General features: G+C 36.2%; 3 protein-coding genes across 8 annotated transcripts in view; 2 read left to right on the top strand and 1 right to left on the bottom strand.

The window, feature by feature from the left end:
* The window catches only part of LOC139971755 (E3 ubiquitin-protein ligase TRIM9-like), an 86,919-nt gene extending 10,951 nt beyond the window's left edge, over positions 1 to 75,968 (bottom strand). The window contains exons 1-7 of one of the 2 annotated variants that reach the window (XM_071978481.1): positions 75,000 to 75,968; positions 37,710 to 37,805; positions 35,086 to 35,178; positions 28,094 to 28,234; positions 20,780 to 20,936; positions 2,358 to 2,402; positions 535 to 674 (exon numbers count right to left, since the gene is read on the bottom strand). In XM_071978481.1, coding sequence (XP_071834582.1) covers positions 535 to 674; positions 2,358 to 2,402; positions 20,780 to 20,936; positions 28,094 to 28,234; positions 35,086 to 35,178; positions 37,710 to 37,805; positions 75,000 to 75,872 — 1,545 coding nt within the window. In that variant the 5' untranslated portion in view covers positions 75,873 to 75,968. The remainder of the gene's footprint in view (positions 1 to 534; positions 675 to 2,357; positions 2,403 to 20,779; positions 20,937 to 28,093; positions 28,235 to 35,085; positions 35,179 to 37,709; positions 37,806 to 74,999) is intronic. The other variant, XM_071978483.1, reaches the window with a different exon arrangement.
* Positions 75,969 to 81,555: 5,587 nt separating this feature from the next.
* Positions 81,556 to 98,421, top strand: LOC139971754 (L-2-hydroxyglutarate dehydrogenase, mitochondrial-like). The gene is made up of 10 exons (XM_071978480.1): positions 81,556 to 82,032; positions 83,840 to 83,964; positions 84,726 to 84,877; positions 85,809 to 85,940; positions 89,754 to 89,916; positions 90,595 to 90,632; positions 91,892 to 92,056; positions 92,950 to 93,107; positions 94,304 to 94,435; positions 95,407 to 98,421. The coding sequence occupies exons 1-10, from the start codon at positions 81,902 to 81,904 to the stop codon at positions 95,609 to 95,611; spliced, it is 1,401 nt and encodes a 466-aa protein (XP_071834581.1). The 5' UTR covers positions 81,556 to 81,901; the 3' UTR covers positions 95,612 to 98,421.
* Positions 98,422 to 99,944: 1,523 nt separating this feature from the next.
* Positions 99,945 to 138,241, top strand: LOC139971752 (cilia- and flagella-associated protein 70-like). Of its 5 annotated transcripts, none has more exons than XM_071978476.1 (27): positions 99,945 to 100,074; positions 101,285 to 101,365; positions 101,538 to 101,724; positions 103,123 to 103,304; positions 104,874 to 105,050; positions 105,723 to 105,850; positions 106,028 to 106,082; positions 106,892 to 106,986; positions 108,376 to 108,463; positions 108,998 to 109,067; positions 110,012 to 110,073; positions 110,740 to 110,883; positions 112,044 to 112,070; positions 116,582 to 116,763; positions 117,893 to 118,015; positions 118,703 to 118,835; positions 120,031 to 120,288; positions 121,932 to 122,012; positions 123,116 to 123,284; positions 124,952 to 125,170; positions 127,894 to 128,037; positions 130,139 to 130,168; positions 131,329 to 131,489; positions 132,398 to 132,550; positions 134,146 to 134,307; positions 135,321 to 135,410; positions 137,479 to 138,241. In XM_071978476.1, exons 2-27 carry the CDS (start codon positions 101,285 to 101,287, stop codon positions 137,707 to 137,709), a joined length of 3,432 nt encoding a protein of 1,143 aa, XP_071834577.1. In that variant the 5' UTR covers positions 99,945 to 100,074; the 3' UTR covers positions 137,710 to 138,241. The 5 variants fall into 5 exon arrangements, with proteins under 5 accessions (XP_071834577.1, XP_071834576.1, XP_071834578.1 ...); XM_071978475.1 differs by lacking the exon at positions 130,139 to 130,168 and adding an exon at positions 129,451 to 129,486; XM_071978477.1 differs by lacking the exons at positions 112,044 to 112,070; positions 130,139 to 130,168 and adding an exon at positions 129,451 to 129,486.
* The last annotated feature ends 5,938 nt before the right edge of the window (positions 138,242 to 144,179 follow it).

Here is a 144,179-nt window from a genome sequence, read left to right as displayed (position 1 = left end):
TGCACCATACTGCACCTTGCTAAATCTTAGTCCTGTGAAAGGTTATCGATGGCCTTACATTGCTCCAATCAATGATTCTCTCTGACCCTTGTAGTATATTAATTAATTAATTAATTTAGATGGTAAGAACTCATACATGGGACTACTCATTGTATCACTATTAATTAATTAATTCAACTTACAGGCAATTACAAGTGAATTAGCAATCTTATCAGGTATTGATTGCCTATGTTCCTCTGGGCTGAACTTTGTGGTATTAAACTCATCTTTATTTAGTTATCCATGTTTTATCACATTTGTTTTGAGTTTTTTTTTCTAAAGTGTTTCTCGTGAGGTTTAATATGCCCTATTCTGTTGCTATATTTCCCTCTCCCCCCCCCCCCTCACCCACCTCCAAACATCTATTAGAATATCCTGTGGTCTGGTCAACTGGCAAGGGAACATCATAGTCCCTGATGATAATAATACCCTAACACATTTAACTGTTTCATACAGTCATTTCAATATATTCCCTTAAATCCCTATAAAGCTTACTCTGAATGCTCCATTGTTCCCGTCATCTAATTCCAGGACGTAGCCCTCTACCCAGCTGGATGGATGCGCCTGCCATGCGATTGTGACGCTGTTATTCTCAGCGCTACATTCCGAGGGAATGATGATTGGGGGATCGGGAGCTGTGGTCAGGAGAAAACAGAAAAGGTATTTAGTTATTATATAACAATTAGAGAATGCAATTTTCACTCTAAGTACACAAACACATCACAAACACATCACAAATACATCAAAAATACATCACAAGTACATCACATGTACATCACATGTAGATCAAATACATCACAAGTACATCACATGTACATCACATGTAGATCAAATACATCACATGTACATCACATGTAGATCAAATACATCACAAGTACATCACATGTACATCACATATACATCACATGTAGATCAAATACATCACAAGTACATCACATGTACATCACATGTAGATCAAATACATCACATGTACATCACATGTAGATCAAATACATCACAAGTACATCACATGTACATCACATGTAGATCAAATACATCACATGTACTGTACATCACATGTACATCACATGTAGATCAAATACATCACATGTAGATGTATCTGAGTGTGATGAGGATGATAACCCTTGATCCACCAATCACCAAATCAAATCATATAAAATACATAAATGGAGGATTTCTTCTCTTGCATGGGACAAGAATGCAGAATTACCTCATATTTTAATGAAATAATTGAAAATGGTACAGAAACGAACAGGAGATTTGGGAGAAGGGGATGGGAGAGGGGGGGGGGGGGAGAGGGCGGAGGTGTGAAAGCAATATAAGGGAAAGTCATAGAATTTATATGGTATGAGTAGAATTCAGTGAATCCATTTTCTCCCAATCATCACTGCCAATCTGGTAGAAGTTTTTTCGAAAGTTAAGCGAAGATTGCAGAACTTCGATTGGATTGTGAAGCAATTGTTTCCGACAAAGATGTAGAAAGAAAAAAAGGAATCATTTCCATTTAAAACCAGGCATGAAGAATTATTCACATGTTACAAGATTCTCAGCTGGAAGAATGTAGGTAAGACAGAAATATACAGAATTGACATATCATGGAGTTATTGGTATGCTTCACATGCAACACAGCAACAGAAGTACATCTACAACATCATCATTTCATTTGTACTTCCATAATTCACCAGTGACAAGATAAAACACATCAAAGCAGGATACATAGGGACAAATTAAGTTATCCCAGCAACACAAAACAGGCTCATTTGCTATCATATAAGACAATGTTTGAACGATGGCATTTGCAACCGAGGGTTCACTTATAACGAAACAGAACAAAAAAAGTATCAGGCATAAATAAAACAATATGACTCGGAAACAGAATGGAAATTATAACAAATATATGGGTTCATACACATTCAAATAATTCATAGTTAGTCCTATTTGTAACAGTGTAGCTGAGTACTGCGTGATATACTCATCTTTCAAATCGTTTTGAAGAAGACAAAAAATTAAAAGCAATTCAGTTGAAATTATTTCTATTAAAATATGCATCCATATCTCGAAGAACCTGCAAACAAGAAAAAGGTAATAAAACACACACACAGACACAGACAAACATTTTGATATACAGTACTCACAGAAGTTTGAACAGAACAAAGAAAAAACACATAATAAAAGCAGACCAGATGTAGTAAACAATAATAAAAACCTAGCACCATTCATCCACTCAGGGAAATCAATTCTGCAAATAGCAAGCCAGACATTCCACGATCAAAATTTATTCATGACAACTCACATATTTCAACAAAGATTTAATTTACCTTGAAATTCACATGAGGATTCTACAAGATGAACTTGCAGAAATTCTATCCGCAAAGAGTAGCAGAAAAATGGTGCAAAAGAAGAGATAATGTTAAACCAGAAAGCCAGCAGGCTTAGTGATTCCTTGCCTTATAAGTTTCTACTGTAAATGGAATCACCTGATTGATAGCACAAACGTGAGGAAAATGTGTCCTGAAGTCAAGTACCAGAACATCATACAAGAGTTCCAGATAACTTGATCATTACAAAGGTACTACCCTTCTGAAAGTTGATGACAGATAACAGTCATTAGTGGAAGTGGAAAACCCTCTCAGCCACCTAAAAGAGGAAGGTCAAATCCTGACGCAGTAAAGCCATATATCTAACATATTGTTGAGGTAACCAAAATAAAATAAAACTGTTAGCAAACTGCTTATCCACTAGAGAGCCTGTGTAATAGAATGTGTAAAAGTAAGTTGGCCTGACGTTTCGATCCTAGCAGGATCTTCTTCAGAGGCTATTGTTGAGGTAACACGGTTTCCAGACCTTGACCTCTGATGACTTCAAATGACCTTCCACCATCATCATCATATTTGGGTACACTATTTGGACAATAACTGTCGCTCAATGTACTGTACTTGTTGAAATAACAAGCACTAATAAGGGCAACTATAATGGGATAAGGTCCAGTGTTCTGTGTCAAAATAAATCCCTGAAGTCTTCAATATTGAGAATTCAGAGCAGTTTCAAGATGTTGTGAAGTAATTTCTGACTAAACTTAGATAGCAATGATATCTTAAACAGCATCTTAAACCTGTACCAATTAAGTATGGAATTAACACATGGATATATACCAAGATAGTGAGAGCAATGAAATATTACCCTGAAATGGTGTAAACTTTCAGGAAATATTAATTAGGTTCTTAAAAATACAAAAACCATTCTCAATTTCATAACAACAATATATCAATTAGGTTTTGACCAATTATGTGCTTTTCTGTACACCATGTCCTTGCACCAAATATGATGCTGAAACTAAAAGGTTACTACTGACCAGTGACCACCTCCCTAAATTAGAAGAAAGGTTTGAAGGGATTGAATTCTGTGAGCCTTAAACAACCATTGACTTGAAGCAAATTAGAAGTCTCAACTTGAAAACAAAACTATCCAGCTACAGTACTTTTCAGGTTTTTACACTTCCCCCTTGCTGACCTCAAATGACCTTTGACATTCACAACAAATTACTGGGCTCTTGTACTCATTATAGGAAAGTCATATGCCAATCTTATGCCATGCTTAAAATTTCCAGGGTGTAACCTCTACCGAACCCAAATGACCTGTACCCTCCACCAAAAACAATAGGGTTCTTGTACTCATTATAGAGAAGCCATAGCCATACATACCAGCTACTGCAGTTTTATATCTGGAAATATTGTATTTACATTGTGTTCAAGTTTTTGACGCCTAATGACCTAAATGAACTCTGACCTACATCAAATTGTGCATAAACAGACAATATACAAGGCTATCGTACCATGCATATATGAGCTCATGTTCTGGTTCTGGAGATATAGCACTTTTGATATATTCACAGTTGCCCATTGTGGACCCAAATGACCTTTGACCTCCACCACAATCAATAGGGTTCACTGAACTAATTGCAGGAAATCCACATGCCATATAGGCAATTTTCCTTGAGATATCATGTTTACAAGATTTTCACACTTCTTTCCCGTTGACCTCAAGTGACCTTTGACATTTGCACTCTACATTATGGGAGGGGGTGGGGTGTTCTCTTGTTATATTCAAAAACTCCTACATCATAATCAATTTCATATTTTCTCTTTAATATTACATATCCGATAAGGATTTGAGAAAACATTTCTATTCAATTAAGTTGGAGCCTCTGACAATGAAAGTTTCATGTTACAGTATTTCATAGACATGAAAAATGCTTTTCTCGAATGTCAATCAAATTTTGAGCCTCTGGTTCAAATTTGATTAAATCTCATTCACTTCTTAAAGAAATTTCAGACAAAAGGAATGTCAAGGAGTGCTGGAGATTGAATCATATTGAATGACCGGAACAATAAAAAACATTAATAATAATAAGCTGTATCGATTTCCAATAAAACTAAATCTAAACAAATAGTCATGTTGGCATGTAATACAATATAAGATACCACCGAGGCATATCGCGTATAAGGATTTTTATTTGATGGAGAATCAAACAGTCGCAAGAATCAGTGGCTGAGATATCTAAACAAATGTGATAGCAGGACAGAATCCAATTGGAGACATTCTTTGAGCTTCGTCTTGTGTTGAATTCAAGGCTATGAACTGATGGTGGTTTACCGGACCCTTTAAGCTTTGTTTAAAGCTGTTACTTAAATTTCATCAGAGAATGGTGAAATTTGGGAAAATGTTTTACACAAGCAAAACATTCAGATTTGCGGTGACACAAAACTTTCTGTATTTAGCAGGATGAAACGGTTCAATATTAGACCGATCACTAAACTGTGTATAATTTCACCGACTTTAATAACATAGATCTTCTTAGTTGGAATGAAGATTAGATTACTATGTGTTAATGCCAGACTAGAGGTACCAGTACTGTACACCAGCATGAGTACATGTAGAATTCCCCTTTGCATGAGTACCAGTACGAGTACAACAGCATGAGTACCAATCACAGTAGAATTCCCATCAGCATGAATAAGAGTACAAGAAGCTATAACCATGACTACGAGTACTAAATTTTGCAGTAGCCGTCAGGCTATAATAGATTTCCGAATGACATGAGTACCAGTACGAGTACAACAGCATGAGCTCCAATCACAGTAGAATTCCCATCGGCATGAATAAGAGTACAAGAAGCTATAACTGTGACTTTTTGCACTAGGCATTAGGTTATAATAGATTTCCGAATGACATGAGTACCAGTATGACTATAACAGCATGAGTACCAATCACAGTAGATTCCCCTAGCCATGAGAACCAGTGCCAGCACTGGACAATTCTAAGTGGTCGAATCTGTACTAACTGGTCAAAAGCAGATAGATAATTTCAAAGACTGAAAACTTGCATGTAGAATGCAAAAGAATCTTTACTACATGTACAGTATATACATGACTGTATCTAGAGGGCTGGCCAGATGTATATACACCCACCCCCCTTTAAAGTGCTGTATAAATTTACACACAAGTGATTTGTCCAATGCTGTAAAAACATCTTGCCTTTCATCATACATTCTCTTCTGTTTCAGTCATCTCATCAAACTTCTGCCTCACTTTTGACTTATGCTTGTGTTTCAACACCATCTCTTAAGTTAATTACCGCCACGGGGGCTGATTCTGCTAAATTGCAAAGAGGGATTTAAGGCTCTGTTGAAAAGGCGCCACGCGACGGAAGATCTCAATTCAAAGGAGGAGATGGTCGGCAAAAAGTTTGTTCCTTAATCAAAATTTCATCACTGTGAGTTAGCAGAGAAGATTGCCGGGAATTTTTTTATATTTTTTTTTTATAACAAAATTGTTTCGGGTCGGTAATCGCCAAATTCCGTGCGGTCTCACGTAAACTGAGAAGGACGGTAATACAATTCGTGAGCATTTGCAAGAGACGGTCTCTTATAGAGGGAATGGAGATCAATAGATATCATATGCGGCTACAGTGATGTACGAGATTGAACACACTGGCAAATGATAAAGAATTGGGGGATTAGGCATAATTTGGCAAGGAAACTATCATCCATGAAAAGACCCTTCAAACTGCAGTCTCGGGTTTCCCTTAATTTATTTACAAGCTAGGCGATACGCGATCTGCATTGCCGCAACAGATATGCTAAAAGAGATCTGAGCGTCAGATTATAGTAGATTAAGTAGTTACAAGATATTATTTGCGACTCGGGCACTTAATTTGATTGATTGCAATTAACTCTCTCTGACAACAGAAGCTGGATCAAAACTATACAATGTTTCCACACATGCAATCATGTTTTGTCAGGGATTTGTGTATATATACATGCCTTTCTTAATTATTAGATGACAGCAAACGAGCATAAATAATTGGTATTAGTGTATGTGTGTGTGTGTCAATGAAACATTGCACTAATGACTTCTGTGAATCTGATTAGAAGTGGCATGAGGCTATAAAATGTTAGTTGGGTGATAGACATTGACGAACAACTGATTTTAATTCAGAAAAGACAGTCATGATTAAGTCTCGGAGAGGGGTATGATAATAGATAAAGAGGAGTCACAGGAGAACTAAGGGAAGGTTTGACAAAGAGTAATTCGACCAAGGAGTTTAATGTAAGATGGATTAATTGTTGGATGTATTAAACTTAATCCACTTCTTGTTTCAAAATAGTTTGGACACAAATTTAAAATATGTGCTTGTCTCGGCTGAACCCAAGAACACGATGACAGTTTCACTATAATATTATTCATATCACAGCTTATTCTCTTTAATGTAGAGACAAATGTACCAAGCTTTGAATAGTCACAAAGATCATGTAACTGCAATGCTAGTAATAGCAGAACTGATGCATATAGTCTTCAATTCACCAAAGTAATACTTTATTTACAGTTCTCCACAAATCTCTGTACCCTGCTTCCCCCCCCCCCCCCAAGTCCTTCCACAACAAAGGTAAATTTGATTAACTCTTTCTTGTGTTACAAAGACTCAGATGAATGAAAGATTGCATAGCTACTGAACATTTACATACAAATATGTTTTTCAGGATAATTTGCCTCCAACCATTATTTCACTTTGTGGCAATCTAGTACCAGTTTCTAGCAACAGCTGTCAGCTTAGGGGAACAAGAAAATACATAAATATAATTAAAAAAAGAAGAAAACAACAAACAAAAAAACAAATGACATTCTTAATCTACCTCAGATCCCCTGTATTATACCTTCCTTGAGATACCTTGTCACACTGGAGGAACTCATGTCAGTCTAAATTCATTCTGAAAGTGTGTTAAAGTTGGTTTTTCATCATCTCTCTCTCTCTGCTGAGAGCACACGCACACATACATGTAGGTCAGGTGAATGAACATACCAGTAGGCTTACAGTCACATATTATATATAGATATATAGATATATATAGTTGGTTGGTTGGCGTCTACCTTGGCGCAGAGTGCTCTATGTCTGGTGGACAGAGCGAAATATATGTTTGTCTGATGATCGCTCAACGCGTGAAACTCTGAGTTACAACTACTAGTGTTCCACTAGTCTCAACTAGTCTCAACATATCTATATATATATATATATATATATATGCCGTACAAAACGAAGCGGCCCTAACTAGCTGACGTTTATAATTACTAGATCGCGATTGAATAATTTGTTTTCTTATTCAGTACTTGGTTGTCAATAAGCTTTAAACCAGAAGTCCTTTATTATTGGTATGATGTGCTATGATGTTAAATTGTAAATATAGGCCTACTGTGGCAACGAATAGGCAGTTGAGTAGGCGGGAAAAAAATAGAACTAGGGTGAAGCAAAGCTGGGTTCACATGGTAACATAGTACTAGCTGTTTTATTCACACTGATCGTGCGCTATGTTTTAGAGCAAGCAAGCTGGCAAAACAATCATAATCTTGAGATATTCTGGATAAAGTCATCGGCAGATTGTCGTTCAAAGAGAGAGATGAAGGAATTTCTCCTGCAGCGGTGTAAGACAGGGATAGATGGTAGGTCTGATATACCCGCAAATGTACCCATTTTATGGAATTGTCAGTGCAACCAGTTCATGTCACTCTCCCTACAGCAGCTTCCTGGCAAGTAATATCAAAATTGTTGGATAACACCTGTTTCCATGGCAACTAGTTGCAACGTCATTACAACTGCAAAATTGTCTTTCATCCAAAAGAAGGACTGAATTTGAGTCTTTGCAAATTACTGACATCCAATGAAAATGAGTAACTTGAGCTTGCACAAACAATATCCCTCTTACAATATCATTTGTAAATTTTTACATCAATATTTCGTTACCGTCAAATTGCCTTCTGGACGGAAAAGGGGCCTAACTTTTTGTACCTAGTTGACAGTAATTTGATAAGAGATGGACAAACTAATCAATCTTCAGCAACTCATCCATGTCCAGACTAAACATCTCAACAAAAAAAAAAAGGTCTCACTTGTTTTTCTCCAACTTTTTGTTTCTCCAGGGGGAAACAAAAGGCAAATTTTAGAAGATGACAAAAAAATAATGGAAAAACCCTTACTGTACGGCTCCAGAAAGTGCTTCAGTATTTTTCATTGATACAATCTCACAGATAGATTAAAGAGCCAAACTTCAAGATGAAACAGGAAACTGAAATTCCAAGTTGTGTCGCAAGTTTATTATCCATGTTATGTGCATCAGTGTCTGTGTGTTGGTTGGTTGGTTGTTCGTGCGTATGTATAAGGATGTATTGTCATATTTAATGAAAAGCGGATATAAAGTGCAATAACCAGAAACAGGTCTGCCTGTCTCTGAGAGTGTCATTGACTCAAGTCAATGACTTGATTGGACTCGAGTCAGACTGGAGTCAGACTGGAGTCAGACTGGAGTCACAATTGTTTTTATTTTTTTTAATTTGCCTCTTCACTTGATAAACACTGACTTGGCGACTAAACTATTCTTTGGTACATGTGGATCAAAATGTCAACAATTAAAGTAAGAAGAAAATAAGAAATTGTTAATATCTGAGTAGACTGTTTTACTTTACGGAGATGAAAGGAATGGTTATAACCTCCATGCGGAGAAAATATCTACAGTAGGGGTTGGTGGATGGTATATTAGTGTCATTAATGACAATCTTCTTCTGAGGAAATACCAAAAACCAAAACCAAAGATACGGACGGCACCTACTGTACCTTTGGTTCAAATTACAAACATAAAAGTTTCCATTAATATAATGTCAACATTGCAGGACAAAATGATTTTTCATGAGCTCGATGACTTGGAAATGTGAAGCCATTCATGTCAAAGGAATTAAGCTTGGTGAAAAATGGACCATGCAGAACATCGATTGGCTAGAAAATGGCCAATTGAGATTAAAGCAACACTCAGCCTGTTGCAAGATGATAATTTCTATATTAATATTACCTTAGACTAAACCATCTTTGAAGGGGTCTTGATGATCGTCCAGTGACCATGTTCCAATTACTTCTTCTTTTGACGGTTGTTTCCAAGTTTCATATAATTTTATTCAATATAATTTAAATCCCAAGAATGATTGATTACTCATAGATTTCAGCGTATAAATGAGCTTTCAACGCTGTGGTAGAAATTTCTGATTTAAACCTAATAGTCTTGCGAGGGCTAAAATATACATACCATATTCATATTCAATATTAGTTTATAATGGAGAGAGTGCAAACTATTACTTTTAATGCACCTGTGAAATATTCCCCATTATCCCCATTATCGGTCACATCTTTGAAAGAAATTTATATAACAATAATAGATTATTTCTGACAATCTCCAAAATGTACAATTTTTGCAAGGACATCCTTCTCCTATAAATGTTTTCATTCTCTTCTTCTCGGATAAGGCTCCATAAATTTAGCCCCAAATGAATGACATTTTGTCAATTTTCGGCTACCGCGATGCCTCAAGGTCCGTTTCTCGGGGTCTGAGGATGTCATAATTAAAAACGCCGAGATTTCCTGAGAGGCGCCGATCGTATGGATCGAGTCTTCCATAAAGAGAAGTGATAACTGCCTCGGACATAATGGATTAACTAACGGAAGAAATTCTTTCCTTTTATTACTGTATCCGAGTAATTTTTTGCCCCGTGCTTTCTCTAAAAAACAAAATAAAATCAGATGGCGACGACGAGAAACCTTCAGACATGGGAGGACGTTCTAAGGACTTTGCTTTCAAAGCGTGAAGAAGGCTGTGGTTTGAAATGTTAATACAACATACACGCATGCTTAATTACACTGTATGTCACAGAAAGGGTTTATGAATCTGAACACCAGTCACCTCCAGACCGGCCAGCCGGTGAAGTTCTGGTGGTCTAGGTCGAGTCTTAATTTGTTTGTCAACGATGATTAAAATGCTTTCCTTCTTTTTATCTTTGGCATGATTTATTGAAAAAAGTTGGTGAAAAGTGTCTGGTACAGAATAATGTGACAGTGATGTCACAGAGTGTTTCGGGCATTTTGAATGTCATTTGAGGTCGTTAAAGAAATTGAGGCTCAAATGATGTCCTCTCTCATGCAAAATTGTGTTAATCAATACACTATCATACATGTTGTAGTTGTTGTGATAAATCCAATTATGTAAAGGTAGCTCATGCTAATTCTTTTGGAAAGGGTTGTTTTTGGACAGTTTGATAATAATAATTAAAACAAAACACAAAACAGTGTGGATATCACCTTTAACCTTACCAGACTCTGATCATGACAACTATCTTGAAGCTACATCGTGCATCCTGTTTATAAACATGCATTTAAACTGATGCATAGCTTGACGCGACCTAATTCATGTCTTTCCTGTTTAAAAGTTTACTTTAATCAATGATGTGGTATAACTTACCAAAGGAATTAGCCCTTTTGCAAAGAATGAGCTTATTCAAGTGTCCATTAACATGAACATTATATCTAGGCTTCTTTATCAACACGACTGGCTGGTCTGAACTATTGAAGATCTTGAGTTTACAACAGATGAGCAAAACAAAAGCTAAAACTTTCAAATGGGTGGTCATTAAAAAAAAAGAAAACTGAGGTATAAAAATATATTCAATGTTAATTTAATAACACTAGTAACAATTACCACAACTTAGTACTACAGTATCATTCATTTATCGACAATTCGTCTATATTTTATTATTATTCTTATTGTCTCATTTGTTTACAGCTAGTATCAGTATTCAGTTAACATACAAATATGCAAAAGGCAGGTTAAATAGTACTGTGCAAAGCAAGTTCATGAAGTTTTGGAAAATTTATAGCATAACATTTTCTAGCAAATTCATCCCAGTTCAGAACAGTCAGCTAAGTTGTCATGACATCATATTCTACTTGAAGAGATATCTGAATATATATGTCAAAGTTTTTGCATCTCACACAAACAATCTTCAGAAAGACAAGAGCATTACCACATCATGTCAGCAATGTCAAGTCAAATCCTTGGGATTACGGTATGGGTGGTTTTGTTATTTGCATGGATAACGCCATGACCCATGACTTGTTTATATCTTTATCCTACTGTTCAGCATGCTGGCGGGAGTTGCCGAGGTGATGTAAATACCGGCTTGTTGGAATTAGTTAAGATTTAGTTCAAACATGCATGTTGCTCTAGCTACCTTCCTTGTGGCCTCGGGTTAGCCTCTTTGAGATGATGCAGTGATGAGTGTTACTCACTAACTAAAAAGCATACTGCAGCTAGCTACTCTAGACGATTTCATCATACGATCAATAAAGAACGACCCTGTCGCAGAGTGGAAAGTTGTGGGACAGTGCCGCCATGGTGATTATAAGAAATATGCAAATATCACTGACTGATGCATCGAGGGCATCCTTGGTTGCGCACCCTCAAGACGGCAAACTGTGCTGAAAGAAACGACGCGGAAAGTAAAAAATTGGCTCAACGGTATAAAAGTAGGCAAATTAATTACCGAGATGCACGATGGAGAAGGGTACAGTTTGGCTCGACGATGCCTTGGACTTAATAGTCAGAATCCTACCTCGGCCAAAGCCGTTCATTATTCAGATAACATCAAAGTAGGTCAGCATGATACAGCGGATTGGTCTAGCTAGAGCCACCCGTCTGGGAACGTATCCTTTGCTGGTAAATGGAAATATCATGTTCATCTCCAGCCACAAGTGCAACCTCTCAAATTGGCAGCTTGATGAGATTGAGGGCCTCTCAATAGCCACCGGCAGTCCATTTAGGTGAGGCCCCGGTTTCCAATGACCATGTAAAGTGAGTTACCCCTTAGTTATCAAGTGGGCAACCCTATACAACATCTCTGCGCAGTAGTCATTAGCGTTGTTGGCAAACAATTAGGTGCACGTCAACGTGCCAAGAGAGAAAAGATCAGAGGACGCAGGTCTTCTAGTGCTGTCAAACTCTACGGTGGAGAGATGCGCACTTATGCACTGTTGTCATTAGGGGAAAGGTTGGTCATCTCCTCCTTCAGTTTGATGGTATATAAATGTTCTTAACACTGAGCTAAATGAAAATGATGATTCACAGCTAGGAGACTCCCACAAGCTGTTTCTGGGCAACTGTATGCAGAGCTGGGAACCTCAAAACTGATCAAAACATACTGTTTTGGGTATTTACGATTTATTATACGGTGTTAGTTTATGTCCCCTATAAACATCTGAGTGATAGATTCAGAAAGAAGAGGGCAATGAACCCACGAAGGGTCATGGGAAGAGGGGGGGGGGGGAGAGAGGGTATTGCAAGAATGTTACCAGTTTTTGGGCAGGGTACATGGGAGTGCGTATGTGTAGGAGACTGGTAAGAGAGGCGTGAAGTCAATTACTAAATTGTTTATAAAGTCTGTGCCTCCTATTTCTTCACTTGGATGTTCTTGTCTCGTCAAAAGACAGTGGAATCTACGTTGATCATTACTCTTTGGACATTTGATATCATTTACAAATCTAACTTCAGACTGATAATTAAATGCAAATAAGGCTAGGTCTAGTTTCACATGCAATCAGCTGTTCAAATGCATACACTTCTGTAAGTGTTGCTACTGAGACATGACTATTAAAGATCTAACAAACTAACATTATTGCTTAAAGTTTATTTACATGGAGAAAGATGGCATAAGAAAGCATGACACATCCAGTTTCCCTCCCTTCAAACTATTTGGAACGTTGGTGAAAATGTTAAGCTCAAAAATATGGTGCAATATAACTACAAATAGTCAGGCAAGACTTCTGGGGCCTATATAAACCTCTGTATGCATGATTTCACTGAACATTTGATTCGAATCAATATCACATAAAGTGAATTTGAAAGAAAGAGATTGGTCTCAGATCTCTGAAAACTATTTATGGCCTTCGGTTTTGCACCCATGTGATACCATACCCACACCATCGACTGTGTGTACATGTTGAGTTAATTCACACATGTATGAGTCATGAGAACATTTGACAATTCTTCAGCTCTTAAAGGATTTGAATCTAAAATCTCTCTTTTTTGTGTGCATTTATTTGCATTAATTGTACAACAAACCTTGTTACAGTACTACACAACATTAATCCCAGACACATGCTTGAGGGATTAAAATCTGGTCACACATACAGTTAAATTTTTAGCCCTATTTTGCATTCTTCTACAAGGCTAGGTAGTGGATCAGGCAATCTTTCCTGTTATTTTGTATTTTTCGTTTTATGATAATTATGAAAGTGTACTAAAGAATATTCCTTCATATAAAAGATGTGTAAACAAGATCTTCAATCAACTACACAGCACCACTTACAATTTGACATGAAACTATACAAGTAATTAATTGTTACAAAATTTCGAGCCACACCTGCTGTGTGAAAGCATTCTAGCTATATTGAAACATTCTACTGTGATGCTGCATTTTCATGAGCTAATTATAAACTCATCATGTTTGCTTAAAAGTAAAATTCCAAAATGCTGACAATTAACCCTTTCATGATATTTTGTTATTTCCCACAATTTTGAAACACTAAGTTGAACAATCTGGTCACATGGTAGAATGATGAGACACCAGTGTGGGAGGGAAAGAGGAGGGAAGGGTGAGGGAAATGACAACTATTTAGTTTAGTCCTCAATAATATGTCATATCCACCTCCAACCCTCCCACCATGTTGTAAGGTTGGTTTGTTCACAAGGACAATTTAGTTCTGACATAAACTGGCATTCTCAAGGGGTTAATAAAGGGCCCAGCTTAATTGGCCCCTCAAGCAACTAGTTCTAGGCTTTGTCACTTTTATACCGATACAGCTGTATGTTGAGAAAAAAGTAACTGTGTGCATACATGTCTGTATTATGCACCAAAAAAATACTGTATTTTGTAACTTCCGATCCTTACGGGTAAAACACACAACTGGTTAACATGTACAGTATGGATATGCCACTCTCCAAACTAAATGAATAAAGCAACGAAATACCTCACGGCTAGAGATGAAATGTACTGTTATCTTTGAACAAGCTGAGCCAAGTTTAACACTCTATCGCAATTGTGTCCCTAAGTAACTTCATTAACAATCAGTAATTATTCAACCATGACTTTAGCCTAATATGACCATGTTATTCCTTAAGTATGTTACCAGGATTGGTCACCTACCCTCTGTCTTCTCAATGTCCTTAAGATTATTTCTACTCTTGACCTTATTGCTCTTACATTCTACATTGTTGATGACAACTTCCTTAAAGCCACTGACAAAAAAAAAAGTTGATTTGCAAAGAAGAGAGGATTTTATCTCTCTTTTTGCAAAGATTAAATTCTACACAAATGGAACAGCTCTATAAGGAGGTCAAACAGTCATGTCCTTGTTGACATGCTTAACTTCTCTTTCCTTACAAGAAGATATAAGATTTCTCTCTCTCTCTTTTATATTGTATCAATTGATAACAACCTCAGAATTTTCTGTTCTACCCCAAATTACTTAAATTGCAGTATTGTGAAGTTCACCTTCATCGTTTGTGGTGAGGATTTGAAGTCCTGTACAATGTATGGTTTTAGGCATAAGTACAGTTTCCAAGTAGCAATGATGATTGCTACAACCGATCACATTAAACTAATTCATTAATTAAATGGACAGTCAGTGGAAAAAGCTGACAACCAGCAGTCAATTCCATTACTGCAGGCATCTTCAAAAAGAGGAAAAAAGATATCTTTAATGGTTTATTTCTAAAATATGACATCAAACCTTCATGCGACTTGTAGATGATCTATAGAGTAAATAATATGTATTATATAAGCCCCTTAAGGGATAAAACAGCAACCAAACCATTACTGAAGAAGGAAACACTCTAAATAAATAACTAACTTAATACATAACTAAACAAACAAAATAAAATAAATAAATAAACATGTGAAAGGTTGTACGCAGTCTGTGAAATTTGAGAATTTTGAGTATAAAGCATCTACAGCAGTTAGACATTATTATTGTGTTGAGGAAATGATAACTATTAACTAACATGTATTTAAGCAAACTCCCTCCAGAGAAAGGGTAATGGACTCACCTACTTTATCACTACTAATCTTAGATAGAAATAATTTACCCTTTTGAAAGGCGCCCAGGTTTTCAGGCGCCTCTAATTTTAACCTTTGTTCCTAAACACAGGTCCATAGGGACCATGAAATGTTCACAGGGCCCCCTATACAAAGAGATTATCACCAATGACCGAACCATTGTGGAGAAGAAGGGAAATTGGTCAGGAAAGTGAATATTCTTTGATACCCTACATACATAGCACTTCCAGATTTATGACAGTGTATATTTTAGTCAGTCAAATATTAAAGAGCTTTCTCAACTTTTACAGGACCCCCATTAGAATGAATTTGATCAAATCGTTTCTTTTGATTGGATAAAACACCTCAATTTATATCATTGGAACCTTACTGTACGTAATGAGTTGAGGTACTCGGTTTATAGTATTGGACTCTTACTGTACCTAAACAGTTGAGGTACTCAATTTATATCACTGGAATCTTACTGTACCTATAATGAGTTAAGGTACTCAATTTATATCATTAGAATCTTACTGAGTTGAGGTACTCAATTTATATCATTGGAATCTTACTGTACCTAATGAGTTGAGGTACTCAAATTATATCATTGGAATCTTACAATACCTAACAAGTTGAAGTACTCAATTTACATCATTGGAATCTTACTATACCTAATGAGTTGAGGTACTCAATTTACATCATTGGAATCTTACTATACCTAACAAGTTGAGGTATTCAATTTATATCATTGGAATCTTACTGTACCTAATGAGTTGAGGTACTCAACTTGGCAACATAAAATTTGCCAGGATCTCATCACTGATTTGTATTCTTCAAGTGCACAAGTACATCCAGTATGTAATTTTCAAAGTTAAGTATGAAACGAGCATTGCAGTTCACTAATTTGACAATATGTATGGTATACTCTCACTAACTTTGCCTAGATTAACAGTATGACTGGATATGATAGTTAGAATGACCTACTTTCTCTAATTTTCTTCAGCTATACATACAAAAGGAGAAGTTTCCAATTCCCTTGCAGACTAAACTGTCCATGTGAAAACCAAATTGGAGTCATACAAAGAATGTATCCTACATGTGTACGCATAAACCATACATGTATATGAATCTGCGGGGACCCACCCCGATCAATTCCTCTGTCACTTTCGTTGACATCCCTGGTCGCCTTTAGTCTTAAATCCCTAGCCAAACCACTTAACATGTCAAAATTTGCATCTGGAATGTGAACGGCAATTTTTTTAACTTATGCAAAATTTATAAATGGAAAGTATAGCGATGCCCTGGTCCCCCAAAATGAGCCTCTCTGAGACATTCTCATCCTCACAACCTCTACATTTATCTACAGATATATGCTCTAAGGGGTTTATTCCTTTGTTGATTTAAAAAAAAAAAAACAGCTTGGAGGCAAATTTTACTTTTAAAGGCAGTAACAAAGTACAGTACACACCTCAAGACCACATCCAACCAGACCCTACATATTTATATACTGTACATACATGTATGTTAATTTTATTTTACATGATGGTACCATTCTTAAGATCATTAGTTAATTATAAAAGAACAATTGTTAAAAAAAAAAATTAGGGGGAGGGGGGAGGGTTGGGGTGGAGTTGATTGTGGGCAAGATCATGTTTCTATACCTGGCTCTTTCCACTATGCAACCTTCTTACAAAAATTCTCATTATATATTTGGTAAATTCACTTGAATACATATAGTGCACACATAACATAAAAGCTAGCTTATATACAGTTATGTAAAACTGAACTCTACCCTAGATATAATATATCCATATATAATCATAGATTCTAAGTGTTCTGTCTTTGCGACTTCCTTGCTATTTTGCTGGAGGTACATACAGTATATATACTCGCTCCGAGCGTTCGTTTTATGGAATTCGATTGAGTCTGATATACAGTTATTCAGGTCATGCTATGAACCTAATCCCTCGCACGGGAGTGTTAACCCGAGGAGTTCATTCGTAAAAAAAAATAAAATAAAATAAAAAGAATAATTTATCCTTCAAAGGGAAGAAATCTGTTTCGAATTAACCATGCCCAGTTCACACCTGACTAGACTATTTGAAATGCGATGGAAAAAAATAGGAAAATGTATGAAAAAGTGTCAAATTTTACTTAAAACCTGTAAATTTTAGGGTAAACTAAAGAAAGATGAGCACACACCATGTATAATTTAAAAGAGAAATTGACTTTGTAATACTGGTAAATATCTGCTTTAAAATGAAGGCATGCATCATGGACAAACGATGCGGTAGAACTTTCTTGCAAGTATACAGGACAGAGTGGGTATTATGCAAAAAAAATTTGTTGCATGCCGGCAAGATGAAGGAAAGAGTGAACTAGATTCAAAGAATGGATTCTATGCAACACCTGTGAGAATATGTCATCTTAAAGGGAGTGAAGACTCATGCACAAAGAAACGTCTGATGCCGTTAATCTGACCTAGGTTCGAATGAGGTGTAACAGAAGTGTCAGACACCACCATTGATCCCAGAAAATACACACACAGCTTGCTACTGTCGGTAATTAGACACTAGTGAGCAGTCAATACATGCAGCTACAGTCAATATCCACAACACAGTGGACATAGCAGCAATGGACATCTCAGGTCTAGATAAGAGATAACAAGGTATCACGTTTCATTACTGTCTGCATTTTGTAGCGACAAGAACAAAACTCCACTTACAAGCAACGGAAAGTTAACTTTTTTAGAGGGCGGCACACGGTTTGGGGCAAGTCTTCAATGCCTTTAAGTTTCTGTTATGTAGTAAAGTATGTCAAATCTCTTCCCTTTCTTTGCTAAGATTGCAAAATTTGTTTCCATATTTTACCTCAGTCTTTTTGTGGATCGTACTACCAAGTAAACAAACTATAGCCATGGGGAGGGGGTAGAAGGGCAGAGTGGGGATACAAATAGGGGTCCAGTATTGTGACAATATATTGGTGTTGGTGTTACACATAGAACTAACTGCCGTGAGCTCTCAGATATTTGGCACATGTATGAGTTTAGTTACTTCAGGTAAGTATCAATTGCACTGGTAAGATACTATTTGAAGAGCCAGCTTAGTTACTTTAAGAAATTGTCACAATGGCTTTTATAAGTTGGCTTTGATCATTTCATGTTGCTACTTCTTCGATTCTGAAATTTCCCCTCATAAAAATTGGTACGTCATTGACACGACTAGCAAAGGTTCAAATTATCAAATAATGAACCCAAAGAAAGTTGTGCTAATAAAAGTTTCCTGTTTCATCAAACATCCAATTAATCCATACTAATGGGTCAAATTGTCCAGGTGACAACACATTGAGGATCAGTTTCTTAACGAGCGAAATCAATGGAATTACTTTACATCTCTTTGTGGATATGTCTACGAGCGGATCAAAGTTTTGACCAATTTGAAATCTTATTTTGAGTGATACAAGATAAATCAGAGAGAGTACTTAACCCACATGTTAGCTAACTGCAGTTGAAAATATAACTTTTTATCTGACCAAATAGATTTACACAATCTTCATGAGTCCATCATTCTACATGTCAGTCTGTAGGGCTATTAAAACTCATGAACAAAACTAATGTGATATAAGTGGACAACTAGAGGACAGTGCTAAAAAGGTCACCAGGTCACTCAAGACACAATAGAGTGAGAGTGGTTAAGTTGTGTGGAGATAGGTAAGTGAGGCAACCAAGTAAATTTGTCATTCTTGAGGTGAGACATCTCATGTCATCGAATGAACTGTAAGATGATATACAAGCGGGGGCTGCTGGATGTCAAATTATATTTCATGTATTCCGCAACGGCTGAAATTTTAAATTTTGCACAGTATCATATTTGTTACAGCGAATTCCAAGATGTGATCAAGGCATGAGAAACATATTAAATTTCAAATACTGAAACAAACCACATCATTTTTTAAAATTATTATTGAGTATATTGAAATGTATATATATAAAATCCAAGATGTATTACATTTCAAAGTGAAATGAAAGAAAAAGAACTACTTTGAACATCACTCGCTGAACACATTAAGATTCAAACATATGCCGTAGATCTAAAGCTTTTACACTATAGTGCTTCTTATCTATTTATTAATGACACATATCGGCGGAAATTCGGCGCATAAAAATTTACCACGCAACAGAAAATTTTCACCTTCTAGTGGACCTCAAAATAATCACCATATCATGTGTAACCACTGCATTTCTGCAACTGTTTAGTCATAAAGGCAGATGTATAGTTTCAAACCAGTTGCAGAGTCAAGGGGATTGATACCCACTTATCAATTTGGTAGAAAGGGGCCTAGTCAGACCATTTTTTTCCTTCGACAGCTAATGGAAGCTTTTTTTTGGACATAATTGATTGGTCGGTGTAAAGTATACATTGATTGTCAGTTGGTCTTTAAGGCAACGATAGTAATTGCCAAACTTCACTGCAGAAGATACATTCCTGATGATTGGCTTCTCCTCTGGGTGGAAGGGGAGAAGGGGGGGTGGAGTTCACAGATTTCAAAATAAGCAACAAATATAGACAGTGTACTACAAACTAGGACGCTCTTGTGGGCCAATACTAGTGTACGAATCTGTTCAAATCTTGTCTACTCCAACACATGGTGGGCCACTTAAAGGTGAGTCAAGGAGGGGAAGGTTGTAGGGCGATATTAGTGTACAAATGTGTTCAAATCTTGTCTGCCTCCAACACATGGTCGGCTACTTAGCTCTAGGTGAGTGAAGGAGGAGAAGGTACCGTTGTAGGGCAATACTAGTGTAGGAATCTATTCAAGTCTTGTCTGCTCTAACACATGGTGGGCCACTTCATGGAAGGTTGTAGGGGATACTAGTGAATGAATCTGTTCAAATCTTGTCTGCTCCAACACATGGTTGGCCACTTAATGCTGATGGAGGGGAGGGTTGTTTTTAATCTTGGAGAGGGGGGGGGACATCACTATAATGACTTGCCAAATAATGTAAATTATAGGGTGGATGCTTCCCCATTTGAAACAGGTCTCGGTCTGAAATCCGATCGTAAATCATGGACACTGAAGAAAAATCAAACAAACCACCACTTGCTTTTGATCTGCAGGTTATGGAAGGTTCCAACAGAGCAGTTTGCAGATTCCTTGCTCCAAATTGGGATCAACCATAAGGAAGAAAAGTAACCCATTTTCATGTTAGCAACAATCCAATTTACAAGGTCCCTTCGACTTGAGAACCACCATCTTACCAGAAAACAGAAAATACCAACCTTTCATCTCCTTGAAGTTAAGCCTCTCTATTGCCTTCACTGCCGGTCCACTCTCTAGCGTCAGATCAAACTCGTGGTCGACCCTCGGAGCCAGGATCATCTCCTTCTCCCAAGAGCTCTCGGTGTGGCGGGCTCGGTCGATAAGCGAGTTGGAGACCTGTGAATGATGTACATTATCGTTTAGTATTGGGTGTTTATTACTATCTGTTTCAGCTTTAAGAATAATTGTCTTACTGTACTATAGTTTCTCATACTTATTTATATTTAAACATTGACTACGATTTAATCTATTTTGCTATTTACTTCTGAATTTGTTTTGGACTATTGCGTTTTGGGTTTTTTTAATTTTAACTTTTAATTTTTTTTAAGTATCGTTTAGTACGGGTGTTTTTTATATTGTTGCTTTTAAATTTTTTGCCTTATTGGTTCTATATATTTAACATTTTGGTTTTTGTTACTATTTGTTTTTAGGTTTTACATTTGTAAAGCGCTTTGAGCAGCATTACTTACTATTATTATTTGTTATTTAGGACGAGCTTCAACATTGACAACAGTCGACTAACTTATGGGACTGCCAAACTCACGATCTGCGTAAGTTTTCGCAAATGGTATATATATTGACTTCTACTCCACCTAATAGAGTGCACTGTAAAAATAAGCTGATTAACCAACCTCAACAGAACTACTTTGAAATTTTTCTGAAAACAAAATAAGTTGTAGACTTTTGATGGTCAAAGGAGGAATGCTAAATGTCCACACTATACCTGACATTGTAAGAAGGAGGTCAGTGCTAATGGTTTGATGCCAGATCTACAGGTCGAAAAAAACGACTGAACGTACATAAGTTGTAAGGAGACAGGTAAGAGAGGTAACTCAGTACCATGACAGTTAAATAACAGATGAAGACTTCACCACCCATCCCACACATAAACAGCATCAAGAGCTTTTAACGGGAGCATATCACCTCTCTCCATGGTCAATAAGAACAACCACTGCGTGCAAGTAACACCTTTCACCCACTCTATAATATAACCCTGATCGTGTGTTATGGACTGTTTCCATGACAACACATCTAAGTTATGTTTTATTGAGTTTGTTTGACAATCAATGACCTAAATCACAACATTTCTCCATAGTTATACAAAACCCCATCGATCTGTTTGTCATATCTGACATATTTTTCAAGTCTGTTATATACATACAGTGAAATTATTTAAACCCAACTGTTTTTGCTGCTAGCGATGTTTTGGATGCAAACTCCTGCCCAATCAGAATACAAGACGTCAACACATCAGATGACAGACTAGTATTAAAAAAAAATCAAAAAATCAAAAAAAAAAATAAACTAATCACATTTGCAAGTTAGCAACAGGTCAAAACTTCTTTCTTGAGATCTTTAACAAGTCACTGATTAGAATTGGCCAAAGCCAGAATTGTCACTTAATTTTGCCCCATCACGCCTATGGTCATTCCAATCGTCATTCCTATCGAGACCAGATCAAGAGGCTGAAGAATAGGGGCGCAGACTTTGTGACGTCAGCCTAACCTTGGCCTATTCCCACAGGGCAGGCTCCAATGAAATTCATTTGGGATTGATTTTGCAACAGTTAACGTTTTAACAGGAGCCAGCGGATCACAAAATGTGCAAAACATCAATAAATTGTGGTCACAGCCGACAATATCTGGAGGAAATCCCCAGCTTGTTTGTTCCAAGATGCTCGATATCTCTGGTCTACGAATTATCCACATACTGTACTTGTGAGATTTCAGAGTAATAAGAGAGGAGAAAAAGGGATCTAGACAAGAATTTGAAAGGGTGAAAATGTCATCTAGCTGTTTTTCTTCCGGCAGAGACTGTTTGCGCCTGACTGGAGTTTTGCTTCCAAACAACTGCTTGTGTTTTATGATGTAGTCTCGCCTGCTCCCTCCCTCCCTCCTGCCCCCCCCCCCACAACATAGGTATAAACTAAATATATCTTATTACTTATTGTATTAATGTCAAAACTACGGAAGCTTAAAAGTGCCATCAACATAAGAAAACTTTGCAGCAATAAGTCAACATTTTTAATTAAATTGTTTAGATAATAAGATATCTTACCAAAAATCAGAAAAATGTTGGATTGCTCACTTGCTTTAATTGAGCAATTGAACAATTTTCTGCAAAGATATTATCTTGTTTTCTAAACAATTTACTGAAAAATGTCAACTTATGGGGCAAAGTTTTCCTTATATGTTGATGGCACTTTAAGCTTCCATACACAACTAATGTAATTTCACTTTGATAAAATCTCTCTTTTTTTTTATTTAGGTCTTAGTTTTTGAAGACCCAATTCTAACACTTTTATAACAGATGTAACTTTTAATAGCTATAGACATAACATCGATATAAACTGAACCAGAGGAAATTACATTCTTTGGTTTAAGATTTAGGAAAGTCTTCACGGCAGTCATCAAGATCAACTAAAACACTTGATGATGGACTAAGGCTCAAAGTGGAAATTAGAGCAATGTTCAGTAAGTGATTTCAGTGATGAGAATTACATCCAGTTGATGTAATAAATGGAAAGAAGTGTCATCAATTACTGTATCTGTTGCGCATTTTCCTAACATTGATAAAAAAAAAAATTCTATGTTTACACTAAAGACTGGGGTTAGAAAGGACGTAGGTTATGTAAACAAGAAAGAAAGAAGAAAATGATTGGAGTTTCAAATGTTTAGAACTTTATTAGTTTTTCTAGGGTGTGTAATATGATCAGCAAGAAAGTTCCTCTGTATCATTATGTAGATAAACATATTACAAAGTTGGTAAATTCACCAACAAAGTTTTGTCACCAATCACTTCCAAGAGCTCTCCATTTTGCATTGACTTGCATTGCAATGAGGTAAGTGTGTCAGAGGGGCACAGACCCAACATGTAACCAATTGTTTGTTAGCTAGGCAGATCAGAGTGCATAGTAGACAGGTAAGAGAGAATAAAGTAAAAATATGATACAGATGGATGCCTTAAACAGACAGACAATGTTACAGTGTATAAAACCATTTATAGTCTGTTATTTTAATCCATAAATGTCACACATACCAGTTGCAGTGAAACTATAAAAGTAGAAAATTTAACGAATTGCATAATAAGGAACGATATATGTCCACATAACATTCAACTTTATGTATTGGATTAAGATGGTAATAGTTTGGTTAGTTAACAGGAGCTCAGCTGAATGCCAGGAATCAGAAATTGCTAACAGCATATAACAATTAGCCATTCAAACAAATTAATGACCATTTTGGGAAAACTGACTTTTAACTGACTGAAATTATTAACAAACTGGAAAATGAGCAAATTAGAAAACACTTTGTTTATGCTTTGTCCAATATATCATTCAATTAAAATCATGAAATATAATACAACATAATACAATCATGTGCAAAGGTTTTGCCCATTGAGAAGAAATTTGACACAATCATTAATTTCCATTTTTTATTTTTTTTAAATCTCCTATTCTGTTTTCTTCTTCTTTTTTTTTCAATCTCAAATCCAAGCCAATTTCACCACTTAAAACAGATGCCATTCTGATTTAATCCTCGAGCCGATGTTTCAATATTGAATTTTACAGCCCCAACTGCAGCCATAATCACTGGGCACCACATTCATTTGGAAGAATCAATAACTCGACTACAATCGTTTGCCCCGATCATCGTAACCCAGGAAAAAAATACTTCCCAGCTAATCTTCCATCTTGCAAACAGAAATCCCTCTCTATTCAAAAGCATCGTAATTTGACAGTTGTCAGGATTCCAATAATCTCCCTCGAGTCGGATTTAGCAAACTTTCAACTGGCATAAATTTGACATTTTATCTTCCAAGGCCGTACAAGAAGACCTGTACAGAATTATTATACCGACTGTGCATTACGAAAATATAGTATTTCTGCTCTTAAAGCTTCGCGTTTTCTTTTCAAGAGTAAATAATATGAAACTGTATGAGATTCATATGCGTACATACAGTATACACATAATAAAACACAATATCTGAGAGCGTAACCGTGGTGAAGTGAGTGCTGTATTGAACACATCAATTGTAACTGAAGAAGTGTTTGAATATAATCATGTGGCTAATTTTGACTCGTATCACAGAATGTAGAAGAAAGAAATTGAGATGGATTTAATGAGTGGGAAATCAGAGGATATTGAATGGAAATTTGCCTTATAAAAACAGTTGCTCAGCATTTAGTTCAAAAAACATAGTTTCACCAATTTCTGGATTTTTTTTACCAAATCCACTGAGCATTATGGAAAATAAGCTGCTCTAGACCATCATAATTAGTTGTGAAAATTAGAAGAGCATTTTTTTTAAACAATTCCAGTTTGCCAATTTTTTTGACATTTTCTTTGTTATGTGAACTTAATGTTTAAGCACTTAAGTTGTTATGGACATTTTTGCATTGTGTGCAATCAAAAAAAATTGAACAAGGCCACCCATTGCCTCCCCTTAATCTCTCCCTCCCTGCCCCCCCCCCCAAAAAAAATCATCAGTATTGCCTCAATATAGCAGAGTGGTAGTTATTACTAGAACTTTTCAAACTATATATCCAGGAGGTTCTTACTGAAATATGAAGATATGTTAAATTATGCAATAACCAGCTATACCCCAGTGAGCGTAATATTTTGTAGTGAGGGTAAAATGTTGTTGTTCATTCATATCTATAGATCTATATCTATAATACTCTGAAGACTGATGCCGGCCTTTAATGCAATAAGAGATACCTATCATAATTCCTCTATAGACTTTTATCTTTAATCCATACTCTCCACCCACACGTACAGTAAGTCTTCAATTCAACAAACTGATGTTGTAATGTCTCTGGTCTTTTATCTTTAATTCCACCCCAATCCATTTTTTTTGCATAGTCTTACATAAGATTACACAGCTGATCAGCATACACTACGTTCTCCAATCACACAGCAGACAGACATAATTATTTCAGAGGACTCTAAGAATACATTCAGCATCCCATAGGTCCATAAATGCAATACGTGAAGACTGAATTTCATTGATGAACTAAAGGTCAGTAATACTGTTGTTGCCATGCATGAGGAATATGTATACAAATATCACTGGCATGGTGTGTTGTTGCAGCGAATTCCTATGAGGTTCGAAGGTCATTGGCCTTTGATTTTCAGTACTCTAGAAATTGCTAGTTTTGCAACATTGCAATTCATGTAGGTTCTCTGATTCTTCTGCATTATCGAAAACATTCATGACTGTTAAAATAGACAATTGAATGTCTTGGTGTGGATAAGGCCTACAATGTTCATAATGTATAGTAGCAGCAAAATGCTTTTTGAAATTTGATCTTGGATGACCAGTATCTGAATTTCTAGCATATTTAGGGGTCAATACTGATGACCTTTATAGTAAAGACACCTGAGAAACTCTCTGATTGATCAGTTTTTACAATGTTGTTGTTTTAGATTCCTCAGTATCACCAGATTGACTTCCTTTGACCTTTGGCCTGATCAAGTTAACCGACGTTGATACCTTCACTTACATTGGACGCTTTTCATTGTTATAAATTACAGGCTCTATAAATGGTACAATAGACAGCTACTGTATAGCAGCTAATTAGCCAAGGCATGATTACTGACCTATAGAATAAAGCACACTTTCAATAATCATCATAATGTATACAAAATTCCTTGCTATCATCTCTGATCGGACAACAAGTCATAAGAACAAGAAACTTGTAAATCTACATAAATAATGTACAGTATGCACTGAGAGCTTGCCGAAACTACATGATCAGTTTTACATGCCGCCACATCACATGTGAGCAGTGTAACCAATACACACGTACGCAAATTGATAGAAGCATATATGCTTGACAATTTTCTATCACGTCAAAGCAAGCTGGCACCAATAACCTGAGAATTAACAGTCATTCAAAGAACTAGCAGAGAGATGACTAGTCACATATACTGTATGTAGAAGATGATGGGAATAATAGGCTGGATAAGTTCTGAAATTTAAAAATACAAGCAACTCTCTGCACTGAAGGTGACTGACATTGTCAAACAAGAGGTAACCTTAGAGGAGAATGGCCATCCTATCAACCTGATAAATATAATCTAGAGAATTTGCAGTTATATCACTTCAAGAAAGCTAGCAAAAAGTACCAAAGATGTTGGCAAGTGCTTGTATTAATGACAAACAAAATACCACATGTGTTTTGGTAACAACAAGCAGTATTCACAGATCATCATATTCCTCGATGCAGTAGTAATACAACAATGTATACATACAGTATATATTTCTTTCTTTCTTTCTTACTTACTTACTTCAATGTACTGTACAAGTATGGACATCCTTGATCACTGCCATTTGCAATGTTATTTCATCTGTATATATTCTGACATTGATATGTGCATTTAAACATCATATGGTAGATTCATGTATTATGGATGAGTCAACATTTTCCAAAGGGAGTAAAAGGAAAAACTTTCTCTTGCTCTTCATGAAGACTAGTAAATATTTATCCATAAACTGACCTCCTTGGTGACTACAGCATTAGCAATTATTAACCCTAAAGTACCCAAGAGGCAATATGTGCAAGGTACAGTAATAAAAAATACCACTTGATTTAGTTAGGTAACAATTAACATGCATTATCCACAAATCAACATTTTCCGAAGGGAGTAAAAAGGGGAAGAAAATTGGAAATCTTCGATGAATTATCCATAAGCTTCCCATCTTTTGTGACTAGCTACGTGCAATTTCTCACTTCTACAAAGAGGACATGTAGTACCAGCTAACACAAAGCACAGCAGGGGTGCCAGCCACTGGGGCAAAAATTGCTACCGGCTCGGTGAGCCACACAGCAACCAGGGCTCTGAAACAACCAGAGCATTTGACGCCTTTAATGAAACTAGCATCTCTCACAACCGAGAGGAAATAGGTGCCATCGACACCTAGACCTGGCGGTGCGGTTTGCACCTCGCCGTACAAAAGTTCCCAGTCAGTAAAATGGCTAATCCACCACTGAGTAAGATTACAAGTAGAATTTCTAAAGGTACTTAATCTTGCACTAGCATTTGTAAATTGTAATAGATATGTGCAGTCCACAGAGTACAAAATGTACAAGTTTGAGTTCAAATCTACATAGGGTGAGTACAAGTTACAGCCAACTATGCTATATGAGTACAGGTGCACCTCTGACTCATTGGAAGAGTGCTATGAAGAACATCAAAGAACAAGAATTGATATTTTATCGCTCAGAATAATTGTTGTTTAATTGCTAATTAATTAATGAATATACTCACTAAGAGGAAAGACGCTGGGTCCGACTCCTTCATAATCTCGATACTGAACTCCAGCAGGGTGCTCGTCTGCTTCAGTTTACCGCTACACTGGTTGATGTGGTTCCGGACCATCTTGGTCTTGAAATCTTTCTCTCTTTGTACCTGGAAATAGAATATCAGCGATGATGTTGACAGATGTATAAACAATTTGATTTCTTGGATCCGTCAAGGAATAGTAGGTTTTAACACTTTTTACACATTCAACATCAAAACACTATTAAGCAAACTGGTAAATAAGACTTCAATTTAGGATCTTTATTGGGGGGGAGTGGGGGGGATTAAATCATTTCCCCTCTTTTTTCCTGTCGAACAGTTTATCCTCAGGTTTAGCTTCAAGTGTCCTCCTTTCATCTCTTGGCTTTAGATGTTTCTTCTCACTCTAAGAGATTACTTTAGGCAGCAGTTATAGTAGTTTTGATATGCAAAAAGAAGAAATTTTTAGTGTTATAGTTTTGTTTACTACAACTTTTCTCATTTTCAAGATATTTACATTTACAAATTTGCTAAATCTCTGGAATGCTCCACTCATATGTTCCTCAATGCAGGTCAAAATGTTAATGCATTGTTTTATCAATTCTAATTAGCTCTGCCAAAACATGTTTGTTCACCTTCATATAAACAATAGAGCACCCTTGGGTAACATGCAACACAATCTGTCTTTGACAAATGTGTATTGCATTGTTAACATGTTATTTGAGTTTGTCAAAATATTACATGTTCCCCCATCTCTCCCAACCCACCCTCCCTCTTACCCACTCCAATTGAGTATTGTGCTGTATCTGATGAACTGAAGTTAAATACATTTTTGTGCTAGACTTAGGTAATTCGGTCATTTTAATTGATGACCCACAGCTACTGTACCCTTAAGGGTCATTTCTCAAAAATTAAACACAAAGTATATAGAAACTCAACCTGGACTGACAGCAGTGCTTCTCAAATGATCTCCAACACATCAAAAGAATTTTTGTGCCGATAAAAGTCATCCATTCATACTGGTTCATTCTATTCAAACGTTCCATTTTTCGATAAACAAGTCGGTTCCATCTGTCTCAGTATTTAGGTTGTTTGCTCTGTTTTCATTTTCAGTAGATCCATCTAACATTAGTTCCTTAACACTTTTAAACATTTATCTTCCCAGGCATAGCGGTTTCTTTCTTCTAACTCTCTTAATTATACTATTGTAACAATATTCAGTAAAACTGCAAAAAATGTGGTTCCTTATTCCAAAGACCCTGCAAGGTAGTAGGGGTGTAACAATGTCTCTTCCTGAGCCAGTAAACACTTTGTGAGGGGGGGGGGGACTTCCCAAATGGGGGACTATCCCGAATGGGGGACCAAGATCCTTTCCCCTCCTCCCCCATTCACCTCCCCCCCCCCTTATTCCCTCCCTAAATCTACCATGGTAGCAAAGGCAGATGAGAATGCTATTGTAGAAGACCTGGACATGTGAATGTCAATTCAATCCAACATAACCATTTTTTTCCTAAATATGACAATTTCTTTTTGATCCTTTAACCACTGATGATAATTGAAATTATACAAGTTTCAATTATGCTACCTGTCCCTCACTTGCAAACTTCTAGCTCAAAGTTACCACCCTTGAAAATTTTTGTCTTACATTTTCACCAAACTTTCTTTCAGGATGGCTAAAAGGTTTTTCTGTTGATACAGTCAGTTTCATTTCAAAAATGACTGACAAAAATATTTCTCTCGCATGAATTAACAACTCAAAATCACTTTTTGATTCACATGAGTGCCCATCAACCTTGACATTTTCTACAGTTTTGATGGAAATTGATTTCATATTGGATGGCTGGTTTGTAAATGGCAAAATTATGAGACAATATTTTGCATCGAATCCTTTGACAGAGCATCTTGCAGGCATTTACAAGATGCAGAGAACATTCAAACTTTGAGAGAGAGAGCGAGAGAGAGAGGACAAGTGAGACAAAATTAAAAGCAATTTGTTGGACAGCTCACATTGAATTGCAACATTATGGAAAGCATTTTGAAAGATGTTTTTTGTACTCAAGTAAAAAGCGGTTGCCATGCCACTGTATACTAACAAAATCTTCTTCAGAGGCAATTAACAAAACCGTACAAATAGGAAAACAGGTTAATCAGACAGATGGAACAGAATAGTTAATTGGATCAATGAAAAATGAAAAGAGCAAAACCTTTTGATTAAACTCTGATGGCAAATGTCTCCTTCATAATTCTCTCCTGTGCAGCATTCACTCATTCCCATGACAACTTTAGAAGTAAAATCACTTGAGATATTAAAGGGACAGCATACATGGTGATGGAAATTGACTTTGTTCACAAATTTGGTGGAAACCTTGGAGGCTGTTGTCTTGTTAATTGCTACAGAGATACAGCTCGTAAGTTCTTAAATCTAATGAGTGTAAATGATAAGAGTGCTCAAAGTGTTTGGAATCATGTTTAATGTAGTCGAGCTACAGAATTATATCCTTTATTTCAGTTTCCCCTTCTTTATTTTGTGATTTTATGTTGTTTTTTTTTTTTTTTTGCGTTGTTGAAAACCTGTCTTCATTTACTCAATATGGATGAAAAATTCTTGCAAAAAAACTCAGAGATGTGTAGTTTTGTTGTTTGAGTTAAGCTTTTGTAAACTTGTTCTATGAAAATATCACAATCTTGCAGATTAATTATTCTTGAACTTGAATATAGCAGAGGGCTGCTGTGAAACACAATCAAAACCTTACCTATACAGGCACAGCATATCCAGGGAGGGGAGGAGGGGAGGGGAGAGGGAGTAGGCGGAGTGTGATAACCTTCCTCCCCATCTCTCTGACAATGAGAACTTTGTCACAAGTGATAAACGGTAATACATAAGGTTATATGAGGTGAGGGAATACGCACTGTGAATTAATATATCTTGATTCCTGTCAGTAAATGCAGGCTATAGTGAATCCCTGTGTTTACTTGGAAGATGTACTTCTGAGAGGTGTGGTATAGACTAGTTAAGAATTTAAGTTAAAAATTTGATCATGATTTTTTATATCTGATCAAGTAAACTGACAGAACATTTGAGTTCTGGTACAAAAAATATGAAGCCTTTGATTTTGATTTCATAGCTTATAATCTAGTTATTATCTACTCTGACATGTTGTAGACAAATAATCAAGTTTCTGATCCTGAATGCTTACCCAATCCACTTTTTACAGACTCTGTGAGTCTTTGCTATCATCGACATGTCATTTGAGTCTTTGATTTATTTGCCTAGTTGAGTTTCTCAACATAAAACACTTGAAAGGTAAGACGTTTTAATCAATTTTATTCTCGAATAAAACCATCACGGCCTTAGGTTTCTTAATATATTCACCTTATTTTAGACTTGCAATTTTTTAATCAGAGTTCTAGAAACCTGCATCTAATCTCTCTTAAAATTGAAAGAATCTCTCAATCAATAGCAAAATCCACTTCTACTTATAGGAATATCAAGATTATATTCCAGAAAAGGAATAAATATTGGTCTTCATTTCTCTTCAAATATTATTCCTGTCACCATTGAAAATATGAAATTGATTGATGGGACATCAAGTGATTGTTTGAAATACTGAGATATTTTATTGATTAATTCAATATGCATGTACTGTAAAACAATGATGGTTTACTTTAGTAATGAATTTACTTTGTATTCAAATACAGTAGAAGGCACCTTATAGTTGGCATATATAACGAAAATCAAAGGCCACAAATATGAAGCGTATTTGAATTTTTTGTACAGCTTCATCAAGATACGGTTTATTCATCAGATGCGTATGAAATAAAGTTATGTGCTGATAAAATGAGAAATGGTTCCTTGGTGATCCAGAGTGACATTTTCTGTCACTGCGGGATATTGTACAAACACAGGCAAATTGCTGATATGACCAAGTACCAATAACAGCATCATGAGGTCTTACATAAACTGATTGCATCACTATAACCAACCTTTGAATCTAACTGTGGTTAGCATGAACCATGGAGAAATTATCCAGGCTTCTACAAGATGACAAGATATTGACAAGACTAATGATAAAAGTACTTAAGAAATACTGAAAATAAAGTTCTGAAGATAAACACTGACAATAAAGATCAAAGTCCTGAATAAACACTGACAATAAAAGTCCTGAAGGAACACTGACAATAAAAGTTCTGAAGGAACACTGGCAAAAAAAGTCCTGAAGAAACAACATTGGCAATAACAGTCCTGAAGAAATATTGACAATAAAAGTCCTGAAGAAACATTGACAATATAAGTCCTGAAGGAACACTGACAATAAAGATCAAAGTCCTGAAGAAACACTGACGATAAAAGTCCTGAAGAAACAATGACAATAACAGTCCTGAAGAAACATTGACAATAAAAGTCCTGAAGATAAACATTGACAATATAAGTCCTGATGAAACACTGAGGATAAAGATGAAAAGTATTCAGTACAGTGTGACCATGTACAAATTAACGAACGTAGTTATAAAAACTTTCTCGGACGGGAATAGTAATAAATTTTCACCAAATTTTACACTTGAACACAACAAGAAAGAAGGGAATATCATGAAATGATGAAAAGAAGGAAGAATACACATGATTGTTTTCCTCCCTTTCATTAATTCGAATAAAATTGTAACTGAAAATTGGAGAACGATTTTAGTGAGTTTTATGAATTTCTGGACATGTAGTAACGGCTTGGACCGGGTAGTCATTTGTTCGGTCTGTCCCCTAGTTTCGCAGGTACCCGTTCCCATCACTACAGCATACATATATTTTGCAGCCTGTTAGAAAAATCGCATCCAATGTTTAATCAAAAATTAACATCAGCCAACCCAGTGCTTTTACTGCTTTGGCGACAGTCACTCACTTTCGATCAAGCAGTGTCTGAACATTTCAGGACTCTTTCCAGTATCTCCTACAAAAACATGCTATCTATGTATTACATGAAATAAGCAACAATGTAGGCAATTAAATAGACAAAAGCCTATCATGTTCATGTTTCATAATTTTAGTAACATTCCTCAACAAAAATAAACAACATTAAGAGGTTAACTGCAATCGCTGTTGGTTATGAGCCATTTTTCAACATTGCTGTGACTCTTGACACTCATTTTCAGAATTTCGTAATGAAACTAAGTAAACTAAGTTCAGCCCAAGCAGCTTCCCTCTGTTTAATATTAAACCACTGATGGATCCCTTGAATATTAAATTATGTATTTCTATGCTTGCTTATTTTATTTTTTCAAGCTTGACGTCTCTGTCAAGTGAATGCCATGCACAATTTCTTGCTCTGTCTTTTTTCTTCGAAATCGCACATAAAAATCAAAGGAAAAACTCATCTACTTAAGAAAACAACCTGACATAATATCTCTTTTTTTTCTCGTATTAAAAACAAAAACGTTTTTTCGCCTAAGGAAAATTCACTCCAAAGGGGCATTATTTATGTTATGAATACATCAAAAGCAGTTAATATATTTAAAATCTGAAGTATTATCGTGACAATCCATGCTAGAGGTTTTCACTGTTCCACACAGAATGTTTGAAGCAGGAAAAATGTGGGTTGGGGTTCATTTCGCATAATGAATGAAAAGTCATCAGTACTGGCCCCAAAATTGATGAAATAATAAAAAAATTAATATGCTAAAAGTTTTTAACAACATTCTGGAGTTTCTAAAAAGCCATTTGAATTATTGCCAGATTTCATCACAAAGCATTTTAAAGTAGACAGTCAAATCTTGTAGGCGAGGGTGATATATGCCTTGCGGAATGGCAGTAAAATATGAGTCGATTATGTCACATGACCTTTAAGAGGAAATAAAATCTGGGGGCTGGTCAAGTAATGAGCTGCTTAAGAGTACAAAGATCATGTTTTGTGGCAATGAAAAGCGTCAAAGTACTGTAGGTAGGCAATGCGGAGAGATTGCTCAGGCTATACAATACAGTGTGTGCACATGTCAAAATTATCGAACCTAGTTGATCAAAACTTTCTCGGGAATAGTCACAAATTTTAAGTAACACTTGAAACAAGAAAATAGAACGGAATATCAGGAAATGATGAAATTAAGGAAGAGTACGTGTGATTGTTCCCCTCCCTCTCATTACTGAACAGATTCGGTTGATACTTTCGGATGCAGGTGGAGACCCACCAATTACTTACATAACTGGGTGGCATATTAATGCTACAACTCATATGTATACCCCTACTGTACATACATACATGTGTAAGCTTCCCTACACTTCACTCATTTGGCTGTCAGGTAGTTAACAAATGTATCACTTCCGACCAAATTTCTACAAAACATTCCTTCTAGCACAGAATGATGCAAATTCATTCGGCCGTTAATCTGGTTACTAACTCATATTGATTGCTAAAGGAAGCCTACAAATACTAAATTATATTCAAATTACATGTACGTTTACAGAGGCATCTACAGCTGCTTAGCCACATACAAACAATTTAATTTTTGATATGCTGCACTGGCCTAAATGTGAAATCTTGATGTTGGTCTTCAACAGAAACATGCGGATCTTCTTGATGTATTGTACATGTATCTACTGTTACAGTAATATGCACATGATTAACAATATTGTGGAATTGCTAAATTGTATGATGGTAACCTTTCCCCTTCCTCTCCCCTCCCCCCCCCCTGGAGTACTTCTTTTCCTTTTGATGTGGAGAGGAGGTACTAAAGCGTCCACAGATAGTATGATGCCGGTCCCCCCCACCCCCCTCCCCCCAAAAAAAAATCCATGACCTGTCAGGTCAAAGACTTTTCAAAATGTTTTAAAAGATGGATGAACATAAAAACTATTCAAAACATGACAAACAAGGAATGCAATGCAATCATGAGGTTGCCTGTTAAACAGAAACAAAAGCAGAGATGACACAAATAAAACAAAAAGAAGACAAGAAGATTCATCTAGCCAAAGACTTAGTTATTTTCCGTCAATTTACCTGATGAATAAGCTGCTCTTTTCTTCTCTGGATGATGGAAATCAGTTCGTCAAATTTGGCTACTAAACTTGCCTCAAAGTCTATACTGGATTCCTAAAGTCAATGAAAAATTGAAAACATTCTTATTTCTTTCATACTTGAACGTGACATAGCAAACAGTAACACAAGAAAAAGTTCTCACACTTCCAGTCTGAAGATGTACTAGTAAATTACCAGTATAAAAAATATTTCCTCAAATTGAATTATGAGTTGACTTTGACCTGCCATGCAGCATAAATAGAAGACTGTATATATCCTATACCTATTACCTTTACTGAAACACTGCCCTCTTCCTTCATTACACTGTGACAAAAATGCCATTAGATAAATTTGTGTTTGATGCTCATAAAAATTCTGGCAATGAAACTGGTGACCAGTTTTAAGGACCTACCATTGGGACCCTCCCAATTGTTTACAGATATTGAGTAGCATCAGACTACTAGGTAAATATAACAACCTTTCACTCTGCAAATGGATCTAAAATTAAATTCTGTCATTTAACCTGCAATCACTGCATCTGTGACAGAGGTTTAATACCTTACAGAAAGTTAAATTATGCTATACTGTGCTTTTTATAATGTCACTTTATGGTTGAAAGAGTTGAATATAACTTACTTTGCACAGATAGATAATCAACTTAAATTTAGTGTTGAAATATTCAGCACATCTCAAAATTGAGCACAGCAGAGAAATTAAAATTTTCTCACAAGCTGGCAAATATTTTTTGCAAGTCATTGGTAAAATGGACTTTGAAATTGAAAATGATTGCAAGTACCATGAATGGCTAGACATGATGACATAAAAGTCTTTTGCAAAATATGGATGAAATATGGATCCATGGATGATATATATATATGAATGTTTCCAATATAATGTCTAAAAAATTTGGGGAATGGCCAATGGAAGTTGTGAGGAGATGTGTAAGCAATTAAAAGCAAAGTAACTTTTCAGTTGAATTTTTAGAGGAATTTTATGCAAAGTTGCCATTTGTAATCCTGTATAGTAGCTACCAAAGTAACAATTTGAAAGGAAGACTGAGTAAAAAAAATAATTTTGATATATTGCAGACCGATAAAAAATATGACTTGTTAACAGTCCACGTTGTACTTTAAAAATAAAACTTTTAATTGTTGAGAGAAGGACCCTTTAAACATTCACAAGGTCATCCCAGTGATAAAAGTGACTGGACTACTTAGCCTAACAGACAGAGAAACAATTAGGTCAGTTCCTCAGATACACCACAAAACTCAATAGTAAAAACATAACACTTTTATGTCCTCAGATAACATGTTTACATTAACGCATTACAAATTTATGGACAACCGGTGTTGTATGCCATCCTAGGGTGTTTTGTTCTCGTGTTCTGTCATTAGAATTTAATATAAAACAATTGATTCAACATTAAAATTTACGTCTGCACTGAGGAGTCGTGGACCGCATCAACAAGTTTAAGTCTTGAAGGAGCATTTCCAGACATTTAGCATATTTTTCTGGTGCACATCTAATGTAAACCAGAATAGCTAAGAAAAACATTACCCGCCTCAAATTCTCTTATTTGTTAGACTTGTACATATCAAGACGAAAAAATCTGCTCAAAGTCATCGGTTAAACAGTAGTACTAAACTTTTTCAAACAAGTCAAGAAAATCTTTATGCACAAAAGACTAATGTCACCATCAATTTGAGAATGAAATCTTTTCTTGGTAAAAATTACCAAATGCTACTTCTAACGATTAGCTTTCAATGTCTGTTTACTATGTTATTGGCATCAGATTTTACTCCTACTTGAAAAGCATCCATCACATCTCAAATCATGCAGAAAAATGAAATGTTTTATCTAAACATTAAGAACACTCAATTTGTCAAAACTTGCTGTAGGTACATGCCTATCAAGAGTAATTTATTCATTTATTATTATAAATTGATATTTATTATATATAATAGTCATCAGTACTATATTGTAATTTATTAATTATGTACAAGTTACTAACGAGCATCACCCTAATTGGAAACCAAAACGTGATCTGGTAAAGCCTAATGAGAAAACTGTTGATATTTGTTGAAGTAGCAGTTTTTGACAATGAATCTGACAATTTTAATGAGCCATCAAAATCCATTATGTCATATCAGCTCTCATTAATTTCAACTGTTCGAGAATTAAATGTACTAATGATCATGAGATATGTCGCCAGTATTAGAATCAGTGGTTTGTTTGCGCTTGGATTTGATTGAGCTTGGAATTGGTTAACGATGTTGTAACAAATGAGCGACAAATTCCTCAGAAGTGATGAAACTAATTTATAGCAATCTTAAAGTGAAAAATACGCTAGGAATATTTTCTTAGTTTTGATCCGCCATGAGATTATTCTTTGAGGACAAATGCAAACAGAAAAAGAACCTCCCTTTCATCTTTTAAAAAATGTTATCTGTAAAACTGAAGTGATGTACAAACTCTATTGAGTCCCTGCATCTATTTAGCTCTACGAAAATAACATTGCGGCACATTTCCATGGCGCACACTAATGGCCTGTAAATATTAAAGTTTTCTATCAATTACGCAAATTTAGCTTAATCTCTCAAATTTACCTCTACTTTATCGATGGTATTTTTCAGCTCGATGAGGAAATTCTTTGCCGTTCTTGCTCTGTCAGTTAATGCTGTCAACGACTGTGATAATTCTCCCTGTAAATGGACAAAAAATTAATAAATAATAAATAAATCAGCATGAACATTTATGGTAAAAATAGTAAGTAAAGCCCAAAGGGCTTTGAAACAAACTCTTAAAACTTAAATACTAATTCAGATCTGACATTTATGCAATGAGACATGTATATTTAGATCTACAAAAAAACATATGCAAACGTCTATGTTCTGCGAAGTAGGTTAAGGTTGAAAATTAATATTTAATGCAAGGAGCGCATCTCGTGATTGCTACAAAACACATGTATCACTGTATTAATTTCTAGCCTGAAGGAAGCTTTGATGACGTACAATATATACCAATCTAGGTATAAATTAAAAGCTAATTATATAAAAAAACGTAAAAGAGACATCAAATAATTCAACTATTTTAGTAATGTGTGGCCATGAAAACTGCATTTTTTAATATTGAATCAATGCTGTTTCAAATGTCAACTTTAAAAGGATTCTAAAACAAGAACAAACCGATCTCTTCAGGTGAGAGTGAGCATTAAAAATTCATGAAAATTTTTATCAAATAATCATCACCTTGAAAATATTTCATTTTCAAACTAAATTAATGAATTTGTAATAATTTTCCATGCTGCATGGCTACAAATTCCATTCACATCAAAAACATTTGCATTCTCAAGAAGAAAAGTGTAATTTCTAATATTTACAGCAGACTTTTGTTTCAAATATAAGTATACTACTCTACACTAAATTCTTCAGATATTCATGAATTCATGTCCGCAAAGCATCCACATTGTTTGACTGATATTATAATGGCACAGGCCACCTGCAGGGACACACTCATAAATTACCAGATACTGAGATAGATGTGAAACGAATGATAGCAAACGAATAATTTACTATTATTTTCTTATAAGAATAACAAATTAATACAAAGCTAGCTGTGACTGACCTAAAAGAGCAGGCAGCTTGTTTATGCAATTCACTTCTTTCCTTTACTTTCAAACTCTTTAAATATCTCATTGTCGTCGCTACTATTTCTCGTACGAGCTCGCTATTTTTTTTCCCGCAAACATTAGCAATAATCACCATATCGTCTGGCGCCTGTTTATTCAAAGACCATCATAACATCTATCGGTAAAAAATTAGAGCATGCTCTCATCAGTTTAGTACCGCTTGACTGTAGACCTACTGGCATTCAAATATTTTTTAACTGATTAAAGACTTGTATATTAAATGAAACATTTCAATAAAACAACGCGACATGTCTTAAATCAAAGCAACAGACGTCGATCAAACATGTAAGGCAACTCATGTCGTTCGTTCGCATGGCAGGGTTTTATTAGATTTTTCCTGCACTGAAGAGCATTCAAATATATTCAGTATTGAATATTTCCTAGGGAAGCTGCATGTCTAGATAGATACATGTCATGTGCAAAGAGATGTAGCACAGCTCTTGATCTGACTAAACATATAAGACAATGGAGAGCAGTGGTTTATGTTAGTGGTTATAGCTAATGGCTGGGTGGGAAGGAGAGAAATCTCTCTAAATGTTTTTTTTCATCTTGTAAAAATAGTTCTCTAGCCAGAGGGAAACCCCTCCCAGCAGTTAACTTGCCTTTAAATACATTATATATGCAGCACAAGAGTACTTTGCAAGCTACCCCAGGCTGAAGTTCATACCCACATACCTAAGCCGGCTTTTGACCTCCGCCTAAAACAGCAAGGAGGTTCTACTACATATGGGGAAGTCAAATCAGCATAAGATCCACATCTTCCTTGCCCTTACAAAATATAGTAGGGTTTGACTTCTGCGAACCTCTAAATGAGCTTTCACCAAATTGTGGAGCAATTTTACTTATCATTTGGGTAATCTACCATGAATATATAATCTATGTTGAAGGTTAAGTTCTCAACATAGAGCACTTTTAATATTTTGACATTGGACCTCTGCTGACCCCAAATAACCCTTGACCTCCATCAAAAACAATAAAAGAGAACACTAAAGATTCCTACCTGGATATATTGTGCTTACAAGGATTTCAAGTTTGATCCCTTATGACCTTAAATGAACTCTGACCTTAAGCAAATTGTGTAAAAAACTTTACACTAGTTACATAAGGCTATTCTACCATGCATATATGAGCTCTTTTGATTTTCAGGTTCTGGAGATACAACATTTTCACATTTTGCCCTCTGCTGACCCCAAATAATAATAATAATAATAATACGCAGTTCTTATAAAGCGCAAATACACACTTAAGTCTCAATGCGCTGATTATTAACCCCTGGTCATTGGTAACTTGTCACACCCACACACCAAAGTGTGCACAATTCAATCAATCTCTCCTGGGGCACCACAGTGCACCACAACCACGTGTCCCCCGGGGGACTCCCCATAGGGTGCAGCCACAAACCGGCGCACGCAACTATATTTACAAGTTACCTCGCAGGTCCCCATTTATACACCTGGGTGAAGAGAGGCAATGGAGATAAAGCGCCTTGCCCAAGGACACAACGCAATGATCTGGCCAGGGCTCGAACCTGTAATCCTTAGATCACAAGTCCACTGCCTTAACCACTTGACCACAACGCCACCCCATAACCCCAAATGACCTTTGACTTCCACACAAAACAATAGGGTTCTTGTACTTATTATGGGGAAGCCATATATGCCAAATATAAGAACTGCAGCACTGAGATATCATGTTTAAAACCTGGGCGTCACAGACACACACCCGCCCATACACACACACACAAACTTGACTGTGCAGGTTATTTGCCTGCCTACAGCAAGTAACCAAACCTGCTACCAATAGACCAGGCAGATGTGAGTGTGCAATACACTCGAGAGTCGAAATATCAGTCAAGTTAATCTGTTCTTCACTGTTCAAGGTATAAAGTGCAACCTGCTACTCCTCTTGCTTTCCTATCCCACCCCTGACACTCCTTGTTGAGCTGGTTGCATGTGACATATCAAAAAAGCAAAAAGCAAACGAAACATGCAGATCGATCATCTTATCGTCAGTAATGTTTCATAACTGTAATACCGTTTCTTTCAGACCTTGTCATGTGTTATAATGGTTAATCTGATGAGGTCATGTGATTATTGCTGAGACACTTGTAAATAAGGACCTGTCACACATCAATACTTTGGAAAAGCTTTCACACTTCCCTTCTTTATTTGCTAATTTCATTTTTTTACTATTGTAACTAAAGATTTATTCAGTATCCATGTGACCAGAAATATGATAACACATCATTCTAAGGTCTAAATTTGGTCAGTTTCACGTCTATATAATAGTTTCACAATTAAGAATTTCCAACAAATTATAAGATCATAGGTCTTCAGGTTTGCTGTACGTATAAAGAATCAAAATCACTTCAAACATTCACTTAACTGCAACCATGTTAGTGACAGCAACACAACTGCACCATGTGTTGAATATTTAACTGTGATCTATGATAAACTAATACCCTAAATCCTACACATTGAATATTTAACTGCACTCTATGATAAACTGATACCCTAAATCCTACACACTTCACCGATTGAATGGCCATGACACTGCGTGACATGTCACTGAATGTGTGTGCAGATGAGATTAAATCCGTATGCAATTACTCTCTGACACCGGAAACAAATTCTTGTACAAACATGAGCCATCTGCTGAACATCTAACATTGTTTATAAGATTTCCCAGCTGCTTAGCAACCTGAGCAACGCAGAATAAATGCACAATTTTGAGGGTTCCGGCAGCTTTACGTCATTAACACAAATTTACGTCAGTTTTTAAGTCCAAATTAATCCGACATTTTACATACGGCATACGCCGCATACCGCCTGACATTTTATTGAATGTGTATGGGATGGGTTCAAATCCTTGCACAATCTCTGACAACGAAAACTTGTGACAAACTTGAGCCATCTGGTGAACATATATAACATTGTTTAGAACATCTGACCGGCTGTTTAAAGGAACAATATTAATAAGATATTCCATGGTTTTTGAGATTCTGGCAATAATCTAACTCCATAAATCCTACATTTTATACATAGAATTTACATATATACTGCATGACAATTCATTGCATTGATGTATACATGAGACTAATTTAAATCCATGCACAATCCAACATGATAGAAATTCATGCAAGTCCTATTACAAATTTGAGCTACTTCATCTCCAGGTCAACAAATAACATCATTTTATACACATATGACCAATTTGACCAATTCAATGTGATTGGTTTTGGGAGAATCTGGCAGGTATATGATAAAACTGATACAATTCCATCTAATGAACACATAACATTGTTTATAACATTGGACCAGCTGCTCAGCAACCAAATTACTTCAATTCAGATAACAAATATTGCACCGTTTTGAGGACCGGGCGTCAGAGATTCGATGACTACCTGAGAACCGACAACAATATCAGACACGTCTGTGCGATGTTCGGTGCAGTGAGCTATACCTCCCAAGTGAGCCACAAGGATTACACACTCATCCCAATCCTCCCGGGAAATTGTAGAGGAGTTGGACTGTGAAAGCACTAATTGGGTCGTGGAATACACAAGTGTTGACACAAGTGCTGCGAAAAACATGCAGTACTGTACGCACTAGCCGCGTGGTACGGCCCAGCGAGGGCGGCTTATGAAAGAAAATGAATTAGGTGAGAGAGACCAAGCTGAAATAATTTATGGCTAAATATGATCAGGTTTGATATTTGTTGGTGATGGAACAAAAAATTAAGAAAAACAGGAAACTTAGAAAAAGAAAAAAAAAAAGAAAGATGTTCAAAAGAAAATTTATTGCAAAACTGGAATAGGTAGATAGCACATGCTGGAATATATGGATGGAACCAAAATTTTGAAACTTTCAAAATTGGCCAGAATGATAATGGAAAGGAAGTACATTTCGGCAATAAATCTTTCACGTTTAAATCCACACTTTTGAGTTTTCAGAGATGTTTATTGAGGTCTGGGAATGGTTAAATTGATGACAGTGTACAGGTTTACTAGCTTTTACCTGATCACAGTAATCTGACAAGCTAAGTGATGAGAAAAGCTGGGGAGGGAAAATGACAAGTGTTCTCTACAGATCAAGCAGATTGCAACGGTCTTCTCTATATATCTTTAGATTATAATAACTTGGAATCAAATGTATTAGAAGTATTTCTACTTTCCAGTAAATTCTTCTATTTCTACAAAGAATGAGCAAATTATATTAAAATGTGGATCCAAAAACAAGACTGTGATGACTGGTTGGAACTTTTATTTCGGTGACTGGCTTGAAATACGTCTTTTCTTTAACGTAATACTCTCCTAGTTTTGGGATCGATCATTGATGTACATTTCCAAACTTCACATCCACTCCTGCAACCTGTTTGGTTTACATTCTTGATAAACACTTGCAAGAGGTAGGGAGGGTGGGCATCAAGTTATGCCAAAGCCTCTTGCATGTTACAATTATTGTACATTTGGTTCAATACTTTGCCAGTGCTTGCAATACACCGGTCTGTGGGGTGATCTATATTGTAATTACACCCATGGATGATAAATGCTGCCATTTCGCACCAAAGTACCATGCATAGAATTTAAAATTATGCACCCATGCAGTAAATCTGGAAAGCAAAAATTGCTATCAAGACCTTGCATTTCATGTAAGACAGTTTCTTTTATTTGGGGGGGGGGAAAGGAGGGGGGCTGATACAGTAGATCATGCTGCATTATTTGAATTTTTAAGCTGATACCATTCTGGACACAATATGCAACTCCAAACATTATAAAACTCAGTTTCCAGAACAAGATGTAATTTATTCTAAGGGGGCCTAAGATTCCGCATCAGGAATTTTTAGTTCTTTGTTCAACACAACCAGTGTGCAAGCCGCGACGACCGTCTGCCTTTGCTTTGACAGCTTTAACGCAGCTCTGATGGCAATCGACTCCACGCACTGCAGCCCAGGACGACTATAGAGCGCATACATAGAGGCAGACCATCGATATTGTCAAGACGCTCTGATCACCTGGCCCCAATGTCCATTTCCTGTTGGGCTGTAGTGTCTGAGGGTCTCAAAGGGTTCTTCCATCAAAGTCCAGCTGAGAACTACTTGAGATGGAAGTCAAGTCCATCCAGGGATGGGATCCGGGGGGCAATCAGCATTAATTAAGCTCTCCAATGAAAAACATTTAAGAGCATCATTGAGATGAGAAAATAAAAAAAGGTGGAAAAAAAAGAGGAAAAAGAAGCTCTAGCCTTTTTCTTGTGTTTTACAAAGCAGAATGGGGGGACTTACTTCGGGGGAACCAAAAAATTTGGATCATGTTTTGCCAAAGGAAAGCAGGTGGGGAAACAATCCCAAAGTTATCATCAAAGCATGGATACAGGTCTAACTGTACCTGGATGTATCCTCTTCCACATGCAGGTCAAACTGAGAGGCAGAAAGATATGTACATGTACTCATACAGTGGCTTGCTCTGCAATGTCACACACGAGAGGTTTATATACGAACAACTTTAATCAAAGTAGTGATGATGGATGACAAATCATCTGTCGGGCTTAGTCATGTTAACAGGGCAAGAAGCTAATTGAATTATTTGGCTTGCTAATGGCCACTTCTGAGTTCTAATTGCACATGTTTGCTGGGCCAACATAAGGAGGTACACTTGCATATAACCATAACTGCTAATCTGAGTGTTTTGTTTTAAGGAAGTACCTACAGTATCATGATATATAACAGTACATACTTTTAATACGTCATCACAGAGATACAGTGCATACCGCATTGTCGATGAAGCTTAAACTATTCTTTGGTTTCGCTTTTAATTGTTAAATAGGATATTATTTTATGTCTAACTAAACTTAACAATTTAAACTCAACAATGCAAAATCATGGGCCAATTTACTATACAAGTGGGCAAAGATGTTTAGCAATGGTAATGTACAAAGGCAAGTCTTTGATATAAGAGACAAAGCCTTCAAAACCTGCCATCATATCATATCATATCTAACCCAAGCGGTATAATGATGATCTGGCTGATTTTGCTCTGAGGTTTCGTTTTATTCTTCAAATATGCCTGAGTTCATCAATGGCCTGATCACATTTCTACCACATATAGAAAGAATTATAACTTGAAACGGTTGGCAGTACAAAAACGTTCAAAGCAAGAAACAATTTCTGAACACTTAACACTGTAGTGAACAGAATGCTCATACTGTGGTACCAGTTGTACTGCTTCTACCTGGGGCATAATGTTGGCATATATTGACCATGATGAAAGGTCGAAAGAAATGTCAGGTTTCATATTGTAAACTGTCATGTGCAGACTGACAAACTCAATTTCTAGCACAAGTACAATGAAAACAACCTGTCAGCTAGGACTGGCATCAGTGACCCATCAAATCTGCCCTGATCCCTGGCTTCAAATGATCCCCTTTGGTAAGGGGGTATGCCGCCTTTCCCTGGGGCCCAGTTAGAGTGGAATTAGACACTCTGCCATGACATATCTGCCCCTGAGGGGGGATCTTCTCATATCAAAATATTTTGTTCTTAAAGGCAAAGAAATTCAGCTGATTGGTTTCAGAAAATCCATGAAAACACTGTCTAAAGGGAGAAAAGTTGACACTATAAGGGTGAGAAAAGAAAAACCACAAGATTTCAAATTCTTGTCAATACCCTGAAGTATAGTTTTATGGTTACAAAATGTGAAGGAAAAAAAACAATTTATGCTAGTACAAAGCTTGCAGTACAGTAGTACAGTAGGTGAATTACAGAATATGAATGTAAGCAATGTTGTTGCATCTTTGGCACTTCATATTATTGCCATGTTCTAAAAGTAACAATTCACATAATCTGGATATCAAATCATCCAATATTGTAGGAAACTGAGTCCTGGGAAGAGATTGCTTATAAATATACAATAATAACATAGGGGATTTATATCGCACCATATCAGACACAACCATTAGCTGCTCTAAGCGTGTTACATAACTGCATCGTCCATATCTGTGGTATCCAGTGTGGTAGCATTGTAATATATATTACTGTAGAGCACCAAAGCTGCAGAATCTCAATACACAATGATGTGAGTGGGATATTTTCCAGTGGCTGAAATATAAATAACAACCAGAAAGCCAAATCAGCTGCTATCGAGTGCTAAGGTTGTGGGGAGACAGGTAAGCAAGGAGCAAAGTAAATCGCACATAACTACACTTATTGACTGCATAGTTACAATTTGTATCCTGTTCAACTCAAATGTAAACAGCAAACTTCTACTTTAATTTATTTTACTGTACATGTATAATGCATACAAATACCTTAAATGCCCAACTAAAGCAGATCTCCAGATGCATTTTGCACACCTGAAAGCTTTATGACAGACTATAACTATATTGTATAAGCTGTGGTATCACAGCTGGACATAGGGACAATACTAACCAGTGTCGTGACATTCATCTTACAATAATCCACTCACATGGTAGTTCAATTTCCTCCCCTCTCTCCGAGGCAATTATAATCCTATATATCGGCATGGGATTACTCAATAATCTATGATCAACTCTCATAATCCAATTGCCGATTACAAATAAATATTACATACACTTAGTACTGCTAAGCCTTTGATACATAAATGAAGAAAACAGGTAGCATGTGTATACTACAAGTACCGTAGGAGAGCAGGAAGCTATAGCTAGCTAGATGATCATCTTCTCTTGCGTGTAGCAGCAAGTGGGTTAAACGCCTGTAACTGAGTAGGAAGGAATTTAGTTATAAGATAAATTTCAGTCACTGTACAAAAGGTAATCAAATAAAGCAAATTTGAGACAATATGGAAAATGTCACCTAGAAATCCAAACACTCGGTATGCTTAATTGATCCAAGCAAAGAAGTATTTATCTTGTAATAACCCCATATTGTCAGAGCTTGCTTTAATTAAAGTGAAATCTCTCTGTTACCAAAAAACAAATCTACATAACACACTGCCATATGTAATGAAAATTCATTATTTCATGTACATGTGAGCTTTTCTGTGAAACTTATCCATCAACACCAGATATCTCACATATATTGGCTACATACATTCAAACAGGAACAAGAAAGGGCAGTCACCTCCAACAAAACGCTTTTTCGTAATTTTTCAGTAAATTTTGAAAGCATTTCTTAAGCAATTTATTTGAAAAGTTAAATTGTTTTTGTATACGTCCACAATACTAATTGTTTAATATACCAGCATTTAGTCACCGAGGGACACTAAATCCTGACTGCATGGATAATACTGTTACAATTGAATACATTAATACAATTAAACATGCAGTCATGACAATTAATGTAATCTGCCTCGAGTATATTACACTGTACTGCAGTATAAAAACAGATCAACGTACATACCACCCTGTACTTAAAATCTATAGGCTTTAATATACGGTTGTTTAAATACTAAACACACACACACACGCAGACAGAGACAGACAAACTGACAGTTTGATCCTGGTAAATCGACAATCTGCAAACAACTTGTCATTAGATCTGAGCGTAGTCATGCAATTGATCTTCTATATTGAACCTTTTACAAAAATCCACTGCAAGAAGCTTACTCATCGCAGCCATTAAATAGCTACTACAGACAACGTGGCCACTCTTGGAATCATTAAAATCAATCCCGTGGCATAAAGGGTTGGAATTGAACGCCACCATTTATATTCCCATCAAGACCAAACTATCTCTTGCATCACTACCGTCATAATCATACATATTAATCGTACACGTGTGACTGCACTTTAGGGCAATCTCTGGAGTGGATCCGGTTATGATTCATTGCGGCTCAGCAAGAGATATGGAGCGTTATTAAACCCCTAGGCTTTACCAAACTGTGTTTTGAAAGAAACGTTTCTTTGAGTTTTTGTTACCTTTTTAACGATGCAGTTCTCGTCAATGGGTACGGCGTACGACTTGAGACTCTGTGTCTTTAATGTATCTTTAAAACCGTAAACATTTCATGTTTAAATATCCAATGCGTGGTTAACATTTATTGTCATTAATGGCATGATATAAATCTTGTTTTTTTCAAGTTTGCTTGGCAGGCATTGGAAATTCTATAACCGGGAGACAAACCAGGGGTCTGTTGAATTTTTATGATTTTCACGGGAATTAACATATTAAACATTTTTAATGTTAGAATGAACATGTAGAAAGGCTAATTAATTTTTTTTCATTTTCATGTCTTCTTTTTCTTCCATGACTTTGTTTACAAAGGAGTTAAAAAAATAGAAAAGGTGAAATTCTGCAGCAGAAAATTCCCAGGTGCACGTGATGACTTATCGCAACCCGTAAGAGCAAAAATGAGCCAAATTTACTACCGGTGGAGTGAAATAATTTTTTTCATGGTCAAAAAGAGATTGATTTTCTTGCCTTAGATGATGAAGATAAATAAAGATCGTATATAAAGTCTGACTCATAGACTGGAAGGCCACTGTCATGTGCCATGTATCGTTCATCAATTCCACTACATTAATTATCTTCCGGTGACTTGACTTCAAAACACTTGTGTTTACTCGGTTGCCCTTCGAGAAATCGCCAAAAAAAATCGCTGCGCAGTTTATTGACAGGCAGGGAGTTGAAATTTCACAGATTTGATATTCATTTTTAATTTGCGAGCAGGCTTTAGATATATCATAGAACTTTTTCTCGGTTTTACTAACAGAAACATTTTCCACTTTACGGTATAGTTGAAGAACTATATAAATGGAAAAGATAGCAAGAAATTTATAGCTACCATGTTTTTCATTGTTCCCCCCCCCCTCACCCTTCACATTAAAGAGTGCATTTAACTTGGCAACTTCAAACACAGCTTTATCTGACAGGAATACCTAATTGCTAACTACTAATCATTTGCATGCAAGGCCACTGAGATTTCACTTTTATACCCTAATATCCTTCATGGATAGCTTTGTTTCTCAAAGAGCAGTATGATAATTAGTTTGTGATGGCATCATCAGAGATATTTAGCACAGATTATTTTGACCTCATTTCTAGTCTTTTAAAGTTTTCATGAGATTGACAAAGAAATGAAAAAATAGCATGTATTTATGATAGTGCCTTAAGAGGTTTGGATAGCGATTAATCAAATAGGATAATTTTTCGTTTTTCTATTCTTGTCAGTCTAAGTTTGAGTTTTAGCCAACAACTACTGCATAATTATTCCACATACATACAGTTAACATACAAATATTCTTCTGCTAAATCTTTTGTTCTATCCTATGTTTGGCAAGCACACAAATTATTAAGCAATAATTTTATAGCAATGTGAATGCAGCTTGAAGGTTCTTGTTGTCATGCAAGGTTGACTGGTGGCGGACAATGCTAATTGGTGTGCAGCCTACTAAAAAACTTACCAGCTTCATGCTAGACACAGTAAGAGAGATCTTCCAATAGTGCTAATGTTCTGAGGAGACAGGTAAGCAAGGACATGCAGTACATCTAACTAATTGGTGCATACAGCCAGAGTGTGCAAGTACCTTTTAACCTTCACGTGTCCTCAGTCTGTCTTTCATTTTAGTCAGCCTCTGAAGAAGATCCCCCTCGGATTAAAACATCAGGCCCTCTAACTTGTCTCTAACCAAATCTTATCATTTTCATCTTCCTCAGTCCCCCCCCCCCCCCAATTATATATAGTTGCAGCCCAAATGTATAATTTCCTATTAAACTGATCACTGCTACAAAGCAGCAGCAGATACATATAGTAATATAATATACAGGAATAAGATGAACATTTCTCCTTGGCAGATGACATTCATGCACTCGAGATCATATTTATAAAGAGCAATTAAGTGTAGACTATGTTTTCCTAAAATTCCAAAAAACTAAACTTTGTTTTTTCTTTCATTCTCCCCAATAAATGGAAGCAACCTCTCATACACCACATTGGAAGCATCTCAACCATTTGGTTGATTTAACCCATCAGACACCAAATAGCCAGACAATGTACAAGTTTACTCCCACAGACAATGTCTGTGCGATTATTGAAAGCAAAAGGCAGATAACTTGCATTTATCGTTTAACTTTCCACATCCTCGCCACTTTTCATTCTTTAACATATTTACTAATGACTCATGCGAAGGTCAAAATTTACATTTTCTAACCACTTGACTCAAAGCTCAGTGTCTGAAGATTCCATTTTTTCCTTTATTTAACAGAAGACAACATTACAATATGGATGTTAAACCAATCCCCTACAGGTACCGCAGTTAAAAATTAACAACTTCTTGTGTCTCCAAGGAGCAGTCAACTCCCCTCCCCAATGCTTGTCTCAAAATTGAAACACTCGCTTGGTCCTAAAGGAAGGGCATCAATTCGTTCTCCCAAGGCAACCACTGTTTTTTTTTTCATTAACACCTATAATGGTGAACAGTAAAATTGTAAGGAAGGAACATATATCCATGCATGGACTTTGTTTCATTGGATTTCTGTGCGTATCCTTAAATATTAAAAGTAAACGCACGACCGTGGGTTTACTATCGGTGTTTTTCGCTATCCTGGCGTTCGGTGAGGAAAGATCAGACTTAGTGACTCATCCTTTCTACAAAAATACATCTCTGTCGACTGTGCAAGTTAAAAAAAAAAAAAAAACTTGTTTGTAATTGAAAATGACAACCCAGCTACTTTATAAGGATACTGATCAGACATCTCGTGACGACTAGTTTGATTAGATCAACTGAACATTGCGAACAATGTATGTATTTTATTATAGACAATGTTATAGAGTATATTGGTAAGTACACATAGACTACGTATGAAACTGGCCGGAACTAAAGCATTAATAGAAGCCTTTGGTTGAGACATTTTTTGGTTATATCCTAGTAGCAATAGCACTATATGCTATATTATTCATATGACATTATTTGTGAGGAGAGAAACTTATAAATACGTTTCAAAATTCCATTTAACATGCGCAATTTGCACTGAAAGTCACATTATTTGAGTACGGCCCTCAGAAATCCCTTTCTTGCATCGATAGCACCCAAAAACAATGTTACCATCTAGAGTACACCATACCCACAGTATGCTTTTCACACGCCGGTACACCACATGTACAGCATACATATGTAGTATGAATGTTAAGCATAAGTGTTGAAGGTTTGCAAGAATAACCATACATGTACAGCCAGGGTATCTACTGCAAAAGATAACAGCATTGCTATATCTATAGTTTGGGATGGTGGTTTGACAAACTTCTCTTTCTTGTTTAGAAACTTGTGTCGTTCGAATAAGATCCTTAACTTACGTGTGGTCAAAAGTTGTATTCACGGGGAGAGTGATGTATTGAGCTTATTCCTCAGTTTCAAATACAGTTAGATTATGTACTGCACTACAGTTGTGAGGAGACAGGTACAGGTACTGTGTCAATGAGAAGTGATGTAAACAAACTCTCTGTTCCCTTACACATCACACTGAGCAATCATGTAGCATACATGTACGTATGCAAAATATATACCAGCTGCACTATGGTTGTGAGGAGACAGGTACAGGTACTGAACTGTGTCAATGAGAAGTGATGTAAACAAACCATCTATTCTGTTACACATCACAATAACTGATTATGTAGCATACATGTAAGCAAAGATTATATACTAGCTGCACTATGGTTGTGAGGGGACAGGTACAGATAATGACGAGTCACTGAGAAGTGATGTAAACAAACTCTTTGTTCCCTTACACATCACACTGAGCAAGCATACTGTACATGTATGCAAAATATTATGTACTTGCTTGCACTACAGTTGTGAGGAGACAGGTTCAAATACTGAACTGTGTCAATGAGAAGTGATGTAAAAAACTCTCTATTCCGTTACACATCACACCGAGAAATCATGTAGCATTTATGCATGCAATTGCTTAAATTACTCTCCTTCACAGAATACAATTAATCTGGCTTTGCATGCATCACACACTAGAGTACAAGTCTTAGCAGAGTTTCCTTAGTGTAACTTTTCTTTACTTTCAATCTACATTAACCTCAATTCCTAATTGCATTAAGAACAATATCTTGGGAATACTCTACAAATTTGTGGTATTATAAGGGTGAGTTAAAAACCAAGCCTAGCTAGCAAGAATTGATTGATATTATGTTTGTGTGTAATCTATATATGTGTGTCTTCTTTTATTATAGACTTTGTATATTCACTGACAAAGTACTGGAGGGCATACACTGAGCTGGTTCTTGACACAGAACTACAAATCTTGTCAACAAAATTTACAAAGTTGATTACTTTATGCCTTTTGTTGAGGAGGCTAAGGGTGTTCTACTTACTGCATCCACAGTCCGGTGCTAATGTGTATTACTTTACCATTAATTGCAATGTTTGCCCACCAGCATGCTGAGGGGTATCCCTAATTACGGAATATGTGAGAACAGAAACAAAGAGAAAAACTGGTCCGCTAATTGACAGCTATCACAATACCAGTACGGGCGTAGCCTCACGTTTGCGTTTGCTGTGAGTGATATGACAAACGCATTATTTGGATCGTCTCTCTCCGATGGACTGAAAGATTTGATTATAAGCTTGCGATGGAATATCAGGGTATGAACTCCCAAAGAGAGAGAGAAAAAGTGAGAGGCACCGCCTGGGCATGAGATATGTAATTGTATGAAAATATACCGGACAGGGACTTGGGTCGGGAAATAAGGCGCTATGCGCAACATCATGACATGACTAATTAAATGCACACAAAAGCATTGTCTGTAAATTTATCAATAGACAAAACTTTAAATACACAATTCACAGTAAAATTATCCCCTGCAGATGGGGAAGGGAAAATTAATATATCCAGTGATGATATTCACTTCACATGATAGCTAATTCTATAACTGACCTTTTGAAAGGTCATATTAGAGCACCAAAACTGTACTTCCCCTCCCCCTTCCCCCTCCCCCTTCCCTTTCCCATCCTCTACTGAACTAACCATCTCCATGCAGAGAACTACTAATGTTGTACAAGCAGTTCTAAACATTCATAATCTGACTCACAAGAATTGAAATTCAAGCAGAATGCTGACTCTATTCAGATAGCAATTATCAAAATATATTGGAATTGGTCTTGAAACTAGCAGACAAACAGTCTCCATACTTCTCCATTTAGTTATATATCTAAGAGTAGATATTGAATTGATTGACCTAAAATAATGCATTCATCCATTAGCAGGCAATCACATGCCCAACGATTACAAGCACATGATCACTCAGACATATCACTATGGCAACAATAAATTACAGCTGTAGGTTTGAAAGGGTGTCCATGCAAGTAGCGCATTAACATTTCCACAGAAACCTTCGCAAAAGAAGGTCTTCATTTTTCTTTGTAAATTACATCTCCCAAGTCGTTAACTATAAACTGAAAATCAAAGCTATAGTGCATCAGTATACAAGAACACTGTTACAGTAACAAGGACAATTTCAGTTTAATTTCTACATACAGACATGAAAATGGATCTTCCCAGTCTAAGGTATCCTCCAAATCTGCCCCTCCCCTTCCTGTCCCCCTTCGCCCCCTTGTCCAATGCACCCTCACTTTTGTGGGTTAAATCTTCATAAACTCACATTATAAAAACTGAATACTCCTTTTTTATTATTAACAAAGACTTGTAACACTCGACCTCAATGAATTCAAACGAGATGAAACATTTCGGTAGACTTCTCTACCAGTGTATCTTCACAACATTTCTTTCTCGTTCACACCTACATTTCCCCCTCCTGCTACATACCGGTAGAAGAAACAAACTATTGCAATGTGCCCAAATCATTGATTAGGCAAACACCAGCTTGTGCACTTTTACGAGCGAGCGTGACCCCGAATTAACAACGGAAAAGCTACGAGCGGGATCCATTTCTTGTTGATTTTTCCAACTACAGAACAAGACAATTACACATCTTCTGGAGATAACTAGACAAAAAAAATAAAACCAAAGAATAAGGCTTCTCTTTTTGATAGATCTGATTGTAAAGACACAGGTCTATGAATCATATATCACTAACAAAAGAGAGTATGATTTGAATAATACATCAATGCTATCTGAATTAGATGAGTCACAACGTTTTATTTGAATGGCTAAGTAAAGAATATCAAAAGGAAAAAAGGGAAGACGACTTTAGTAAGGTGAAATGAAAATCATGTGCGGCTCCAGAGTTTTTGTTGGTGATTTCCTTGAACGATGGAGACGCGCATACACTGATGAAAGATTATTTCATTCACGTCTGTGTATCTTTTGGCCTTAATTCCGAGAAAGAATTATTTGTAAAGAAAGAGAAGGCCACACGTACCAACCGAAAGTTGCTTCATTAGCTCGAAGACAGACACGTCATGTTTGGGAGGAAATGGAAGTCGCTGTGATGGTTTAACTCTTAACACTCACTTCAAGCTTGTTGCTGTTTTGCATTGACCTTGCCACACAACCTGTACATAACCACCATATAAAAGGACGGATATCTCTGCTACGTACAAAACTTAAAAATATGGAAGGTGACTTGAGTTTGCTGAAATCACACCATGCAGACATGATCAAAATCAACGTATGCTACACAATTTATATCGAAAAAGTAAAAATAAATAGACTTAAGGCAAGATGATTGTGAATGGGATTACCTCAGATAGCAAACCACCGGCAATGTTTGATGACCAGAGTTATATGAAAGAAATGACGACCAAATCTGCTTTACAAATAGTCTAAGCCAGAGCGAACATACAGTTAATAGTGTACTTGTAATGAGAATAGTCACTTATTTGGTCTAGTAGTTAAAATTGGTTTAATAGCCATTATTAGTGTGGTAAATCTGGTCACTGAACATTGATTGCTGATTATGTTCTCCTTAAGGTTGCCACGATGCAAGTTTGTTAAAAAACTACACAACGATATTATTCCTTTCTTAAACCTGACTCATCGCTGAAACATACAGTATATTGGAAAACACTGATGGAAGGTAGGATCGGAATATTGAATTTTCAGAGTAAGAAGTGTAAACTTTATGCAGCAGTTCCGGCTCAAATTTTCTGTTTTCGTGTGGGAATTTAGGCCCTTGGCAAACATTGGGAGTGCCTTTGGATGAAATTAAGCATAAACGTGAAAGCTCTCCTAATGATTATTATTATCATACAATGAAACGTCACATTAAATTTGTGGGACACAACAACTCACTGTATTGGATAAAATTTCTAAACTACTAATTGAGGTTTGAGTAGCCAAATGACGATATAATCTCATTGTTAAATTCAGAGGTATCCAATTAGATGTCAATTGTCATGGACAGAATGCTACCACTTTAAAAGCCAGTGTTATAACGCATCACTTGAAGCTGTGCACAAGCACTCTAGGTGCGAGGTTTTGGCGAATTCCTTAAAATGATATTTTCTGCTTTATATACTAGCTGGCTTAAAATTTCAATTTTCCTTACAATTACATCTTTCTGATCAAATTCTAGTGATCAAATATCTTGCCATTTTTGCATTTTTTTTGTCATCAGAACTAATACTGTGATATATAAGATATGCTCAGTCTTCTTTTCTTTCCACCGACATTTATCTACACATCCATGCCTGCCTGCTTATATGCAGAAGTTTTCCTTTTCTGAGCTCTACAGGTCGCTGTAGGCTAATATGCAGGCCTGACTAAGCAAGATTATAAAACTGATGTTGAATAAAACATATCCCCTGAACTCTGCTTTAAAGAAAGACCAACGTATGCTAGCTGATATTGCGGTAATTTATGAGACACGTTTTCTAACTCTTGAGCTGCCTGCCTGCCTGCCTGCTGTGTGCAGCAATTACTGTAGCTATCTTTACCACGATGACTCACTCCTAATTAAGACCAACCAGCCTACCTTCTACTTCTGACTTAATTATTGTCAATCTGCAGAAAGGTAGGTTTTCAGGTGATTTTTTTTATCTGCTATTGTTTTAACTGGAAGGCATCAACTCCAAATTTTAAGAGTGTCTTCATTTCTGCAATTTTATATCGAAGTGGAGCACAATTATGTGCCATGAATTTAAAGAAAGGGGGAACGTTTCACATTTTATGAAACGCTTAATGCTTTTTAGTTTCTTTTCATTTTTCTTTCTTTCTAGAGCTAGCTGTATCAAATCTCAGTCACTCACATTTGAGATGAGCATGCAAGCTATCGCAGTATTAATGTATTAGTTTGGATTACTTTAATAGCTTGGGAGGAAGAGATTGGCCAATTACTCATGTTTCACAAGAGATTGAAAATTCTTCTTGATCTTACCTCTGCTAAGTTAACTGGATGCTTACATTTACAGATATATCAATATAAATCAGAAATGGTGTTGATGAGGGTGTGAGATAGAAATGAATTTTTACTAGTTTAAATTTCTTGGGGAACATATTAACTAATGTGCCTAGAGATAGTACTATCTCAAGTTATCCACTTTTGACAAGATTAAAGCTTGCAAAGGCTTTCAGAAATGTCAGTAGAAATCAGAATCATTTGAAAGATGTGGTAGGGTTTGTAAGACCCATGTGTAAAGATACATAAATCCAGCTATGGTTAGACTAAATTACAAACTGACATTAAGAAATATATACATTGACACTGTTAAGCTGTAGATTAATCTGGAAGAACACATGTATGGCATCAAAACAGTTTTATTGGTTGATTAAATAGATGGGATTATTAGTGTGTTCATAGAACTTGAGTAATAACAAAATAAAGGAAGTAGCAAGAAATATGGGATATTGGAAATATATATGACAGTGTAATCACATTTTTAATGTCAGGTAGATAGGGATATATATTTTTTCCTTGGGGTGGGGGTGGGGTGGGGTGGGGTGGGGTGGGGTGGGGGTGGGGTGGGGTGGGGGTTGGTTTTTGGTTAAATTATTTCTTAAAGATTATCAGTATCAGACTTAATTAGAAACCTAAGCTGAATTTCCTATCAAAATGTTTACTAAGTTGTGCTGACGATTTCGAAGCGGACAACCAAGCTCTCATGCAGATACTTTTTTTCTTCCTTTTGCATCATGAATTTCTGTGAGCAAAGTGAATTTTCCACATACCTGATTTTATAAATAATTTTCTTTATTAACTTCTGTTACTTTTTTTTTTAAACTTTGCATTGTGAATTCTAGTCACGGACACAATATTTTGGTTTGGATGGTAGGCAACATTTCAAATCCTGATTGGTATATATATAGGCCCCAAATTTGAGCATGGTATAAATGCTAGTTTCCAAAATTTATCTCCAAGATATCGCCAAGATTTACTGGCCCTCCAAAATTTTCAGACATACATTTCAAGTAAATTAGACAAAATTGTGATAAACGTGCATTAATGATGGAAAAATTGTCTGAATATAAACTACAGAACTTTACCATTATTTGGTGTTCTAGCATATTGAGGTTCCCTGTTACACTGATGACCCATAATCAAGGCTTTTGTGTAGGTTTTGTTTAATCTAGAACCAAGCAAGCTCTTGCAAGTTATAGTAAGCGGTTATATTCATCATCCATTAACCCAGTTTGAATATTGACGGCAAAACATTAAATTACATCTGGACGGAAAAGCAGCCGTAATCCGATCGATCGATAGCTAGATGAAGAAGAGATTACTTGTCCGTGTTGTCGCCCCTTTAGGGAAAATGTTAGTTTTACACGTAAATTATTCAATTTTTCCGTCCCCAGCCGTTCCATTATTTCGAGCCTTATAGCTCAGTCCACTCCTAATGACTGCATCCCAAATGGTCATGAAGCCTTCACACAACTTTGTAATACCTATGTGGCTAAATTCCACCCCACTCTTCAAGTCAGCAACCTACGAGGCAGTCACGTACTACGTACGAACACCGAATTGACGACTTGAATTAAGATGGTGTTCATTTTCCCGTGCATATCCATTGTCCTCAGTAACTGGATATGTGTCTATTCACCATTGTCCATCACAGCCCAACAACCCCCAAGTGCCCTCGAGGGCTCTTCAGATCGTCTGCCCGATAAGGGTAAAAAGGACAAAAAATAATTTGGAAGAAACTTTTGGAGATGATGATTCAGGGTGAAAATTGAAGTGTAGTTTTTTTTTTCTTCTTCCCTCAAAAGTGAAAGTAAAGATAAAAATATAGAGAAAGACCTTAAAAAGAGGTATTGATTTCAGAGGCACATCACATCAATAACGAAAAAATAATTGACAGAATGCACTGCTTGCTCACTTCATATATATTCAATTTCATAAAGTACTTGTTAACTCATTTTTGACACCAATAAATTTCTTATTACTTCCCCTGTGTGTGAACTAGCATCTTAAGGAGGTCTCTGGCGTTGTTCACCGTTCGTGAAATATATGCAGTTACCTTTAGGGAGAACGGTAACTGTATCATTCAAAAATCTTGAAAATATGCTGCCCACTTTTCAAGAAGGACTGACAACACAACTCTGCCCTTGGACATGCATGTAATATTGTAAGTAACACAGGGGACGAAAAGATAAACTCGATCACGTACTCAACGTCTGCCTTTAAAGTGACATGTAATGACTTTATGGGGTCCCATTTTCAAAACTTTTTACAGAACCAAACATTGTTACCTTACAGTATTATTCAAATTAGGAAAGTCATTGATCAAAGTTCACCACATGAACTTAATTACAGTAGCACAGTTCACAAATTTATTTCTTGGGTCTAAGACTTTGTCATCCAGGCAAAAAAATATATGTTTTATAAATTAATCCAAAAAAAACATGTAGAAAACTAGGCAGAATGTATTTAACCATGTATGGATGCTTTTAACATTTTGAAATATTGAGTTTATAAGGTTCTCAGACATTGACCTTTCTTGACCTTTCTTGACCTCTGAACAGGTGGAGATCTACATTCTGTATCATGCATGAAAGTTCATTCAAGCTGTACATTTTGAGTTATTGTGTTTTAACAAAGTTTTGGGACTTCTTTTGACCTCAAAACAACTTTTGACACAGACAAAGTTAGCTTGTAAACACTAAGATGGGTCTATATACCAAATACCAAGTTTTTCCAATTTTTTAACTTTACAGAAGGTTTCAGACTTTTGACTCTATTGAAGTGATCTGACTTTGGACCTCTACAAACAAACAAAATGGTGTTTTTCTTTACTTTCTAAGGTGGATGGTTCTGAATACCATCTATCACTTGAGAAACTCTTTGAGTTATCACATTAATAAAGTTTTCAGACTTTGATCACTGTTGACCTCAAATAACCATTGAACTTCACAAAAACAATAGGATTCTTGACTTCTTGTACTCAGTTAGATCAGCCTACTAAATACATGTATCAAGCTAATGTAACTTGCAGTTTTTCAGTTATCATGTTTTTAAGGTTTTGAGATCTTGAACTGTATTAACCTCAAATGAACTTTGACCTCTGTCGATTTCAGGAGGGTTCTTGTACTCACCAAGGGGATCTACAGTAGCTGTAATTACCAAGTAAGATGTTCAACCATTTAGCTGGCACACTATTTGAGATACTGTTGCCAAGGTTTCACATTTTGACTTGAAAATGAACTTTGACTTTAAAGTACCATTTACAAAATGGTCCATGCATTCTATACAGGGATCTAACTACACACCTAGTATAAAGTTCAAGCAAGATGTACTTTTTGAGTAATCAAGGTTACAAGCAGGTGTAATATACACACACAGACAAACACACAGACCCACACATAAATATATACACCCACCAAACTGCTTTATTTCACCATTTCTGTACATTGATTCCCATCCTCTTCAGCGTGGAATCAAAGACCAAGAATCCTAACATCTGCAGTGAAAAATATTCCCGATTACAGGAGTACATACATTTTCAATTGATACTGATTACACCATTGCAGATTTGTAGGTAATGAGACCAGGGAGTTGTCATGGAACCGATTCACTGGTAACTGAAACTGCAGTTTGACTTCACGTGCAGCACACTGTTCACTGAGAAGGAATTATTATCCGCAGATGACGACACTGATATCATCCAACCATATTATAATCATGTTCCAATAACACCTTCCAGTTATTACTATGGCTGCTGCATTCATATGACTGGATTGTCACCTATCACACAATCCCAGTTCCCAATTCACTCTCTAGTCACGCCCACCTTTCTTAACCCACGCAACAAACCTTCCTCTGCCCCCCCCCCCTCTGCCTTCCCCCCACCAGTTTGTTGTTTTTATCCTCTGATGCAATTAAAAGCTGCAGTAAGAAGGCCTTCTTGTTCTAATTTAGCTACCTCCACTATATACAGTCACCTGTCAGCTCATTTACGGTACATTAGGCTTCTCCCTCCTCATCAATTCCACCACAACCTCTCGCACCTCGGGGCATCCGTGCAAGATGCACATCTTTTCTCTATCAATGGGATTAGAATTGACTGTTTTTCTCGATATTACTGACCTGTGAAAGAATCCCTCTGAGCTCAGAAACAAGATGCCACTTTCTCTTCCATTCATAATTTCCAGTTCTCAAGTCGAAAAAGGCTGACATGATTTTATGCATAGATTTTCTTATCCTCCAAAATGCTATGTACAGCATTTGATCTCTTTTTTGTTATTAATTCCTCCATATTCACACATATATATATATATATATATATATAGTGCCAATGAGATTCAATATGTGTAGTACAGTACACTGGTGATGAGTGTAAAGTCTAATAGAAGACATACATGAACTGTACTGAGTGCTCTGCAAAAACAAATCTCCAGTTTGGAAGGAATGCTCAAATCTTTCAAATGTATTTCTTCTGGTATATTAATTTATCACTATATCAGGTATGTATATATTTCTTTACAAAACTTGTACAGAGAGAAAATCCTGTGAAACTGCCAAATATTTGCATGTCTAGTTAGGTTGGTTTAGTATCCCTAGTGTACAAGCTATATTGTCTATTTCTGTGTTAGGTTATTGTGCACTTAGTAAACTTACAGTATCACAAGAGGCCTTCAGTGGAATAGTACTTTTTTTCTCTTTTTTAAAAGGTCATCTGTATTTGCCCTCCAACTTTGGTGATCAAATTCTCATTTAATGTCCAGAACATATTCTTTCTTCATCTAGATGCTAAATCTTAAAAAAATATTTCCAGTTATTGAGTACTTTTAAATTAAATACAAATTTTGCCTGCCAATAAGAAGAATCAATCATAGCATAAAAATTTCACGCAAAATATGCACATAAAAATACAAGTCTTGTTTTGTTCTTTCTAGCATACATACATTTAGGGTCGCAATGTGAAGAAAAAAATCTTCAAGTTTTACCACAAAAAAAGAATGAAAATTAGGCTGTTGCTAAGATACTGTTGTTAAATATTAAAGAAGGTGAGGATCATATATTGGAAGTTACAAAACTTCATTTCAGTAATACACAGGTAGAGACAAAGTTCTACAGTTTGCCACAATGTCAAAAATCTGGAAAAGAAGACTTAAAAAAAAGGTTTTAACACATAAAACCCCAACAAAGAAATTCCTCTCCAATACAGAACACACTGGACAGTATACAGGATTTATCTTGTAAGATGTGTATGTTCTATTGCAACATAATCCCAATACTACTACCATGATAGTATACAAACCTTGACATTGCCGAAAAATTAGACACATTCCACTGACACAGCAGGATCTGAGTTACAAGTTCAACAAAGAGAGGACTATCTGTAGGTTGATAGTAGTTTAGCACAAGTTTGAGAACTCTATTCTTGTACCCAAATATGGAAGTCCTTACACACCACTCTGTCACTGTAAATTAATGGAAAGTAGCATGTGTGTACATACATCATGTAACAATGACCCACCTTTTACCAAAGCAATGTTTGAGACCACAAGGGAAGGGGGAAGGGGAAGACCAGTGGTGGCACAAACCAAGGCAATCTGGGGAGGAGGAGAACTTGGGTGAAAGGCGTATTTGTTTTTTTTTTTGGGGGGGGGGGATCTAAGGTGAGGGGTTGCCTCTCTCCTTTGGGTACTTTTCCATAAGTTAAGTGACTTATATGCAAAATGGTGTGATCATTTGACAATTTTTCACATTAATGCAATGCATTGGAAGCTGGTTCTAATACAAAACAATTAGCCTAGCTCCATATATTTCCGATAAGTAGCAGATCTGATTGGGGAAGGGTAAATGGGGGTGGGGGGGCAAGGAAAAATGTTGGGGGGAATTTCCCCCTCATACCCCCAATGAGGATGGGGAAGAGAAGATGAGGAGAAGAGGGAAAGACGGAAAGAGGAAGAAGAGCAGCTGGAGAGGAAAGCGGAGAAGGTGAAGAGAGGAAGGGTGAAATAGGGAGATATTTGTTTGTGAAAGCATATCACTGAAACGGAGGTAGTTTAAAAACATATACTCGTACATGTATACCCTCTCAGGATAAATACTTATATCTGTACTCTGACATGTCCATTAACAATGTATCATTCACCTACTGTTTCATACAGTACAGTGCATTAATTTCTTTGTGTCAATGTCTCAACCATTTTTCTTTTTTTTTTCTTTTTTCTTTTGCTTCAAGGTCACTGACATGGACAACCAGACAGACCCAATGTACATCTGAACACCTGCCAAGACAAGTGGCAAGAAGAAGATAAAAACATTTCCAATGCAAGTTACCATGACAACCAAGTCACCATGGGGGAGGATGTCATTTTCTCCAAGTGTTGATCAAGATTATGTTGCTGGGGTAGATTATGTTACTGTAAATAATCACTCAAAGTACCAACACTGGCTGTGTAAAAGGTGAACAGAAAAGATCCCAGGAGACAGAGAAATAGCATTGGCTAACCACAGAGGCAAGTTGCCACCTCATATCAAGATCACAAAATCTATTGGTAACCAATACTGGTAGTATAACCTCTTCCATTGATTACTATGAAATAATTGTCAAGGGGGGAAAAAAGGGCATATTCTCATAAAACATATTTACAGCTTATACAAACATATATAAATGGCCCACAAACTGACATAATATAGTCGCTGTATATTATTTAGTTCTGGCTCATGCAGCTGAAGAGATGAATTTCCCATTAAGCTCACTGACCCACTTTATATGAAAAAGAACATAAATTATCAGCACTGCATGGGGTAATTTTCATCTCAGTAAATTATTCCACTATTAGGGATTATATAAAAGTGCCACATTTAGTTACGAAAGAAATATATGTTTATGGACATGGTACTTAAGAAGGGCAAAGGAACAGCAGTCAACAAGATTTGTTACTAATTTACAAATCATCTGGGCCACAATTTTTGGGTTATAATCCAGAAGTATCGTTGACTACTCGCTCACTATAAAATTAACAGGTTGATATAACTTCGTTGATGGTTGTCTCAAGTTTGATCTATTGCGATCGTATTTTCAGACATGTGGTACTTGGTACTTTAGATTGGCCAATAAAGATTGGTGTCATTCATGTAATAATACAAACAGCACAGTATCCCAGAGTTCATTCAGTACTGTACTTGTCAAGTACGTACAGTAGCTTTGATAAACCACTGATCCGTTATTAATATAGCTCACAATTACAGTTTTTGGCATATATAATTCATCGATTCTGAATTAGTTGACATTTTCAGAAGGAGGGGAAAGTGGGTCGCATGATGACTAATGATCAAGGGTTGTTGGGATATTGGGTATGTGTGTGTGTGTTAAAGGAATCCAATCGGTTGGACTTAAGATACAGTACTTATGAAAAGTGCATTTGGAGCTGAGACGATGGCTGTAAATGGAGGATCAAGCGAAGTAACAGATGCCATTTCTGAAGATGAGCTATCGAGACTGTTGCAAAGAATCGCACCGTTTGTAATGCTGCACAGGAGATCCGAAACCATCTATTCAACATAATTATTGGAAGGCAGCTTACTTTTTCAGGAATATATATTAACTACTACTACACTGCATGTGTATTTGTAAGCTGGACTACTGTTTAGTCCGGGTCACATTAAGGTCATCAGAAGTCAACTTTCAATGTTTGGGATGCTTACTGAGTCAGTCGGATTCATACACATAGTGACCAATAACAGAGGTGGAATCATGTTGTAGCTACAGTATGTAGCCAATATCTAGCGAATATATTATAATTATATGTAAATATGTACAACGAATGAGCATTACAAATGCGCGATCACAACAGGGAAACATTACAAATACTCAGAGACTGTGTGGTAATGATGACGTTATTTTCTATACATACATGTGTGAGTATTAAACATGGCATGATCTCGAATATTAAATGATTATACGGACTGTCACTTGTTACATACTATGCATTTCCCAGACAGTTTAATTTGTGAATGAAATTACCCTCTCAGCAAATTAATTACACATTGTTGGGGGAAGGGAATTAATTATCCCTCAAGATACAATGAATTTGCCGAGTTACCCCATCCCCCATACCACGAATGAAATAATGTGTACCGCAACTAGCGACATTTGGCACTTCAATAGGACATCTCTACAAATTAGTATTCTATTTTACGTCGAGGCAGGTTATCTTCCTAATAAATAATCCATACTAATTTCTACTGACAAATGACTAGGCTGCCTTTCAAATTTACATGGTTCGTTAGTTCAGCAGAAATGAGTCACAGCCGCAGAAGCAGTGGGGGGGGGCTGAAGGCCGTGGAGAGATGACAGGGTAATGGCTCCGAGCAAAAAAAAAACAGAAAAAATGGCTGAGAAACGCAAGACGGCATGCAACCTGTGGGAATAACAAGTAAACTGCCAACTGAAAAATCCTAGCGGTAAAATAAAAATTGGGAAAAAAAAACTTTTCAAAGCAAAAGGGATGTGAAGCGACTGAGACAAATTGGGACAAACTGTGACAAAATGGCCACTGGCACACTAAGAGGTTCCAGAGGTTCATGTCAATAAAATGTCTACAGTGAAACGTGAGACTAAACGTGGCCGACTTTAAAAATATATGTCTTCTCACGTCCGTTTTGAGGAAGAAATTTAACACACTTTAGGTTTGGCACGGTAAACAATATATACATAGATTCAACATACTGTACATCAAAGCAGTGTGGGTTTACCGTTTTCATGTTCTAAAGTAAGATTGCACTGTACGTAGATAAATATACCAAAATATTGTACAGTGCTGTTTGCATGCAATCTTACCTATAAATTACAACAGTGACATAAGCCTGCAGTTTCTCACATATGGAACAACAGGCACCTCCTCCATAAATCAAGGATACAGTGAAGTTGACTACTGTAGTTTGGTTCTAAAGTAAGATTGTAATGTACAAACGTAATGTACCACAATATTGTACAGTACTGTTTGCATGCACTCTTACCTACAACAACAGTGACATACTGTAAGCTTACAGCTTCACATACAACAGGCACCCACTTTATTAAACAAGAATACAGTGAAGTTGACTATAGTTTGGTTCTAAGGTAAGATTGCACTGTACCAAATAATGTACTGTTTGCATGCAATCTCTACCTACAAAATAATATGCTTGCTGTACTCAAAACATGCAATTTTAATAAACTCAAACCTGGACAAAAGTGTACAAGTTATTGTTTTCCACTTGTTTTGAGCATCTCATCATTCATTATAATGATTTCTTTATGTAGTCAGGGTGACTACTTTAGTGGGTCATATATGCTGAACAGAACAAAGAGGGTAAAATCATCGATGATTTTTAAAGCAGAAATCAATTTTTGAAAAGAAAAGTGACACAGAAAAGCTCTACATAATATTATCAACGAGGAAGTTATATATATTCAATAATTTTGATAAAATTCATAAGAAAATTTTGTAAATCTGCAGAATTGTTGCTGAATTATCTTTGTTATTGCTATGTTGTCATATTATAATACTGGACAATGACAGACAGTTCACCATAGATAAAGAAAGCAGTGTTCATCGACTCATAAATAGACACATATCAACGAACATGGTTAGCGTTTGAATTTTTACGTACGCTGAGACTAGGCATCCTGACTACCATGTTAAATTGTTTTCTTTAATTTATTCACTATATTTTATATTTTATTCTTTTATTATTTTTTATTATACGATCTGAGCAATTCATGATATTCCAAAATAACCATTGCTGACATTAAGTAGTTATTAAGTGAACATGTAACATTTCCATTGTACCCTAACATAGTGTGTACATATTGTTCTCTACCATAGAGATCTACATAATATGGGATGCATGCAGTGGTCTAATAAAGAACAGTGAAGTAGGCTATTTGTAATTGATCACTATTTTATCATTTTTCGGTAGGCCCATTAAATTCTAGTGAATTTTCATACAGAAGTACTGTATGTGAGTCTAAACCTTTGTAACATCTCACATTAATTCTCCCCCACCCACCCCACCCCACATTAAAATATCAAGTCTAAACATCAAACTTTGACCTTCATTAATTTGCCCTGTCTTGATCCTCTTGGTTGACGTGACACTTTACATGAACTGCGGCGATCGATTCTAACGAAAGTATTCTCCAGCCGGCGCTGAATGTAAATTCGACCACATTTATAAGTACCTGGCCAGCTTCTGGCAGTTTTATCATGCGCACTAAAATATGAGGCCACGACAGAGGTATTTAGTCAAATGATTCCGGTCCAAACATGGACAGATTCTGTATTTCTTTCTCTCTCAGATGGCTATCATGCTTCTGCATTCTATGTCATCCCGGTTTCTTGTTTCGTCTCATAGGATTCAATTCTGGCTTATGTGAACTACGAATTTCCCACAGGAAAAAGAGATTATTAAATAATTTAACAGCAGACTGAATATTCAAATGCAGTTTCACACTGGCTTGAGTCAATATGTTTGTTCATACCGTGTGAAAATACATTATATAAATTACACAAGTACACACTCAGTTGGACGAAGTTCGTCAAATTCCTTCTATCTGTATGTATATTTATATCTATCTATATATATTGTAATATTGCATCCAATGCTGCCTTCTGCAATTTTTGAAAGATGCACAAAGTCAACAGAAAGGATGTAACTGGAATGACAGATGGCCATGAGGCATCACTGGGGGTGAAATTATTGATGCATGGAGCGTGTTTTTTTCAATGGATACTAACAATAGCAGTCAATAGCCTCAATACAACAGCACTCCAATGCATCAATACGGTTCGACACCACACAGCAGCAGTACCACTGGCCATCATTCACAGAATCCCACCTCTCTGATCTACCTCAATCAATAATCTGGATGGAAGATGTAGCCCGAGGGCAGAAACCGATAGATCTAGAAGGCCTTTATCTTTGGCACCCTGTACAAACATTCTCCATTGCCTGTCTATATGTTTTCTTTGTACATTAAGTCCATTCTATTCCAAATTGGCTTTCAATTGGCACTGATTTTGGATCCATTCAAGAAACTACCTGTTTCCAAGATTACCAGAACTTTGAAAACAGGAAGCCTTTTGGCAACCACCCCTTTGCACGTGGCGGTACAACCCGGCACCAGAGCTTCGGGATCATATGATATACAGTACGGGTATAGAAATTTACCCAACTGACAAGCCTATACTTTCAAACAAGGAAATGTTGTCATAGTACTTTTAGCACACTGGAAGACAGTTAATAATTCTTTATGTTACTGTATGTCCACAACTTATTGTCCTACGTATGCTGACAGTTCATTTTGGCAGTAGATACAGTATCTAAATAGAAGATGCAATTGTGGTTAGTTTAAGGTTGGGTATCAACTTGCATTGTTATAATGTTTTTTCAACACTGAATATTCCAATGTACACTCGCTTTAAGTCGCTTATTATCTAATGAAGGCATCTTCTTCTAAACAAATTTTTTCCCACATGTGGGAAAAAATAACAAAAACAAAATTGCATGTTTCTTTAGAAACCTCTCTCTTGTCAATATATATCTCTAAAATAATTTACAACTCAAATAGTTTTTAAATGAACATTCAATATCAAACAAATAATCTGATAAGTGAATGATGAGTTGACTGAACATTCAGAGAAATGTCATAACCTAAAATAACTGTCTATGAGAAGAAAATTTCATATTTTTTCTTTCACAATTTCACATTTTTTTTTTATATCTGTGTCACAATATAATATGAAACAAAGACCTGCTCAGCCACAGGTTGGTAAGAGTGACTCCATATAGTTATCCCTTTCGGGGAAACAAAAAAAGCAGAATTGTTATAATTTAAGGATCAATACTCTGATTTTGTTCCCACGTGTGCACTACCCCAACGGTACATGCTCAGGCCATTAGAGAGGGCGGTCAGGGTATTATAGCCTCACACCCAGGTTGATTGGTGGAAAAGATGGAGGGAGCCCAAGAAAATATGGGAAAAAAGAAAAGTCTATATTCTCATTTTAATATTTGTACCTTTAGAAGTTGAGTAGAGAAAGTGGCTGCTGACATTGTTATCTGGGTCCTGACCTGGATCTTCATGCTACTGTAGAGGACATTTAAAGAGCAGACAAGAGAAGCAGCCAATAAGAGTCAAGAATAATTATGTCATCATCTATTTCTGGCATTCAATACAGGTAAAGTCTGACAAGATATACATCGATACAGTCATGAGTCATAGCGACCAATTGTTGGAGAGTAATGAAATTATTCAAACTGAAAAGGTCTTCGACAGAGATATTGCCAAACTGTGTGACCATTATTCATGTATTTATCTTTTCTTCTTGAAACACCGACGTACTGTACCACAAAACTCCACTATATACATGTTTGCTTTCCAAAAGGCATTTTCTAATCTGATTCTTGACTATAGTACTTTACTACTTTCTATGGTTGTTTTTGTCTTGTAACCAGCTAGTGTAATACATTAAGATGTGTATCAGTTTAGCTTTCAGCAAAATAATCCATTTCAACAGAAACCATCAAAGTCTCCAGATATGTTGAGAGAGTTAAATATTTTGAGCTCTTTGGACAGGAAAAAGATTTCCCAGGGAGAGGTCTGTCCTGATTTTCGAAAAGACAAACATTTCTTGTTAATATCCTTCCGGGCAATTGTGCAAGAAGACCATCTTCTCTGTGATCACAAAATAAATAAATAAAAACAAACTTTTTACTGTTAGGAGGAAAACAAGCTGTATCATGTCAAAACTATTGTACATTGACTGGGTATACGGACACAGACCCACCATCATACTGCACACACTGAAGTGTCATGCACCACTCGACTGCGTACCATGCCATGTGTGCCATCCACACTTTTTTAGCAACGTTGTGTATATTCCAGGACTCAAAAAGTCAGGCACATTTACTGGCTACTGTAAATATCAATAGCTGCACTGTTTGCCATCTGAGGAAACAGTAGGCAGAAGGATTTTCTTGACATTAAGAATGGAAAACATGATGAGTCCACCAAAACAACTGTCACAGAATCGCACAATTAAGTCCTGTATCTGTATTTACTGCTCATTGTCAACAACCTTTATCGGGCTGCTCTCAAAAGCATATGTACGCAGAAATTGATGTGTGTTGTAAAGTACCAGTTAGAATCATAGGCCTTTACTCATAAACTCTTTACATTAATTCCGATGCAAGACTGTTAATGATCAATTAGATTCCTCGCATTATGTATCATAAATTATGTCATGGACTAGTACTGCAGGACTGTATTGAATTGTCTAAGGTTCCCCGTTCCTTATCAGGGATTTTTATGGGAACTTCTTCAAAATTTGGTCATTCTTTTTGTTCCTCATTTTACTATTTTGCTATAAGTCACACCTTTTCTTATCTTTATTTTGCCTTATATAATGTTATGTGGTCAAATATTAAAGTGTTTTTTTAGTTTGTAGAATTTAGTAGATCTAAATCTACTACATGATATGTCAGCTTTTGTTTATTTTTTTAGACACATTTAATTTAATCAAATGTTCCAACTTTGATATGTATCCCATTAGGGCTCTTGTAACCTAAAGTCTGCCTCTCCTATTACAAAGTTTTGATCATTTCAACACTTTTCCTAATTGAGTGAAACTTCAACTGACAGACACTAAGTAATACATTACTTTCAAAAAGGGAACATACCATTAAAACTACACACATACATGTGCCATATCCATCGTGTAGATGCCTTTTGCCTATATGCAAGGAATCAAAAGTTCATTGCTGGCCAATAACAAATTTCTTCCAATATTTTCTACATCCTCTTAATTCTTCCTTTGGTATAAAAACAATTTTTTATGCAAAATCCTTTGATACATGTCTAAAATTGTTCTCTCTGGTAATTATCAAGTCTATTTTCAAAGAAAGATACACATGAACTATGTAAACAACTTAGTTTACACACTAAAACTGAACCAACACAACCAATGAAAGCCTCCACAAGTGATGGAATCAACATTTACTTTAAAGAAAATTCTGATTCATCTTCCTTCTGAATTAAGTCTTCATTAGTGCAGGCTAACTGAGCACAGATGAAAGATATAAAGACTAAAGAGACTTACTCACTAAATGAAGCTTTTTATGCCAATATATATCTCAAATGAGCGAGTGTATAGGTTCGACTGCCAATTTCAGCTCAAGAATACCTACCTACCGTACCAGTCTCTGTAATAATGCAATTTGCATGCATAATGGAGAGGGGTTAGTAAGAAACTTGGTGCCAAAAATGTGAAATTAATGCATGTAACCCTGACAACTACTAAAAGCTTGCTTCAACAATAAACATGAGAGTTGTAAAAGACTTGAAGCTCTGTAATTTCTCTCGGAGCACTCTCTTACAAATCTCGTGCCACGATACGTGGTGTAAACTTCTTCACAGAGCAGAATAAAGGAAACCATGGAATGAATAATTAATCAGGAGACAGCAGGCTCCGTTTGATACTTCCTTTTGCATTCAATCAGGTCTTATAGTCTTCGCATTAGGGTCGCTGCTACTGATCAATACAGTCATCTAGACGAAGACTATGACTCATCTCTGAAAATTCCTCCCGAGTATAGGCTGCCGTATCGGCGGCCAAACACGAACCAGGCGTGCAGCCGATATTTCTAGAAGCTAGCTGCCGGTTTGGTAATCTGGGCTTGCAGCTTCGGAGTGATTCATCGACTAGCCTCAAGTCCGATGGCTACGGAGCATAAACTTTACCCGCAGGATGGGAAGAAGATAATGTGTCAAAAATAACAGTTTAAAAAGAGATACCCTGAGTGCGCATCAAATTTCTGTAGTATCATGTGCTGCGTAGTTTCGTATTTATAGGCCTACGTTGTGTGGCTGAAAGTTGGTCGGCATCCTAAATGAATACTGCAAGATGAGGTTTCAAATTTTAAATAAGATTAACACACAGTCTAGACTTAGAAGCTTTTATCTAGTAAAACATTACAGATACTTTAACAGATTTTTGTTATCATTCTAAGAAAAATTCCTCACATAAAAATTGTGCTGTACTTAAGAAATGGAGGAAGGGTGGCTGACACAACAACTTGGTTGCTGTATAAATTCTGACAAACTTGATCGACCTGAACAATTTTGAAATCAATTTGCTGCATGTAAAATGTTGTAATTAAGCAGTGGCTTTAACTGTCTCCTCCTGTACTCTCCTCCTCCCAGCCCCCCCCCATCCCATGCAGGGGCCCTTGTAAGTAGCCACTACCGGAACTGTAATTAACTACTCTAAAGTTATATTTTTTTTAATACAAGCAGTGATTGCTGGAGTATAAACACTTGTTTGATCTTACAGTAAATCAATCCGCATGTACTAAGTCTGCGAAAAACTCGGCACAATGCAGCATACATAAAATATGATTTCGACTGAGCACTGCAGGCTTCATAGTACTCTCCGGTTGATGTTCATCTAACTGCCAGAAAACATACTTGTTCTTCCAGAAGTCTAAATATGCATTGGTATGTCAAAGTCAATATTAAATCGTCCTAGGCGCTTAAAACACTCATGGAGCTAGCTGGTGACACCACTGGTGACTGACTGACTCCACAGCCACATTTCATGACACTGTAAATAAACAGGAATCAGACCTACCTGCACATGGGCCTCTCTGAAACTGATCCTTTAGGAATAATCAAACTATCATCGACTCATAAATCTTTAGCTACTTAGACAGTTCATGAATAACAAATGTTAAGTCCTTTGTTTACACATTGTAAGGGTACACTGGCATGTCAGCCCATCATTACCACTGACTTACAGGTGACAAGTTAAATGTGTACATTATATGACAGTGGGTATAGATGGTAGATTACAGAGGGTGGTGATGTCAGGGAGCTACTAACTCTAACAGCAGCTCTCTGGTGATGTCATGTCTTGACCTCAAGTACCTGAGTATATAAGCTGAGCTACTGTACTGTTTAGTGCACTGTTCTACCACTTCATATCAGATCCATGCATGGTACAATATTTCAGACTAGAATGTGTTTAACTGTTATTAACAATTTATTTACAATTTAGCATATTCAACCTTTAGCCCTACAGTACCTCAAAAGATGTTATTTATCCCTACAGTGTAGAGGAATCAATAAAACTTTCAATATGATCTATAATCTTGATAATCCCTTTGTAAAAAGTTTGACCAAAATATGTAACCATCCTAATTTTGGCATTTATGAATTTCTATTTTGCTGTGTAACTTAAGTTTTCCATTAGACCTGTCAAGGTTTCCAGAATTGAAAATATGGTATCTGCATAAATCTTGGTTTTGCTGCCAGAAGAAACATAACACAGCCTGATAACAGCTTATTACTAAGCACCTGATTTGATATCTTGAAGTGGAAATAAGTCTAGCCTAACATCACACATGTACAACTAAAGTAACTTAGTAAATCTAAATTTGAGCCTACAGTATGCAGTACCTTTTGTTGATCTGCCAACAACCACATGTGTATGATTATGAATCAATGCAAGGCAACATTAACTCAAATTGGATATTACATTAGTTGAAACAGCTAAGATCATTGGAAAAGTATTATTATAAAAGTGCGCTGTAAAAAAAAAAGATAGGGCACATTGTGACACCAGAGTGAAACCTTTTTTTTAGTGAATTTTATGTATACAACCTTGTTTGGCTTCTATATTTCGTTTTATTTGTGTGATAGTATTTTTGACAAATTCTTTTCAAAATGTCCCTTCCCTGACACTTTCTGAGCTGCAGTCAATGAATTACAGCATGATCTCTGCTTTACCACAGTATATATTAAAATGGTGGCATATTCTGAAATGGTACCCTCAATAATCCACTTGAATCCATCGTAGTCAACGTTTCCTTTGCTATATATGTCTTGTCTGTTTTCTGTTGCATATCACTCGGTTGTCACTTGTATTTCACAAAATCAGATATCTTGGAGAAAGACAGGAGATTTCATGAAGGACACTTGCTTCATCAGTTGCATGCAAATATGGTTTGAAAACTTCCATGCAAACTTGTGTTCATTCTCCCTCAGAGAAACTGACAAAAAATCACTACCTGGACCATGTTGAAGTTACTGGAGTATCCAGTTCAAATGATGTTTATACTAATCCATTTTGTAGAGAGGATGTTATGCGCTTAGAACTGATTAATAGAAAAGTGTCTTAATCATCCAAAGTGAAATTGTAATAACCTACCTAAGTACTGTATTCATCAAGTTCAGTTGGTCATGAATAAATATCTCCTAATAGTTCATTATCTGACATGTATCCATCTGACTATGATCAGTGACTGCACTTCAGCAGATCACAGTGTGTACAGTGTGGGCGGAATGTTACACAGTGGAGTGCGAAGGCTTTCAATGGTGGCGTGGGGGGGGGGAGTCAAATGATAGATTTCCCAGACTGAGTTCTAAGGTAGGGGCCTGAATGTTTATGGGAGAGACCAGATGCAGATCAAGAATTTTTCAAAGGAAGGGGTACTGTCCTGGGGTCATTGATGCGTGAATCCCAATTGTAAGCATTAAATTTAAAACTTAGACATTAAATGGTACATTCTGCAGTTCTGAGGTATACCATACTATAAATTAGGTCTATATTTAGCCCTACATGCATGTTGTGCTAATAAGTAATATAAATAAATTCAGAGGCAAATGCTTAAATACCAGTGTGATAACTTGTGTGAGGTTGAAGAAAGGGGGGGAGGGGGAGTTCACTCATAATAACTCTCCCCTGGCTAAATGCAATCTGACAAGCACCTCTTCCAGACACAAACTTGTATTAATTATCTTGGATAAAAATCCAACATTTGCCAATACTACTTTAAGGTAACTAGAAGTTTTATTTTATTATTCATCATTACTAAGTGCAAAATGATACTTTTCATGTCAATAATGGGCTATGACATTATTCAATGATCTTTATCTGTGAGTCATGCATGAGTGAAGTTTATGTTTGTAGTTGTAAACAATTATAGCTAAAGTTCAAGCTGTCTGTATGAATGGGAGACCAAACAGGTATGTACAGTAAACTTGAAATTTTTCAGATTCTTTAGGGCCTTTTAAGGAGTTGGATGCATATGTTTTGTTACAATCTGAAGGAAATAAATAGTGCCCTACTGTAGCATCTATAGACACATCATTCCAAGAACCATGTACTGTACTTGATTTTCTAAAATCATTCAATCCTGAAAAAGGGAAGAAGGCAGGCCTTGCCAATAATAGCTTAAATTGAACTCATGACTGAGTCAGATTAAATATATCTCTAATTCACCCCCCCCCCCCCACATCAGGGGTAATGGACTCTGTTACTTTCACAGCAATGACATGAATTCATGTTGGCCAGTTGTATTGTTGCCACAGGCGACAATTTCAACACCACAGGGAACTGGTCTGACTCTGGTCCTCCTTTTAATTCACTCCTTCTCCAACCTCCCAGGGTACCTGTAGAGCCCTTATCCTGACAAACACTTGTTCGACTTTCACATCTAGGATTCTTGGCGTTTGAAATGGTTGGTCATGTCCATGATGAATATTGTTCAAACTGAGTCTGTAACTATTTAGCATATATTGTAGCATACTTGTAATTATAAGTTGTAGGGTGTAACTTTAACAGTTAAATAAACTAGGTATAGCCTAGTTTGAAATCCTGCCTCCCAGTGTAAGTGGCAATAGGCCTAACCTAGTTCTTAGTGTACAATAAATTTACTGTAACTTGCATTATGCCTAATTTGTGGCAGGGGCTATTCATACTAGTAGCAATTATAGGGTTATGCCTGATAAAATACTGACATGCAAGGACCAAGCTTGATTGACTAGCACAGGTAGTGCTATTGTACTTTTTGTAGACTATTGTAGGCCTAACTCCCTAAGCCTAGAAAGCATACCTTCTGTACTTTGGACATAGCTCCCAAGGCATTCATCTCGTGGTTCATATGTTTCCCTTCATTCTGGCACAAATAACACACAGGCACTTTGCACATGATACAGTACATGCTAAGATTTTCATCTTTATGTTCACTGCATGTTGAGATCCGAGGAGGGGCTTTTGAACCAGTCGCCAACTTTCCTTTACTGGGAATTGTCAGTGTGTGCTGTGCCAGGGGTCCTCTAGAAGGATGACAGCTCTCCTTACAGGCATGGCAATAGAAGATATCGCACTGCTCGCAGTAAACTTCGGCGTCTTTTGCATCCTTTTCACAAAGTTGACATTTCATTCTGTTTCTTATCTGTGCATAACGAGCAACAATTGATTCCAATGCAAGATTTCGAGGCAAACTCTCTACGCCTCTGTCGTCAAGGAAAATAGTACGATGACACTTAGGACAAGTAAGACGAACTGAATCAGTTTGCAGAGGTGGATAATTTCCTCCGATACCTTTCAGAACACCCCCGGATCCACTAGTACTACCTCTTCCACTAGAACAAGACGAGGTACTTCCAGATGAGGCAGAACTTATGGCACTAGGGGCATAACCGGCGTAACTTACGCCGCTATCTCCGTCACTAGCAGCACTCAAACGGTCAGTGTCAGGAAAATCTAAAAAGTCTAGCTGCTGCTCAAAAATGAACTGTCCCTGTATGTTTGATTTAGCTTGTAAATCGTGGGCACATATAAGACATACGTTGTGTGCACAAGGAAGGAGAACGGGAGTTTTAAAATTTCCCCCGCAAGCATAACATCGAAGCTCTTCGTCCATTTTCTCACATTCGGACGGGCCTGTAAAGCGCAGTCTGGTGGCGAACCGTTTCAACTGCATCGAGTCCCGTTGTCAACTGAATTTTCCTTTTGTTTACCGCCGCTCTTTGTCATGGACGTTCTCGTTTGGTATAGTTCAATCAATGAAGCGCTTCAGAATAGATTCGTCCATTAAGAAGAAGGTTACAAATTTATATGTTCGCAATTAAAACCTATCTTCGTAGTGTTTTTCTTGCAAATTCCGGGTCACTGTTTGTAAAATATTATTACAAAAACTTCGAATTTTGAGTTTTGAAGGTTTGGCTATCAATTATTGTGAAATTTGATCGATATTTTCTATGAAAATCTATCCAACATGTTGCTCCTGGCACTCAACCGTGACAGCTCAGAGAACTTTTGAAATAGTGGTACTTATGTTTGATGGCGGCGATGGTGACTTATGATGAGAGAGATGAATAGCGAATAGTTCTCTCCATAGGTCATGCCAAAATAATTCTATAAATTTTTACGGTACACCAAATTTCTAGTATTTTGTAAAATGCTTTTCTTTTTCGGGTTGCCGTACTATATATCAGCTAATGAAAAGAGGCATGTTAGTACATATATGGATGGCGTTAATAATAATCGATAAACCGTCCCGTAGGCGTCCAGTTCATGCATTAGTCAGCGAGAGGCTTTGAATCATGACGTAACTCTAAGATCTGTGTAAGATTCTTAAAATCGTTATTTTGCAACAGCGTTTGTTTCAAGTTCGAAGTCCAATTTCTGGTCGTATATTTCTTTCTCGGATTAATTTTTCTCAACATTAGCTTCAATCCGTATGCATGTATCATACGGTGGTATATACAATGTATCTGAGTGGCTAAGTTAGCTATTAAAATGAAACATTGTATCATGAACATCGTTTGCAATGAAAGTGTTAGTCACAGCCACACAGGTAGGGTGGAGTGATGTATGTTAATCGTTTGTATGATTATAAGGGGGTAGGAAATCTCAGGCCTTCTTAATGTTGGTGACATCAATGAATCGATGCAGTAGATTTTATTGATAACTGCGATAATGCCGTACTGTACCGCATGTCGGGTGAAATTCGAAAGTCAAAAAGAGACGAAGGACACAGCAGAGGCTCGGTGTATTTCTGAACGGTTCCGAGGGTGAACTGTTACTGGCAAGGGATGCAGGGCAGGCCGCCGAAGGGGGGGGGGGGCTATGCCCATCGTACATAGTGATGGTTCAAGGGTCAAAACAACCATGCGGGGCTGCAGCGCTGTCAGAGATTTCTCAGAGTTTAGATGTTCTTTCATAGTGATTTTCAATGAAATACATGTTAGAAAGAGGGATTATTCTAAAATTTCTTTATTTAACAGATGATTGACGGAATTGGCTCCTTATCATACAGTATACCCCGCTCCTGCATCCTTGGAGAGTTGAAAGGGTAAAAATAGTTGGGCCGAGGTGGTCACCTAGTATTTAGAACTTGAATACACATATAAGTTACACTTATAGTTGCTGAAGCCAGTCCTTGTTTGGTATAACTATATAAAAATGTTAGATAAAGAAACGTTCTGTTTACGAACGCATTATATATACCCCAGTAGCAGTTCAGTTCAGTTTATATTTGTGTTTGTTTGTACACAAATACATAATTCCCTTAAAGTACTACGGACATCTAGCCCAATTTGTCCCATATTCACTACATTTGTTGTGTATATGATTATCTCATTCAAAATTTGTAGAAAGTTTTCGAAAAGCTTCGTTTCCAAGTTCTACACCTTTGAAGTTTTAATCAATCTGGGAAACTCCTTAAATATGTGCAAACTATGACATGGAGTGATGCGCTCATCAACATTTCCTATATTTTAGCCCTTAATAAGTTAACCCATAATAACACAAGCCCTCAAATATCATTTGAATAATTCTGATGTTCCTCCTTTCAAAGAAGAAAATAAAAATTTGAAAAAATCCTCTGATGCCATGCAGAAACCTGTGTTCAGTGCCCTTGAAACAAAGGTTGTAAAAACAAAGGAATAACATAACAGAAAATTAGACACTCACTCGCTTTACATCATAAATGTGAATAATTAGCTCATGTTTATTCATATATGAAATGAGAATTAAGAAAAGACTTGTAAAATGATAAATCTTTGATGGAATTTGATGGGAGTTGATTTGTATAATGCCTATTCGAGTGATTAGAACAATATTGTTCATAGTTGTCCGTAGACCTTTAATAAGGAGGAAAACCATAGGTCGTTGATGATTTAACGTTGTATATACATCGGCCTTCAAAAATGAAACTGGGGAGGGGGGTGTACAAATATGAGTGAATCAAACCATAACTTTTCGTCCAGCTATATACTCCTTTAAGCCTGTTAAGAAACAAATCCCTGCTGTCAGTCATTAGGCTTGTTTTACATAGTCTCTGACAATGTAATACTTCTTGCTGCACGAATTTTCAAGGTTCACATATATTCTTGAATTATCAACTAAGGCGGCACTGATATTTGAGGAATTAACATCAAATAAGCTGACATTTTTTTTTTCTATTTAAGTGATATTCACCTTCAAAATGAATCATCACTTTTTTAAGCGAGTCGGCGCTGCTTATACCATCCGAGCTGCATGGGCGCGTTCTTCCATTAATAATGATCGTGATAAGACCCCAGAGAGAATGCGAGAAAGCGCATTCTTTTTCACTGACAACTAAGCATGTAAGTGTTAAATTTTTAATGATATATGAACGAAAAAGATGCGTATGTAATCTGCTTAAAATGTGTCATAATGATCACTTCAATTCGTTTATAAGTCAAAAGAAACATTTCACTTCTTTTTTAACCGTTAGTATACATGTTCACGCCACTTCTCACATGAAGGAACATCAAACTGATCATTGAGCCTATACAAAGGGCTCGACGTTTCAGCTCCAATAGTTCTCATTCTGAAAGGACAAGCGATTTGTATAACACGAAAACACATCAAATATGTGATTTCTGTTGAATTCACTGCAAATTACGTGCAAAGCAGTAACTCGACAATTTGATAATTTTTGCCAAGTTATCATATTATCGTTACTTGCCAATTCGACAAAATATCCGATATCTGCAGTGTTGTCCAACGGTTATGTGTAACGTAGAAATTCGACAATTTGATAATTTTTGTCAAGATGTAACGTTATCTTAACTCGTCAATTCGACAAAAACGAATTTGTCGAGATGTCGCATTATACTAACACGTTATAGGTCTACAACTCGCTTTATCTCTGCAGAACCACCGTATAACGAGACAGTTAAAACAAAATATATGTATATGTATATATTGTAATGAGTTGGAACATCAAGAACAGTGAAAAAACTTCCAGCCTCCACAGGGATCCGAACCCGGGCCTCCCGCTTTATGTGCGGACACCCTAACCACTAGGCTATGGACGCTGATTGTATGTCGAGCGGTTCGAAACCCGTAAGGAAGGTCGTAATTCTACTGTAGGCGTTTGTCACCTGTATATCGAACAATGCTAGTTCTGTTTTGTTGACAAATTTTGCCTTATACTCTAGAGATCAAACATGATGCTAACCAACTCGAAATCATTTGTGATTCATAAAGCCGTATCTCGAAAGAGATACTTTGAACAGACCTTATGTTAATGAAGTGGAGGTAAACGACAAAGGCAAATGAATATATATATATCATTGAAAACGTAGTGAAGTGGAAAATCAAGAACAGTGTAAAAACTTCCAGCCTCCACCGAGATTCGAACCCGGGCTTCCCGCTTTATATGCGGACACCCTAACCACTGGGCTATGGACGCTTATTGTATGTCCAGAGGTTCGTAACGGGTAAGGAAGGTCGTAATTCCACTGTAGGCGTTTGTCACCATGTGTCGAACAATATATATGTATGCCCTTTTCTTTAAATTGTTACCTTTAAATGTTAAGGGCTATATACAAGGCTTAACTTGAGATGAGTGTATGAAACTGACAGGATTTCGATAGTCTGTTGAGGACTTAGATGGAAATACTATAATGCATCCATTTTAATCTTTTTAACCTTCATGACACCTCACATGAAATGCTTGATCGACGTAAACAAAATATGATTGGCCATATAGGCACCTGGACACATGAACAAATATCAATTCGAAGAAGCCACACGAAGAAGTGAGTAGAGCACCGATCGTGCTAAACTCACAGAGATGCATCAACTGTGTTTTTGTAATGAAAGCATTGGCTTTGAGGGTAAAAATTAGCTTAATTCATTTGTTACCAATTATTGTCTGATGCAACAAATTAAGCTAGTAATTCATTTTTATATGGCGCATTCTATCGATATAGCATTAACGAATAAATCAAAACGAACCGCAAACCTAAAATAACTGTGAATAGAGGGCGTTATGCCAAATCAGTAACGCAGCTATTTACGATAGATGTATCACGAGGACACCGAGTCAGTAGAACGTTTCACACTAAGTGAAAATTAAGTAGCTATTAGTGAGTGTATGATTCCATTCTTTCGTTACCCATGGATGTGAAATAGTATAAGAAATCATCCCATTAAAACAAAAGCTAGGCATTTAATATGATAACTTGTCAAATAGTCCCAAATAAGTTGTAACTGCAGTCAGGTAGCGAATTATAATTTAGATATCAGGGTTTAAAGGCATTGAAGACTCGCCTCAAACCGCGTGCCGTCCTGTGAAAGTGAAGTTTTTCTCTTGTCGCTACAAAATGCAGACAGTAATGAAACGTGATACCATCTTTAGCTGGACCTGAGATGTCCATCGCTGTATCGTTTGTACACTGTGCTGTGGGTATTGACCGCAGCTGTATGTACTGACTGAACACTATAGTGTCTAATTACCGACGGTAGCAAGCTGTGTGTGTATTTTCTGGGATCGATGGTGATATCTAACACTTCTGTTACACCTCATTCGAAACTAGGTCAGATTACCGGCATTAGACGTTTCTTATTGCGCGAGTCTTCACACCCTTTAATTTACTGTTTAAATTTTGTGTAACAGTTTTGAAAGTCCCTGACTTTTGTGCCTTATAAAATACTATGGTTCTTGTGTACAAAAATGTCTATACATCTTTGGACTTGCATATCAATTTGACTATTTTGCGATGCTATACTGGATACCTAATTCCTTGGATAGGTCTACAGTCATTATGATGATCGATGCGATGCTTCTTTGAAATGTCATTTTAATGTCTCTGATATGTTGTTCCTAAAACTGCGCGCCTTACACTAGACGACGGTTATGACTTGGCGCAACTCGACTGTCGTTGCTTCGACATTGGGTTTAAGACTAGACCCACGAAAGATCATGATTTTGCCAGTTTTAAGCCGTGTAAGCATCAGTCGGGATGATGTAATATGTTGCGCTTTTCTTTAGAATTTAGCTCCTCCTTCCTTCCTTAGCTTCCCCTCTACTGACACTCTACCCCACCCCGGCCCTTCCTCTCTCCAGATCTCCCCTTTCGGCCACCTGCTTCTCTATTTTCATTCCATCCCTATTTCTCTTCACTTTACCTCACATTTCCGCTCCGTTTTATGTCCACCCTTTGCCATCCCTCTTTACCCTGCCTTTAGGCGTACCGATAGCAACCGTCCCATATACCCTTGTCGAATTCAATTATGTGGAAATGTAGGCCTGATGACCCCGTCCTCGATATAACCGTATTCAGTACACGATAAAACGTTTTGCTGACAACTGGTGGTTTTGAATTTTCGAAAGTCAGCGATGAGGAAACGGAAAACTATTTTGGATAAAGTGCGTTTGTACAATGTCGTGACCGGTACTCAGGTCATATTTCTGTACTTCTAATTGCAATGACAGGCATGTTACGTAATACCACTGGCCACAACAAGTATTCGCACAACTGGTTAAATGTGTACACGAGCAATACAATACGCCTACTGTAGCACGAACAACACAACTGTGGTATCCTCACAGTCACACCGTACCAACTGACAAAACTGTAACTTAAGCTAGCAATAGCCGCAAAACACTGCCTGTGGCTAACATTATAATATTGCAGTTCTTCGTGTGGGAAGAATTTGCTTTGCAGTAATGTTGTCACTCGCAAGTTGATCATGTTTCTTTCAAAGTTTCGTTCAGTTACACGAGTATTTCACCCTTGGCTATACTCAAGTAGGCACACGCATAACGCAAGTAGTAGTAGTACTACTACTAGTGGAAGGCACGTTCACAACAAGAATACCAGGTAAGTCTCAGAATTTCCAAACTTGTCAAGTCCTAGACTGATTTAGGTCAAGACCGATTGTTGGTTTGTTCTTTTATATGTATAAATTCGTGTAGCATGCTGGTATCATGAGTCAATCTTTAAAGAATTGCTCTCTATTTTTCTCAAAAACTTTTTGTTATTTGTACATGTATAGGCATAGAACTAAGTAAATTTCATTTCCAGCCAGGCATATATCTGAATAAAGATAGGCTGTCAGCATAGATCATTTGTAACAAATTTTCAGTTTCAAGTTATCGGAGAAAACTTAGTGATGAACCACAAGTGAAAACATGTATATTTATGCACCATGAGTGAAGTTTTCTAAACCTATTCTGCAGATACTGTAGGGAAAATATTCAAGGCATACCTTGATTTTATCACACAGCTTATACATGCATGCAGCTCTTGTGGCATTTTCAAGGGACATGATCCCAGACCTGTCAACCATTTTGACCCCAAAATAGGGAGAATAACATTTTTCAGGGCCGAAAAATAGGGAGAACAAGGGGAAAACAGGGAGGTTGGTAATTTTCAACTGAAATGATATAAATATCCTAAATAAGTATAGTCTACTTATGCAATACAGTGAGAGAATCATCCAATCAGTGTTTCTTGATGTAGTTTACAGCAGCTCGCTTCGCTTTCTACAGGGTTTCTTTAGTAGGCTTCCATTTGAAACAGGGAACAGTGGACTTTGGGTACTGTGACTTCATTGCTAGTATGCTAGATAGAGTCCCATCAAGCTTGAGACTTGACCGATTGTCTGTCTTGTTCCTGCGAACTACACTGAATAGCCTTTCCTGTTCAGCGTTACTGTGGGGAATTACTAAGCATAGGACTAATTGTTGGCTATTTTCAGAAATTTTGCAAGTGATGAAACATTAAAAAACCTGGAGAATAGAATATGAAACCGGGAGGCCGGGAGATTCGGGTAAAAACCGGGAGTCTCCCGGTAAAACCGCGAGAGTTGACGGGTCTGTGATCCTCATGTGATAGTTTGCATGCACGTGTAAAATTGTACTATTTTTCTAATAATCTGAAGCCAGGTGACAACTTGCTTCAATTATAGGATTGACTCTGCATTTCTTTCTTCAAGCACGGCACTACTATTTGCACAGTTTGCATTACCCAACTGTAGAGTAGTTGTCCAAGTTTATGCCCAATTTTTGTAACTGTTGCACAAACAATCCTTGGCAAATCTTCCAGAATAGTGCTGCCAAATTGGTTATTTGGCTGATGAATATGTTTAAATCTCTGAAATTACATTCTGAAGTGTTAGTTATGCAGGCTAGAGTTTTAATTACCTGTGAATCTCTAGCACAGTGTGTGGTACTGTGGCTCTACTATTAAACTTAGGTTAACAGACCGTTTCACACATTACTTCCGAGCCAGCTCGAAGTAAATATAGACTAACAGGGAACTAAGGCCCTATTATATCAGACTATGAAGACAATTAACTACAGAGTGGTACAAAAATGTGATCCAAGTCAATCGACTCTAGTTTCACCTTTATTAAGGAACAAGTTTACAGGCTGACTGTGAGTATGATCTAGGCCTTTAACAGTATGACATATAAGTACTTTGAGCAAATCTATATAGGACCATACCACAAGGCTTCAATGACAGTATTTGCAGTGCAAATGCAGTTTTTCTAGTTTCCTGTTTACATTTCTATGGCTACAAATTGAATGCTGTAATGTTTAAATCTTTCATTTAACATATTTTTTTGGTGAAAATTTCAGATGGTATGCAGACAAAATATATCTCTCTTTTTCTTTTTGTACAGTTATAAACCAGACTATGATGTGTGTATAGTTGGAGGGGGTATAGTTGGTCTCGCTACAGCTCAGGAGCTTATATGGAGGTATCCGACTTTAAAGTTTGCGGTAATTGAAAAAGAAAAAGAATTGGGTAAGCAATAACTTAATACTATAAGCAATCCACATTGAATGCAAGTTAACTGTAATGACCGACTGTAGGATGAATTACTGCCAAAGCATGTTTGGATCTTAGCCAAGTTTGATTTGCCCTTCTCATTGTCAGTACAACAGTACACAGTTTCAGACTGAATTAGGTTGTTACACCATGTTTGCAAAGTTTGAAAATTGTTCTTTATATGTGATTAATATCAGTTGCAGAGCAACTGTACTCATATGACAAAGTTTTCTGGATGACAGAAGTTTTGTAAAATTGAATGAAATCTGTAAAATTTTACATGTACATGTATTGAACTTCTCTGGTGCAAAAATGCAGGAAGGGTGTCTATTTGTTTGATCAATTGCAGTCCTAGTTTGAGTAATTTACTAGGTTGGTTTGGTAAAATTGTTGAACAAAGGCAAAATGTCTGCATTGAGCAGAAAACATTAAAATGGAGAAATGTACGAAAATGTGTTTTAAACAAATTCTTGCCATCTTGGTAAGTAGCTTGGTAAGTAGCTGTACTTCATAATTAAACTTTTGTTAATTTCTTTGGTAAATTTAGAAACACACACTGCTTTTTGAAATAAGCATAGAAACTATATTTGATACTTTGAAGATGAATATTTTGCTAGTAAGCTGACATTTTGCTGAAGAAGTGATGCCAAGCCATATATTGTAATTTAATTAGTAAAATATATGTTATTTATCCTTCACTATTTAGTCTAAATATATACTGTGTTTTTCTTAATCAGCTTCCCACCAGAGTGGACACAACAGTGGTGTGATCCATGCCGGCATTTATTACACGCCAGGTTCTCTCAAAGCCAGGCTCTGTGTGGAAGGTCTACATCTCACTTACCTGTACTGCGACAAATTTAACATACCCTACAAAAAAGCTGGAAAAGTAAGTTGTTTTTGTCCAAAGATGCAGTTGTTTTGTTAATAATTTCCTAGTTGTTTATTGCCAACAGTTAAGACAGTAATACATATGTTGGTTGTATTGATACAATTTCACTTACTTTGACAGCAGTGGCAAACAATACTGACTGCAAGACGTTTGACCGATCATAATATGTGAGAGAATTGAATTATGATTTTTCAATTATGAAGTTTTAACTAATAAGTCTAAGTTATTATCCAATGTCTGCATAAAAATATATGCCCTAAGCCTTCAGAGTACTTACAGACTTACTAACATAGCCGATTTATACTCTCCATGGTGATGAGAATTGATGTTCAAGACAAATGTTTGTGATTCCCTCTGTGGTCACCAACTCACCATTATGCTACTGTATGGTGACCATATTTGTTTCCAGGGACAGGGACATGACAATGATGGTGAACCCCCCCCTCCCTTTTTGTTGTCATACATCAAGGGTTATTACCTGCACTTTTCATTGATATCAAAGAATATGTAGCACTTATTGTTGATTTGAATGCAGTAGGATGGGTGTGAGGGTCAAGTGAGTGGGTGAAAGATTTGGGACAATACTGCTGAACAGGTGAGCATGCCTTATTCTGTGCCATGCTATAAAAAAGTATGATCATCCTCTCAAACATTGTATGAAACAGACAAAATTCAAAGGTTTTTTGGAGCACATAATTTATATTTAAATATTAGCAAGAATCTGGCAAAATGCAATATGATCTTTTTGAGATAACTTTATCCCATGTTTTCCAGTTAGTTATCTTGTTTGATCCAACAGTATCACCTTTGTCTCACTCTCTCTTTAAATGTATATAGTGCCATAGCACTGGTTCATTAAAAATCAAACTTTTGTTTTTCAAGTAATGAGTCGTCAGCCCACCTATTTAGTTTGTATATTTTCACCCAGCTCATTGTGGCCACTAATGCAGTAGAAGCTCAGCGATTGAATGAACTCTACGAGAGGGGCCTCAAGAATAATGTTCCTGACCTCCAGTTAGTAGGACCCGATCAAATTCGGGATATAGAACCTCACTGTCGAGTAAGTCTAAGTATTATTTTTTATCTCTTCATCAGACATTATGATGGTGAAGAGAAATCTCTGAGACTTTTTGACATATTGCTCCTTGATAGCATTTTCTTTTCTATCCCCTTGTCCTCCCCCCACCCCCCCTAAAGTTTCATTTTTCCCCCCATTTATTTCATTGATTGATTGTGAGCCTGTGTTGAAACTGTTGGGATCTGTTTACAGTAGTGGTATCATTTATGAGCGCTCAGCATTTATGATCACTCAGCTATATGAGCACTCGGCATTTATGAGCACATTCTGAAGATGACTTTGTGTACTTTATGAGCTTTTATTGGGATGAATGCTCAACATACATGAATGACTCCTTTATCCTTCTCCATGTACATTTACAACCATATCTACAATGTAACATGTTTCTGTACAAGTTGTCAATGGTGTACATTAACCAAAGTTAGATAAGAAAATAAAAAGGGTTTATCTATGCTCACCTAGACAATTAAATGTATTGTCATGGCCAATTGTACTATTTTTAAAGCTAGTTCGCTAAAGCATAATGTGGTATTGTTATACAATAATGTTATGTGATGTTATGACAGTTTTCATAATGCAACTTGCTCATGTCTTTGTAATTTTATTCTAGTTGCAAAACATTTGAGTAAATAATATTTCATGGTCATGATATGTTAGTGACAGATGATCATAAGCAGACTGTTAGATATGTTTAACAGACCTGTAGTGAATCCTATGGTACCACCAAAGCAAACAAGTATTGTTGACAACTTGGAGCATTCAACAATGCATTTTATTACAGTAATAATTTATCCCATAACAGTTGTCATCGGCAACCGAAACATGAAACTCTTAAATTTTACCAGAGAATGTCCTAACACACAAATTGAAAGGTTCAGGCACCCTAAAGAGGGATGCCTTCCCTCAAAAGTAATATTTAGGTCAATCTCCAAATGTCAATCAGCAGTATCATCCAATCAGAATGTGTCATTTTCATAGACACACCCTCTCACTAGTAAGGCTTGTTCCAGTTTTCCAGAAGAATTCTGAGACGGGCAGATCAAAGATGTTCAAATAATTTTCCCTTTTTCTCAAGTTATAGACATCCTCTACGTTAGATACAGAATATGGCTTTTGCTTCATAAGAGAAAATTGTAATAAAAGTAACCACGCTTTTTCCTTCTCGTCTTTTGTTGTGACTCATTTGCATATAAAATCCCCACAGTGAATCTAAAACAAAATCCCCACAGTGAATCTAATGCCAAGTCCCCATACAGGCAATCATTTTATCATGATAATGTTCAATGCATATAATGCTTACACCAGTGATAGGTCTCAAATCGCTTTACAGACGGTATATTACCCCTGGTCAATAATAACCTGTCCCAGAGACAATCCCTCCAGGCGGCTGCAGTTATATACTGCGCCCAATGACCGACAAGTTACCTCACAGGTACCCATTTAAGCCCTGGGTGGAGAGAGGCAAGTGAGATAAAGCATCTTGCCCCAGGACACAACGTAATGAACTAGGCAGGAATCGAACCAGCAATCCTTGAATCACAAGTCCGATGCCTTAGCCAATTGTCCACCACTCTATCATCCACCACACTCTCCTCCACCAGGCTCTCAACTTTTCCCTGTTTCTAGACCAGATGTTTTCATTCCTTTCATTTTTATCTCAATACATTACATGTATAGAGATATTGTAACAGTAAGTGGGACTCTCTCTTCTCTTAAAAATTTTTCAGCGTCTTCATATAAAGTTCTTTTTCTCTGGAATTTTCAGAGCAAGCATATATCATATAGGCCAACAAAAGTTACCATTTTTTATTCGAGAATTTTATCTCATTCTATGACTTTTCACCGATTTATGTCCAAATCGGGCCAATTTGGACCGAAATACAGTTTAAACAACCCATTTTTGCACACACTCCAAAACTTATGTTTTATGAAAGAATAGAATAGAATTGTCTGTCAACAGTGGTATCGTCTAAGATAGGGTCCTATGTAATATATATTTTATTAACATTTTAAACTTTCATTTGTTGTTTACAGGTAGGTATTAATAAGAATTTTACTAGCTTTATATGACATTTTATGGCTTTTATTTGCTTTATTTGATGTTTAAATGATTTTTCTTTCTTAAAACAATACTGAGCTGCCGCCCCTACTTTTAGTAAAAAGGTCCGTTTTTGATGATTAAGCCCCGCCCCCAAGTCTGTTTTGTAGCAGATTGGCTATGACTCATGGCAGCTACATGTTAGATATACGAAAATGGCTACCCTCGCGACCAGTGTATTGCATGCCAATTACATATACAAATTCTATACTGCTGAATTCTACGTAGTGCATTTAATTTATATTAGGCCTTCGTTTTTGTAACATCCATTTAAGGATAGTACTGGTGTTCAGGTAGCTTTTCAGAGCAAGGGCCATGATAAGTTTTTTTGATTGCCCTTCATGTATTTTGTATAATTACGAATACACATTCTTGTATTTCTAAATGCTACTTACTGTAGGCCTAGTGCATTTAAAAATATATATATATATATATATAGGCCCCTAGGCCGCCTAGGCCTATTAGGCTTTCAGTGATAGCCACATTAGCATTGTACTGGTGTTCAGACAGCTTTTCCTAGGAAGGACCAGGGTAAGTTTGTTGATGGGTACGTATAAAAGAGGAGCCGGCCATAGCATCACAACTTTTATAAGACTATAAATATTGTATAAGGTTATGATTTATTTATAAGGATATAAGATGTATAAGGTTATAAGAAGTATGTTTAGCTTTCTTTTGAACCTGTAATGTTTGACATCAAATGTACAAAGAATTAAAATAAAATAACAAAATGGAGAGGAACTGAGGTGGCTATTAGGGGAGGAGGAGGCCACCAGGCGCGTAGCCAAGGGGGGGGGGGGCGAAGGGGGCAGCCGCCCCCCCCTTGAGCTTATTTTTTTTTTTTTAAATTTAATGTTTTTATGATATCGCTAGTAATTTCAAAAGAGAAAATGCTAAGATGCAACTTAAAAGGCCTGGGAAGTGCCATTTCCAGCGATCTGGGAGGCAATTTCAGCCAAAATTTTCTTGTACGCTTCGCGCCAACCATGGTGGCGCTACGCTTAGATAGTATGAAATGCCGTATCTACGGCTCTGAAAATTTTTTGACATTTTCGCCCCTCCCTTGGCAAATTCCTGGCTACGCGCCTGGAGGCCACCCATCACTTACATATAAAAACTTGTAATCTTCTTTTACATTATTTTTTCAAAGTCATAAATCCATGAAATCTTCATGTAAGAAAAATTGAGATGGAAAAACGTGGGTTGTTTTGATATCTAGAAGTGGACACAGTTTTGATGGTAGTCACCACTACAGTCTACAGTAACATACAGTAGGTCAATAGGCCTAGCTCTCAAGGCAGGCATCAAGAATATGGTCGAGTTGTTCGCCTCTTCTAATTTGGCCGTTGTCATTGACTTCAAACTATATGACCAAAAAGTCCAACAGAGACTGACCCAAGATGAAGGATACCACATAAAAAACAAGTTCTTAAATATTCGATGACATTACTAAACCTTGCAACGTCGTTCTTTCGACTAACAGGCAATGAGCTCTAAAGGCAAGACTAGCAGGATAAAGTGTAACCTGCAGAGACTATTCGTGGCAAAGTAGCAAAAATGCAAGTTATATATTTGTTGTACCATGATTGATATTGATAATTGTAGAGACAGAGCAAAGATTTGAAATTAGGAATCAAAATTAAAACTTCCAGTATTGAGATACTGCGTCATTGATGCTCTTGTTTCTTTCCTTCCAGGGTCTTAAGGCAATCCATTCACCACATACGGGTATTGTTGACTGGGGTCTTGTTGCAAGGCATTACGGGAAACATTTCCAGGATTATGGAGGAGACATTTTCACAGAATTCAATGTACAAAACTTTAAGCTTTCAAGTGACCAGACCGGCAGTGGTTCTATAGGTATGTGTTATATCCACCAATGAGACATTGCTCTACATGTGGTCGAATGGCGAACCAGTATTTACATACAACTGAGAAGAATCCGTCAATGTTTAAGATTTGACAAAGTGTTACTGAATTCATTCTGATGAAACAAATTGTGATTTAAAGGTCCGTAGGATTACTATTTGAAAACTGCAGCAGAGTTATAGTCAATTATTTTCCTGGGAAGTACAATAGTATAGTTGAAAATTTGTTTTAAATAAAATTTGAACAGTGGCTATAGTTTATTCGAATCACTCTCCAGCAATCAATCTAGAAATTCAACTAGAAATTAATGACAAGAATGACAGATAAATTTTGAATTTTTCACTTGGTATTGAAGCTTCACTTTATTGTAGGAAGGTTCCACTGCAGTTTATGATTTGCGCAAGCAAAGTGAGCTTTGAAATATTAAAATGAATGGTTCTATTTGTTTTAAAATGACAATGTACTATGTGCAATGACAAAGTTGTCACAATCTCAAGTCTATATTTGTTTAGGACAATTACAAAACAATAAACAGTTTGTTTGTATAATGGAGATAAAGCATTGGAAGACACCATTTTGAGCTGGTAATTTGTTTTTGAACATCCAACAACTGCATGCACATGATTTTCCAATGACTCTGTTTGAATGTTATCTTTTATTGTATTACAGCTTCTAAGAAGTCAGTTACAATAGTAGGCTCCAAGGGGGTAAGTCTGTTGCTATGAGTTCCCATGAGTTTGAAGCATGTGCCATTTTTATAAAGTTTCTGAACCCTTTCTTCTTTAAAGCACTGTTCAAAATGAATAAATGTATATGCTAGACCAGGGGATATCCTAATCAGGGCAAATTTGGATTATTTTTGTCCCTAGACAACAAGGGTCCGACATTTTGGTTGTTCGAACAGCAAAATTTGGTCGTTTGAAGAAATGAAGCAAAATATCAAAGAATGACCAATATGTACTCTTTGGGAGAGATGTGTAGGATTGGTAAATAGAACACCAACTTTGGTTCAGTACAGCACCCCTTGGGGTGTGGTCGTAGGCCTATGACTAGTTCTAAAGTGACCGAGGACGATACCAGTTCCTCTTTTTACCTATTTGGGGGTATTCAGCTACACAGCAATCTGAACTTGATATGTAAATAAGTAGTCATTTGCCAGATGACCACCTAAACAGACATTTGGTTGTCTCCGACGATCACCCTATGTTTTAAAATTTGCCCGGTCTTGTGCACTGTTTCGGACTGGAGGGTGCAGTACTAGGGTAGATGGGTAGATTTTTGAGTACAATGGAGGCAAGTAATTATTACTTCTCATAAATACCAAAGTTGGTAAGTTTTAGGGGATATGTTGGCAATGTATAGGTTAGCCCACTGTTCAACACATTATAGCCATGGCTTGCTCTAATCTAATCTTTCTGACACAAGAAGTTACAATTTAAGGGCTGCAGTGTGCTACTTTGAGTGAAATTTCAAGATTTCACAAAATTGGACTCAAAATTTATCGTTGACTTTATAAATCTCAGCGTTGGAAGTTATAAAAGAAGGGAATTAATGCACAATGGAAAGTAGTTATTATTCCAGGAGAAAATGTCAAAATTTGATCAAGAAAATTCAAATTCTTATTCATTTATGGGATGTAGGTCATCAAAATATTGAGATTTGAAAAAATGTTATGCTCAATGACAGCGGTACTTAAACCCTTGAAGAAACCCCCTAGCTCTGAAATAGTTAAACCAGGATCTCGTAGAGCACATGGCTTGTATACCAGAGGTCACTGCAGACTAGAATTCTATTCTAGCTGATAATCTCTTTGCATTTCCCAAATTTTGAAATAAACTCTAATACCATTGGACAACTGTTAGGATGCTTAAAGTTTGTGGATCATAGTGATGTTTTGCTATTCTTTTACCTGACATTTTCTTCTGTTCTCTCGATGTAACATTTCATCTAAATTCTCTTTATACAGCAATCTCTGAAATGTCAGAACGTGGTCACATGCGGAGGTCTCTTCTCTGACAGATTAGCTCAACTCTCTGGGTGCAATTCAGAACCTAGGATAGTACCATTTCGTGGGGATTATTTAGTCTTAAAGAAAGAAAAACGACATTTAGTGAAAGGAAATATTTATCCAGTAAGTTAAACAAAATTTTTTCCTTATTGTTGCCCCCCTCTTTTTTTATATTATTTATTTGAAGATTTTTCCACACTGAGAGCAGCATGGTGCATGTATAGCTTAGTCTCCTGCTTCTGCCGTTTAAAGAATTCATGAAGAGGTGAGAGTTTTGAGAGTGTGTTTGTCATGCTTATTATTTATCAGAATTTGATGCAATTGGGGCACAGCTTGGATAGATCTGGTGCATCTATTGATGTATTAGATTGGCTATCATGGGCTTAACTTTGGGTTATATGAACCACCTTCTTCATTTTGAGATCAGAGCCTCTCTGTCAGTTAACTTTGTGTATAGTGGAATGATTGAATTGTACTTAAGAAATTATTTTAAGGGTCTGTGATAAATAATACAAGAACCATCTACACTTGTACATTTTTGCATGAAATAAAAAAAATTGGGTACTATTTGCATCCTTTCCTTTCTACTGCAGTCCAAGCTGGTATTTCATATTCATAGGCAGAATACATGAAGGAAGGATGCATGGATACTTCATGGCTGTGATATGAGAACAAGATTTTAGTTATTAAAATATTATATTAAGAGAACACTGTCTTCGAATAACGTTGTTAGTATTCCATCAATGGTTATTGGTAATACTAAAATATGCAACATATCTAATCAGACAACAAAAAGGAAACTAGTAAATTTGCAGTTAGCACCATTAATAATGTTTGACCTTAATTTGATATACATACTTTGAACAATCAATTTTAATATACCCAACCTGTTGAAACTTACAACCTGAAAACATGGCTCAGATTGTACATTGGGACCACCTGTAGTATCTATTAACAGCCTGCCCCGTTGTAAAGTCTAACGCCATTGTTAAATCAGAACCGCCTTCCTGTAACAGGTACCAGATCCTAGGTTTCCATTTCTCGGAGTTCACTTCACACCACGGATGGATGGTAGCGTCTGGCTCGGACCCAACGCTGTCCTGGCTCTCAAGCGAGAAGGATACAACCTCTTTGATTTTAGTTTAAAGGATACGTTGGACGCTGTTAGTTTCAGGTGAGTGATGAAGGGATCTGAAATTCACAAGAGCATAGAGTACGGTAGGTATAGAACGACACTGACTGAAACTGATGAGGTGCACAATGATATTTGACAAGAGCAAGGAAATATTTGACACGGGTGAAACTTGACCTTTTGACCTGATGAACACAAATCCTGTATTCTACCAGCTGAGCTGTCCAAGAGCAAGGAAATGTTTGACAAGAGTGAAACTTGACCTTTTGACCTCATGAACACAAATCCTGTATTCTATCAGCTGAGCTGTCCAAGAGCAAGGAAATGTTTGACAAGAGTGAAACTTGACCTTTGACCTCATGAACACAAATCATGTATTCTACCAGCTGAGCTGTCCAAGAGCAAGGAAATGTTTGACAAGAGTGAAACTTGACCTTTTGACCTCATGAACACAAATCCTGTATTCTATCAGCTGAGCTGTCCAAGAGCAAGGAAATGTTTGACAAGGGTGAAACTTGACCTTTTGACCTCATGAACACAAATCCTGTATTCTACCAGCTGAGCTGTCCAAGAGCAAGGAAATGTTTGACAAGAGTGAAACTTGACCTTTGACCTCATGAACACAAATCATGTATTCTACCAGCTGATCTGGCCAGCTCAAAATCACTTTCTTTCCAACTATGCCGATAACTTTATAAATGGACTGTGGTTCGTCATCTTAAAGGGTGACTTGAGGCTGATCATTAGGAAGATAGTAAACTCTATTGCCATTTCAGTACGTTCATCTTTCAATACTGCAAATGACCTGGAATGCTCCTTTAAGGCTTTGTTGACTAGGGCTCAGACCTCAGTCCAGACATACATGGTGATGTTTACCAATTGTTGTCATAGTTGTTATAACTCCACCAAACATATTCTTTAAGATTCCTACAAAACAACAGAGCACCATTGGATGACACTCCAACACCTGTCCGTAATTTAGTAGAACCATGTTATCTGAGGCCGTAAAGGTGTCACGTTTTGTTTTAGTTTTGGGGTTTGCGTTTCCCTTTTCAGAAAACAACCTACTGATTTATGTGCTAGACTAAGTAATCCAGCCACTTTCATTGATTAAATTGGTATAAAAATACATCCTGGAGTGGTACTGGTAGTTTTTTTAATGTCTACAAAATATTAAAATTAATTTTGTGGCTGCATTCATTCCTTTACTATTTTAAACCCACCTTCTCTTTCCTCAGCGGCTTGCGGAAACTTGCCCTAAAACATCTTGTATTCGGGATGAAAGAATTCTATAAAGGAGTGGTAACCAGTGCACAAGTCCAACAGTTACAAAGATTCGTTCCTGAGATAAAACCAGAGGATGTCGAAAGGTTTGTAACTTGCTAAGTAGGTAGTTTATCTATAAATGATTACATTACTAACATTTCTGTGTAGATTTGTAATAGATATAATGTAGACTTTTGCATTAGTGTGGTTAATCTTCAATTAATGTCTGACACTAAAGTCCCTTAAAAATGCAGTTCAGTAGCTTCATTTACTCAATTTGAGTTACAAAAAATCAAGAAAAAAGTGCAAACCGTTGGATAACTTCTTCTTTCCTGTTTGTATTTGATTAGTAAAATAAAGGAAACATGAAAAATGAGTGAACGTCAATGGAATCATAAAATAATCACCAATAATTGTTTATTTGGTGTTATATCTCGGAGGGTGTCTCAAATTGCAGCAATCAGAAACAAACAGGGTGAATTAAATATATTTGTAAATGAATTCCAAACAAAGGAAAGAGAGGATATGGAGCATCTTGGTTATAGTCTTTAGTAACAGTATTAATGAAGGATGGAGACATCAACTCTAGTGCCCACTGGAATGATAGTTTTTCTGCCATATTTATTAAGATCTAATGTAGCGGTTTAATATGAAACAAAAATGGAGATAAACCTACTTGAACGATGACAGAAGGTTTTAAAGTCATTAAGTATTTATAAACTCTTGTTTGTGGAAGGAAACAAATGCCCTCATAGTGTTCTAAGTAAACAAAAATGATTAATCTCTTCGTACAACCAGAAATGGAATACGGTTGTGTAACTTTAGAAATGGAATCAAATTTAACTGTTGCAGATGCAATAGTAGTAGTAAAACAAATTTGGCTGATAAATTTTTTCCTGAAACTGCTTCAACACAGTAAATCAAAACTAAACCAGCATCAAGCCCTCTATTAGTATTGACCAAATTATTGAGATGGCAGAAGTAAGAAAGAAGCTATGATTATCGCAAAAGTGTCCAACATTTTCCATCATATAAAGTTTTGAAACTTTGCCGTTTTACGGTGATTGATTTTCAGAGGTCCTGCCGGGGTAAGAGCCCAAGCTCTAGACAGGGATGGCAATCTGGTCGATGACTTTGTGTTCGATGAAGGAGCTGGGGAACTCGCCGACAGAATACTTCACGTCAGGAATGCTCCCTCACCGGCTGCCACCTCTTCATTGGCTATTGCTAAAATGATTGCAGATAAAATACAGAGGAAATTTTCACTGGAGAAGCTCTAATAAAATATATGCAAAAAATATTGCTTTTAATTTGAGAAAATTTTCATCTTGATATTGCACGAAATTTATTTTCCTAAATGTTTTAACTTCATACTTTCTCGACTCACTTTCTTTCATGTGTTATTGTGAAAAGCTTGCTCAATGCAGTGATGTTGTCCTTAATGGAGTCAAATTTTTACTCAGGAATTTTCTAACAAGCATGGTGTGCTGTTAATGATAGACAATAGAATGGACTAAGACAAACTTCCAGGAAATTAAGGAAAGGCTTTCAGAGCTTTGAAATTCATAAACACTGCAAAGTTCTTAAGGTAACGATGTTGAGTTTTGTATAAACTTGTCTCCATCCTGTGAGTGAGTGATGAGCATTACAACTAGTTTACCACTTTTGTAAAATGATGCAATGTCTTATAAAGATCAAACAAGTTAATGGATAAAGTTAACAACCCCATAAAATACACTCTCCAAAGCCTGTTTCACTGACAGTGATGGTAAAATAGAGTTTATTGTATCTCCTAGCCAAATCTTGCAATGAAATATTTGATGTCTCGTGTCAGTTTTGGAAGAAATCAACATTATTAAACAGTCATACTGCATCTCACCTCAGATTTTTCGGTTTAAACCTAAAATATGATATTTTGATAGTTTGATTCTTCATGTAAGGTTCGGACTATGGCAACATGATCTGTGTGAGCTATTTTTATTAATATATTTGATTCAGACCATTAATGTTTTCCAAACGTTTGGACTGCCCACAAGAAAGTGAATGTAGGAAATCGATAACTCTAAATATCAGTCATAAAGTTTTGGTAATTGCAGAAAACATATCACATTTATTAATTATTGTTGGAAACTCTAAACTGAATATCATTATGTGTTTTTAACAACCTTGCCATCAGAATTTCATCTATGATGATTCTTTTTCTTAGAAAAAAAAATCATTCATTATATTTTCTTCATGATTCACATTTACATCATGCTCTATGGTATTGTTTAAATAAAATACTTACTTTCATTTGGCAAATTTAAGTTAAATTTGTAAATTTTATTAAGCAGTTTTACATGTTTGGTTGGTAAATGTGCAGAATCATGTTTGCATAATTTCAAGAAAGACTGTAAAATAGCTTGTTTTAAAGAATTTTAATATAAATGGTCACACATAGCTACTAAAAGAATAAGTCTATGAAAGGGCAGATGGAGGGAAGGAAGGGGCAGGATGGGAGAGGGGAGGGAGGGGAACTCTGGGTGGTCCACTATATGAGTATTTCAAATGAGAACATCATTCTCTGTTTGTTTTCATAATTTAACTTCTTGCTTGGGTGAACAGAGGATGCAGGAGGGCAGAGATGGGATGGAGATTGTTTTCAGTAAGCAAGTCCAATTCAGCTCTTTTCCTGACATGGTACCATGCTTCATGAAATGCTTGATAGTGATTTTTCAAATGTTGAAATCTCAAGGTTAGATAATCTGAAATTTGTTAAAGTTTTGAAGTAAATTTCAGAGCACATTCTTGCTGGTAACCAGACATAGCCGACAAGTTATTCCATTTACTATTTATTGGTGCTCTAAGATGCATTCCTAAATTCTCATATCTAACCTATAGTAGGGTTAATGGTAAGGGTTACCATGGAAACAAGTATCATGCTTTACTGTGTATCAACCAAAACAACAATTGCATAGTTTATAACAGTCGTGTGGTTTAAAGCAACTTTCTGAAATGAATAAAAAATGCTATTTTAAGCTGTTTGATGCTGTGCTTAATAGCTTGACTTATCAACTTCATTTCAACCAGAATAAAAAATAAAAGGTAAAACTTTTGAATTTTTGAAATATGCATCATATGAACAAGCGTGAAGGAAGGTTTAGAACCAAATGGAATCATTAATTATTTGCTCCTTAAGCTTCATTTGTTGAAAAGAAAAGTGTAAGAGGAAGTCTTAGTTTAATCAATTGCATTTCTTATGTTGAGTAGTATACAAATAATAAATGGTTATGAGTGCAATAGTGCAAATATTTCATGAGTTGAAAGATGTAATTTGTTCCATTCAACGAGGCGCAGCCGAGTTGAATGGAACAAATTACATCTTTCAACGAATGAAATATTTGCACTATTGCACGAATAGAAACCATTCATTATTTGTTTTATACAACACCTTCAAATTTGGATATAATTGGATGTAAAATGCACTCATGCAACAGATTGTTTTGAACAGACCGGTTTCTCTGCTCTCTTACCATTGAAAAAAGTGCTATCAGAAAAGTATAACGCATGGTTCTATCATCATAGCGTGCATTAGAGTGGATTTTGCATGCAATCGACGAGCAATTGACCAATCAAATGGCCGGAATATAATTAGGTGTTGTATAATATTCTATATTTGCTCAAGTTCCAGGCCAGATGCAAAAATCTGCTTTAATGTGACCTTAACCTAATGTAAAGTAAGGAAATTACACTAACATAGGCTATAACCATATATTTAAATTGTTTGAGGAGGGTAAGAAAGGCAAAGAATAAAACAATGATTGAGAAGTGTCTTCTGGTGGTGGAATACTTATTATTGTTTCTGATATCTAATATTTATATCAGTATTATTCAAACTTTTGACGTGAACCAAAATATATTAGCAATTCTTCTCAGTTGTTGAATACGATAATGTAATAGGTGTCTAGTTTTATATGTACTAACATAAAAATCAAACTTATTTATCAAAAGCATTTAAAGTTTTCTTCCAGTGATGGAAAATGTTTCAAGTATTCTGACAAAGGGAAGTCACAACAGGCTAGATGGGAGTGTTCTACCTCTTAAGGGTTCAGTTATAATAAACAAAGTCTTCTGAGCACCTCTACTCAAAATTTTGCTTAAACGTTTGCATTGAACATTTTACACTTTAATTCATTTACTTCATACTAAGGCATGGCATGAAATAATTTATGAAAAAGATTGGACTGAATAAATTGTTTCCAAAACTCAAGTGTGAATACTTTTAAAAAGTGAAATTGTTGGTAAGATATTGGAATTGCATTTGAAAATAAACACATTGGAGCTTTGTGGTTTGTTGGGATAACAAATGAAGTGCATATGGTACATATTATTTACATTAGATTGATCGGGAAACTTTGGACTTTTATTTCTTTATCAAAAGCTTTTCATGTCTTTACCCGACCACGATTGGTTGCAAATGCTGTATCAATTGATCTCTTATTTAATAATTTACTGGTATAATGGAACTACACGTGACTTTGTGTGGTTACAATGACGCAATTGCAACTTGCCGTAAAAGTGAACTATGGCTGACTTGTAAACCCATTAGTGAACACTGGAATTTGATTATATGTAGACAGAATTTTGTAGTACTGTTTGATAGGAATTTGATAAGGAAGGCTGTTATTGTTACTTTTGTATGACTAATATTATTCAATAAATTCTATTTGATAAAAGAAAAGGTTTATTTTATTTGTGGTCTTTGCCCACCCCTACGCCTCCTTTTTATTTTAGCGTGGCATTCACAAGTGGGATCCAGGGGGGGGGGGGTAAAAAGGAGACCTTGAGAAAAGTTGATAGCATGATAGCAACATAAGAGGGGATAGCATCAGAAACAAACATGGTAGTTCTGACAGGGGTGGTGGTCACTGTTAATTACTGGGAGAAGGAATACAGGGGAACAACAAGGGTGATGGAATGTGGTACTGGTCTATATGTCTCATTGTTTTTAGTAACCTACCTCATCATATACAAGATGTGATGGAAGGTTCACATTCAATTGGGATGAAATTTGGAACCTTTAAGAATTTCCACCAACTTGACAACAAAAATTAGGATGAGAGAGAAAGAAAATAGAAATACATAGGTCTGACTACTAAATTAGAAATCATTGCATTTTTAGAAACAAAAGGGTCATTAGTATTATTTTTTATATCAGAATTGGCAGGAGGGGTGGGTCGAGAGAACCAAATTATTCCTTGGTACCAGCTAGTAGGCCTACATCAATTAAGGTCCTTCCCAACTCAATAACATCATTTCACTGTAGGCTTTCCCTAGTACATGATCCAAGTCCTCCAAACATTACACTCCCTCCCCTTACTCGCAACTAACAAGAAGTAATAATTAGAAACCTCACAATTAAAAGTCTCTCAAACGCTGAGTGATTTGTGTTGCAATGTCACATTTAGTGTTATGATCGTCAATTTAAAGTCATACTGGGAATACCCCTGATGGAAGATAAATACGGATGCTTCTTAGATACTCTTTTTTAATAATTGTCCATTTTCAATGCAGCACGTATAGTATGGATTCGTGTAGTGACACGGTCCGTTAAAAGCATCCACACGCTGCACAATCTGCTTTGGTTGCGTAGCAACGAGTAGGACCAGCGATTCAACGCGTAATGCAAATTGTGTTGAAAAATTCTTCTCTCAAGATCGTTGGTTCCTCTTAGACTCCTTGTGGAACGAACATAAATAAATACGTAAGTAATGACGAAATGCTATATCATACGTTCTCATCTAATGATTTTTATTGTATCTATATTATGATATTATCCTTGTCCTGTGTCTCCAATCAAATCCTCCCTCCATCAGTCAATGTATCTTGGAAGCATTTCCGCGAAAATTTACACCTGTTACTGTATGTGCAGCCGAATTTACACCTGTTAGTACTGTTAGGCTGCTGCCAGTGCTACTAGTGTTAACTTAAGCTGTATGTGCCCCGAAATTAAAAAAAAACAACGTTCTACACAAATTTTTATATGATTTGTGCCTTCTGTGCATTCAAAGCGGCCTAACTTTAGAATCTGTACCATATGAATGGGAAAGTTTACTTCAAATCGGCAGAATAAGGTTAGGGGTTAGGAAGTAGGGGTTAGGAATTAGGGTTAGGAAGTAGGGAATAGGGTTAGGGAGTAGGGTTAGGAAGTAGGGAAATAGGGTTAGGAAGTAGGGTCGAATGGTACGGATTCTAAATTAGTACCTTAAAAGCACCTTGAATCCTGGACTTGGCTTACTGAAAAAAGTTGTGGTCCAATTCTCATGCGGTGGGCACTAGTCCAATGATGGTATACGGTAAATTCGCGATAGTATGCTGATGATGTTAAAAGGAAAGCAATTATGATGAGCTTGCTGATTTTGCTCAGTGTTTTAGTTCTATCCTTCAGTTAGGGATTTCAGTGATGGTTTGACCAAATTCTGCCATAAATAGAGAGAATCCTACGTTGTAATTTAGGTTGGGAGTCAAACTGCTTGAAGCAAGGAAAAGTTCCGAAATTCATGTATGAGTTGAAGTTAATTTGGTTAACAGGCGAAATAATTCACAGAAACGTCTCAAAATACAAAACTGATGTTTCCTTGTTTCACTGTGGTAGTTTTTGCTGTTTTTGCTTAGGCTTCAATATATAAAAGTTGTGATTGAAGAAGTTGTTAAAATTTGACTAAGGAAACAGCAACTACAGTGTATACCAGTGCAGCTACATTTGTATAATGCAGTTTGCAAATATAGATGAACTTATCTTATACCACCATACTCATTATTTGTCTGGCTGCTATGTGAATAACATGACACAACATGTTACTCCTATACAGCCAGCTGCCGAGTGAATTTGGAGACATGTACCGAAAAAAATGGCTGAACATTGTCTGACTCCGAGTGTTGGCCCGTTCTAATATCTTTTCTCTTCTCTTCAGATGATGGCTTCAGAAGATGAGCCACAAAAATTTAGATCTCCAGAACCTATATCAATTACCATCCAGAGAGCTAGAAACCTGGTAAGAAATTTGATTTAATTTAATTTCATGTCTCTGGCACAAAAAATGGTAGAACTTTAATAATACTTTTAAATTAATTTGCTACTCAAATGATAAAAGCATTTTGCACCTGAAGTTGCCTTCTCCTTTTCTTTTAACAAGAGCCCAAGCACTTTTGCCTTTTTATTTTCAGAGAGGAAGTAAAGGGGATACCCTGAGTTCTTTAGTCAGAGCAGAATATGGCAGCAACCCACTGGGGGAATCCCCCAAAGTGGACATGGGAGAAGATGGGTCCACCGAATACAATTTCACAGCAAAGTTAGAATGCACCTTCGATGACCCAGCCATGTTGGATGAAGTTGCATATAAACCAGTACTTGGTAAGAGAATGTTACTTGTGTTACGTGACTGCTAGCTATCTATAAGGGGGATTCAACTACTCAAGATTAACCAGCAGTCAGGAGCACAAAAGAAGAGATGAGAAAGGAGAATTTGTTCTGTTGAATGATAATTAAACCATATGATCAAGATTAACACAAATAACAAATTAATTTCAAATACTTCCAAAGTGAATTCGTTGAGGGCAGGGTGTGGTTTGCTAAGGTGACGAGATTGTGGTTCTGTAGAGTTGGCGACTAAATAGGTTGGCAAGAAAGCATGGTTCTAAATTGGCAAATAAATAGGTTGGCGAGCTGAAACGGCTTGTTCTGGTGAGAGTTTGATGGACAACGGTAGAGGCTTTGTCCAACTGAACACCAGGGTTATTAAAGGGGTATTCATTGAGTATGGTATAGCAAACGCCACGTGGAAGCAGGCACAGAAAGTGTGGTTTTGGATTTGGTGAATAAATAGGTTGGCAAGAAAGCATGTTCTGAATTTGGCAAATAAATAGGTTGGCGAGCTGAAACGGCTTGTTCTGGTGAGAATTTGATGAACAACGGTAGAGGCTTTGTCCAACTGAACACCAGGGTTATTAAAGGGGTATTCATTGAGTATGGTATAGCAAACGCCACGTGGAAGCAGGCACAGGCAAAACAGAATGGCAGTGTAAAAGTAACTAAGTAGTACGGCGCTGACAGATGACAAAAAGATAGGCAATATGTGTAGCACAGAGAAGACACCCTTCTTGTTGGGCACAAGTGAATAGAACTCTCTCAATTAAAGCTACTGCCTAAGAGGAGCTAGCACAACATAGCGATTACGTAACAATTTGTATAAATACATTCCTAAGGTACACAATCAATTACAGTGAACTACATGCGACAGTTGTGCATTCCTTGAATAGAATGCACAGACCTCATAACACTCAAAGACAAATGTAGAAAACAGCTAACAATTGATTCAATAAAAGAGTACTTAGTAAGGATGTGGATGTTAGAGTAAATAGAGAAACAGAAAATCTTCAGCAGATATATCTTGTTTAAGTGTAAAGAAGTGTGGTTGAATGGTTAGAAAAAACAACAAGTGTTAGGCTACAAAGATCATCTCAAGGGAAATGAAACTAACCTATCTGCAGTACAGAGAGTGAACTCAAGGGCAAATTAAACATGATTGCTATTACTATAAGGAGAATGTCATGTTTGTGTTAAGGGTAAGGGAGACAGGGGAGGGATGGGATCAATGTGGGGGGGGGGCATGATGAGGTCAATGTAGACCTACCAATATGTTGCATGGAGTAAGACTCATGTCTACTTGCCCCACAATAATGCTATTACTATAAAAGTAATTGGCTGTGTTGTAATAAACATGTTCCTAATTGTCCTTCTTTCTGAATATAGTGACATTTGTGGAAGTTCTACCAAAGGAGAAAAAACAGAAGGAAGAGAAAACAGTTTTACTTGGACAGTGCCCTCTAGATTTGCTACCACTGGTCAAAGGTGAAACCAAATTTAAGACTACCTTGACCATCCATCCTCTCCCAGGCTCTCCCTTGGAAGGAATCTCTATCGATTCACCAAAGGTAAGTCATACCTGAAGGTCATGAAAAAAAAAAACATGAAATAATGGTCACTCATGCTGAAAATTCAACAAGCAAACTAATACCATCCTCAGAGCATTTTCTGTCTCATTGAGACAAATCTAGCCTATTTTAATTGTTGGGAAAATATGTGGTGGGGGAGGGGATGGTTGACAACCCCAGGAAACTACTTTGAAATCTACAGTTTTTAGTATCTTACAAGACAAAACTGAATTTTTTTAAATACTTAGTTAACTGGTAAAACCTGATTCTGCAGTTTTCCTAAAGTGTTTTAATGTCCAGTGATTTGAGACGGGGGTCTCTGAATTAAGTATATATAGAATGCGAACATTTCTTAGGGGATAATCTTGCTATGTTAAGCACCTTGTTTTGCAATTTAACCATTCAATCTTCTTACATGTAATGTATATTGGCATGGGTAGGTTTCAAGGGATTGCATGTGTATTCACTCAACTGGACAAGACAGTTAAAGAAGAAGGATCTTTTAATGTAACCTGACTCTCTGAAGGATCTTTTAATGTAACCTGACTCTCTGAAGGATCTTATAATGTAACCTGACTCTCTGAAGGATCTTATAATGTAACCTGACTCTCTAAATGATCTTGTAGTGTAACCTGACTCTCTGAAAGATCTCATAATGTAACCTGACTCTCTGAAAGATCTTATAATGTACCTGACTCTCTAGAGATTTACTAGGCAAGGAATAATCAACCTGTACATTAAATCAACCTTTCAAGCAGGGTTGCCATTTTTTTTTATGATGCAACTGGCCAAATCAAGCAAAAAGAAGCCAAATATGAATTTGCTGCTATTTAATGACCATTGAGCCTATATGGGTAAGAATTTTGTGGGCTTGCAATTTGTTGCAATTGGGGTCAGCTCTGAACATTAGGGAGTGAAAGTGGATAAAGAATTACCAATGTTTTCATCGACACATAGACCTATATGCAACCTTGAGTCGGACTAAGCAACTTGATATGGTGGAAACTTTTGGTTTTTGGGGGAATTGAACAATTTTCAGCTACTGTTACTCTTAAATTGATCAGCCATTACAATAGCACCCCCCCCCCTCCCAAAAAAAACCCCATTTCGCTGGCCAATGGTATTTTGAAAATTCCAAATTTAAAATGCCAACTGGCAACCCTGCTTTCAAGCCATGTTGATCACAGAGTTGTTTGTATCTACTGGGAAGCCTTTTGAAGGAATCAATTTTGAAGCAAGCTGGAGATGACAATTTGTGACTGATCAACAAAGCTATACTATATCATGCTCTGCTGTAGTAGTTGTAATACAGGCTAAAATCACAAAATTCTCTTTGTTATGTCAGTAGTTTTATTTCCATTCTACTTTCCAAGCTATTCAATTATGTCTGAAACACTCCTTAAAAGTCACTGTTTTGTTTCAAATCAGGAAAATAGACATAAACAGACAAAATTTGGATAGATTAATCGATCCTTATCCTGACGTCACCCGCTCGATTCTTGTATTAGCCAACAGTTTGAGTGCCGTTTCAAACTTTGTTTTTGCTCTCTATGACATTGTCATTTATAGGCTGAAGTAGATGTCATTGTGTCCGTCAACCATCCTCTGTTAACAGAGACGGATCTACAGGACGGTAACTTGCTGACCATAACGGTAGAGTCAGCATACTCTGTGCCGGAATCATGGAACCCCAGTGGCACTCAATATGTCTACAATATCACACTCCCCATGCCACTCACAGCTGAGGTAATTTGAAGTGTTTGTTTCTACACCTACCATAAGACCTCCATCCCCATTGACTTTAGGGTCACTATATATATAAACACATATATACATATATCCACTCATGTAGCTATGGGGTACGATATATATATATATGGATTTTCCTTCTCATTACGTTTCAATTATATATATTCATTTGCCTTCGTCGTTTACCTCCATGTCATCAACATAAAAGTCTGTTCAAAGTATCTCTTTTGAGATCTGGCTTTAGGAATCACAAATGATTTTAGAGTTGGTTAGCATCATGTTTGATCTCTAGAGTAAGACAAAATATGTCACCAAAAACAGAACTAGTCTTGTTGGATACAGATGTCAAACGCCTACAGTGAAATTACGACCTTCCTTACTGGTTCGAGCCTCTCGACATACCATCAGCGTCCATAGCCTAGTTGGTTAGGATGTCTGCGTACAAAGCGGGAGGCCCGGGTTCGAATCCCGGTGGAGGCTGGAAGTTTTTGCACTGTTCTGGATTTTCCTTCTCATTAAGTTTTCAATGATATATATATATATATATATATGGAAAAGGTAGCAGATAATTTATAGGTGGCTTCGCATAACTAGTTAGCTATTATGTGTACAAATTGCTAGTTTACTCCATTAAATGAAATACATAAACACATTTATCTCAATTTACAGAAAGAGTCGACAATCGTTGTGTCAAGCGGACAGCTAAAGTCCATCAATGACAAAGAACAACCGTCTCGACAAAAGAAGTGGGCGGTGCCAGGCTCTGCCCAAGCTGGTTCTATATTCATACCAGACAAGTGAGTCTAAAGAAATGTACATATTATATTAAATTTTTCAATCTCCAGACAACTGAATTTTTGTTTTATCATCAAACTGGATTTTTGCTTTTCTTTTTGAAAACTTCTCAAGATTTTCCTCTTATCTGATCTTGTTAATAATAATGCAAATTTCAAATTATCTTCTGATTTAAACAGATACATATCAGAAGCAAACAGGGATGAAGAAAATGGAGAACTAACTACCAAAGAAGTAAGTCACATTTGCATCGTTAAAATGTCACTTTTAGATGGAACATTAAAGCCCAGAAATTGCAGTTATAATGAACCTATAATTAACATTAAAGTTTCTTACATTGAGTCAATTAGAGACAAGAAGGCTTTTTTAGGTGATTGGCTGTGATGATTTTCTTAACATTTCATTATTTGATAAACCTAAGATGATACAGTTCAGAGCAGTAAGTGTTGCTTCCCTGCCCCTTTTTTTTGCCCCAGCTCTGTCCATCTTATCAAAATGATATTAGTGTTTTTTCAGTTTGTTTAACGTAAGTGGCCCCACAGTTAATTTACTACTGTTCCTTCTGGGTGTCAAGTAATTTCATTGGTTGCTGTTAATGTATCTGTAATACATATGTTACATTCATTGATTCTGTATCATTTTTACATGGCCAGTTGAAGCTCTGACGTTATATATTTAAATGTATACATATATATCAAAAACCAACCATCGTATTATCTTCTTAATTGTTTACATTTTAAAATGACAAAGGATAAATATCGCTTCGACACAATTGATCTTGTTCCTGTCATGTATGTATTTTAGATCCTCCTGCAAGCAGGAACTTGCGATGAAGCCTCATTGGGCTTATCAATCCCGCAAGCTGACCGAAGTCAGTCTCTTACATTCATATTTAACGTCCATGATTATGAATTGTGAATTGTCAACAACTCTGTAACTGGACGACATACATTAATCTTGGAGTGACTCTAACTCTTGTCATTCTCTGCTTACTTGATATGGCCGTCCAAGTAGTTGACAAACATGAATTTTGATGTTTTCAGGATCGAGATTTCAGAGCAGAAGCGGAGAGTGAGAAGAACCGAGTGGTGTGGAACTGTGAGAGGAGAGCCTTCATGGATCCTGGAGCAGTGCAGAGGTATTCTAAATAATCTGAAGTTCACTGCCTACGACTTACAGCTCTAGTGTCTATCTTAATGGAATCACTTTTTGTTCACTCTGACCCTATATATCAGGGGTTCCCTAACTGGGGTGCATGAACCCCTAGGGGGTGCATGTGTCCATTCCATGGGGCTCGTGAGATGTGTCTGAAAGTCAAAACTGAAGTACTTTTTGTTGAACTAAAGTCTGATGTATCATATAATTTAGTAATGTACAAAAGTCGTACCTATCGGCAAACTCTTTTCGCCTTCCCTACGCATATGTTGCCATAGTAGTACTGTACTGTGCATGTGATAGTTGATCTTTTACGAAGCACTGTTATGCGTATTATAGTATTATAATAATGACTCAGATCGTGTCTCAAAAAGTTGGGGCTTCGTGGACAACTCTGACATCCACAGGGGGTTCATGGGGGGATAAAGTTAGGGAAACCCTGCTATATATTGTATTCAGTACCACTCTTAAAAACAATGCATGGTTATGCTACTTCAGCCTCTTCAGGTGATGACGTCAGTTACAACTTCAGTCCAGAGTGTAAATCAATAAAGATTTCTTTATTCCGTATTCCTGTAATCCAAAGATTATTCAACGCAGATGTAATGTTGAGTCGATTCGTGGTTTATTAGCTATGATATCTGGTAATCTGGTAATCTGTTAATCTGTTAATCTGCTAATCTGTCAATCTGGTAACTAAACAAATAAAAACGAAACATACGTTTGTAATTAATTAATCAGGAAATCGATTAATGAACAAGTCAATTATTGAAGAATAAATACATAAATCCAAATCATACAGAATAAATAATTATGTATGCAACAAATATACAACGTTACATCAATTAAAGCACAACTTACATAAAATCTTTGGTTTAACACTGGGAAATACTTCTTGCTTCAATACGTTCTTGATATTGACTGAACTCAAATTACGGTAAATGACCGTAAAGACAGAACCAACGAAAACAACAAAATTCAAACACATACTTACGCACGCACGCACACTCGCACAAACACGCACACGCGCAGTAGCACTGCAACTTTACATGACGCACACTTCGTAACAATACACAAACAACACATCGTGTGAGCGCGTTTACACAGAGCTCTGAGCAAATTAAATCTGTTTTAGATATATCTGGCTGTGAAAGGGCTTTAAAATATATTCTCAGGGGTGTCAATAGCCAGGTACTCTATTCTTCTCATTAATATTTTTGCAAGAACCATGGAACTGTATGCTGTTTGGCATTATGCATGTTTGTTGTTTGTGTTTGTCATTAAAGTTTTATATAATTATGATATTTCTCTCTTATATTTTTATTGGGGACAATTTGTTTTTATGTAATTTTTCACCTCTTTGAACTTGCAGCTTGCAGACCAAGATTGCAACCACTAGACTTTGGCCTGTGGAGGTAATGAGGATGCCCACTCCATCAGCTAGTAAAGGCAAGGGCAAGGTATGAACAACACAAAATAGTGTCAAATTACCAATTAAGGCAATTTGAAAAACAATGGTATATTTTTATACAAAAAGGAAGTAGTACTCTGTCTTTAAGATAACTCCCAAGCTTATTGAGTTTGTTTGTTTTTTAGTGATCTGTCATTAAAGAAAGAATCAGAACCGAATTCACAGTTGCATAAATTAATAATAAATACAATGATAACTAGTCTTATATAGCGCAGACTCCAACAAAAGTTGTTCAATGCGCTTTACGGGGTGCTGAAGGTGCAAAAACTAATAGAATTGAGAGAAAAGACTAGTTTTAAGACAGTGTTGAATTAAATAATAGAATCCAAAGACCTCAGTTTAACTGGCAATTTCAAGACTATGGGAATCCCTTATTCAATAGAAAAACAAAGAGTAACTTGTCTACAAAATATCTCCCAATTTATATTGTTTTTGAATTTTTATTTATCTCTATATCTTGACCTAAATGGCGAGAACCTTCTTAACTTTAACTTCTGCTCGATCATGATTTTACAATTTTCAGGACGAAGAGAACCAAATATTTTTCCATGGTGTTGCTTACGTCAATCTTGCCCCTCTGCTCTATCCTGGGGGTAAGTAAAGCTTCTCTCCATAGTTGCAATGATCTTTGACTGACGTCAGGCTCACTTAATCCTTTTGCACTTCTTTTACCGGCGTCACAAATGTTTCTTTGCTTGTTGAACTTAATACATGTTTTAGGCTGTTTAATCGTGTATTTCAAGGTAATTCCTGACACACTTGGATATGATAAGACAACAAAGAAATTCATCACCATGACGACAATTTAAGATCAAAGATGATAAGATTTTACCTCTCAAGGTTCATTCTTAAGGATTATTCTTTAACTTTCTGGTATAGAATTGTCATTGAAATGCTGATAATTATCGCTGACATCCTTGGCTTGTCCTTCCAACCACTCAATTAAGTGGCTTCATAATTATCAAAATTTGGTTCATGTTTGTCACCCTCTTATATGGAATCCATTGGAGAAAATAAGCAATGAGATAAAAAAATACAACAAAACATAAGCAAATAGAAAGTTTCATAACCTGAGCTATAGTATTTAAGAAATGAATGTTGCAGATTTTGGGTGAGAATGGTTTTGACCTTGTTATGTATTAAAACCCAGTACTAGCACTGTAGACAGATTGCAATATGTTTTGCATGAAGGTACAACACCTACCCTATTGGAACACCAGGTTTTTTACCATGTTGTCTTGAAATTCTTGATTATCTATCTGTGAATTATTGTGAACCAATATGGTATTGTCTGATTTTAAAACTGTGGGATGGGTGGTGGGGGGGGGGGAGAGGCAAAGGAGTGGGGTAGTGGGTCCCAGGAAACTTGCATTTTTTTATGCTACGCTCGATGGTTTTATGATAGTTTTTCCAATGCATTAGCTGTGTGCTTAACAAGTATGAATTTACATTATTGTTCTCATGTTGAGCTATCCTCTGGGAAATTACCTACAAAATTATGCATTCAAGTGAACATTTCAAACGATTTCCTTCTTAGTGAAAAAGATCCGTGGAGCGTACACAGTACATGCTTTCAATGAACAAGAAGTCTTTGAAAAGGTAAAAATTTGACAATTTTTATGTTCACTTTCTTTAATACATAAATTATGTGGGTGTTTTGTGAAGTTTATCTGAAGTTAGTAATCTGATTTCTGTTGGTCTATTTGTGCTGAGTTTGTTAGCATCATCTGTAGATTTGACTGATAAAATAATTGGTTCTGCCATTTGGAAAACATAGTTGTGTATTCTGCTCTTGCCTGGGAGAGAGGGAGGGAAAGATGGGGGAGGGGGGAGGAGGAGGGGCGGGGGGTGGATGAGGTGAAGGGAGAAGTCTGTCCTCTGATCCCTGTGCCTCTGAAATGATTACTACTATTTTTTTACGTTAATGATTGGATGTATGTTCATACAAATTTAAATAATTTAACTTTCTTTTTGCAGCAAAATATTACCAAAATTATGTAATTAATTCATTTTATTGTTTTGATATCAAAACTTTCTTTTCTCCTTTCAGTTTACATGTTTAGTTTGCTTTGTTTTTTTCATTAGACATAAAATAAAGATCAAAATAATATAAAACTGCTGGCAAACTGCTTATCCACTAGAGAGCCTGTGTAAGAGAATGTGTGAAGTAAGTTGGCCTGACGTTTCGATCCTAGCAGGATCTTCTTCAGATGCTAAAATAAAGATGATAGAAATGCTGATTGTTTTCAACGTCTTGATTGACAGACAAAGAGAAAAGGAGGCTTGGCGGAAGAAGCAGTACGAGTGGCTACGTCAATGTTTCGGAATGCGTCCCCTTTCTTGAAGGGAGGAAAAGGAGGCAAAGATGAGAAAGGTGGTAAAGATAAAGACAAAGATGTAACCAAAAAGGTAGGAAGTCTGAAAAGTAGATCTTTTTTTTTTAAGATGATATTTTCTTTAAATATTATGAAATTATTTTTCTTTTTGTTTCCACAATATAATTCCATGTTGCGGCTTTGCATCAATTTGAAAGATTGCCAGATTATCAACAAAATTTGTCCAACTTTGTCATATAGTCAGTGTGTGCGTGCTCTTGAATGTGACTCAGCAAACTATTGGATAAGTAGCGTCTGCAACAATATTTTTAAAAGGGAGTAAAATACTTACATGCTCGTTGATAAAATTTCGTTGACTCAACCCATAGAAACCAAAAAAATCCCTGATGGTTGTTACAATTTTGAAAGTGAAACTTGATCAGATTTCGAGCAAAACTAAAATTTAACCAATTTTTATCTTTGTGTGCATTTGGAACTTACTATGATTGGGAACATAGAGCCAACATATTTTTTTTCACCCATTTTCTAATGATTTTTCTCACCATTGTAATGAATGAGTGATAACTTTCAACAGTGTTTCATTGTTTTCTAGTTTTCAAAAAAAGTGTGTATTCAAAGTTAAGAGTTGATATTCAAAGTTAAGAGTTGATAAACTCAGGGGGTGAAATCCAGATTTGTTTACTTAAATGAAATTTTAAAGTTACTTTCAAGATTTGAACCCTTAAATGTTTGCTAAAAGGCTTTAGATTCAAGCCTTTATGCCATTTAGTAATTACATTGCAATATTACTAAATATTGGTTTATATGCTGTATTTAATCATTTCATTCCAATATTACTAAATATTGGTTTATATACTGTATGGCCTTGCATTTTGATCTTATTAATGATTTTCATACCTGTGATATACAAAAAATTGGTTACAATTACAAGAAATTTCTGTATTCAAAGTTAACAGAGAAAGAGTTTAAATTCCAGGTTTTCTAAAAGAAACTAAAAAAAAAGCTGCTACAATCTTCTAGGTATTTTCAAGTACATAAACAAATTCTGAATCCTTGAGGTGTCACTAAAGACTTTATGTTCTGGCCTTTTATGCCATTTTAATAATGACATTTCAATATTGCCTTATTATACTGTAGGGTTCTTTAATTGTGATTTTATTTATTTGCTATTTATTATGTTTTATCATTATTTTTATATGTTTTATATGTACAAAACATTGGTTGCAATTACAGGATTTATCTCCGAGAAATGGGAAGAAGGTATAAATCACCTACATCTAATATAAAGAGCAATATATTTAAACTGTCAATCATTCTGTATAAATTATACATTACGTATGATATCTTTCTGTGTGCACTGCAACATTTTCAAAAGTTCTTACATGGGGAGGTGAGAGATGGGGATATTTTCTTCTCTATAAAGATTTTCCCTAGAAAGTACATCTCCTCCCCAACCCCCTCCCAACCCCAACCCCACCCTCACCTTCTTTGGTAGATATCAGACATGACTGACGGAGGTAGCTGTTGTCACCTTGTAAATGTCACATATTATTGCGCAAATTATTTGACTTCTCTCACTCATGCAACTGAACAGAGTCATTTATGTGAACTACATGCTGTGAAGGTTACTCTAAATTCCTTAACTAACACACCCAACCAGAAACAGAGATGATCGGGTATACAATTTCCCTAGACACAAGGCCATACTTTGGTTGTTAAAACATTAAACAACTTCCACTAATATAAGCTAGATACAAATCCTTTAATGTTTGCACTGACATTGGAAATTTAACATTTCAAGGGATCTGGGGGGGGGGGGCTATTTACACAATATGACAACATAAATCCTTTATGGAAGTTATTTCAAGAAAAAAAACCCCAAAAGCAATGAAATGTAAACTTGAAGGTCGTATGTGGTACTCATTATGTTAAGATTTAACATGGGTTGATTCTTGTAAAGGAGTTTATAACAGTTCTACTTCATGAATATATGCATATATTTTAGTTGGATGGATTTTGTTTTTTTCATCGCACCTTTAAGTTGCATCGTTCACATATTCTCAGCACTGTATCAATGTTTGATTTTTGTTTTTCATCCATTCACACCTCTATTTAGCGTTCAAGAAAAGTATGTTTGTTTTTATTAATCATTTACCATTCTGTTTGTCTTTTAGTGCGACTAAAAGAGCCTTCATTTACTTCAAAACTTCCTCCTCGTAGTTCAGAATTTAAATTGAAATTGCTGCCATGTATCCTCCATATTGGTACACTCTAAAGTACTCCTTGAACCCAATGTATGCTAACTATTTGCCCATATTTTTTTCTATAGAATTGTTTTCTTTTATATTATTTGTGAAACTGTTGTATGGTGTATGTGTAATGTGTAATTCTGTGTCCTTCTTGTAGATTTGTATAATCTCTCTCTCACTACATACTTGTTTCACATTTGACTTCATGTGAAAAAGAAATTCTTCAAATCACTTGTTCAACCTATCAAAGATCATGTACTAGACTAAAAACTAGGTACAAGATATGTCACATACATTTCTTCCTCAATTTGAGAGTCATTTTAAAAGTAAAAAAAAAAAAAAAACCCTCTCACTTTAAGCATTTAATATTTGTTATAGAATTGTTACCATTTATATTATTGCTAACTATATAGATATAGTTTGATAAGCATTCACTTCTAGCATTAAAGAAAAATGAAACTCATTCTTGCTTTTTAATGAACTGTTAAAGTTAGTACTGTTTGAGTTTACATCATGGGCTGTTGTGAAGGGATTATAAATTTAGGCAGAAAGTTTATGTAGATCGGTCATAGTCTAACAAAATATGAATGCAGGCTATATTTCAACATCTCTTGAAGATGTTGACCAGTAAGAAATGTTATGGTTTGGAGTGCACCGTGTTTAAGAATGTTAGCTTAGTCCAGTACTTATTTCTAGAGAGTTGTAAGCCCCCCCCCCCCATCATTAAAAAAATTTAGTTCAGTGAATTTCTCATTAATAAATGTAGGCGCAGATTTTAATTATGTAATATTTCTCTGGAATGACAATAATATCAGGTTATAAATTGTCTCCTCCTAGAGTATACATCCAATATGATAATACATAAAGTTTGTATTCCTTGGCAGTTACACAATTGTTAATAGGTAAAATGAGGGTGAGTTAAAATATCATCTTCACGGGAAGAGGCTAAATATTGAATCCCCCGAATACACTAGAATAAACTTGTTCGCCATTTATACTCCAAGGCAGACTGCCTCAGCCAGGACAATACACTAGCAAATCACACACAGTTCACCTTAGGGAAACCCTCACTATCTGACATTTCCCTCCCTGCTTGAAGTTGGCTCACATGTCAACGTATGATAATATAAAGTAATATATATATAATAATAATACCAAAAACAGGGGAAGTGTATTAAAAGCAACAACAATAATTTACATAAGAGCTTACTATCAAACATAATTGAAAGATTTTATCTTTATACTTAATATAAAGAATAAACTACATCCTTGAAAACTTTGGAATAATTGCTAAGTTTTATTTGAGGCCATTTATGACATATTGAATGTGAAGTTACTTCTGAGGAGTAAGAACTAACAGATATGTACATGTTGTATGCTAGACTAAGCAGTTCAGCCACTTTGATTGGTAAGCTTCCGATGTTTAAACGCATCACTTATGACATGCTAATCATAGTATTCAAACTTAAAACCTGTTCTCTTGAAGGTTACTAACTATCATTGATCTATAACATGTCAAAATTAATTTTGTGCCAGACTCTGTCCGATAGTTGAAGGTGAATTAAATATCATGTTTGAAGAATTTCCTTGGAAGTTGCCCTCAAAAGACCCCACTAGAAAACCAAGTTTATTTAGAGTAAAAGCAATCTGCCAGTTCCTTGGTCTGCCTTTCCATTAAAGAATCATTTTGATGGCCAAGCCCCATTGCTGTTCTGACAAGTATCCCCACGGGATTAGTTTTCTTCTTTCGTTTTAATTTCTTACAAGTCGTTCCTGGTTTCTTTTTCTTCCTTTTAGAGGAGTGATATTATGCTGTATAGACAGATATTATTGGTCATGTTTCATATATTTTTGTTGGACCACTTCCTTTAGCACTTAAAACCCAGTTGATAGGTAATTTTCCTTTAGTTAAATTGTGCGCTTCTGCTTTTCAAACAGCATAAAATTAAGAAAGAAAAAAATGTGAAATGCAAAAGTCTGGTCTTAGGCTACATGCTAAACATAGGTACCACAGTCTTTCCGTACACTTAGTCGTAATAAAAAGGCTGCATCTTTCAATATCTTGCTCAGCTGTAGCTAGTAATAAATTACAAAAGCACAGTTTAGTGTTTTGAATATGAATAATGCTGACAAATTACTGCACTTTTCATCCGAAGCAACTGCTGCTATTTATTTTATTTACAAATATGTGAATGTAGATTATTAAATGGATGTAATTCTTTGCATGGGTATATTTGTGAACTGAAGACAAGAGTTTAAAATGAAAGTTGAACATCCTATTTATTGCCACAGTATGTCACAACTCTTTCAAGCATTTATGTTGGTAATATTCTTCAATTACTAAAAAAACAAAAATACCAAGAAAAAAAGAAGAAAAAAAAGAAGAAAAGTAAAAGTAAGATAAATAAATAAGGAACAGGACAATTAAAAGCCATTGTCAAATCTAGGTCGTTTGTTAATGTAAGGTCAAGAAATCAATCTAGCATTATCTTTTGTGGAAATGAATAGTTGTTTAAATTTTCTCAATAATGTTTTGATCATGTTACTTTGACTCATGGAATGTTTCCAAAGTTGTTGACAACAAGTGATGAAGTTAAACCGTCTGTTTATCGATTGGTAGGATATGTGAGATGTCTGTTATTTTTATTCTTTCTTCACAACCAGCCAAGGTCTACTAGCTGTAAAGGCTCATTTTGAAAAGTTATGTGACGCTCTAAACGTTTCTTTGCATCTATGTTCTTTCCGATATGCAATCGTTTCTATTTGTGCAGGGTTAATATACTGTTCTCTGATTTGTGAAATAAATCCTAGTAATGCTCAATTCTTTCTTTCTGTATCGACGTTGATTTCCTCTACATGGATTTTACTATATGGAACTTTGAGTTAAATTTTCTTACTATTAATGGATAGGAGAGTAGAGCATACCTGCCTGTAGTCAAACAATACTATTGACTTTGCTTTCAGATTAAATTAAAGGCATTGAAGACTCGCCCCAAACAGCGTGCCACCATCTTTAAAAAGTTAACTTTTCGTTGCTTGCAAGTGAAGTTTTTCTCTTGTCGCTACAAAATGCAGACAGTAATGAAACGTGATACCTTGTTATCTTTAGCTGGACCTGAGATGTCCATCGCTGTATTGTTTGTACACTGTGCTTGGGGTATTGACCGCAGCTGTATGTACTGATTGTACACTAGTGTCTAATTACGGACGGTAGCAAGCTGTGTGTGTATTTTCTGGGATCGTTGGTGGTGTGTAAAACTTCTGTTACACCTCATTCGAAACTAGGTTAGATTACCGGCATTAGACGTTTCTTTTTGCGCGAGTCTTCACACCCTTTAAATCACATAACTGTTTGCAGTACCATGTGGTACAGTAGTTGACTCTTTCCCAACACAATACATGTATCTATGTTCCTTCCCTCAGAAAAATTGTCAGGACATGGAAATTGTCAAGTAACCTCGATAATGAGTTTAAGAGCTGTATCAATCTGTAGTGATTAAATATGATTTTTGTTTCCAACAGCAGCCGTCTCAAATGTTGAAGCCCAGCGCACCGGGTACGGACACAGCTTCGGAGGCGGAGACCCAACCTCAACAGAACTTGGAGGGGATGCAGTACGACGAAGCCAGAACCTACATCATGCTTGAATTTGAGTTAGAGAAACCAGTGGTACCCAAGAGGGCGCCAGAGGAACTCGCTAACAGGTGAGCATGCAGCACGTCCACATTGTGTAATAATAATACGTAATAATACGTAATACTTATATAGCGCCACCCAGAAATTTTGAAGTGCTGTACAATAACAAATAAGTGAAAAAAAGGAACATAAACAGTTAAACCAGGCTAAGAAGTATAATGACAGTTTAAAAGCAGCTAGAAAGGTACGTCATCAAATCTTTTTAAAAACGAATAAGATTAGTTGTTCTACGGATGTTTGTTGGCAAATTGTTCCAGACTTCAGGAGCGGCAGAGCTGAAACACCTGTTTCCATAGTGCAAGTATTCATGTGTTATTTTATGTATTTATATATCTGTATGAACTGCAGGGTCTCTTGAAAGGTGGATTCTATACAAACCAACAGTATGAAAAATGACAAAAATGCGATAACCTTCGGGTATTTCGGTCCATAAGTATTCCACGGATGATCTGGAAGTGGCCTTACCTCTCTTCGGGCACGAAAGTGATTGATGTTTCATTTTAATGTTATATTAAGGTGTACTGTATAACTGTAAATCCCTCTCCACTTGTAGGTAAGCAAACCCCTCCCACCCAACCCCCTTTTGTATGGAGTCATTTGTAGGGCCTGAACTATATGAGGCAACTATATATAGAGCGTGGTGGAACATTGGCTAAGGCCTCGGACTCGTGATCCAAGAATTGCTGGTTCGACTCCTGCCTAGTTCACTACGTTGTTTCCTTGGGCAAGATGCTATGTCTCAATTGCCTCCTTCCACCCAGGGGTTAAATGGGTACCTGTGAGGTAACTTGTCATTGGGCGCAGTATATAATTGCAGCCGTCTGGAGGGATTGTCTCTGGGACAGGTTATCATTGACCAGGGGTAACATATCATCTGTAAAGCGCTTTGAGACCTATTGCTAGTATAAAGAGGGGTATATAAAAGTGGAATACTATTATTATTATTAACTACATTCCTTCCATAGTTGTCAAATATCTCTCCCATAGAGTTGAGCAGTGTTTTTCTTCATGGCTGTTGATGGAAATTTACATTACCGATGAGTTCCGATGCATCTTTCTTTTGAATGGAACACCTGTTTGTTTCTTTGATTTTGTTCCTCTTTCTTTACTGTTACTTCTTTTCTCCCTATCTTATAGAGTTGCAGAGTACATCCCACCTCGTCCTCTGTTTCCTCGGAGGACAAATGGAGCTCAAAGAGCGGTAGAGGACTTCCATCATCAGGTCTCAAAAATAGGAAATCTTGTCCTGGATGAATTTAGGTAATCTTGATTCCATTTTTGTCTTTGGCATATTTTTATTTAGATCAAGTCTGCTTGAAGTCTGGGCTTTCTAAGCCTTCTCATACTCTGGTGTCAAATCACATAGTAGTGTACCTCTTCACTTTATTGTCGCTAACTGGTTTATACCATTTCTACAAATCACTTTTAAATTTATTCTTGAACGATATAGTAATCCACTTGGCTTAAAAGTTAGCATGTCTTAATTCTAATTCATTCATACTTTATATTCGCCTGACCTGTTTAGCTCTATTTGTAGATTAAACCTTATACATGGGAGAGATGGTGAGGTGGAGGGGGAGGGGGGGGGTGAGGTCTGGAAGATGGTGGGAGTAAGGGTGAGGTGGGGGAGAGGGTGAGGTGGGGGGTAGTGAGAGGGAATGGTATCATTACATTCTTGGGATCCAATCATTGGTGAAGATGATGTGTCTGAGTTAAACTCAAACAAGGAAATTTCTAGACTTCTGTAGATATTTGTCAAAATATATCCATATTTGTCCATCTGTTCCAGTGAAGCCACCGTTAAAATGTGCTTTGAGTTAAAAACATGAGTTACTATATTACTTGAATGGGCTTTATCTGTATAACTAACATATTGTGTTAATTAACTTTTTCTGTATCTTTCATAAAAACCATCTGACCTCCCCCCCCCCCCCCCCATTTCTACAGGACATTGTACAGTGACGAGATTCAGAACAACCAGCTACAGAGTAACGGTGAAGCCATGGAAGACCGTAAGAGGAGGCTCATATATGAACTCAACACCTCCGGCAAATATTTTGCATTTAAGGAACAAATCAAGGTAACTTTGCAGAATTGCTTACTTTAAATTAACCGAAATAAACCTATATTTTGGCCAATTGTTATATTTTTGGTTTCGTCAGTATGTCATCAAAGGTCTGATTTACTCTCCATTAAAAACTAGAATGATTGTCTTCCTTTACAAATATTTTATTATAATTTTAAGCCATCATTGATGAGAGGAAAGAATGGGAGAATCAACAAATATAATCCCTTTTTCTTGTCTTGAAATGTCAACAAACAAGGCTTTCATTACAGATAAATTTGCATGCAAAGCCCTGACATAGAATTTGTTGATTCTGTATTGAAATGGTCGATTTTCTTGGCAGTCATTCCCTTGCTTCATGTAAATAGAAAACTGTGAGACTAGAGACTTCCTGATACCTTCAAAAATTATGATACATATATTTACTTGAATTCAAACTTTTTAAATTTATGATAAATATCTACTTAACTTTAACTGTCTATATGGGAAAACTGAATACATTAAAAACATAGCACTAAAGTGCTGTATTATTTGTGAAAGTAAACAGTTTGAAGAAGCAAAGACAATAATGAAACATGCAACATTTTAAGTTGTGTACTTCTTAGCCAGCAGACAATATTAATTTACCATGCAACATTTTAAGTTGTATACTTCTTACCCAGCATGCATTGTTAATTTACTATGCAATATTTTAAGTTGTATACTTCTTATCAGCAGACAATGTTAATTTAACCATTCAGTTGCCAGTATTACGAATGTTGTGAATAGGTTGTCTCACTGGAAGCCCCATCATGACACTAAATTAGTTCGTGAAGTTTCATACTACCAATAATCAAGTACTGGAATTAGCAATTCCTCAACTTTTCAGATCCAAGAAAGTGATCACCTAAAATATTCCCTTCCCAAGGGACTTGTGAAACTCACTCGACAAAACATTATCACACTTTTACAGTCTAAATGTAAAGGAATTGGGGTTGAGAGTGGATCACATTGTTTGGTTTTGGTGTCCAGACTCTCCATCCTGCTTCTTAAAAAGTGCCTTTGCTTGAAATATTAATCACAGGAATGCAACAAGTTGAAAGCTAAATTGTCATAACTTACAATGCCAAGTAAGTGCGCACTGTTGTCACAGGAGAAAAACTTTAATGAATATTCATCACCTTTAAATTAATGGGATTTTTTTTTTCATAAATTTTCCTCCCCTACATAGCACTCGGTAGTGAAGATAGTGAGAGAGAAATACCTGAAGACTAGTAACTTTAAGGACCAAGATGAGCTTGAGTCCTTCTTGAGCGAGTTGTACGTATTCCTGGTAGACCAGATGCACGTAGGCCTCGGGCAGGCCCTCTCCCTGGAGGATGAGACACCCGTACCAGCACCGGTCACCACCGACGAACAGTTGAGACATTTTGCCCGAGAGGCGGAGGTCAACGAAAACTTTGAGTTGGCTTCCAAATATTACCAGGAGGTAAGTGTTCTATTTTATTTGTTATGTTTTTCCTATGAGAATTTTGAGAACTTTGTTATTAAATGCTGTGAACTATTAATCTGTTTTGGATAAATGAATATGGTTCTAGTTTGCTAGTGATGGGGTAGCAACATAATGAGCTCACATTCAAGATATTTTCAATATTTATTAACGAAAGTGAGTATTTTGAGAACTCCAGTCTTCCTGATGAATTTAATCTGTATTTATCATTTAATCAGCTTGAACTGTTTGCTAAACACAATAGAGTAAACAGTTACCAATGGTAGCTTGTAACTTCTCTCAAAGATTTTCAATAGTCTTATATGTAACTCTGCAGTCTTACCACTATTTTCTTGAGATTGGCCATCGCTTTCTTATATGCTGTTTATGTTTTTTATTTCTTATAACTATTAAGAATACTGTAAGTCATTGACTCAACCATGCAAAATGGCCAAAGTCGAATCATTGATCTCAGAAATTGCATTTTCCCAGAGGAATTTTGAAGTTGTTAGTTGTATTGTCAATGAAGTGAATACAGGTTAAATAATGTCTTTGACTAGTATTTTCCAACAATTTAATATGATTTCTGATTTCTGTGTTTTAGCCTCTCTTTCTTACGATCCTTTATGAAAAACTCCCATACCCCCATCTGGTTCTTTCTTTTCGACTGTACAACAGTAAACTAAACCAAACCGATCAAAACATGTCACATCTTTCAATTAAATTGATTAGATATTCCTCCTCTGATGAAATCGTCAGATTGCCACGGTTTTCCATCCAATTATCAATTCTATAAGCTCGGTTAATTAGGTTATAAACGAGGTCATTTTGAGTATAAACATCCACAGACCTAGCGCTCGTACTGTAAGGCAGTAGCTTGATCGATCTCTGCCCAAGACTCCCATCCACCCACGTAAAACAACATCATCATGTCATATTGAATAGTTGGACATTTTTAATGTGAAGGACATCATGATCAAACTGTTTTCTTTTCAGCTGTTATCATTTGATACAACACGCTAGTTTCTTGGTATACTTACTTCACTTTCCTTTAGAGGTCTGTGCACTTCAACAGATTAGTTCAGGAGAGAAATAATTATTAACTGGTGTAAGAGGAAACTGTTCTAAGCATTCCAGCGGAATTTCGCTCTCAATTCATTTCGTAGTCTTTCTGAGATTTTTATGGTTGAAATTTGTCACACTTTGTGCCACAAGTGAACTTGTAACAAACAGGTCTGATGTCATATTCACACTGAAGCAAACAGTTTTTTTTCTTCTTTTTTCTCCGTCACTTATTGTTTTGACCTTTGATTAGATAAGGTTCCAATTTACCAAAGTGAATGTGAAGTTATCACAATCCTAATTTCTGAAGTGAATGCAATTATAACATACAAGGTAGAAAATTGGATTTACATTTTCAAGAAAAGAATAAAGCCAATTAGTCAGTGTGCGTCCATTACATCATATCTGGTCAAATGCAGTTATAGAAATGTTATATAAAATGATATTTGACGCAAAATTTTTCAGCAGGATATCGTCCTTTGTCGTCAGTGGACAATATCTTTCATCTTTTATGTAATCTATCTTTTAAAGTTTATGAAATATAAGATAATGGTTATTTTCTTTATCCGGTATCTCCACAGCGCCTCGCCAGGAACAGAAGTGATGCATCGAGCTGGTTTGACTATGGCACATTCAGTCTTCTGATTAGTGACATTGCAAAGGTGAGGGGACAATATGACAGACGTAAAAGTCGCATGTGTCATTTGACAATAACATACAAACAAACAGATGTGACACAGGATCAGTACTTACATTCAATTTGGCCATTAGTACAATGCATTGTGTATCTTTATTTCATGTTTAGAATTAGCATTTTAAATTTATATTTTTTCCAAAAATTTTTTTGATTAAATTAAAATTTGAGAAGTTGAGAAACATTTAGATCATGGTAAACATCAGGGACCTCTATCATACAATCTCATGAGAGACACTTTTAGTAATTGTGCTATGCTCTTTGAATATTGAATAGTTGTAATCAAACAGTTATTTAGTGTCATATATATGTTTTCATATAAGTTTGTTATTATGGCAAAAGATTTGACAATAAATGATGGCTAAAAAAAACAAAAACAAACAAAAAACATACAAACAAGCAGATGTGACACAGTTTCAATACTTACCTTCAATTTGTCCATTAGTACAATGCATTTTGTATCTTTATCTCATGTTTTGAATTAGCATTTTAAATTTATATATATTTTCCAAGTTTTTTTTTGGATGTTAAATGCTAAATTTCTGTAACACTTCTGTTCATTAATATGACTATAGTGATCATTTTGATCACCGTGGTGATGAAAAATTCATGCCAAATTTTTTGAAATTTATGTGTCTTGCTTGCGCTTTGCACATATGTAACACAATATGCAAAAGTACTTGGGTGGTGAATCATCTAGAATTGAAGAATAACTCATTAAAATTTGACCTAATTCACATTCAATCCAAATCAATAAAGAACAATTTAAAATGCTGCGGAAATTCCGTCTTTCTCAGCCTACGGGTGAGGAAGCTTTGGTGGATTTGGTCTAATTTCAGAGAAAAAGTCCATCAAAATGCAAAAGCATTGCCTCATGATCCTAGTATTGATGGTTTGTTAGAAATGACATAATTTAATAAACCTTATATCTACTTATTCAATACTATGAAAATCAGAAGATTTTTTAATTTTTTCGTGCTCAATTCGCTATTTCAGTCAATTTGCCGTATTAGTTTTATAAGTTTTTCCCCCTCTTCATATTGCTTTTTCCTTTTATTCCTGGTCACCAAGGCTGAAGAGTGCTTCAAGGAAACCGTTGCTATTAACCCTCAGCATCTGGAGGGCTTGATGTTATACGGAGTTGTCTGCGCAATGGAGGAGAGAAATGATGTCGCTGAAACATTCTTTGAAGCAGCCACCTGTGTCTCACCTAACACCACTCTAGCATGGACTCTGTTAGGTATTACCATTAACAGTACACTCAAGCTTAAGGACTTTGTCGATATGGCTTATTAGTAGTCTACCCATAGGGGGAGGGGGTGCAAGATTCGGGGAGCTGAGGGTCCTGAGAGAAGAATGACCGTGCAAGCGGAACAGTTCAGTAGACTTTTATCATCATGATATTCAGCTCTGGTGTATTAAACTCCACCAGTTTATATTTTCGTATCTATCTTACAGTAGTAATCATTATTAAATATACGGCGCTTTAAGATAATAAAAACAAAATTGACGCATTAGCGTTAGCATAAAATTGGACATCGTGTAGCTCAAGTACTTGATTGTTTTTAATCAGTACTAAGATGCTCTCCATTAGTGTCATGCTGATGTGACTGCAAATTCAGACAAGTTAGTTAAACAGTTTATACATCATCCTCTTTGTAAAGAATTATTCTCAAGTTTTGTTTGACATTTGAACCAAAGGTAACTTTTTCATCAATCTCACTGTAATGTTTAAAAGGTTTCTCTAAGATGTCGTTTTGTATTACACTGCTCTCTTTTACCCATAGCTTCTGTACGATATATCATTGTGTGTAAGCAGGTGAAAACCTCCTCAGAATGGTTTTCTAATTTTAGCACACGTCTCCATCTGAGCCGCGTGAGAGCATCCGTTCAGTACATCCGACAGATACTATCTTATCTATCGAATGATTTCCACTTCTAGCCCAAAAAATGAGAAAAGAAAAAAGGTTCCTAGACAAACATACCTTTTCGTGCCTGGCTGGTAATTGCTTCAGTAATTGTGGCATCTTTCATTGTCAGTAACAATAACTTCACCTTATCTCACATTGTGAACTGATGAGTGAGTTTTGCAAGAATTCTCGGAAGGTTTCTGCCTCGCTAACTTCAAGATGCTTGCTCGAATCATGCTTAAAGAATAGAGATCTAGACAGCAAAGTCACACTAAAATAGTTAAAATGTTAATCCTAGCATCAGATATATGCTGCAACACTTACTGTTTGTAAAAGTTGTTGCACTACCCAAACTTTAACTCTGCGTACACGACAGTTTAAGGTATGAAGTTCTTAAAATAAAGAAACACTTTTATGCTCCACCTGGATGTGACCCCATGCTTCTGTTCCTACATTGCCAATGCCAATATACTGGTCTGTGGACATCGTTGGTGTCAAGCTTGTTGATTCAGCTGAAAAGGAGCATTTTCTCATTGACTTTGTGGTAAATTCTGTTTTACTACTGTTTCCTCAAAGTCTGTTACCACTGTAGTATTATACTTAGCTTGACAAATTTGCATACCAGAGGCAATTGTTCTTTGTTTTTGATTTTGGAGGGGGCAGGTTGTTATGGGGTTTTGGGATGGAGGAAAATCCATATTCATGAATGATTATGTGAAAAAAATGTGTTTGAAGCTAACATTTTATGAAATCAATAATGATGTGCTTATTTATTGGTTTCTGTTCATCCAGCAAAAGGAAAAGTAGAAAATGGTGGGGAAATAATTTTTCTTGGATTAATCTAGGTTTGGAGAAAATTGCAGGAAAAGTTTCAAGCAAAGGTAAACAGCCGCTTAAAGATAAGTCTCAGTATGGGACCAGCTCTTTTTAGTTTTCATACAAGCCTCTCCCCCTCTTTAAAGCTATTTTGGTTACATTCATTGCATGTGATGGACAGGTTTGTTCTACGATGGCATTGGGAATGACATCCAAGCTGAGTATGCTCTGATGGAGGCACAGAAAGTCAATATCATGGACGCTGCTGAGAAACAGCGACAGAACAAAGAGGAACAAATGTTGAGAGAAGAGGATGAGGGGGGAGTCCTGCTGGAGGAGGAACAGGAGGTAGAAGCCGGCGATGCTGAGGCGGAAGATGTTCAGGAACTCACAGGGGATGGTGAGTCATGGACATATCTAGTTTGTTGGGGAAGGGGGTTGGGGGAGGGGGTTGGGGGAGGATAAGCTCCACTCCTGAGTAAGACTTCTGAAATTCATCCCCCATCCCTCTCCCCCACATGCTTTTCCCCACCTCCCTCACCCACCTCCCTCTCCCCCACCTCACTCCCCCACCTCACCTCACTCCCCCCTCCCAATTTTGCCATTGTCTCTTCTTTTTCATGTCCTTTCTCATATAAAATAAAATAAAAATTAAGACTACACTTATAGATCCAAATTTTCTTTATTTTCTCCATTTATTTAATCAAGCTAACTTCACATTACATAAAGATATAAGCCAATAACCTATTCAGAATATATATTTTTCTAATGACATGATTGTCTTATTGTGAAATAAATGATTTATCATTTTTTCATTAAGGAAACATGAGTGACCAGACCGTCCCTTAACTTGTCTGCTGAACAATTCTGCCAAAGTAAAACCTCAGCTTCAAAGCATTTACTCTTTCCTGACAAGGACAGTTAAAGAACTACTGTACCAGTGTTAGAATTAATATAATCTCTGACATAATTCTGACCAGTCGTCATATAATATTAAAGACCCCGCCCCGTAAAGCATATTTTGTGAGTAATTATCACAACACGATGAGAGTTACTTTTGCCTTATGGACAGCCTGCATCCAGTCTCATTTTCAGGTCATATGTTGCAATTTATGGAGTGTTTTAATACTGAGCTCTCTCTAAATCTTTCATTCTTTTGAATCTAAACAGATTTTTTCATTAGGTCAATTCATGTGGAATTTATCAATTTTATAGCAGAGTAGTTCAAGGTAAGGGAGTAGAAATTGAGAAAATTAATTTGGTTCTGTTGCCGGTGGGAGAATTGAAGCAAAATTGTCCATGAGGCAAGGTCAAGATAAATTCGTGTGAAGAATTTTTTTTTTCCTGAAGGCAGGATTGATTTTCAGAGTGCCTATCAAAAAAGTTGCAAAATAAGTGATGTTTGTTTTTACAATTCGTGCAGACAATAACTATGGTATGAAAGAAAATTAACGGCTCAGTTGCCTTCAAGATATATATCAAGAGTCACGCTTACCATTGACAATTTTAGACATGAAGGTAGTCTTTATTAAAAGAACCAAAAATTATATTTAAAACAAAGATAAAAATTCAAATTCAAATTATGGCCCAGCAGTAGTTGACTAAATTATATTACTTTGACAGTTGTTTGACTAAATTATATTAGTTTGTGCAGGGTTTGCTAGAAAGCAGAGACGTGAATTTTATTTTCTTAAGTCATTTGAAGAAAGAAAAACTTTGAGCTGAAAATTTTAGACACTAATGTTGTTTATGACATGTGACTTAATGATAAATCGAATAATTCACCAATCCATTCGGATTTGGGAATCAATTAACCCTGAAATCCCTGGTAGGGAAAAGATGTTATCTTTGTTTCGATTTAGGTCTTTCAAATGTAATACTTTCTATTATAGTCATGAGTGAGATATGTGACCAAAAGTAATAGAGCACTCAGTCATCATCGTTAGCCTATTAACAGAGTTAGTTCACAATTCAAACAACTTATCAAAGAAAGCGGGTTTTTGGCTGATATTATCCTTTCAATGGTCTACTATATGTCAGCCTGAAGACTAATTCTATCAGTTATGGCACAGAGCTGCTAATGTTTGAAATTTTTTCCCCCACTTTTTTAGTGTTTTTTGTATATCATCTTTCATAGATGTTATGTCTGCAAAAATGCATGTCGTCAGCCAAATATTTAACTTTCCCAGTTTTGTTTAATACCGGCAATTTTTTAGTAATAATTAAAACTGCAACATAATTCTGTTTTTACTATGAAATTTTAAATAGAAAGTTTTCATTTCCTAGTGGTACTAGGACATCACATGGTGACACCATGGAGAGCCTTCAGACATTACATGGCAGCATGATATTATCATTCACAGAACTGATTTTTATTTTACCTGTGGGTTGTGCGTTGTTCATCACAAATGTGATTTGTTACATTGAATGAAGATGATGGACTGTTGCGTTTCTGCCTCTACGTTAAATATTTAAAGACAATTTTGCCCCTAAATATTCTTCAAAACTATAAAAAGAAAAACTGTGCCTACCAGGTTCATACAAAGGCCAAGTGTAATTTGAGAGATTGACAATTGCAGAAAACTCTTAAGTTGATATTAAAAAAAAAAAATGTCACCCAGTACTGTAAAATTGAATCAAGGTTTGTCTTTGTACGAAGGAAAAAGGCAGAACCCGTTGCATTTTTCAGTGAATCAGAATTATCTCAAGTTTGTGCTCAATTGTACTTCAAATTGACAGTTGTACAGCTGAAAATAGGCTTAATCAGTTGCCTGGGGATCTGTTTGATGAATTTAATGACATATGGAAAGGAACTTCTTGATGGGTTCTTATTGTGCTGTCATGATTCTTTGTAAGGGAGCTTGAGGCTGGGAGTAAATTAGCAAGTTTACCATTTTGATACAAGAGATTTCTGGATTAAGGGAGCATTTGCAGTAAATTGCATAATATTGAATGAATATGTCCCTAACAGCAAATAAAGTTGAGAGGCAAAAAACACCTCATTCAGCTAACATACTAGTCGACTGTTAAAAGCATCATAACACTGGGGACCTCTTCAAATGTGTCATGGCTTAGTTTCATATTTATTGGATTTTTTTGTTGTTATGCCAATAAATAATCTAGATGTTGGGGACACCAAGTCTTCATCCATTCCAGTCGTGCAGAAGATACCGGCCACCCCCACCGACGGGAAACCAACCCCAATTACTCCCACCAAAGAGAAACCGATATCAATGAAAAAGAGGGCTTCAATTTCATCTAAATCAGGTCAGAACATTTATATCTGCTTCTATAAGTCTCCCTGTTTCTTTTAATATCTTAGACTCAAATGTGCTTGATGAGTGTGGTAAAATAATATCAAACTCTGATGTAGGTAAATATATCTTTTGATCATTATCTTAAAAAAAAGGAAAAAAAATATATTATAATAATATGTGCTATTTATAAAGCGCTTTCCAATAAAATCTCAAAGCGCTGTACAGAAATAAATATATATATTCTTTTATTGTCCATGAAGTCAATCAAAGTGCCTTAAACAAATATGAATTTGATGCAATTTGCATAAATTGAGGGCAAGGCTGTCAAAATGTATGAGTAGATGAGGTTGCACACTATTGTGAATGTGATCCAGCTGGTTTTGCAAATTTTGACATCACCAAAGTTTGATTCAGTGTCTTGAGATATATATATGTTTTCCTACAAAATTAAACACAAAAGTAGTTCATACTTGTTTATACGTCGGGTAGACATTCTAAGAAGAAGAAATGTCAACTTTTGTTTGATGCAATTTGCATAAATTGAGGGCAAGGCTGTCAAAATTTATGAGTAGATGAGGTTGCACACTATCGTGAGTGTGATCCAGCTGGTTTTGCAAATTTTGACATCACCAAAGTTTTATTCAGTGTCTTGAGATATATATATATATGTTTTCCTACAAAATTAAACACAAAAGTAGTTCATACTTGTTTATACGTCGGGTAGACATTCTAACTTGCATACTCCATAGTAGAAACAGACACACCCATATTTTAGACATTCGTCATAAATTTAATTGCTGTAAAGCGTAGCTGCAAGTCATGCAATGTACAGCTGGTACAGTAGTAATAGTTGTAGCCTCGTAGGTATTCCCAAACAATGAGATTCATTAATCTTCAGAATGAAGCCTTTAAACGAATCCTTAGATTAAACATTTTATAATTGTTATGCTTGCAGCCAGTCTCTGCATTTTGTTTTTCTTTTTGTTTTCTCAAACTTTTCACGAACCTTTTTAATATGAATTACTTGGTAGGGAAAAATGTATGTGATATGTTTTAGCATAATGCTTTTTAAATGTTTTTAAAACTGAACCATTGTATCATGTGATTTTTTGTATGATTTGTGTGGGAGAGGGGAGGAAGGAGGTGGTGGGAACAAACTCCTCAAAACAGGTGTAAGAAATATGAACACTGAATTATTCTCCATTAATCTGCTGTTGAAACATGTAAAATCTGTTAGACTTTGTCATAGTAATGTCCTGGTGGAACTTTCTATTCAGAAGAATTAATATTAAATAAAGAACATGCTGTGGCACCATTTTATTGTAAGAATTAGCTGTCTTGAATAACTGTGATTAAACATATCGCCATGATTTCAATCGGCAAAACCAAGCTTAATTACCTCGTTACGTTATCCCTCCATAAGATCTACCTAACGAAGCTCCCACACCAGCAGATCAAGGTAGGTGTACTGTGTATGTCAGATCTAGAAAATAACACACACACTCTGTCCCTAATATTCTTCTGGTCACACGGTAACAGTTTTACCTCAAGTTCTCTGGGGATCCCACCCACGAACCTATCCTACAGACATTTGGCAGTGTAAATAGATGTGTGGGCCAACCTCTCTTGAGGATGACAGTATTAAACAAACATGTCTAAGTTTTTATATGAGAGACCAGAATTTGACATTCTAGCATATTTCAGGTTATTATTTGAAAAAATGGTTTGAAAGCTGGATTTCAATTTTGGTTTGCATTAAAACAAGAAATAATTGAAACGTACACAAATATTAATATACATTTTGACACTGTCAGTAGAAAATGAAATAAATATTCAGTGCCTGTTTGCTTCCTCTGATGACAATTAAATTCAGCAGTGATTCTTGTCTATCTATCAGTAATAAAGGATTGAGTAATTAGGCCATTGGATAGGTACCAATTTCATCCAATCATTTACAACTGCACTACTGCACAAGTATTCAGGTTTTAGAGTGCTTATCACTTTACAATAAACCGAGAGGCAATAACCATCGTCCTGTGACTAACAGCAGTAAAAATTCATATTTCTTCTCTTTTCTATCTACAATATGTTCCTTGTTTTTGTTAATATAGACTCTCCTGTGTCCCTTGCTCAGTATAGAGGTATAACACTAACTCCTTATTTTGTAGGTGATTGTTGTTTGCAGTGAAGTTTCCATATTTTATTAACAAATGACCATTGTTTGCAGTGCTTTGAATGAATTTTGCCAGCGGTCGATGGAATAATATCACTAACATTTGTGTCTCGATGAGTTCAATTTTAATATTGCCTAAAAATTATGAACATAGAAGAACAATGAAAGGGACAGAGACCTTTATTTGGAATAGGATTGGTATATAAAGAATGCATGTGTTCTGATGGGAAACTTTTGTGTATCTCTGTCAGCATGGACTGGTAGGAGTGCTGAAGGGGTGGGAGGAGAGGGGGGGTGGGGAGTACTCAAGTTTAGGGTTCGTGGATAGAATATGGCATGTTCTTCGTTGAGTTTACTTTGCTTTTAATCAAGCGCTAATCATCATCATCTATCACATTTTTTGTCGGTCTGAGGATGAGAAATTTGTGAAATGAAACCTGTCCTGGTTTTAATCAGCAACATTCTTGGCAGAAAGGGGTTAAAGGAGAACTTCATTTTACATCCCCATTTTGCATCGCATGCACATTTCACCCATCATATCATAAATAAAAGACAACCACTTTGTTTGTGTAGAGAACAAAACAAAACAGCAGCTCATCCAAGAATATCTTCCCATTCTGATATCAAATCTCCTGCAAAAAAGAAAGAAAAACATAACAAACTTCACAAAATCACCCTTGAAATCTTGAATGGGTGGGAGTGGGGGAATTGTGGGTGGAGGGAAGGATGGGATGAGTCAGTTTGAGTGGAAATACTTGCAAAATGACATCTACTTGATTAAAAATTGTGCCCAAGCTCCAATTCTCTGCTCCCTCAACTTCATCCCACCCCACCTTCCCCTACCCATCCCACCTACCTTCTACCCCATCCCACCTTCATCTACTTCATCCCATCCCACCTCCCCACCCCACCTTCCCCCACCCCATCCCACCTTTTATTACCAGTGATTACAGTACTCGTATACATTTTCTTTGGATATTCTCCTCCAATTTATTCTGTCACTGATGCAGACAGGCCTGCTGAGAATATAAGTACAGTTTTCAAGGTTTCCTGCGCTGTAACTGTTATGTGTCTCTGGTCTGATATGATCAATAACTATTACAAATTAAACCTGTCTTCTTTGGATAGTTGGACAAGATGGTATGAAGAGTGTCACCAGTCACAATCCTGGGGGGAGCCGCCCTGGGTCCACCCAGGAAGAGGACCCACCCAGAGAGCCCACTCCGATCCCCCAGTCAAGTATCTATATGATTGCTGTTGAGTTCTTGCTGGATGTCAAAGCCACTCAGGTATTAAACACATATCCTGTTTGGGTATTCAATAAGATGTAAATAGTCATGATAAATATTATGTATTCATCCATAATAAGTTATTTAGAGGAGTGAGGTATGTTGTTCTATGCAAATTATGGTTTGATACAGATCTTACATATAAAATGTTATTCAAATATTTTTACCATTTTAAACACATAAATATGGCTATCCCAAACTTGTAGGTGTGCAGACATGATCACAAGCTTTCAAGAACTTACAAACATAATCTTAGGTATAAATTTAGAATACTTACTTTCTCTTGCTTTGTTATTGAAGAGCTTTGAGAACAAAGTCAGTTTTAGTATTTTTGTTTGTTAAATACAGTAAGTTTTAATTTCACTTTATTAAGACAGTGTCAAGCAGTCATTTGTTTTCTTTGTGATGATGTTCTCTTTCCCTTAAAGTTTGAAGAGGTAAATTTATCCTGCCTGCCATCCTCCTGCCATAGCTTGGGAAAGTGGTACTTGTTCTAGCCTGGGAGGGGGGGGGGGTGGTGGGGGTGGGGAATGATTACTTATAATTGCATCGTACTGCAAGAAAAGTCACTTTTGTAAAATCAGGGAAAGTTCAGCTTTCAACTGACTATGATCTGTTCTCCAAATTCTTCTCTTACAGTCATGGACTTAACTGAAGAAAAGAGAAAATGACAAACTTGAGACATTCAAATTGTCTCTTTCTCCCCAAAAAGTGGTTACTAAAGGCAGCTTATTAGGAATATATTGTATTAATTCATTCCCTAGAAGGGGGAGTAATTGGAAAATGGAAATTAACATTTTTGGTATACAAATAGTTATTATACCAAAGTCTTTTTTTCTGACTACAGTTTAACAGAACTGCATATAAATGTAACTACAAATAAACTCATAATTTTTATCAATTCTAAGTTTTGTGAGAGGGCATTAGCTCATGAGCTTATTCACCCCTCTGGAGGACCAACGAAGTTGTACCATGTTGCCCTTGCAAGACTACACCTTCAGAAGAAAGAATACCAGGAGGCAGAAGATAATTTAACCAAGGCACTGGTGTTAGACTACCAGGTAGGTTTATTTACTAGGACAGATGATATCAACCTCTTTAAGTATTGATTGACCTTATAAAGAATGAAAGAAATAATACTTAACAAATTAAATGAAAAAAAAAGGAAATTTAATGTTATACTTTTGGTCTGCTAAACTTGCAGAAATGGTGGGTTTAGTATGAGTCAGGGGATGAGATAGTGTTAACTCAGGGGATTGGATGGTGTTAACTGAGGGGATGGGATGGTGTTAACTAAGGTGATGGGATGGTTGTTAACTCAGGGGATGGGATGGTTGTTAACTCAGGGATTGGGATGGTTGTTAACTCAGGGGATGGGATGGTTGTTAACTCAGGGAATGGGATGGTTCTTAAATCAGGGGATGGGATGGTGTTAAATCAGAGGATGGGATAAATGTTAACTCAGGGGATGGGATGGTGTCAACTCAGGGGATGGGATGGTTGTTAACTCAGGGAATGGGATGGTTCTTAAATCAGGGGATGGGATGGTGTTAAATCAGAGGATGGGATAAATGTTAACTCAGGGGATGGGATGGTGTTAACTCAGGGGATGGGATGGTGTTAACTCAGGGGATTGGATGGTGTTAACTCAGGGTATTGGATGGTGTTAACTCAGCAGATGGGATGGTGTTAACTCAGGGGATGGGATAGTGTTAACTCAGGTTGATAAGTTTAATACTTTATATAACTCAGTTTGCAAGAATGCTTTTCATCTTAGAACATGTCCCATTACGGTTATTTCCCTTGGGTTCGACCAGTCTCCTAGCCATTTATAAGTTAACTCTCCGAATTTTGTTTTTGCTTCATCTACATTGAATCCCTCATTGATGTAATTGACTTTTGGGTTTGGTACAGAAATTGTCAAGCATTTTCAAGTGGTCAACATTTTTACTTGTTATTTGTGTCTGTTAGGAAATTGCTTTAATCAAGTAGCTTTAAGAGCATTGCAGAAGGCTGTGTAATTCCTGATTTATTTTTGTCCTTCCTGCTCCTTGTATGTCTTGCTCAAAAGTTTACTTTGATTAACTAGAAAAATCTTGGAAACTTGAAAAAGATTCCACCAAACGTAACATAATTTTGATACACCCTCCTTCATTTTGTAGTAGGTGAGAGGGAATCTGGCTTCCTTTCTCTACAAGTTTTCAGCAGAGTGCTCTGCCAGGGCTCATATCACATGGTCAATTAGTGTTGTCGTCCTGAATTTGTTTATCTCCCTCCGAAGTTCATTTGTCTTGAAATATGCTCTCATGCGTCCTCACGTTTCAGAGAAATGACTGCAAAGGACATTTATCTTGTCAGTATTTCTTCTATCTCGAATAAACCAATTCCGAAACGGTGATGTATCCGATTAGGAAGAGTCGATTTTCATGTTTATGGAAATGTTTTTGCATTAGGGGAACAGTGTCGAATTTTGTACTTGGATTATCTTTGCGTATTTAGTATGTTATTGATACTGACATATGAGTAGTGTCAAGTAATATGTAATTTTAAGTTTAGTTCATACATAAATGTATGTGCTTGTGGGGCAAAAAAATAAATAAATAATAATTCAACCTGTTAAAATGCGTTACTCCTGTAACATGAATTTATTGAACAGGATCCAGATTCGTGGTCTATTATGGGTCACCTACGGTACCTCCAGGGTAACCTGAAAGAAGCCAGAGATTGTTACCAGAGGACCTTATCTTTCATTGCTGATGCAAGGGAAATGCATTCCATTTATCTTAGACTTGCATCCATCTACCTCCATGATACCGAGGTGAGAAATTATCTGGTGAAAAGTGGTGATTGTAGGACTAACCTTGCTATGTATGGTTATGTTGTAATTCTCACAGGCCTGATGAAAGCTGGGGCTGGGGGTGGGGGGGATGGGGTTGTCAGGTGGATACATTCCTGGGTGCGGTCTGGTCCATAATGTCTACGTATTCTTTCTGCATAGCAGCAATTTGTGTTTCTTACATACTAAAGCACATTATTCCACTGTGCAATAGATTCACTAATGTTGTTATTGTACTAAGTGACTAGTGTGTTGTTCTGTATGAATCCTTATTATTATGAATCCTTATTTATTATGAATCCTTATTATTATGAATCCTTATTATTATGAATCCTTATTATTATTAATCCTTATTATTATGAGTCCTTATAATTTCTTAATATTTCTTCCCAGTTCAATTTGTTACAGTTAGTCAGGAGCCAGCCTAATGAGTTCTTGGAGATAGCAACTCCTTACTATCTCAGCACAATGCTGTATACAAGTTTATGCTATATCAATTAGAGTCCATGTACTAATTAGCAACATCTTCATGACATTTAATTATGTGATTATCAAAGAGCCATTCAGTACTGAATGAATCAAGGTTCCTGACCAGAATTACCATCTTAGCAGTTTTATTTTATCATCTGACAAACATTAAAATGTTGCATTATGTTTTAATGTAAATCAGATATCACTATACCATCCTAGAATGATGTAATAACCATGCATGAGACTCCATACATGATTCATTTACCTGTTTGCCTTAGAAGAAGATCCTAGCAGGATCAAAACATCAGGCTTACAATGTTAACCTACTCAGGCTTTTTGCAGTACAGATAAGCATTTCTCTGATCTCCGTGATTCATTTACGATCTGAAATGCATCAAATGTTTTGTAAGTAAATGTCTTTTGGCAATTGATTTTGTTTTTGCTATAGAGAATAAAATTTCCTAAAGTAGATTCCTTTACCCGTAAAAAAGGATTCTGTTTAACTTTTTCTTTTCCGTTTTTAGTTTGAGAAAGCAAAGGAGACATTCTTGTTGGCCTGCAAAAACTCACCATCATGTATTTCTTGGCTTGGTGTTGGAATTGCATGCTACAGGGTAAGTATGAGGACATTTGAAGAAAATTGATATAAATTAATATTACAACCTAGCTACATGTACATTCTGTGACTGTGGATTCTAATTCTATATTCTCAAGGCAGCAGATTTTGAGGTACCGATGATCTGTACATATGAAACCTGCATAATGTGTGCTGATTTGGTTATCCTTTATTGTTTGTGGAAACAAATTTGCTATTCATGATGGTGTTGTGAGCAAAAAGTATTCTAGGTTCTAAAGTTTCTTTACCAGTTGCCCAATTTATTGTCTTTCTGTGGGCTTAATGCAAGAATAATTTCAGTGCTTGTCAAACAAATGCACTTTTCCTGTGATACCCATAATTGGTTTCTTATAAAGGAACTAAGTTATTTACAATAATACAGAATCTTGCTCTCTTGCAGTGGTGCTAGAATGTATTTTCTGTTCATGCAGAATAATTCTTATAAAACCTTTGCTTTGAAATGTCAGGAATAATTATCCTGGAAAGCTTAATTCACTTTCATGTTGATTATTGAATATCTATTTTCTAGCAATTTCTGACCAGAACCCCACTTTTGGGGTTGAATTAGAATTGAATAGAAACCTGAGGGCAAATCAATTTCACAGAATTGCCTGTCATAGCTAATTAGAACCATGCAGGGCATCAGAGCCATTTGACCTCTAAACTAAGCTACCTTATGAAACATTACATCATAAAATTAAAGCATCCTTTTACTTCGAAAGTAACCTGGACTAAATCAATTTCGATTTGAATTAGCCCAGTGACATTTTTTCAAATGAATATTAGCCCAAAATACAAAATGCATATTTTACTCAAAATGTGTAACTTTTTGTCCATAAGTTGAAGTGAAGCTGAAATTGGTTTTCAATATTAGAATATTTGACTAAGACATACTACTTTAAAATAAAACTACAGTTGTCGGTAAAGTAGACAATGGTTGTGTTATTAGATTGACAGAGTTCATTTGAAATTCCTATGGGAGTGAATAATGCGATCTGAGTTGAATAACTGACTTGATAATTCAAGGCCACCAAACTAATTAATCATTGATGTAAACAACCTGTCAAACACTATTCATAGATGCAGAACAAACATCTTGTGTTTCCATGGGGAATACGCTGAGCGGCTGCCAAGTATAAACATAACAAATAACACTCCTGTTACCAAATATGAGTAATTCAGATGAGAAATTTTGGTAATAAGTTTGTGAAAAAAAAATTGTGGGTTAATCTCTTTTATATTGTACAGATATGTGACATAATTCATGGCTGCTTAGAGTGCAAATCCTGTATCTGTATATTGAGTGGCCTGCACTTTTCTTCTGAGGAACACATGCTAGTAGGCCGAGTAAAATATGAAAGTAGGAATTGAAGGAATTGTTCAGAGGAAATGTTATTTTTGATTCATAAAAACTTGCATTCAGTTTCTCTGTGCAACTTTTAAGATATTGATAGTTGAAATTGTTGCAGTCAGTTTTTGTTACTATGGAAGTGAACTTGAAGCAAACAGGTGTGATGTTGTCATAGTCAAACATTGACAACAATAATGCTTTATCCTGCTCTATTCTTCACTCGATTATTTTGACCGTCCAAATTTACCTTTTAGGAACATAAAAGGTGACAATATACCTATGACTGTGGTACATTCACATTCTGTTGCATTCCAATATTGAAGTTAGAAAAATGTTTGGTACAAAATGTTGCACATTCAACTTTCAGTATTTCACAAATGGTACATAGGAAGTGAATGCAAATTTTACCAAGTACATAGGATATAATCCTTTTTCTTCAGTAAGAAAACCATTTACCCCAGTACCAATCCTGTGCATGTGTATTTATATGCCAGCAGTGTCATTTTCAGCAGATTTACTTTTTCTATCGTAGGTTTTTCTTTACCGCTATTGCCATTTCAAGAATATATCTCAATTTATAGAATAGCTTCACTACTTTCAAGGTGATAATTGTATAACCCTAAAATACTGTGTATAATTGAATACAGCTAATATTGTAGTTGAAATGAGTTGACTGCATTTTTATTACATCACTATCTTGTATTTTGATTAATAGCTTGGAGAACTCTCAGAAGCGGAGGATGCCCTTTGTGAAGCTAACATCTTGAACAACAGCGACCCTGAGGTCTGGGGATACTTGTCTCTTGTATGTCTTAGGACTGGGAGGCAGCTAGAGGCAGAACAAGCTTATAAGTACGCCATCAAAGTCAATCTTAAAGATGAAGACCTCCTCAAGGAAATTGAAGAGACACAGAACATGGTGGGCTTTGGAAATCCTTCGTTTTGAATCTTAAAAGGACTAACTGTTTGCTTTTTTATCAAGTGTTCTTATGCATTTTCAAGTTTTTCCAAAGTTTAATCCATTTCCCCCTTATAATAACTATAGAAGGTGGAAGGACGTCTTTTATTTCCGTCCGAAATGATCAAAAGTTATTGGATAATAATCCACAATGTTTTCATTGTGCAGTGTTTGTATTTGGTACATTGGTTTGAGCATTAAAGCATCACAGGATGCCTTTATGAAGTATTTAAGTGTTGTGTCACAGTCTGACAAAAACAAAAAGAAAAGGAAAATTTCTTTGTAATAATGTTCCCATTTGCTGTTCTGGTTTTCAGAATGCATGTTTGTGTATGTGTAATGCTCCTTTAAGGCTAAATCCTCAGACAAGGCCAGAATATGAATGTTAAGACATAGTTATATGATTTGTAATAACTCAGTCAAAAAAAAATTCTGTCAATTCATACAAACAATAGAGCTCCCATGAATGACATTTAATACAATATTTTATTTGCAAATTTATAATACATTGTAAACATTTTTCTGTAGAAATCTTTTGTGCTCTTTTCAAACCATTCTTAATTTACCACTAGTCAACTTTCTGTTGTTAACCTACTTATATGCATGACATAATACTCCAAATTCCTCTTGAAGTCCCTTCTATCCACTTTCTGGGTTTGTTATGAATGAAACTAGTCAGTAATGTTGGTGTGGCATAGCTAGAGGTTGTGGCACCCGGGTGCAAGAATAGAAAATTGCACCCCCCCGCCCCCACTACTGAAAGAAAAAGAATTGCGCGCAAACATTTTTGGTTATATTTTTTGGGTAAGTCGTTACAGCCCCCCCCCCCAATTCAAATTGTGCTCCTACGCCTATGATATTTCCACCATTCGAAATCTACTGCCTTGGAACTGTATACTAAAATACCCAAAATTTCTGTGACATGTAGTCATTACAGAATAGAATAAAAAAAAGAGAAAACGGTCGATATGGACTGAAAAGAAATCAAAATCTACAAATTGACTAATAAAAAGAACAACATTCAGTTCAGATTCTTATTAGTAACTAGAAAATATTCATGCCTGATGACATACATTAATTTGTCATGTTTTTCGAAAAAGTTCTTCTTTTTTTACTCTCATTCTCCCATTTCAGCGCCCCTAAACCTGGGGCACGTGCCCTCCCTTGACCCCCCCTAGCTACATCACTGTGTTTGGTTACAGGATATACAAGCTACTGTGGCCTCTAACTGGCACCTTAAGCAAAGATGGTGGCATATAGGGATTGTAACCAACCAGGGGCTGGATATCTCATTTGGTAAAGCATTTGTATTCCTGAGGTCATGATTTTGAATTCTCTTCTGGCCAAAAATGTCTTTGCTCTTTATAAATTGTTCATAAAATTCCAGTCAGTTTTTGTTGCTGATTTACTAAACATAAAATGTGTAACACAAATACTACATGCTGTAGCTTTTTGATAACCTAGCTGCAACATATCAGAATTAATTGTGTACCGTCAGTCACCCTTTGTTAATAGACTATTATTCTCTGAGTATTTAATTGGATGTAATGGTGTATATCTTTCATGTGTAATGTAAATACTTGAAACATGTAAAATACAGAGACTTCAAAGAGAAATTCACTGTTCTCACTTTTTTTCCTATCATCAATGATTGTTTTCAACCAAATCCATTAGATGGTTGTTTTGGAGATATGTTTCATCCGTAAGGACCAAACTATACTCAAACAACCTGCATTGATTCCCTTTCGATCTACCTTAGACTTATTTTAGTTCCAAGAAGTGGACTGGAAGGGACAGGAAGTGACATAGATGTGTACACTGCAACTGTTTCTCCAACAATGTCAATTACTAGTAAGCAAACAAAAGTTTCTACAAGTGGAAAAGTTATCAGTTAAGACCCCAGTAAAGGGATATGTTTAATGTTAGCTATATTTCTTTTTAAATGTTGAGTGGCATCATGTTAGCAAGCTTCCTCTGTTTGGGTTGTGGTTAAAGTGTACTCTCCACATCTGTAGTGCCTTTCTCATACTTTGGATGGAAAATTGAGATTCCTAATAACATCGCAGCTTCTACATTATTCATAAAATCAAATGTAACAAACAGACATATGTGTCTTTAGTTTTTTTTCCAGCTGTCCTTTTCTAATCATTTCTGAAATAAAACCTGCTTTGTTAGGTGGTCCATATGAATATATTTACACTGTAATGATTGGACTGGACTTCCTTCTATGATTTGTTTGGTACATATTTTGAAAATGTTTGAGATTGTCATCAATGTCGATGTTTCTTGAAAACGGGTAAAATCTGACAGCTTCAATCAGGAAATAGCTAACTCATGATATGTCTGAATGAAAAGTTACAAAAGCTCTATGCACAGACTAAACATTACACTGATTAGTCCCTTCAGAATCAAAGGGCATATTCACAGTATAAACTTTGTCCATCTAAGGGAGAAATGAAAAGAGACCAAACAAGCTTGGTTTGCAAAATTCACATGTTATGAACATTCACAAATGGCACAAGTAGCCAGCCTCAACTGTTATTGACAATGACACCATTTAGTTCAAATTCTTTTAAGCAAAGTAGGTTAGGCTAGAGGTGAGACTGGACTCTAGAAAAGTGTGGTGAGTTTATGCAAAGCATATTTCTTTAATAGAAAAACAACAACTTCATTTTAAGCACTTCTTGTGAAATTAATGCAAGAAAGTAACAAACAGTGTCTCTTTAAGTGGATATGATGGCGAGAAAACCGCAGCTGCAAATGCAATGGTCTGCTTTAAGGAGAAAAAGATTGAAAACTTGATTGAATGAAGAATGCAACATATAAACAAATAAAAAGATAAAAAGGATCAAGAAATGATTTGAAAATGTTATGATAGTTTATTGCAGTCTTTACCCCCACACTCCCCTTCCCCAAGTGACAGACATAATCAATAAAGTATAAAGGCAAGCTTATATAATATAAAATATATTTATTGTGTATTATTTACAAGGAATCGTTTCACTTTTAATCTCTGTTGGACTTCTTGATGGAACACATCAAATTTACATGTAAACTATTGTAAACCACAACAAAGCAAGTTTGTTGGTATGACATGATCACAAATCTTGATAATTTCATACTGCCTTACATGATAATAAGTTCCATAACATCCTGGTGTTCCCAGGAGATGAGAATTAAGGTTTTTATTGTTTTCAATATTTTTATTAACACAGTCCAATTTTGTATTGTTCATAAACACAAGATGCGCCTTTAAGTGTTTGTTGTAAAGTATTACTGAAACTTATATAACTAACACTTTTATCATTCTTAATTCCTTCATTAATAAATAACAAAATGCCATCTCTTTTATAGTACTGAATAATTGTATTTGCACCTTGTCTTAATATTGCACTTTTCTTAAAGAGTCAAACATCAAATGACTGAATCTCTTTTATCTTAATTATTCTTTCAATACCTATCTATCCATTTTGAAACATTATAAAAATATATTTGGCAATAGGTCTTTAAAGCTACTTGCTGAAAAATGGCTGTTACATTAATTAAATCTAATAATTTGATTTTACACCATAAATTGAATTTAAACTGAATGCAAAACATGGCAAGAAGGTTGCATATATGTGGATGGAACAAGGAGTAGAAATGAAGCAAAGTTGAATAGTACTGGAATAATTTTGGAAAAATATATTTTTTAAAGTTGTACCTTATAAACTTTAACATCAGGTACTATGCTACTCAAGAAAATACATGCACTTAATTTACTTAATCTTGATTCCTCTTAAATACAAAATGTACAAATTAAAAGTAAAATAGTCTTTAAACACTTACAAAACAACTCGTTATTGATTTTAGCAATTTTATTAGAATTAAATTTACAATCAGAATGAAAAGAAAAAAGCCCTGCAACTGTAAAATACTCTTTTATCTTTTTTTTTTAAAATATCATTTACTTTAACACTTCTGCCTTGCCATGTTTTTGCATTTTGAATGAGTTTATTTCACAGTGTGCATCTATATTGGTACTGCACCTGTTTCAAAGGATTGTGGTAATTTTGGTTTAGATACTTGTAAACTGTTACATCATCTCAATATAAATTCCTGGAAAACACTAACTACCATGACCTAACATCCAACTCAGTCCTCCCACAGATCCCCCGTAGGGTGCTCGCAAAGTGCTCCCCATTTCCCTGACAAAACTCAAATCCGTTTTGCAATCTGCCATTCAAATAGTTTTGGGCTGGAGGGTAAGGTGGAGGTACAGGAAGGGAAGATGGGGAAGGTGGAGAGTGTCTGCCAAACAAACTACCATTTTTAATTTAATGGTTTTTGATAAAGAGGGTTGGGGGGTTACACTTAGAGGCCACTTTAGTTCTATGAGTACCAACTTACTTTTCCTCTGAAGGAATCATCTACACTTTGCATAATTTATAAAATCATCTTTACATAAAATGCAAATTTCTGTTACGACAGGAGAGGGTAAAGTGCTAGGGAAGTGACAATTTTTAACTGACAATTTGAAAGACTCAGATACAGAACAGCTAGTTGCATTTTACAAGACATAAATGGCTACACACTCTGCAATACATTGTGGTTCTCTTCATTAAATGCTTCACAAGACTTCCATTTCTAGGAACAAACTGGAATATTAAACTTGAATTTTGATTAGATGCAACAATGACAGCTTAATTCTTTTCCAAACATATTTTTTAATTGCACAGCATCTGATCTGTAACTTTAGAACTAACTTTGGATTAAATGTGACATCTGATAAGACAAATTCCAAATAATTCATGTTATTGACTTGTCTCACTGCCTAAATAACCCTGTCAGCATGACGCAAACGGTATTCTTAAAAGGCTTTGGGAATTTTTGGAACTTCTAATGTTTCAAATATTAAGGATACATTTTGTGAATATATTTCAAATCAAAAGTGAAGATTTGGATCAGAAGACTTTTCTTTTCATTTTTCTCATTACACTAAATGACTTCCGCTTAAATCATTATACTCTCATTGCACATTTTTTTTTTTTTGGGGGGGATGTGACATTTAAGGACAGTAATGGACGGTCTAATGAACAGAACATTAAAACAATGAGACAGTTATGGAGAATATTAATGTAACAAGACTTATGAACATTGATGAGACAAGTGTGGGATTTAATTAATGGTAACATGTTTTTCCACTAAATGACTGAATTGATATATTGTAACATGCAATGTGAACAAACATGGCACTGAGAGCAGGTAAGATGCAGTAGTTTCTACATAGCTGATGGCGAACAGATTAAATTTGGCACATTCTGCCATGATCAATTGAGTGTCTAGTTGGATTCTATGTAGTCACTGACAGAAAATTAGTTGCATTGGTGGACAAACAGGAACAACTCGTGGTGGTGAACTGGTGCTATTATGAATGTTTTGTGAGCTATACAATGAAGTACCTGAACAGATGCATGATGCTTACCTATAGTTTTGCTTTCTGTTGGTCTCAAATCTGCAGTTGTTAGATGAACATGAAAAGACATATTGAGGTGTTATTGCATATGACAATGTGTCATTCAGTGTAATTTACACAGTGTGAGGTAGACACATGCAGTGATCATTGGAAAACTATTGCTGTAATTTCTGATGTTGAAGAAATGCTTGCCCTATTCAACTAATTGTCTTATCTGAGTAGATAGTTGCAGTACATGTGCCAATAGTGTATAAACAGTGCTATCATGGAGGGCCCTATACGACCTTTGCCATATTGGGTCTCTTTTAGATGTCCAAGGAAACTTTTGTCAATTCTTTGAACCACTCAGTGATACAGTATTTCAGGTCAGAGTGCTACGTCAATTTCAAGGCTCTTCAGTTTAGCAGGGCCATGTGCATAGTACTAGGCAACATCAGATGTTGAAGATACACAGAAAGATTAGAGTACATTTGAATAAAAGGCACTTTCTTTGTAACCTCTCTCATTACTTTGAGGAGCATTTTTTGTTAGTAAGGCTGTCAATACTGTAGGTATAATGGGTTTGGTGATACAGGTATGTCTATATGGTACATTTAGTGAGTGACCGACTCTCTCACATGCTAGATAATATGCAGATGGACAGGTAAGACAATGAGCACATTTCAATCAAGCCATTCATTCAATTCTACAACTTATATACTACAGTTCTGACTTGTGATGGATAGCTCCTGGGCAGGCTGGTTTTCTACATTCTAATATCAACTGTAGTGCTTTGAAAGTTAAGGCTCTTTCAGATCTGGAGTGCAAAGGGTGTTATAGTCCCTCAGTATATATAACTGTAGCTGACTGATGTCATTGCATACATATAAATACATAGCAATGGGAGATTCAGACAATTCTGTAATTATACCAAGGCAGAGTAATATTTGCCAGTGATCAATTCTGATGTCATTTTATGGTTGTTTATTATTTAAGAACAGCCTCATTAAAGTTTGTACACTCT

The sequence above is a fragment of the Apostichopus japonicus genome, chromosome 8, assembly GCF_037975245.1.
Source record: "Apostichopus japonicus isolate 1M-3 chromosome 8, ASM3797524v1, whole genome shotgun sequence".
Taxonomy (NCBI): domain Eukaryota; kingdom Metazoa; phylum Echinodermata; class Holothuroidea; order Aspidochirotida; family Stichopodidae; genus Apostichopus; species Apostichopus japonicus.
This window is presented reverse-complemented; position numbering and strand designations above follow the sequence as displayed.

What these genes read in the sequence shown, in the direction of transcription:
- LOC139971752 (XM_071978475.1), top strand. Translation starts at nt 101,285, where the DNA reads ATGATGGCTTCAGAAGATGAGCCACAAAAATTTAGATCTCCAGAACCT. An exon ending in TCCAGAGAGCTAGAAACCTG is followed by an intron (nt 101,366 to 101,537) that starts GTAAGAAATTTG and finishes TTTTATTTTCAG; the next exon opens with AGAGGAAGTAAAGGGGATAC. An exon ending in TCTATATTCATACCAGACAA is followed by an intron (nt 105,851 to 106,027) that starts GTGAGTCTAAAG and finishes TGATTTAAACAG; the next exon opens with ATACATATCAGAAGCAAACA.
- LOC139971754 (XM_071978480.1), top strand. Translation starts at nt 81,902, where the DNA reads ATGTTTCTTTCAAAGTTTCGTTCAGTTACACGAGTATTTCACCCTTGG. An exon ending in GACCGGCAGTGGTTCTATAG is followed by an intron (nt 89,917 to 90,594) that starts GTATGTGTTATA and finishes ATTGTATTACAG; the next exon opens with CTTCTAAGAAGTCAGTTACA. An exon ending in TTGGACGCTGTTAGTTTCAG is followed by an intron (nt 93,108 to 94,303) that starts GTGAGTGATGAA and finishes CTCTTTCCTCAG; the next exon opens with CGGCTTGCGGAAACTTGCCC.